The 144,179-nt window shown below is 38.0% G+C and overlaps 4 protein-coding genes across 10 annotated transcripts in view; 2 read left to right on the top strand and 2 right to left on the bottom strand.

The window, feature by feature from the left end:
* Positions 1 to 9,020: 9,020 nt before the first annotated feature.
* Positions 9,021 to 15,869, bottom strand: upp2 (uridine phosphorylase 2). 2 transcript variants are annotated; one of them, XM_079619596.1, is made up of 8 exons: positions 15,733 to 15,869; positions 15,574 to 15,645; positions 15,032 to 15,146; positions 13,564 to 13,722; positions 13,149 to 13,263; positions 12,715 to 12,924; positions 12,030 to 12,176; positions 9,021 to 9,774 (listed from the first exon to the last, which is right to left on the bottom strand). In XM_079619596.1, the coding sequence occupies exons 2-8, from the start codon at positions 15,624 to 15,626 to the stop codon at positions 9,632 to 9,634; spliced, it is 942 nt and encodes a 313-aa protein (XP_079475722.1). In that variant the 5' UTR covers positions 15,627 to 15,645; positions 15,733 to 15,869; the 3' UTR covers positions 9,021 to 9,631. The 2 variants fall into 2 exon arrangements, with proteins under 2 accessions (XP_079475722.1, XP_079475723.1); XM_079619597.1 differs by having other exon boundaries at positions 9,023 to 9,774; positions 15,032 to 15,178; positions 15,733 to 15,820.
* Positions 15,870 to 28,366: 12,497 nt separating this feature from the next.
* myo1b (myosin IB) lies at positions 28,367 to 115,221 on the bottom strand. Of its 6 annotated transcripts, XM_079619353.1 has the most exons (32): positions 114,917 to 115,159; positions 103,446 to 103,586; positions 99,511 to 99,626; positions 72,480 to 72,574; positions 69,892 to 69,996; positions 68,749 to 68,795; positions 66,025 to 66,088; positions 63,980 to 64,078; positions 63,461 to 63,564; positions 61,266 to 61,413; positions 59,789 to 59,907; positions 58,512 to 58,598; positions 56,507 to 56,572; positions 52,048 to 52,152; positions 50,333 to 50,395; positions 49,766 to 49,966; positions 48,967 to 49,193; positions 47,422 to 47,622; positions 46,231 to 46,324; positions 41,008 to 41,157; positions 40,810 to 40,878; positions 39,964 to 40,050; positions 39,653 to 39,739; positions 38,851 to 38,937; positions 37,121 to 37,207; positions 33,710 to 33,784; positions 32,118 to 32,252; positions 31,631 to 31,737; positions 31,389 to 31,521; positions 30,702 to 30,854; positions 30,499 to 30,629; positions 28,367 to 30,419 (listed from the first exon to the last, which is right to left on the bottom strand). In XM_079619353.1, exons 2-32 carry the CDS (start codon positions 103,569 to 103,571, stop codon positions 30,290 to 30,292), a joined length of 3,498 nt encoding a protein of 1,165 aa, XP_079475479.1. In that variant the 5' UTR covers positions 103,572 to 103,586; positions 114,917 to 115,159; the 3' UTR covers positions 28,367 to 30,289. The 6 variants fall into 6 exon arrangements, with proteins under 6 accessions (XP_079475479.1, XP_079475481.1, XP_079475480.1 ...); XM_079619355.1 differs by lacking the exon at positions 39,653 to 39,739; XM_079619354.1 differs by lacking the exon at positions 38,851 to 38,937.
* Positions 115,222 to 117,512: 2,291 nt separating this feature from the next.
* Positions 117,513 to 127,212, top strand: cUnh3orf38 (chromosome Un C3orf38 homolog). Its single transcript, XM_079618316.1, has 3 exons — positions 117,513 to 117,741; positions 117,914 to 118,089; positions 124,196 to 127,212. Exons 1-3 carry the CDS (start codon positions 117,615 to 117,617, stop codon positions 124,748 to 124,750), a joined length of 858 nt encoding a protein of 285 aa, XP_079474442.1. The 5' UTR covers positions 117,513 to 117,614; the 3' UTR covers positions 124,751 to 127,212.
* A 12,226-nt stretch (positions 127,213 to 139,438) lies between these two features.
* Positions 139,439 to 144,179, top strand: part of LOC307001867 (uncharacterized protein) — a gene marked incomplete at its 3' end in the record, with an annotated part of 20,046 nt that continues 15,305 nt past the window's right edge. Inside the window, exons 1-2 of the mRNA XM_079618880.1 lie at positions 139,439 to 139,491; positions 140,452 to 140,583. Coding sequence (XP_079475006.1) covers positions 140,475 to 140,583 — 109 coding nt within the window. The 5' untranslated portion in view covers positions 139,439 to 139,491; positions 140,452 to 140,474. The remainder of the gene's footprint in view (positions 139,492 to 140,451; positions 140,584 to 144,179) is intronic.

The following is a 144,179-nucleotide window of genomic DNA, read 5'->3' on the forward strand; positions in this document are numbered from 1 at the left end:
ATGAAATATAACAGGAACCATCTAAAAGGAAGATTAGGAATAACTAGGCAAAGGACCTCCACCATACACCAGTGAATAAAAATAGATAAGGGCACTTAAAGAGATTGAGGGATGCACTCTGTCATCATGTTTGTAATATTGTTGATAATTTGTAATATTGACTAATAAATATTCCAATGATAAATGCATTTATTTGTCTTGTGTTTGTTTCTTTTATGTTTTTTTTTTAAAAAGCAGGGGCCCTCTACCTTAGAACACAACATGTATTGCACACTTTTCCATAGTTGAAACATAACAGTTCAAAGCACATCTAATTTCTTTACTCACTTACACTATGGTGAAATTCAAAACAGAAACTGTATGTTTGTGTCATTATGTCACACGCCTGGTTGCAACTGTTGAAAATCTGCATAGGTCAGGGTAACAGATCTGCCTAATTAGGGATTTGGAAGGATTTGTAGGGTCTGTCCTTGCAGCTGACTTGAACCTAGATGCCGTCACCCTACCAGCCCTCATGTCAAACCATAGCCTTGACTTTCCCTGTTGTCGTGTCTCTTCCTCAACTTTTACTGCCTACAACATTGTAAATTATAGAAGATGAAATTAATGACATGACACCTTCAAGCACATTTTAGTCATATGAGATTAAAAGGGATGACTATACCTGGTCTGGTGTGACTTCCATTTCATTGAATACCGCATTACATTTTTTCTCAAGGTCCGAGGCAGACAGCTTTCGGTTCTGAGCACTGTATAACTCAGTCAGGGGCTGTGGTAGACCCAGAGACACCACCTTTGGTTGAAACTGTTTACAGTAGTGCGGCAATATACCACTCTTCTCGGAAGGGTTTGGAGATGCATTATCCAGAGCCTTGTAGAATTGTTCTTTAGCTGCTGCAGACACACCCACTTTTTTCCCAGATGGACAACCTGAATGGCTTTGGTTGTTTACAACACAACGCTTTTTGGCAGGATTTGAGAAATCAATTCCCGATCCCTCTTTGTACAAAGCCTTGCCCGCTTTCAAAGGAGTAAGTCCCCACTGTCTGGGCCCATCAGTGCAGCTTTTGTCTTCCAGATGTTTAACAGCAGAGTCTATTGCGTACAGCAGAGCTGTTACGTGGGAGCACACCTCTCCCAGGCCAGCTTTACATGTACAGTGGCCGCACAAGACTGTCCCATCCTTCTTCAAAGATACCCATGGTTGTAGTTGGGGTTCAGAGAGTGACTGGCTATGATGCACCTACAATTACAGAAAGTGGCATAAATATATTATTTTTACATGAATGCTATTGTTTACTGCTGCAGTGACACCATAAATGCACCTTGTGAATACATATTAATCACTATGCTGATTTTAACTGGTCAAATCTTAACATAGGCTACAGCGAATATAATCACAGATAAGATGATAGCTAGATGTTACAATTATGTGGTTACTACTGATTACAGACACTCCGTGATTTACTGCATGGATTAACGTGTGATCGATAATTACATTCAGTTATGCTGAAGTATGCAGAGAAACGACTGCACTTTAATTATGACAGCATGAGGGCGCGCACACAACTTGCCGTAATAGATCACAACAGTAACCTGACCATTGGCTACAACACAACAAGGTATGATATAAGACAATGTATCTGGTGGGAATGTTATTAGTTAATGACTAGAATGAGTTGAGGACTATGGTAATGTTCGGGACTATGACAAATGTGTTTTATAGGATAGCAGTTACTTGCAGTATGCCAAAATTTCTTATGTACTAACAATAGGCTACATTCACCGCATACTACATAGTCAGTTATTGTATGTCATTGTGATTTTTGTCAGGACAACCAAAGCACAAAGTTGTTTACTCGCGGCAGTCTCAGCAATGGGTGGCAAAGCCCATGTATGAACGTACAAATCAGGCATTCCGCGATGACCTGATGGAGCGTGTCTGGAGGAGGAGAGAAGACAGCACCACAGTATTCTCTGAGTCCTTACCCCGTCCTCGACAGAGGAGGCGGCGAATGCTTCACATAGCAACATTTCCACGGGCAGATAAGAGTGACCTGGTTGCTCAAGCAAGGTTGCGTTATATGAGCATGTTCTACGCCTAGGTTACCAGTACTGAACTATTTGTTCTTTCTACACTTCAGACTATGTTGTGCCATGGTTATAAAACCACACACTGCACTGTACAAACTTCACCTTGATTGTCTATATTGTGATAATTAAAAATCCTTTTTGTTGTTGTTGAAGACAAAAAAAATAAAATAATGTGTACTGTTATATTATAAAACCACTCATAACAGAAATATGTTTGCCATGTATTACAAAACTGTAAAATTTACTTATTCTTAACATTTACTGATTCAATTTTACATGAACTATATACATATTATTACTTATTCATAATATAACTGTTCAATTGTTTTGTTTATTCCTAATAATGACAATACCAACAAAAACAGTCAGGTGTTTGCAATTTATAATAGAACTTCACAATGGACATATTCTTACAATGTATTTATACAACTTTAATTGTGCAATATACAGTACATATTCATACTTTTTCAAAATAGAATGGTGCAATTGCTTTGTTTATGCCTAGTAATGACAATACGAAGTATTACTAGAAATCATAATATTAGACTCAGAAGATTTCCTCTGCCTCTTTGAATCCCGTGTAAATTCCAGTGGGGGAGGGGTACTCTTGTCTGATTGCTGCTACAACACAGCTAGGCAATGTTATTCTGATGCCACGGCCAAGCGCTCTCCTCTCAGAGCCCACTCTAGAATCACCCGGTAGGCCACGAGTCTGCATTGGCTGTGTCACATTGTTAATGTGTTTTCTGTTGTTTATCATGGACTTTTAGTTTGTTTTCCATCTTCAGTGTTTTCATCATCTCTGTCGTCATTTTCATTAGTTCATTTTCGTCACCTGTTTAGTTAATTAGCCTTGTTAATCATCATCATCATCACCTGTCGTCACTCGTTGTCATCTGTGTATTTAAGTTCCTGTCTCTCACCCTTCAGTTGTCGGTCAATGCTTATGCTAATGCTTGCTTCTGTTTACGTTACGTTGTATGGAGAGTGTTACCCTTGCCTGTACCAGTTTTGTTTAAGTTTTATTATAGTAAAAGTTTGAATTGGAGCTTTGTGCCTTTGCCTTTGTCTTCATCCGCACCATACCCGTGACAGATTGACCGACCCAGAAGTAATGGAGGACGCTATGGAGGCATTTCTGTTTGATCAGAATGGGAGTTCATTGGAGGAGTTTGTGGATGTTTACCTGCATCTACATCTGGATGTTTACTGGGAGGAAGAGTTTCTTAAGCAACGGTTCTGGAGAGGACTTGATGATCCACTGGCCCAGATATTGCTGCGCAGGGACTTAGATCGACCGTTTATTGAGTTTATGGACAGAGCTCTTTGGGTTTGTGGTTCCTCCCTCACGGTAACACCAGCCGATCCAGAGGCACCGCTGGTCCCGTCCAGCCCAGAGCTTCCTGCACCGCTGGTCCCGTCCAGCCCAGAGCTTCCTGCGCCAGAGCCCGCTGATCCTGCGCCAGAGGCCGCTGATCCTGCGCCAGAGCCTGCTGATCCTGCGCCAGAGCCCGCTGATCCTGCGCCAGAGCCCGCTGATCCTGCGCCAGAGGCCGCTGATCCTGCGCCAGAGCCCTCATCACTGCCCAGCACAGAGCCCTCATCGCTGCCCAGCACAGAGCCCTCATCGCTGCCCAGCACAGAGCCCTCATCGCTGCCCAGCACAGAGCCCTCATCGCTGCCCAGCACAGAGCCCTCATCGCTGCCCAGCACAGAGCCCTCATCGCTGCCCAGCACAGAGCCCTCATCGCTGCCCAGCACAGAGCCCTCATCGCTGCCCAGCACAGAGCCCTCATCGCTGCCCAGCACAGAGCCCTCATCGCTGCCCAGCACAGAGCCCTCATCGCTGCCCAGCACAGAGCCCTCATCGCTGCCCAGCACAGAGCCCTCATCGCTGCCCAGCACAGAGCCCTCATCGCTGCCCAGCACAGAGCCCTCATCGCTGTCCAGCACAGAGCCCTCATCGCTGCCCAGCACAGAGCCCTCATCGCTGCCCAGCACAGAGCCCTCATCGCTGCCCAGCACAGAGCCCTCATCGCTGCCCAGCACAGAGCCCTCATCGCTGCCCAGCACAGAGCTTCCTGCACCGCTGGTCCCGTCCAGCCCAGAGCTTCCTGCACCGCTGGTCCCATCCAGCCCAGAGCTTCCTGCACCGCTGGTCCCGTCCAGCCCAGAGCCTTCGCCGCTGGTCCCGTCCAGCCCAGAGCTTCCTGCACCGCTGGTTCCGTCCAGTCCAGAGCTTCCTGTACCGCTGGTCCCGTCCAGCCCAGAGCTTCCTGCACCGCTGGTCCCGTCCAGCCCAGAGCTTCTTGTACCGCTGGTCCCGTCCAGCCCAGAGCTTCCTGCACCGCTGGTCCCGTCCAGCCCAGAGCTTCCTGCACCGCTGGTCCCGTCCAGCCCAGAGCTTCCTGCACCGCTGGTCCCGTCCAGCCCAGAGCCTTCGCCGCTGGTCCCGTCCAGCCCAGAGCCTTCGCCGCTGGTCCCGTCCAGCCCAGAGCCTTCGCCGCTGGTCCCGTCCAGCCCAGAGCCTTCGCCGCTGGTCCCGTCCAGCCCAGAGCCTTCGCCGCCGGTCCCGTCCAGCCCAGTGCCTTCGCCGCTGGTCCCGTCCAGCCCAGGACCGCCTTCGCCGCTGACCCCGGTCAGCTCAGAGCCCTCTTCGCCGCTGGTCCAGTCCAGTGCTGACCTCCCCAAGAAAATTTTGGGGGGGGGCAATAAGTCCTCTGAGGGGATCGTGGAGGCCCTGCCGACACGGTCGCCATGGCCGCCCGAAGGGTCCTCACCGCCATGGCCGCCCGAAGGGTCCTCACCGCCATGGCCGCCCGAAGGGTCCTCACCGCCATGGCCGCCCGAAGGGTCCTCACCGCCATGGCCGCCCGAAGGGTCCTCACCGCCATGGCCGCCCGAAGGGTCCTCACCGCCATGGCCGCCCGAAGGGTCCTCACCGCCATGGCCGCCCGAAGGGTCCTCACCGCCATGGACGCCCGAAGGGTCCTCACCGCCATGGACGCCTGAGGGTCCGTCTGCTCCGCCATGGCCACGCCCTCATCCTGCTCCGCCCTGGCCACCTGCACGTCCTGCTCCGCCCTGGAGGCTTCCTGCTCCAGAGCGGCCACCTGTTCATCAGCCTCCAGGGCGCCCACCCTCCCACCCCTTTGGATGTTTTACGGCGCGAGGACGCGCCTGGGGGGAGGGGGGGGTTCTGTCACATTGTTAATGTGTTTTCTGTTGTTTATCATGGACTTTTAGTTTGTTTTCCATCTTCAGTGTTTTCATCATCTCTGTCGTCATTTTCATTAGTTCATTTTCGTCACCTGTTTAGTTAATTAGCCTTGTTAATCATCATCATCATCACCTGTCGTCACTCGTTGTCATCTGTGTATTTAAGTTCCTGTCTCTCACCCTTCAGTTGTCGGTCAATGCTTATGCTAATGCTTGCTTCTGTTTACGTTACGTTGTATGGAGAGTGTTACCCTTGCCTGTACCAGTTTTGTTTAAGTTTTATTATAGTAAAAGTTTGAATTGGAGCTTTGTGCCTTTGCCTTTGTCTTCATCCGCACCATACCCGTGACAGGCTGGAGGTGAGGAAGGTAGGGATGTTAACCGATGACCGTTTGACCGATGGTTGACCGTATCAACGTTAACCGATCAAAGTTTTCGGCAGTCGGTTAAAAAAAAAAAAAGTGATCTCTAAATTATTCTATTATAGACAGTGGACTAAACGCTACTACAGTTAGCATCTCATTCCAATATCTTTTTGTGTGAAGAAGTGAACAAATCCCTCTCACTTAATCTTTCATAACTCGCCCGTTTATACTTAATAAACCAATAAAAAAATTTGGCGCGAGGTCACAGCGTTTGGGTTCGCGCGCTCACAAGGTTTGCAGAAAGTAAAGGCTACAGGCTAACACACTCGAGGTTAGAGCCAGGGCAGACGACAGGAGGAAGCGTGCAGAAAATAGTAGTGTGTGGGACCATTTCACCAAACAGAATGACACAGATGTAACGTAAGTTGCAACTTGTGTAATACAGTGCTTAAATATGAAAATACATTACAAATACATTTCAGTGGTAACAGATAAGGTGATGATGATCATCTTTCTTTATTATTGTTAGCACTAACAGTTACCTCAAACTAAAGCGGTTCGGTTCGGAGCTGTCATTTTCTGAAATGAGCCGCGGCAATGTTTCAAATGAGCTTCTAATGCTAGACAAACGCCTTTATTTTCAACGCGATCACCTTGTACCCGAACCATTTCGAAACTAAGGAGCCATTTGTCCGCCGATTACATACAAGCTCCTCGGCGCCGCGTTTGCGGGACTCATGTTTCACGCTGTTGGGGATTTTAAAAAAGTGACGTGAGTGGAAGGGGGGCGCCGGCGCCGTGTGTGTGTGTGTGTGTGTGTGTGTGTGTGTGTGAGAGAGCGGGAGGCAGAGCGACGGAGAGATGCGACAGAGTTGTGAAATTGCAGGCGCGGCTCGAAATGGCTGTTATTTCAAATAGCGTAGCATATTTTAAACTAATCGGTTAACCGGTTTCAACCGGCTAATGAGGCTCGGTGGTCGGTCAAGAATTTTTTTAGTTTTCGCCATCCCTAGAGGAAGGGCGAAATGTGGTCAGTTTACTAACAAAGTGGCGCGTCTATTTACCAAAGACCAAATGATAAGAGAAATAAAAGCAGGTTTAAAACTTGCCCCATTCAAGTCAATAGGGTGCAAATTTTAAAAATAGGATAACAAGGTGTAGGCAACACCGATTTTTGTCGATGTTCTCTGTATTGACAGCACTACAAATTTACTAAAAATTGAGCTCAATGTTAAAATTGACCGGAGTTTTCCTTTAAGTTTGATAATTAATCTGCTATGTCATGTTTATGACATATTTATGACAGGTTGTGTTGTCTTACTAATGTCAAGTTGTCAATACAAAGACACTGACATGTTATGATGTATTGGTTTATGTCATGGTGCCCTATTTATAATATCCTGAGATTCTGATTGGTGTGTCATCAGGTTTGCTACTTAATGTTTACACATGGATAAATGTGTGCTTTTGTGTGGGTACATTTTAGGGTTAGTGATGTCACTAACCCGGGAGGAATGTCTTGTAGTCCCTACCAGCCGTTTGTTGTAGTCCTTAAACAGCAATTTCTTTAATATAAAATATCTCCCTCAACTTTGAACGTTGTAAATTTGCAGATGTTGTTTATGCTCAAACAGCAACATTACACACTTACTAAAGTTAGAAAAGTGAAATCATAATCAACCACCCCTTTAACACTCGCCAAGAGTGGTTCCTCTGTCAGCAGTTTCACTCGGGAGATAGAGCCTGTCAGTACGTCCAGGAGCCCGAGCCAGTTTACAAGTAGTCACCTTTATTTTTTATAGCACTTTATAGGAAATGTTTCATTTACATTTACATTTACATTTATTCATTTAGCTGACGCTTTTATCCAAAGCGACTTACAAATGAGAAACAATAGAAGCAATTAAACTAGCAGTAGGACAACAGTATGTAAGTGCTATGACCCTTCACAGTACAATCCAACGCAATTTTTTATTTTTTATTTTTGATAAGAAAGTGTTAGTAGTACTGGATTAAGTGCTCAAGTGCTGCCGAAAAAGATACGTCTTCAGCAGTTTCTTAAAGATGGCTACAGACTCAGCAGCTCTGGCTGAGCTAGGCAGATCATTCCACCAGCAGGGAACAGTCATGGTAAAGGTCCGAGAGAGAGATTTCGTGCCTCTTTGAGATGGCACCACCAGACGCCGCTCACTTGCAGAGCACAAGTTTCTGGATGGCACATACGTCTGTAGTAATCAGTTCAGGTACAGGGGAGCAGTGCCAGTGGTTGTTCTGTAGGCAAACGTCAGTGACTTGAATTTGATGCGAGCGGCAACCGGCAACCAGCAGTTGAACCAGTTTCAAAGCAGCTTCACAATAATAAACAGGACAGGAACAGATTTAATGATATGACCTTCATCAGATATGAGACAACTTTGAATTCAGCTGTAAAGCAGCTGTAGCAAGAGAATAGTGTCATTATTCAGCTCAGTTCAGTGATCATTCATTCATTAATCCACCTCTCCTCAACCCCTCCATAACAGAGAGACTATGAACCACAGCACTGGTTTAACCCTTGTGTTATGTTGCGGGTCAATTTGACCCATTTCGATTTTCTAGTTGTTGGAAATACTGGTTAACCTATGTTTTTATTTATTTATATTTTGTGACTTTTTCTCATTTATCATCATGAACATGCATGCAAAGTTTCAACATGCTGATGTGTTTTGACATATACAAACAAAATTACTATTACGTTCGTGATGTTCGCGGGTCAATTTGACCCACATATTTTAACGCTCTAAGGCAACTGTACCGACCCAAAATAATAAAATGTATTGGTTATATTTTGTTATTGTGGCTTTTTACTACCTTATGAAGCTAAAAAATTAGCTTTTCCATACTTATTTCAATACAGAAAAATATTTTGTCAGCCACAGATTGTAAAAATTAGCTATCATTTATTTTTTCAAGCTACCTGAAATAAAATTAAACCTTTGTTTTTTTTCTTGATATTTTGTGACTTTTTCTCATTTATCATCATGAACATGCAAAGTTTCAACATGCTGATGTGTTTTGACATATACAAACGAAATTACTATACGTTCGTACTATTACCGGTACTAATAGTGTCATTTTGACCCTCATAGGCAGCCATTCAAAAGAAACTGTACAGACACAAAATAAAAACGTTTATTTTATGTATGGCAGGGCACTTGTGATGTGAGGTGTGCCCATCCAAGTGCGAGAGCAAAACCAGCACCTTGTGTGAAGTGCAAGAAATTAATATGCAGAAAACACACACTTGCTGTGTGCTCATCATGTCAGAAGTAACTTCTTGACTTTATGAAATGAGTCTACAAAACAACGTTTGAGACAACTTTTATTTTGTAAGCCAACTCATTATTTTCATTATACAGAAAAAATGTAATTGTTCAGTTATGATGTTCGAAACGGGCTTCCATAGTTCTAGGCATAAAAAAAAAAAAAAAAAAAAAACTATACTGTTAATCAATAATAATAAAATTTTGTTAAAACAAAACTGTTTTAAAAAAAATGGTTAAAAAACATTTTCATAAAGAGCCGCATGCGGTTTATGAGCAAAGACTCTAAACCCTTAGAAACTTCTAGACAAAGAATTTCCTCTAGCCACAAAGAATATGCATTTCCAGCATTATCAGTATCAAGTGTTACTAAGTACAAACCCTCATGACTCATTTCATGAACTTCATATAATTTATTTAGCTTATTTTTACAATAAGCCGAAAAGTTTACCACACATATAATTTAAACCATATAGTAGATTTACAAGTTATAATACACACAAATTACTTACAACCTTAAAAGTGGTGTGTGTTCATTGGTTTTAAATGTTAGGAAGTCAGCTGAGGATGGTTTGAGAATGTGAATGTCACCTTTAAATAACACAAACTATAAACAGTATTATTTACACTGTAGATATTAATAACATATTTCTATGAGATGAGTCCGAGACGTTTCTTGATGAAATGAACCACAAGGCGCTGCGGTCTCTGCTGATATTCCAGAAGAGCATCATGAGGTGTAGAAATCTGATCTCCCTCAAACCTGTCCAGCAGAGTCACACACACCACTGCAGCTGCAAACAAAAAATCACACCATTAACCACTTTGAAGTTTTAAGGTAATTCAATGCTACATAAAGTGAGGCATACAAAGCAGTACTACAAGGCTATATAATAGGACATAAGGGTTAGTTCAAGCTAGGTTAAAGTTCTGTTATAAGAACTTAGGCAGAATGTCCAAGACTGACATACAAGAGCTTTGTGTGTGAAGAACACAATCAAATGTAAGGTGGTATTCACTTAAAACCTTTGCCTTTTCAAAAGCTCTCAAATCATTGCAAAGCTCAAACATGTCTAAAGCTTTGCATGTTTTTCAGTAGTGTCCGATTCTGCGCCGGAAGGGCCACCATCCTGAAAAGTTTAGCTCCAACTTCCAGATAATTCTGTTTTTATAATGTTATTTTTAGAGCTTGACGATAACCAACCACTTTCCAAGTATGGAGAAAAGCAACTCGGGCATTCTAATTTAAATCTAATTTCATTTCATTTGATTTATTGAGTGTCTTTTCGAAAGCATGCCCAAAAGGTAGCCAATATTAATAAATAAATGTTTTTGTGTGCATAAAAGACCATATCTAACAACAGAGGCAGCACAGCTTTTTAATGCATACTATGGTCAATTCCTCATATCACATATTACTTCACTAGTCACAAAGGAAGCACAACAATTTTAAAAATCTATTTGAATCCGTTTACAAACAGACATATAAAACGCTTGATCGGAGGACTGTTAGTTTTCATCGTTGCAATACAGTTCAAAAATAAAATCTATATCAAACATTTTGCTGAGGCTTGCTTGATTTGTAAGATTTTAAATGGACATTAAGCCAGTTTATAATGCAGAAGAATAATAGTGGCAGAGCAACTACTAGAAGAGACTGTGTTCAATCATTTACATTGGGACGATCAGTCTTTTCAGTTAAAGCCATTCATGGAATACTTTAACAACTGAGTTGAGTAGAAATTATTCAACATAAATTAAAGATATGGCTAAAAGCAAATCAAACTTGTAATCATGTGTAAATAAATCATCTTTTTTTATATACTTACATTATTATCTTCAGTAGTGTTAATGTATTTGATTTGATATACTGGTTTGAGGTTTGTTACATGTTTGTGTTTTTTATCATTTCTTAAGTATGGAGAAGTTTTTCTTGGTTTTAATATATTGACATATGTATGATCAATTGTGGATAATTGTGATTTTTATTTATTTATTTATTTTAGGTTGCCATTTTAAAATTTGGAAAGGTGGAAGGGATGAAAGTTGGGCTAAATCTGGCTTATTTAAAGAGTCTGACTGTTGATTGATGAGCACTGTCCCTATTAAAATAATTGATACGATTTGATTTGAGAGTGAAAAAAACGGTTAAATTCATACAAATTTAAATTATAAAAAAAGATTGTAGCTTTTTAAGTCAAGTTTATTCATATAGTGCTTAATGCAATTTAAATATAGCCAAAAAACTTACGTTTCAGAAATAAATCAGCTCTAGAGAGCTGTGTAATGGTGCGTTCACACCGGTTTTACGCGCGTAACGCGTCTTTGCATTGACTTAACATTGAAATCACTCGCGCCTGACGCGCTATTCGCGTCCGGTGTGAACGCACCATTAGTGTTAGTTAATTAAGTGCTGCCGTAGTTTCAATTATAGTCCCTTCAATACTTTATTCTGATGATTATTTTTGTTTATCCCCCTAATAAGCAGCTCAAAGGCAACTGACAAAGGCGGTTGTCCATTTCTACATTTTGTAAAAAAGAAAAAAAGAAACAACATGCAATTTTAACATGCAATGAGATTCCTATACAATGAGATACGTCAATTTATATATCAGCCTTAAAGGTTTAGTTCACTTTTAAAATGAAAATTCTGTCATCATATACTCACCCTTAAGTTGTTTCAAACCTGTATGAATTTATTTCCGCTGCTGAACACAAAGGAAGATATTTAGAAGAATGTCAGTAACCAGACAGTTTCTGGTTCCCATTGACTTCCATAGTATATTTTTTTCCTACTATGGAAGTCAATGGGAACCAGAAACTGTCTGGTTACTGACATTCTTCTAAATATTTTCCTTTGTGTTCAGCAGCGGAAATAAATTTATACAGGTTTGAAACAACTTAAGGGTGAGTATATGATGACAGAATTTTCACTTTAAAAGTGAACTAATCCTTTAAGGAGCTTATGGTGGCCCCTTTAAAAAATGAGGTGCCTCTGGTACTCTGTTATAGTAGTGATGATGACAACAGATACTGTTAACTTCTGTACCTTTAAGATTGCAGACACGACACATGGCAGCAAAGACAGTGGATTCCATCTCAATGTTCCTGACGCCTGCCTCGTTGGCTTTCCGCAAATATTCAAATTTTTCTTCAGTGGAAAATGAGCACAGGGCTCCATCCAGTCGCCCCTGACCTACAACAGGAAAAGGAGATTAGGTATGTCACTATATGAAAATAAATATCCTGTAAGTGTGCTGTCTTCAAAAGCACATTAAGATCTATAGATCACAAGATCTGTTTTTGAACGCTTGTGTGTGAGAGGCCATGCTGTACTGTAAATACAGTCACGGTTAAAGCAGTTGTTAGGCAAGTCTGATATTTAAACTACGGTTATGGGTGGGCTATGACACACAGTATAGCTGGTGAACATATTTGACATAACAACAGTATACAATACTATATTTTATATAACTATATTGTATATTTTAGCATGCTAGAACACTGTATTGACCAATCAACATCCAGGACCGAAACAATCTGTTTTTGTGTCTGATTTTTACATTTATGCATTTGGCAGACTCTTTTATCCAAAGCATTTGCATTAACATTTGATGAGTTCATGCATTCACTGGGATCATGGCATCACTAACAACATGCTCTACTGTGTAAGATACAGGACCAAACCCAGTATGGGATAATAAATAAAACAAAGTACACAAACATTGCAGTACCTTCGTAGAAGTCATGTGTGCACATTGTGTTTCCAATAACAGTCGGGATATCTGGAAGCTCAGAGGAATACTGCAGGAGCTCTTGGGCTACATCTTCATCTAGCTCCGTGCTCCTGATGATAACCTTTCCCAAAATCACCTGCTCAAACTGGGGCCTGAAGCAAGAGTCCACAGCTTTATCTGTGATCACGACGGTCCCTGCAGCCAGACCTGTGTGTTCAAACAAACAGCAAACATTTACTACAAAGTAGGAAACCCATATACTTCATGTCCTCCTCCATCCAGCAGTTTTAAATTTCATATGTAATGCTTTAAAATTGACTGATTCATTTTTGAGTCTTCAAAACTGCCATTAAAGTAAAAACCGCTTCCTCAGGGTGATGTAAATACATATATTAATAACTTCATAACTCAATGAAGCAGGAAGTGCTCACCAACTCCGCCTGACGTGCCAATGCGAAAGATGATGACATCACGACAACGAGCATGATAGAGCATTTTAATGAGCTCGTGCAGCATGATGGAGATCGAGGGAACGCCCATGCCATGCTGTCAGAGACCAAACGGAGGAGAACACATCAATTATGATGCAAGCGAAAAACAAAGTGATGCTAGCAGATTATGATTAATGATGCTAATGATTACACGTTTCATATAATCACTAAGTGTTGCAAATAGAGGTAGAGTCAACTACCACTTGATAATATTTCACCACTGGATACAGTGAAATGCTCCTACATTTACCTACATCACATGATCTTCATAAAAATTCTTCAAATAATTTACATGTATGTATGATGAATAAACTCTCATTTAAATACAAGCCTCATCAGGATTTCAGACACTCACGCTAATGGACAGCACAGGTCCCACTTTATACATGGAGTATCGATCCGTTCCCTCACAGATATCTCTGATGTCTGCAATGTTTCCAGGCAGCTCCAGCTCCTCGTGGATGAACTGGGCAAACGATCTCATCCGATTAGGACTTCCGCCAACACAAACAAACTACAGAAGAGATAACAGACAGAGAGAGCAAAATGAGTGCCTTTTTTTTGTCCCTTTCAAGAATTGCCCTTTACTGGTATTACATGTAGCTCAAGAAGTCTTAATCACAAAAATCAGATGTATTATTTCAGCTATTCCAAAACTTGGTTTAATGGAGAAGAAGAGATCTAATTCATATTTGCACCATGCACCCTTTTTGGAATAATGCCCTTCTGTTGCCTTGGCTTTTGGCTTGCTTGGTTGGGGACATTTAATATTCAACAATATTATTGATCTGCCTTACTTACGGTGGACGATGACGCAATTTTCTTCTAGAAACAAACTTTGTTGTATTATTTTCATGGTATTACTGTGAAGCTGCTTTGATACAATCTGTATTGTAAAAAGCGCTATATGGGGACTTGACTTCTGTTATATGTCAGTAATTCTTTCAATTATCCTCCCTGCTCCTCAAAAGGTGTATTTACTTTCTGTAATATATTTAATGGTAACAGACTACGTAGAATTCAGGATATTCTAGCAGGATTTTTTTATTCTTACCCTATGATTTGTTTACAACTTTTTAATTGAATCTGGTCCAATGGATTATTGAAAAATAAGCCACACCCTGATAATGATGCTAAATGAAAGTAGTCTCAGGCAAATGATTTTCTGACATAACTGTCCTAACAAAATAATTCTGGCTCAAATAATATCTGGCTCAAACCCCTTTGGGATGATACAAGAGGATTTTGATTTTGTGATAATGACAAGCTGACCATACTGTACATCAACCCTTGTAAATAGATCATAATTTTCATCAATCATCCTCTATACAGTCCTGAAGACTATCTTTCTTCAAGATTATTGCATTTAATTTAAACCTTAAATCTGCTGTCTAAGGCTAGGTCTAAATTTGAAAATGCCATTATCATTTCAAAACTCTATCCATCCATACTAAAATTTTCATGCATTGTCCAAAAGTTGCTCGTCCACACTGAAACTTACTGTGCATGTGTAAAAATAAAAGCTCACTTAGATGATACCGAAAACCAGACACAATACATGTATCATGCTATTCTCATGTCACAATATTTTTATTAGCAAAATATCCCACCACTCAATGTTGCTTCCAGGTCGCAATCAATCGCTATTCCATGTATGGTGTAAAACACAATTACCCTCATGTTTCAACGCAGGACAGCAATGTAAAGTATCTGTAATTTTTTGTAGGAATTAATATGAAGATTGAATAAAGTAACATTAATTTTGAACAACATTATGAAAGTAAAAAGCCTAACTCATGTCTGGTCAGGACTTCTGTACACACCTTCACATCCCCAAACATCTGGGGCAGGTCATGGGTCTTGGTGCCCAGGTTTAAGTGGTACAGGATGTCCTCTTCCATGCTGTCCAGGTGAGGGTTTTTCACATACTCCACCTGTCTGTGACACATCACATCTGTTATTGCTGTGGACTAAGAGAAGTTAGACCGTTAAACACAAATATTTCATATGTTTCTTATAACTCATATTACAATCATGTGTGTAGATAGTGTAAAAAAGTATGGGTTCTGTGCTTTACTCAAAAAGTATCAATCTAATTAAAAAACGAAAAATGATTACGAAAAAATTAGTTAGAAATAGAATGAAGTCAAGGACCAAGGAGATTTTCTCATTACAATATATGCAAAGCAACAAGCACATTTTCTCAATATCCTTATTTAGACATCAGAACTGAACCGAACCCATTATATCCAAAGACCCAAACAAGCCTACACATGAAGTCTACATTCATCAAACCAGACATTGTCCAGCTCATCTTCTCTGGTCTGTTAAAGATGTGTGCTTTCTGAAATTAAAGTTATCTTACTGAATGTAACTGCTGTGTTCATTTGCAATGCTGTTCAGTAAAATAGGCGCCATGATTGCTGTTCTCGATAATCTGCAAGACAGCGGTAAATATAAATGAGTTATATGTTCACAGATATATAGTAAAAAGAAATTTCCAGAATTTATTCAATTTTTATACCTGGCAGCAGTTGTATCTTTCAAGAAACTCCTTTAATCCTTTTGATTTGTTCTACTGCTAACTTTTGCCCCCTTTACTATGCAGACCTAAAACTGTGTCTCGCTTAGACAGGCTCTTATAGAGAGCTCAGTGTTCTCTGATTGGTTATAGAGAGAGGTGTGGCACCTGCTCCCTCTGTCTCCGCATGGTTACTGATCTCCCTTGATATGTTAACAAATAGACGTATGCTCTACAGAGAGATGCAGGACTGCGCCAACATCAACATGACCGTTTAATAAACAGTCAAATCTATACTTGAAGTATACTTGATGTGTTTATCTTATCTAATCGTATCTTATATAACCTTATCTTGTGTCCTGCACTACTTCAGTTACCTTCATCATGCTCCAACCCATCCATTAAAAATAAAGGTTTACATTTTTTGTTTTGTAAATAAAAATAATTTAGGCACTGCGCACAGTTGTGTATATTGATATATCTATATGTGGTCAATCAATAGAGCTAGCAAAACTAAATACTAAAAATTTATATTGTTTGTGTTCATTTATTTGAGAAAATATTGACATTCACTGCAGGAGGTGTGACAGTTCTGTTTATTCTGTTTAGTTTCAGTGTATTTTAGATTCTCCCAGCTCAGTTGCCTGATGTGATCTTGTGTTCGTTTGTGTGGTTTGTTTTTGTGGTTGTTAATTAGTTCTACACCTGTTCTGCTTTCCATTGATTACTCCTGTGTATTTAAACCATTAAAGTTTGCCTATGTTCTTTGTCTTGCAATAACGTTAAGTTGTAAGTAGTGCTTCTGTATGTTTTTTAAAAGTTTGTTTGTTCGTAACGCTTCTTTCTCTGTGGATTTCACTACCCCTTAGTGAAGGTGACCCCTGACAAGACCAATATTTTTTTGAGCCGCCCCCTTTATTATGGACTTGCCGGCCATCCAGCTGGAGTAGGAGCAACGAACGAAGACTTCACGTTTCCCATGTTTGTGGAGTGGGTGCAACAGTTCGGCATTCACCATCTGCCCCACTGAGGAGGACATCACCAGCCCCACTCCGGACCCAGAGCCCAGCCAGCCGTCTCCCAAACCCTGCACAGATTACGAATACTGATCCAAATAATTCACAATTCCTTTATGGATTTTGTAATACTTTAGTCATTACTAGTGGATTACCATGATCTTCACTTTAGAATGAATTAATTTTGCATTATTCACATTATTATGAATCTGTATTTAGTAGTTGGGATGTATGAAATTGTTTTTTGTATTGATTAGCTAATAGTGAACTATTACTTACTAATTCAATAATAATTCTTGTTAGTTAATAGTAGTTTCTAGAATGTTCATGTCTAGTTATTCATTGATGATGGAACAGAATTCTAAAGTGTTACCCAAATGTGTTGGCACAGAACAGAGTACCGATTAAACTCTTTCAGCCAACAGAATCACTTATCTCTTAAAGCTATCTGGAAGATGTTTGTTTTGGTTAAAATAAATACAATTCCATTATTGAGCAAGTAGATTTAAAAACTATAAGTGAAAACACAAGATCACAACACTTTGTTTAGTGTATATTTACCTATATCTGCACACTGCACAGGGTTTTGCAAGAGCTGTTCAATAGATTACACATTAAGTCAAACCAAAACAACATGAAATAGTGAATATTTGAAAAGCACACTGTGTACTTGTCAGACTGTATACAATATCACCCTGTTTGGACTTGTTTTCTGTTTTGCACCATTAGTGCCACTAGTGTTTTCATAGTTACTGATTTGATTTATCATCACTGTCAACTATGTATCAAAAGAAAGAACAGTGCCTCTGTTACAGAATAAAACAAAATGTGTTTTATTCTAGCTCCATACATTCTTTTTTTAAATTAAAACTTGACTTAAGTTTTATAAAAAAAGCAACATTTTGAGCAAAAAGCTGAGAAAAACGCATTTTGTCAAAGACTACATTCAGATTGGATTCAGCATGATGATCAAAACTAGATGGAGTAGATCAAGCCTAAGTCTACGTATATCTAAGGTTGCACAGTCCTATTCCGCTTCCTGGGTCGACATTTCATTTAGTAACTTTAGGCAGTTTTGATTTAAATGCTGTTTAATGCTGAGGACTATTCTGCATATTAAATATGCTATCGCTTGTTTCTGCTTCTTCGTTTGATCAGGAAATTCAATACTCTTTCAGAAGAAAGTATAACACTGTATAACAGTGAAAACACAGAAAGCCGGAAATGTATGTCAATGATGTTTGTCATTGATGAGCATTGTCTCATAAACTATGAAAAATTTGCGTCAATGGCGCATGTTCATCTTCATGCCTTTATATGCAGTAGAACCATGACAGAAGACTGGACCAAGAAGTGTTAGATATAGTGATAGCGGTGATTTTGTTTTGTGTGGTACATGTGACAGAATTCCTCGACCTAGCACATCAGTCGAGCTTCCAGGACAACTGCTATTGTTCATTCTTCTTCATAGGACTCAACGCATCGACAAAGACACAGTTGTCCAGGGAGGGACCTCGAGGGGGCTTCGCCGCATTTGTGGTATCCTGCCACAAACAATTCAGAGCTAAAACACACCTTGAATACACATTACTAGCATGGTCTGGCAGGTGGAAGAAGGCAATGCCTCGACTACTTAATTTAATGACTGCTTACTGTATGCTGTGGAGGTGAAGACGTCAACTCCCGATTCCACGCTCATTCACGGCGTCATCAAGCTATACGCCTTTGTTATAGTTTTGAATAAGCGACTTGCAGATGCATGTAAAACATTCCTCAGGTTCAACAATGAAACCTTCGATGTCAGTAGCTTTTTAATAGTTGGCAAACGTATTTTGCACTGAACTGTTATATTTGCACCATTTTCTTATTTCTGGATGAACATATTTTTACATTTTTAGCAGTGGAAAGCATTTTTATCACTCCATAGCATCTCTCAGACAGGTTGCCTAAAGCTTTCAGCGGCAATGTGGCAGATGTGGTGCACTGCAAATTCAAATACAATCCATTCAGAGCCAATCAAAAGCATTAGAATAGCATTGCTTTACTAAACAGCCTTAAAATGACAGGAGGCATCGTGCATATCAAAAACAGGCAAAGCAACAAATTAATATTTTCAACACACCCTAGCTTTTTTACAGAAAATATTCAGATGTAAATGTAAACATTTTCATAAATAACTGTATTTCATAATTACCTTTTTTCTCAGTAACTGTCACAGATTAGTTACATTTATTTTGTAATTAAATGACGTAACTGTTAGATGTAACTACTCCCCAACAATGAGCATGGCACATTTTCCATGTTATCCATGATTCAAAATTATATGTAGATCGTCTTTAAAGTTAATTTTACTGCACAAATGTAGTTATTATGTAATTATGTCACGATATGTGTGTTTAGTTTTGTTTTCATGGACTTTTAGTATGCATTCGTCAGTCACCTGTTTCCTGTTTCCATTGTTCCTTTCCCGCCAATCGTTAGTTGTCATGGACACTCATTTATCATCACAGCTCATTCATTGTCCGGTATTGTTTGTGTCCTGCTACACATTACCTGATTCTTGTATTGGATTTTTGAGTTTGTTTTGTAAATAAATACTTTTTTTATCCTTCTCATCTTCATCTTAACCTACATGTGACATGTTGAGAATAAAAAAAACAAAACATTTACCAACATATTGCCAATCTAGACAATTACAGTAATATACTGTTTGTCTATATTCTTAATGGATACTAATAAATACAAGCTGGAAATTAAATCAATATTCCGAGATTGACTTGATAGGTAGTAGTGTGGAACCTACTGTATTGTTCAGGCCTACCCTAGTATACAAACAATATATATATATATATATATATATATATATATATATATATATATATATATATATATATATATATATATATATTCACTTTACAGTAGTGTAATGAAAATTTATTTTCCCTAAAGCGCATTGTTGTATTTGACTATACAACAACTATTTTACAGTAGTGTAATGAAAATTTATTTTTCCCTAAAGCTCATTGTTGTATTTGACTATATCTGCACTCTTTTATTTATGTTGTATAGGCCTACTGTAATATACATTGAGCGGCAAAATCATTCCTGATTCCCAATAAGAGTTGCAGTGTTATGAATTGATCTTACTAGTGTGCACTAGGAAGGAAAGCAGCCTGTGTATTTGTTAGGTTTTCTTGATTTATCACGAGTAACATGTTTGTACCATGCCTCAGAGACAACACTTCTTTGTCAAGACTCAAGTAGCATCAGAAAGAGCTTTATTTGTAGAAACAATAATACAGCATTTTCTCCACCATATAATATGTTTTAAAATAAACTGTATGCCATTTAGCAACGCAAGTCATCCAGCTTTTATTAATGATATTATAATATCGATCTTGCTTAATCCTACTCAATACCAGAGTTTAAACGATACAACAATTACCTTATAACTATTAATAAGCAGTAAATGAGGTGCTCGAGGCAAAAGTCTGCTATTGTTTATAAGAATGTGTTCCCCATACAGCCATAAGCTGAGTTACTTACAGGTCACTTTATCTAACTAATTAAAATTGTGGGGTAACGGTAACACAAAGTGGTAACACAAAGTGTTACCGGATATTTTGATCAAGGAAAACAGCGCTGCGTTACCCCACAATTTTAATTAGTCAGATAAAGTGACCTGTATGATTAGTAATTCAGCTTGTGGCTGTTTTATCAGAATGAAGCAAGGGACTCACCGTGCCTTAGTCCATATGAGGTGCGACAACAAAATCCAAGCAGAGAGGCACTTCAAGAGAGTCCACACAAGAGTCCAAAGACAGGAGTCATCAAAAAAACTAGATAAAATCAGTTACCCTGAAGAGTAAAGCATTGATTTTATCTTGCTTTTATCTTTTATGATGACTCTTGTCTTTGGTGGAGTGTGCGGACTCTCTTGAAGTGCCTCTCTGTTTTATTAGAATGAAAAAATACAAAATAAAGTGATCAAATGTAACTGTGACAAAGTTCAAGTTCAGGGAAGGAGGCAGACATTAAACGCAACTTTAATCGTAAAATAAAAATAAACAACAAAAACAAAAACAAAAGGAGCATATAAGCATAATAAAAGCACTGCACTGCTAAACTTCTGCTACTCCAGATCCAGTTGTAATATTACACTGGTTGCCAATCGCCCGCTCGCATCAAACTCAAGGCACTGACGCTTGCCTACAGAACAACCACTGGCTCTACACCCCTATACCTAAACTCATTACTTCAGACTTATGTGCCATCCAGAAGCTTGTGCTCTGCAAGTGAACTGCACCTTGTGGTACCATCCAAAAGAGGCACAACATCACTTTCACAGACCTTTACCCTGACCGCTCCATGCTGGTGGAATAACCTGCCTAACTCAACCTGGGTTATTGAGTCTTTAACCGTTTTCAACAAACTGAAGTGGATATTTTTTCGGCAACACTTGATCCATTATTAATACTAACTCATTAATATTCTATATCGAATGAAAAACACTTTCCTACGTGTACTGTGCTGGACTAACTGACTTGCATATTGCTGTGCTTTTGTTAGTTTAACTGCTTCTATTGCTCTCCTCATTTGTAAGTCGCTTTGGAGAAAAGCATCTGCTATATTATTAAATGTAAATGCAAAATATAAGCATAATAAAAAAGCAACGTAAAATGTCCGGCCCGCTCTGCCCCACCCTACTTGAATGCATTAGCTCATTCATGAACATGATTTCTGCCTGAGTCCTGTCGAATTGCTTTGCATCGGCTGTGGAGGTGAAGGGTGAACGTGATTTCACCAAGTACCACATGTTCTGGAAATTTTTTCCAATCAACCAATCAGATTTGAGGGACAAGTTTACAGTTTATGTCAAGTTTAGGCTTACAACCAGGGTGAGGTGCTTCAACATCAGTGTTATTCACCTATCATTTCCCTCTGATTTTAGGGGAAAGTTATGAGTAGGGGTAGGTTTAGGGGTAGGCATAGGGTAAGGACTGCATTTTGCAGGAATGTTCTTCCAGTCTTACTTGGCAAAATCACTGTGACGCAACTCCTGATTCCACGCTCATTCACGGCGTCATCAAGCTACACCTTTGGACAATGCCTCAGGACAATGATTGGCAGTGTGTATTAAATTGTATTTATTAAGCAACTGAACAAATAAAATAAAAAACATCAAGATAAAGTTAAAAGAAATGACTGCAATAGATTTCTGCATTTTAAATAAAGCAACATGCAGCATATCATCAGTGTTTCTTGGTCTTCTTTAACCCTTTACATCTTAACAAAACATTAAAGTATACTGCTTATAGTATAAATCTTATCCATGCCTTATCTAGATCTCAATAAATCAACAACAACAGCATTACCAGCTTCACTTATTACTGACCAGAATGTTTTTATTTCTGTCACACATCCACAGAAGTTCTTGAGCGTAAATATAGGTTTAGATGTTGATGATTTATTGAAAATAATACAATTTTACAGTCACCATTATGGAGTTTTGTTTGGGCTCTTGACTTTTTAGCTTTAGTTTTTCTCTGTCGCTGTGTGATACCGTCGTTATGGCTAAAAGGACTAGCCAAAAGAAATCTGCTGTATATTTATTAATGCTGATATTGTCAAAAACGCATTTAAATATTGTACTATAAACACTGCAAAACTATAACAAAAGACAAAACTTTGTTGCTGTTGCAATCTGTTTTAGGTAAACACATTGTCCACAAATCATTTTGAACTTATTTAATATTTAGTCACACACAGACATCAAGAATCAGCATATGAATCTCAACAACGGTGACATATATTTATCGTTAGGTATATTTCTTCAAAACCTAACGAAACCTACCAATTCAATAGTAATTTCCTACTACTAAATTAAGAAAAAACAGAGATTACAATTATTGGACAAAAAACTTCCACACGTAATAACCTAGAATACTGTCTAACACTTGATGGCTGCTCTGTTAAGTCTTCGTCATCGGTTAGGAACCTGGGTGTGCTCTTTGATACCAATCTTTCATTTGAAAGTCACATGTCTAGTATCTGTAAAACCGCTTTCTTCCATCTTAAAAATATATCTAAATTACGTCATATGCTCTCAATGAATAATGCAGAACAATTAGTTCATGCGTTCATGACCTCAAGGCTAGATTATTGTAATGCTCTACTGGGTGGTTGCCCTGCACGCTTAATAAACAAACTACAGCTAGTTCAAAACGCAGCAGCTCGAGTTCTTACCAGAACCAGGAAGTATGACCATATTAGCCCCGTTCTGTCAACACTGCATTGGCTGCCTATTAAACATCGTTTAAATTTTAAAATATTGCTGATCACTTACAAAGCACTAAATGGTTTAGCTCCGCAGTACTTGAGCGGGCTCTTAACGCATTATAGTCCTTCACGTCTACTGCGATCTCAAAATTCCGGCCAGTTAATAATACCTAGAACATCAAAATCGACTGCTGGCGGTAGATCCTTTTCCTACTTAGCACCAAAACTTTGGAACAGTCTTTCTACCATTGTCCGGGAAGCAGACACACTCTGTCAGTTCAAATCTAGACTAAAAACACATCTCTTCGGCCTAGCATACACATAACACATTATAGACTTATATAATTCAATGTTAGGCTGCATAGTTTAGAACAGCCGGGACCGGGAACACTTCCCGTAAATCCTGATGTACTTGGTACATCATAAGAAGGATGGCGTCCACGCTAATATTAGTCTCTCTGTCTATCCCGAGGTTTACTGCTGTCCACCGGAACCAGGCCGTATCCAGATCTAATGAAGGACCAGCGCCAGGACACGACGACGCCGCTGACCTGAAGTGTCAACCAGTCTCTCCTCCTCTCCACTCCGACTTCAACCAACCGGAACTGGACAAATACTCTGATTCATTCTGAACTTCATACACTGTTCACTCATTGGCCAGAGGAGAACTGGCCCCCGACTGAGCCTGGGTTCTCCCAAGGTTTTTTTCTCCACTCTGTCACCTGATGGAGTTTTGGTTCCTTGCCACTGTTGCCTTGCCTTCTGGCTTGCTTAGTTGGGGACATTTAATATTCAACAATATTATAGATCTGCCTTAAAGGTGGACGATGATGAAATTATTTTTTGTATTATTTTCATGTTATCACTGTGAAGCTGCTTTGATACAATCTGTATTGTAAAAAGCGCTATAAAGGTGACTTGACTTGACTTGACATGTTTCATTCTGCTATGCATTCTGGGAGCTACAAAAGTAAAAAAAACTCATCCATGTTTCCCGGCATGCATTACAGCATGAAGCGTGTCACCGTTGTTGAGATTCATATGCTGATTCCTGATGTCTGTGTGTGATTAAACATGGCAGTAAAATGCTTTGTGGAAATCAAATACTTTGTTTTAAACACATTGTGCACAATGACATTTGATATCTTGTTATAATTGTATGGTCTGACAAAACTTTTATAATATACTTTTGGGATGAGATCTGTTATCCAAGATATTCAATAATGATTATGAAATCAGCAATATATACCCATCAGATCATACCCAGCATTTCTCTAATATAAGACTGATTTTTTATATATTTTCATATATGTACAAAAGTCTAAATGATCATAACTGATTTTCCCAGCGCCACATATTCCACTGAGAATAACCATGTTCATGGGAAATATGCTTTTACAAAAAGTCTAAACAAACTTTAAAAAATAAAATGGTTTATCTGGTCTGATTCAACAGTTGTGCAATTTGTCCACAAGATGGCGACAGAGGCCCGCGCAGTTCATATTAATATAGTAGTTTAAGATTATGAAGATTATGATGCATGCTTTTTATATTCACAAACATTTAATTTGAAGCTACAAAACATATGTGGGATTAGTCATGTAAATAGCGCAGTGACTATCATCAGTTGTTGTAAGTGTATGGTGGACTATGAGTGTGGTTATAACACAGAGGATCACAGTGCCAGTCTTCCTGGTTGTCCCCACCGTCCTGGCTGTAGTTTCGGCTTTTGGGGGTTACTCTCACCTGAAACATTGCTGGCTACTAAAAAGAAAAAGACAATACTTCCCAGATACAATGTGTGTTGAATGAACATAATAGTGCAGGATTTTTAGGGGCTGAGCTAACAAACTCTTCTGGGTGTGTCTATGGGATGGTCTATTTCAGGGGGTTTCGCCTCAACTGTTCCCAGACTGCACAATGGTGGGAACCCTGGGAGGGCAGCTCTGCAGTTGGTTGCTATTTTTAAACACTACATCCACAATCTGTCAAGGCCTGCTCCACAGAGACCTGCCACCAGCAGTCTCTTCAAGCCACGGAATTCAACCCGGGACAACTCTCCAGATGTGATGGAAAACATCTGGGCTGAGCTGCAGACAGGCAAAAGGGATCTTTCTCTCGCTGTGTACTTTTAATATGTACTTTTGTACTAAAAGAGGTGTCTATAAAGATTACATTTCCTAGTAGGGGGTTTAACCCCTGATATTGGTGAGGTTTCTGATGGGTTAAATGGTTGAAAATCTATAGCCTATTCTTACACTATTACTACAACCAAAACACAAGTTGGTAATCCAGTCCCATATAGAAATGATCCAGTGATGTTAGTCAGTTTGGCAGGGTGTAGTATCTTCCAGAATTGCTTTGAGAATGCCTTGTAAACTATAAACTGAATACCTGAGTTTGAATTGATTGGAGTTTTTCCTTGATTGCTTAAACACATTTATGCATCCTTTTCTCAAAACTCAAATCCATAATTTCTCACCCATTTCCCTAAACGTCCTATTTTTTCAGGTCAAAATGAAGCCTTCCAATCAAAACCATGCAATCTTGCTGAAAAAACAACTTTGCCTTCAGAAATGACACACAAGCCCTCAAAAACACACTCAGTACACAAGTCTTACACACTGAGATCAATTCAAAACAATTCTACAAAAAACGCAAGTTATGTTGCTTGTGGTTCTCCCCCTCAAAAACATTTTCACATGATGAAACAACAAAAGACACAACAAATGTATACATGTGCACATTTATTATTAATGTACTGTACAGTACAATACACCAAACAACAAAAATGATTTTTCCCCAGCATCCCGTCTTTGGTCTGGGACAGGCCAGAGAATCTCATCAACATCACAGGCTATATTGGTCCTAGCCAGGCATCGGGGGTAAAATCCTCTAGCATGCCTGATCCACCCCTGACACGCTTCAAACTGAAATGTCAAGCAGGCTTCTTCCATTCCATCAACTCTGTGTCCTAAACAAATTGAAGTACTTATTACTGTAACATATCCTTTTCTACTAAATGGAAGCATTCAGAAACTCTTACATTTAATCATTTAACAGACGCTTTTATCCAAACCGACTTACCAAAGCAGGGAGAGCAATAGAAGCAGTTAACAATAGGACAACAATATGTAAGTGCTGTGACCCTTCTTTAGTCTAACGCAGTATATGTAAAGCTAACGTCGGATCCTCTGGTTGGAATTAGAGGTAGAGTTGTGTGTCGTCGGCATAACAGTGATAGGAAAAACCATGTTTCTGAATGACAGATCCTAGTGATGACATGTAGATGGAGAAGAGAAGTGGTCCAAGCACTGAGCCCTGAGGCACACCAGTAGCTAGATGTTGCGACCTCTCCCCTCCATATCTTTTCATAACAGCAGTTTAGTGCAACAGCTACAGTACATGTATGTGTTGTAACAGCACAGAGTACAGCACTCAAAAGTTACAGTAGAGAGCAGTCTGAAGTACAGCCACCGCTGTTCCTCCCTGAAGGTTCTTATGATCGAGGCGACGGTGAAGCGACTCAAGTTTGGCTGTACTTATTGCCGAGCCTCCCTAATAGTCATACCATGGACAAGGATATGGTCAACTAGAGTGGCACGAATTTAATCCGAGATTGCTTGTCAAGTCAAGTCAGATTTATTTATATAGCGCTTTTTACAATACAGATTGTTTCAAAGCAGCTTTACAGAGATAACAGGAAAATAATGCAACAAAGTTTGTTTCCAGAAGAAAATAGCCTCACAGTACAACCCGTATTTTTTATTTAGAATACATACAAATGTAATTTACGTCTTTTAGTTTGTCAAGAGATTTAAAGCACCGTTTTTGAAGACTGCGCATGTGCGAATGAGCTCTACTATGTAAGAACGAGCCAAATATTGAGTCTGGTAATAAAGCAAAGTAACTGATAAAAATTTGAAATGGTCTTCAGATGCCATGTATGTAACTTATATGACGAAATCTAGCGTTAATTCGATCTCAAACAGATTAATTAAAAAAAGTTATTAGTCCACCACGTGCGAGACGTCATAAACCAACGTGGTTGAACGATACTTTACGACATTCGGTTTCGGGAAACACTCGTGACTAGCTAGTTGATTTCTCCAACGATGCATCGTACTATGGTAGTTAAGCAGTGAGCTATATAGTTGTACGGGAAACGCACCCCAGGTCAGTTCATATATGCAGTGTCAATGCAGTCAGATCAATATTATTGTTGACATTTTTTTAATATGTTAAATTGAATTTCCCCAACTAAGCAAGCCAAAATCCAATGACAACAAAGGTGAAAAGGGCGATAAAGGTGACAGTGGCAATAACCTAAACTCCATCTAGTGGCAGGATGGAGAAAAAAACCTTGTGAGAAACCAGACTCAGTCGGGGGGCCAGTTCTCCTCTAGCCAACAAACAAACAGTGTATGATTCAGGCAGCATTTTAGGTCAGAAGTCAGATTGGATTAGAACAATCTGAATATTATCCAGTTCCATCTGGTTGAAGATCGGAGTCATCCCGTCGGCTTGTCTCTTTGCCCTTCCCTGTCCTCCTCTTTCACTCCGTCTTCCTCATCCTCCATCACATCTCTCTGGATCCATTGTTCCAAAACTGAATGAACTGAGTCAGGCCCTTTTATCATCTATTGAAGGTTCTGATTGGTGTGTGATCAGTTTTGACACTTACAGTAGTGGTTCCACTTGAGTAATTGTGTGCTAACTGAGCTGAAGCTGTGCTGCCATGAGTGAACAATAATGAATGCTAGTGCTTTCTGACAGCATGAATGAGAAATGAAGGGTTTTGCAGTGACGGTTCAACAAACCTGACTCGTGTGTCAAAAAAGGCGAATAGTGTTTATAGTTTAGGGAAATGATAAACGGTGTTCATGGTTTTGAAATTTTAGTTCAAAAGCCTGGTTATAGTGTTTAAGCAATCAAGAAAAAAGATAAAGATAATGCAAAATTGGTATTAGAGAAATGATAAAGGAAATTGGTATATAAAAAAGGAAAATTTAAGTTAAATGGCATTTAATAAAATTAAAAATGTGACTTGTAGACTTTTAAAATGTCATCTTTCAATACAAATTTCCCATAACAATTAAACTAAACACTGTGTTGCTTTATGGTCCAATTAAACCATATGATAGATATAAATACTGACAGTAGTGAACACAGAGAAATGTCTAATCAGGGAATAAATGAATAAATATTTTACATATAATATTTAAGCTAAATTGTATGAACAGCTGATATGACTGATTTATAAAGAAAATAAAAATGTTTAACACATCCAAAATTATGACTCAATCATCTAAGTTCACAATACTCTATCAAAACAAACCACACTGATTATCCAAAGTCATTTATTTATTGCTTTAATTTACAAAAAAACAAAAAAACAGATTACTTGTCATTTATTACACGTAGTAGTTAATGAAACACTTTTTTGTTTCAGAACAGGTTACATTTAGGCACACAAAAATGCATACAACAAACATTTTCCTCTTTCAGTTCAAATTTCTGACATGGAAGAGGAGGAAAAGAACCCAGAGTTTACTGCATGAAAGACAGACGCAATGCAGAATTTTACTTCATAAAAGTAATTCAGCTTCCACAATTGTCCTGTACTGAAGAGGAATATAATCCTTTCCCCTAAACTCTAATGCTTTTACTGTAAAATGACAAAACAAATCAAAAAGTATAACTGAAGCAGAAGCAGAGTTAGTTACATTGGTGGGCCTTGTCTTCAGAAGTTTAGGAGTACAAAAATCCACTAAAACTGCGAGAAAATATCACATTAAATACGACTGAAAAAAAGTATCATCCACAATCTTGGTAAACGGCATATACTTAAGGAGAGTGCATTGTTTGCTTTGCATCCAAAGAATGCATTGCTGCTTGCACTCAAAAAAACAAAACAAAAAACATGTGGGTCAGACCTTAAGAAAAAAAAAACTCCATTTATCATTAGCAGATGTGATCAAGCCAAAAATAAAATGATGCAGCCCACATTCCAGTGGCAAAAAAGCATATAGATTTAGCCAAGATACAGCTATAAGACAATACCACCTACTATAATTAGCCTCCTTACATACAAGTTCTACTGCTCATGTAAATGCAGCTTGAAGTAAAGGGACACACTGAAGCGACGTAGCAAAGATCGTACCAGCCAGGGCTTTAGCGTTCCGGTTATTAGCGTTCTTCTATGAGGCCTTCTGAAACAAGCGCTCACAAACAGCTCTGAGTAATACCAGATGTGAGAGCCAAGTCTTCCTGCTGCATAGAGGCATTTCCACATATGCATAATTGTTGTCTAGTTTTTAGGGGAGATCTTTCGAGCATTGGAGATTCCATTATAAATGCCGGCTGTGGACGGTCTTCAGGCCCTGTGAAATCAAACGATGAACTGCATGAATATATACGAACAACGCAGGAAGAATACGCCGCATTTCAGTGACACGTTAAAATTGTGGGGAAGTGGTTTTCATTTAAACACCCTAATTTAATGTATGAAAAGAATGAAGTAAGCATTGATAAACATGTTTACATGTTGATTTACATGTTAAAAAGCAGGATTCAAATTATATTGTTTGGCATTTATCATGAAAATGAATCATTATTTGGCTTATAAATAAGAAAGTGTCCGCACTATAACATCTACAAGATCATTTCTTTCTCCTGGGGAGGAACAGCTAAATGGCACAAGATTTTCGATCGCAAAATGCCTTATCATTTTGGCAAAGAGTATTTTTCTAATAAATTACTGTTCAGCACTAGAAACACAAAATGAGAATAGAACACATCAACCAACCAGTCAGTCTTTCCTGACCACCACCCCAGTGAAAAAGTGCAATCATACATTTTGTAGCTTTTCAGCTTCTTTCTATGAGCTCAGCAAAAACCTTTCAGTATCTCCATTTACATAGTTTCGCCCAGAGTATGACAACTAAAATGAGTCGAGCAAAGAACGAGGTGAGATTCACCAAGCACAACTTCAGCCAATGTCGGCCAGAAAGCATCTAGTTGTAATCATAATGGTTTTTATTGTTATTTTAATTAAAGACTAATTCTTGTGAATCCAAAGAATTAGGATGAGCGAACAACGGACTTCCACCCAACCATTAAAAACAGGGAAGCAGTAAAATCTTTAGAACTGCTGATTTGACTATAGAATGAGAAATGACAATGACAGGATCAACATAATTGCACAATGATTACGGGATCGGGGGAGGGTGAAGAATCTCAGAGATGACCGAGCTGATCCCTCCTTATGGTGACGGAACGGACACTTCCAGAAGACGGTTGTTTTTACGCTTGCAGGCGACACCGTTGCCGTTCTTTGGTGTACCCTGGATGAATTTTACACAGACTTTGTCCTGTTTGAACTGCACTAAGAACCTGAAAGAGAGAGAGATAAAACTTATGCTACAAGAACGATATTAAGGAAACAAGATGCACAGAAATGTTGGACACCTACTCATCTGAAATATCGATCTTGATCTGGTTCCTGTCAGCTGAAGCTCCACCGGTGCGATGAAGTTTGGTGATAATCTCAATCAGTCGGTCGCTGCTCAGCAGGAAGTCACCTTTGGCTGCAGACACAGCACCCTATAGAGAGAGCATGGTCAGTAGTGTTCCTGACAGCCTTATGTGAGATGAGTTATCATTGTATGCCGGTACCTCTTTGAACTTAAGGGCGAAAAAGCCATCGTTCTGTGTGCTCACAGACACACTGCTGAGGTCTAGCAGGGGAACGCTGGCCTTCACCTGGCCGGTTTTCTGATCCGCAAGAACTAGACTCTTCTTGGTCAGGAGGAATATCCTTGGAGCTCCCTAAAAGAGTAAATCAGTAGACTTTAAATGTCAAGTTCAGACAAAAAGGATGAAAATGACCCCATGATAGCCTTTGGTAGTTGGTACTTAATGTCTGTCAAACAAAATGATGTTGCAAGTCAGCAGGCTTGCTGATGTATCTGATGATTTTTAGGAATAAATTACTTCATAGTGAAATTAAAAGGGAAATTGACAAGTTTATAATATAGACATTTACACAAAACAAAAAAAGTGTAACAGACACTTTCTGCAGATGCAAACTGTTTTTGTTAAAGTTAAGTTATTTTGTCTGCGTGCATGTAGTCTTTGGGCCCTATTTAAACGATCTGAAACGCAAGTATCAAAAGCGAAACGCAAGTAGTTTTGTGGGCGGATCTCAGGCACTGTTGCTACAGTATTATACCGGCGGGATAAATGACTCTTGCGCCCGACGCGAATCTAAAATGAGTTGGTCTGAAGCTCAGCACTACAATTGATGATTGATCAGTCCTGTTATAAGGTTAAGTCTATTGGCACAGGGCTACTTGTACTCACCTTGCCATTGGCACGGTTGATTTTACTGACCACATCTGCAAGAAGAACTTTATCCTCTGCCAAGCTGTTTAGCTTCTGGTACTTTGGGTTTTTGGTTATCTCCACATAGTCTCCTTTGAAAGGCTGCCCCACACTGTAAAGCACAGGACATCTGTTATTGCAATAAATTGCAACACTGGAGACACGCGTTTTCTGTAGGTAAATTACACAAAGGAACATAGGTGAACTGTTTTTTCCCCTACCTGCTAGGATACAAGGCCTTCTTATCTTTGAAGAGTTCACTAGCTGCAAGCTTCTCCTCATAGGTCGCCTTCTTTTCTTCTGTGAACTGGCTGCGGTATTTCTTACACTAATAGAAGGACACCATGAGGATAGATGGTTAGAAACAGCTATAACCTTTTATTTAAAGGCTTAATTTATGTCCGATGCATTACGATTGCAAGCAGTATCAATGTCAAAAATGTGATGTGCAGTCAAATGTCTTAGTGTGTATGCGGTTTAAATGAATGTTCTCAAATGACACACTTTAAATTATGTACTTTGTGGAGTTGATGCGTTTCATAGACTCAATGTGGTTTCTTTATTCAAATGTGGTGAAGCACAGCACCCACAACATAAACGTCTTCCCCCATCCCTGTTAGATTATTATTCATTTATAGTCAGACATGAGTCATGACAAAGGTCTTATCAGTTCATTTAAGATATACAGAGTTGTATAATGACACACACCCTCCACAGATGGAAAACCCTCCTGAGCTCCTTGTGTGTCCCGTCCAGGAAACCGTAGGGCCGAGCTGGCCAGCTCTTATCAATCGGTGACATGGAAGGCATCGTCTTCTTCAAGCCAAGGAAGTACTTCTGCATCTGTAGATAAAAACGTACATCAGTGTACCAAGGAGTATCTTCTTTCTTCTCTGAAAAATTAATAAACGGAGAACATGTAGTAAATTATTTCCTGGGGTAGCACCAACTAGGGCACCAATTAAAGGGCACCTATTATGCAAAATTCACTTTTACATGGTGTTTGACAATAAATGTGTGTTGGCAGTGTGTGTGACACAACCATCCTATAATGATAAAAATCCAACCAGTGTTTTTTTTTTTTTAAATCCCCATAAATCATAAGCACTGTCTCAGAACGAGCTGTTCTCAGAATCAATGCAATGTGACATAGAATTGCACAAGCCCCGCCCACGGCTGTTGATTGACACTGCAGTTTGAGCATACAGTAGACCCGCCCTGAGTGAGCTGGACACAGTCCGCCATTGTTTCGACTCTGGAGCAGCTGTAGAATGTCTCCGAAAGCGATTGAGGCGTTTTGTTTTTCATTTTCATTCATTGTTGTCTTCATTTACTCTCGTTGTTACTCGAGGATTAATCAGTACAACTGCTCCCGTGATCCAGCTTACAGTCTCCGGAGCGACAGGACTAACGTTACTGATCACAGCAGTGAAAGTGAGAGCGAGCACTTTATGACAGCTCGAGCTCATCGAGTCGTTTTACAGATATACAGTTTACCAGTTTATAAAGCACCCACTTAAAAGGTGTGTATATTTTTGTTTTACTGTTAGTTGTAAGGAGTGTTTTGTGTACTTCGCATTATTGTCCGACTCGAACACCATTACTGTGAGTTTCTGTTTTGATATTATCATCTTTCTTTGAGATGAGATTGTCCTGGCTCTGAGTGCGAGCTGGTTAGGCTCCGCCCCCTGTGCGTGGAACCGCATCTCATTAACTTTTAAAGGAGACACTAAAACGGTGCGTTTTTCTTAACCCCCCAAAAGTGAAAATTTAAACATACTGTAAAAAATTATCTGTGGGGTATTTTGAGCTAAAACTTCACATACACACTCTGGGGACATCAGAGACTTATTTTACATCTTGTGAAAAGGGGCATAATAGGTGCCCTTTAAATTGTATTTCTTGTGTTGGGTCACGTAAAGTCAACTAAATGTGAAAGGCAAGACTTAATTTGCACTCGTTCTATACATGGACAAAACAGGCAAAGAATTCCTCTTTCTGCTGTTATTAGCTTGATAATAGTTGGTTACGGCCAAATATATACATGGAATGAAAGTGAAAATAATCAAGCAGGAGCACTAGCTTTACTATTTCTGGCAAGTCCAATGGTTCTTTGATAGAGAACATAGCCTTTATAAAGACCTGATACAACACAGTTTGTGGCAAATCATAAGGTGAAGTGGTTGCAGACACGTTTAAGGAATAAATTACTTACTTAAATTACTTAGTAAGACTACGTTTCTGGATAACTAGGTGACTAGCAAAGAGTATAGGTTAAATCAGCAACTTAAGCCACTTACAATTCTCTGGATGGTGAAGTTATAGATCTTCTTGCCAGCATTAGCTCTGAAGAACTTTCTGTAATCCCGACGGACCTGTGAAAAGGTGGGTTTAAAAAGTCACTTCTTTGTATTGACAGTCTTGTGATGACAGCAGGGATGGGACAGGCCACTAATCAGTTCAGACAAGTGGTGCGTGACAAGCAGGGTCTTAAACACCTAAAGAGCAGGACACTGGAAAGCAAAGATGAGAGAACGGATGCTGTGAAACCAGGAGATTCACAATCATACTTTTGTACACAACAATCATTTCACACAACTTGAAAAGTTTGATGTTACCCCTAAAACCCAGATACAAAACAAAACCGGTAATGACAGCAAGTTAAAATACAAAACACACAACGAAAAACAAGTGGAGGCAAAACACAAGAAAAGCCTGTAATGTAAAAGCCAACAGTAGCAGCATGCAGACAGCAGACGGGACAGGCACACAGCAACAGACAGAAAACATGGCTATGGATGAGCTACTGGGGCAAAGTTTTCATGTCTAATCATTTCTGTTATTAATAAATTCATGCCATTCTGCTCAGTTATTCAGATGTCAGCTCGCAAGCCCGACTATTGGGATAAAGTCGAGCGTAACCTGTAGATCATTTTACAAGTGACAGCTCATTTAAATATGTCATAATGGCCTGTCCTGCAAAAACTGTTTTGGTCTGCTTTGGTCAGAGTTCCCCTCCATATTTAAATAAATAAATATACACATATATTTTGTAACAAACTCTATAATATTTTATCGGGTAGAAATGGCTATTTGTGAGCAAAAAAATAATTAGATAAAACCGTTTAAAAACAAACATATTTAGGGCCCTATTTTAACGATCTGAAACGCAAGTATCAAATGCGAAACGCAAGTAACTTTGTGGGCAGATCCCGGGCACTTTTGCTATTTTTTTTATTTTTGCTACCATCGGGATAAATTACTCTTGCGTCCGACGCAAATCTAAAATGGGTTGGTCTGAAGTAGCTTCATTATTCATAGGTGTGGTTTGGGCGTAACGTGAAATACAGTAAACCAATCAGAGCGTCGCATTCCCTTTAAGAGCAGGTGCGTTTGTTCCATGGCGGATTGCTATTATAACGGCGGATTTGCCAGCGCACGCCAGGAGGGGTTCACAGCCGAGGAGACCGACGTTCACATCAGGGCCGTAAAAGACAGAGAAGTGACATTGTATGAGGATGGGAGAAACCCACCCAAATTAGCTTCAGTTAAACAGGCGTATAATAATTTGGGTAAATGTGTAATCTAGATTTATGCCTATTTTTTCACATCTTTATGGACACAACAATGATTTCCCTCATGTGTTAATATGTTTCCTTGTAATAATGTATGATTTGCAAAAATGAAAACTGCTGCGTCTGTTTAGATTAGAGAATCAAAGTGTAGGCTATGCGCGTTGTTCTCACGCTACATAATGGCCAAGCATGCACCCTTAAAATATGATATGACTCACGGCAGTGATCCACTTGTCCGTGCGACACTTCTGTCATGCTGCACTCCACTATATTCCTATGGGTGACGTCAAGCGACTTTGACGCGCTTGCAAAGCATTCATTTGAAAAGATGCCGCGCGTCAAAAAGCTGGCCGATGCCCATCTTTATGCAAATGAATTCCGTTGAACGCCACACGGCTATCCAATAGAAGCACGCACATGGAGACGGGGGGGGAAGTCTCTTGCGGGTCCTTTGTTCTAGATTGGCCGCTGGCTCAAAACCACGCCCATAGCGGTAAACAAGAGGAACGCCCATCAACGTACAAATGTGGGGAGGCGTCGCGACAGCACACGACATTAGTGTCGGACAAGTGGATCAGTACCGTAACGCGCAACGCGCCACTGTCTTTAGACTGGGTTTTTCCTGGTCAGTGGCGGAATTGCTTTCTAAAACTGCAAAATAGCACCAGGGAAGTTTTGCGGCGGAACACGCCTCCTCTTTTCGCTGAACCGCCCCCGCGAGCGCCAGTTAATTCCCTAATTTACCGACGTGCGTCTGTGGGGGGAAAAGTCCGTTGTGCACGGGTGCAAAATAGGAATGATGTGTACAAAGTCAATTACACTGGGTGCAAGATAGGGCCCGTAATGTTAACATGTACATATATAGATGGTTGATTGAATGGTTGGCCATGTACTGTATTAAGGACACACATTTTTATGAAAGCATTTTTGTTAAACACATTCATTAAGTGCCTATCATCTTTCAGCAAGAAGTTAGTCTCTGACAGGTAATAAGGTAATGGGAAAATGTACATCCAGCCGGTGATTCTCTCAGAATAGACAGGGTGATGAGGACCCTGATGCGAAGCAGAGGAGAGAGCAGTTGCTAGTGCGGCAATTTTAAACATTTAACAGATACGCTATACACAGCATTTCATCACATAAATAATTATGGAGATAAGATATTGATTCCAGATTAAACCGTTTTAAAATCGTACCTGTTTGTATTTTATAATCCAACAGTGTACAAAACAATAGTCACAAAATGGCAGCAGCTGCGTTTGTATGAAACAAGAGAGAGCGAGTCCACGATACTGGATGGCATAAATAACTGTATACAAAACATTGATTTGACTGAGTTTCAATATTTTATTAGCTCACCAAATACAAAACTTCCACAAAGGAAAAACGTTCCTTTGTGGAACGTTCCTTTGTGTAAGCGTGTAGCACTGCTGACTTCAGTGACCCCGATGAGCCTGCTTCGCGTCAGGGTCCTCATCACCCTGTCGGGGGTTTATTCTGAGATAACAACCGGCTGGATGTACATTATCCCTTGCATTACATACCGCTAGATGGTGCGATTGACCAATCAGAATCAATTCCACAGAGCCGTGTAATAATAGTTGATATCAAGGTTGCGCAGGCATTTTATATCATAGCTTCTGTATAAAACGGACACAACTAAAACGCTGGACTGACAAATTAGCATCCAGGACATATCCGTTTTATCAATTCCAATATTTCAAAGGACAGTCCATACACATCGGCAGATGTTTGCGGTACACCCCGAACACCCACTGACCTTGGAGCAGCCCCTGACAGAGACCGCAGTATCACCAGGCAGCCTCCGCAGGACTCATGCTAACAGCTATTTTGCCCAGAGGAAGCTTTTCTAAAGCCATGGATTATGAAAACAGATTTGATTCTGCTTTCTGGAGACACTAAAGCCTCGTGACATGTTTTTTAGCACTTCATCCTCGCTTATGACATCAGCGACATGTGTCACTGACTTAGATGCTAATGGACCTGTGGAACTGAACTATGAGGTTAGATTGTTAGTACATAGCAGAGCAGCTGGTTAAGGACACTTAGAGGCTGGTTATGTGCACGCTTCGCACTCATTTCAACGCCTGGCAAGTACCGATGGTTGGAAGATACCTTTAGTCCCAACCAGTAGGCCCAAATGACAGCGATGGCGTGCTTACGCCTGGCTTCCTCCTTCAAGCGCTTCAACTCTCTACGTGCCTGTGAAAGAGGGAGACGGGCATGAATGCAGAAAGGAGGGAATCCATTGAAAAAAGCTGAGCGCAAAGAAGCAGCATAAACCAGGTCCACGCCACACAAAACTGCACCCAATTACCAGCTGGTAAACACATTCTGTGTTTGCTGTTGGTAATCACAGATGGACATTGTTGAGGTTTTCCTGTGGAGAGCACATTTCTTTTCATGGGGTTAACTAAACATGAGCGAGAACAAGGGGAAAAAGAGCAATAAAAAAAGAAAGCAAGAGTGCAACTGCTCTCTTAAGGCGCACACCACACAAACACACAATAAAACAAGCCACATCAACCTCAAGAAGGCACTCAGATGGAGTGGGAGAACAGCAGAACAGTGTGAATCCAGCATGCAAAGAGAAGTTCACATGGGATTGTGGATGGAATGAGATTACTTTTCTCATCTATAAGATAAAAACAAATCTTCATCAAGCCTGCCATGAGTTTACTCAGGCTATAAGAACATTCCTCTTATAACAAATGAAGACGGTGACACTGCATGCAAGTACATAAATGATAAAGCATTGCAGTTGTGACACACAACGAGTATGCACTCGTTTGCAGTGCAGATGGGCTCTAAAAGGTGCATATTATATAGTTGCTACATTAAATTGATAATCACTGGTTTATCAAAGATTTTGCAATTCATCAAGTCATATTTCTTTTTTAATAACCATGAATCAAAGAATTGATGGAATATGGAAAATTACTTCGTGACTGGTCCACTGTGACACTAGCATAAACATGAGACTATTTTGGGATTTTGGTTACTGTATAATTTTAAACCAAATAAAAGTAAAGCGTCAATTTATTGACTGCTCCTGACCACCCCACAAGCTGACTATGGTTATTATTCTTAATGGAAACTAAAATTGATAAAAGAAACATTTGAACTAAATTAAAAATAAAAGCTGGGAAAAAGGACAAAAAAGGAATTTTGATAGTTTAGATTTTTTTTAACATTTTTATATTATATAATTTGGCAGAGAACTTTGACAGCCCTAAAATGTTAGTAAAGTAAGTAAAAAAGAAAATAATGATGGGGTGAAAAAAACTGACCTTGTATGTTCAGAAAACCATAAATCTATTATAACTATAGTCAAAACCTTGCTACAAAATTTACGGATCCCTGCTGCAGAAATTCACTGGATATTGCGAGATATGACCAAACATAAGGTGTCCAGACTCACTCTTAGGGATCGGTTAATAAAATGGTGCATTTGGTAAGGACAGAGGTCATCCGGCTGTGATGCGAGCCTGCTGCGTGGGAATCGGCCTGCTCTGCAGGGTCTGGATGAGCTTTAATCCATCGGCAGTCAGAGAAAAGCAGCTTAAAATATCGTATTCAGTTCTGCCCCCAATGCACCATACACCAACCCGTTGACCACACACTCTCTGCTCCCATCCTCTGCCATTCCATCTAATTTCTTACAATGAGCTACAATAAAGTGCAAAAATGATTCATGCTGTGGGGTCCTGAATGTATCGGCATGCACAACATATGGGATGAGCTCAGGGAAGATGGGTCATGATCCGGTCCACTTCATGAACACATGAAGGTGTGAGATGGGTTAAGTGGATGACGGGATGCCACACAATCATAGTGGTGAATACCTTAGTTCCTTGCCAGCAGGCCCAAATGACAGACACGGCCTGTTTACTGCAAGCTTCATGCTTTAAGCGCCGCAGTTCTCTTCGAGCCTATCCAGAGTGTTTTTGTGTTTTTTTTTGAAAACGAAGGAAAAGAGGGTGGAAAAGTATTAAGAACAGAAGCTAAAGACACAAGTGTGTTTTAAATCAGTGTAATGTAAAAGTAATGTATTTGATTCTTGCTTATCAGTTCTATTAACGTAACATTGAAATGTTTAAATCAACCCTTAGGGGCTCAAATGATTGTAAATCGTTACATCTGTATCAGGATATGGCCCACATCTTTTTTATATTGCAACAAGTGAGATACACAGAGAATAACCACATGGCCAGCCAGGACAGACATCAGTCACTTTTGAAAAACATATTGCTTGATAACAGCAACTAGAAAGTGCAGGAGACCAAAGTTCTTAAGACCAAAATCAACTCGGAGTTCACAAGATCACAAGTTCCAAAATGCAAACAAATAAAGGAGTGATAAAACATTTGAATACTGTTAAAGGGTTATTAAGGGTTATATAGAAGTTGAAAAAAAAGGGTTAGTTTTAAGAACATAATTCATACATGCAACTCAGATTCATTTTCTGGGTACAGATGTTTCAACTCAATGTCAGCAAATTAACAATATGTTAGTATTTCCCCATTATTTCCCACAAGACGTTACCAACAAGATGATAAAACAGTTAGTCACACGCAAAAGGTATGCCATTAATGGTGAGGTGAGGCGGGATGGGACACGACTTCATTTGGCAGGCTTGTTAAATACCTTAGTTCCAAGCCAAGCTGCCCAAATGACAGACACTGCGTGTTTATTCCGTGCCTCTTCCTTAAGACGCCGCAGTTCCCAGCGAGCCTGCGGATGTTAGCCGAGGGCGGCCACGTGGAAGCAGAGATAGGTTGGCAAAGGTTAAAGTCAGAAATATAACAAGGAAAGAGTGATTGAAAAGAGTAAGTCGCATCAAAAGCAGAAGTGAATTAGGACTAGAGGGAAAAAAGAAGGCAAGAAGCTCCGGTGTTGAAAATCTAACCCCACAATTTACCATTTCACCCAATTCATAGAGAAACTGAGTTCAGTACCTGAGTTCCATGCCAGAAGGCTGAAATAGTCGTGACGGCCTGTTCGCACCGCTTCTTGTGTTTCAGTTCACGCAGAAGCTTCCGGGCCTGTGAAAAAAGGGCCACAGTTACATAGTGGGGAAAGACCCGTTGGCTACATTCACACTGTCAGTTTTTGGGATTGACAACCGCATTTATTTACTGGTGCGAATCTCGAAATGTCCCGATCAAACAGCATCTTACAGTAGCATCTTGAATACTGACTGTTAGCTAGTAAACGTGCAACAGGAATCAAGACTGTATTCTCTTACCAGTAAACATAGCGACAGTTAACAAAGTAATATCAACGATGGCAAAGTCCATGAAACTGAAAAGGTCATCTATCAAATCTTCATTAACTGACAGCAGTTTTTATATTTGGGTGGAGAGCGGAGCATTTGAGTTGCGCATAGAACACAAAACTGACGGTAGCAGCTTAAGTAACCGGATCTAAAACCTTCAGATGATGATACACAGCTCATATCTCCATCGCTGTAAGTTACCGAAAGCGAAACCACAGACGAAAACCCGCAACACATGCTTTGTTCAGCGCAGAGCGTCTCTCTTGCACTGTATGACGTGACAAACAAATAGTTGTCCAGTTCCATTCACACAGCGCAGGTTTTTTTAGAGAAACCTGTGACCGAGTCCTGAAAATGCACGGTTGTGAGCTTGGAATTCGGTTGTCACTCCCCTAAATAACTTAACTGTGTGTAAACGTAACCTTATTAAGGACTCAAATACCAGACTGACAACCGTATTTTGCTGCAATGTGAATGTGGCCTTTGTTTGCTAAAGGAAATGACATGCAGTGTACCAGAAACCTACCTTCCATCCACGGATGAATGACTGAACCACTAAGGCAGAGCACCTGATGTTCTGGTACTTCTTTTGTTGCTACAATCAAAAAACAACCAACAGCAATCTTGAGATAAAAAAAATCTGCCTCTGATCCCAGTTGAAACAATTAATCATATTGAACACAATCAATGTTTTCTATGAAAGGTGTAGTAAATGAAAGCGCACCGCAAATCTTCGGTACCAGGCGGAGACCACCACCTGGCTCTTCTTCATCAGGAGAAAGTGAGTGCGGCACTTCCAGCCACGGTAGATCTTCTGGATGAGTGCTGCCAAGTCCTCTAGGCACTGCCTTCTCTTTTCTTCCAAGAAGAAAAGCTGAAGAAAAAATATATCAGTATCAAAATAAAGAATAGATTAGAGACATTTTAGGCAGGCAGAAAAAATCTGATATTTTTGGTATATGTGAATCAAATGCTTGGTTGTTAATCAGGAAAACAAAATAAAAGACAAAACAAAAAGCAATACACAAACCAAATAAAATCCGATTTTTGCAAACCTGACAAAAACAACAAATATTTTGGACAAGCAAATATAATCTTTTTTATTTTATCATTAGGGGTGCAATGTGACTAACACCACAGACAGGTGCAGTACTGTCATTTTCTTAATTTGTTCACACTAACATGTATTCAGCAGTGAATGACAGAGGGGTCCTGAGGGAGCAGTTTCAAACACAACATATGTATGAATGTGTAAAACTGCCTTCATTGCTGATGCGTATCAGCACTGCACAAATATGTCATGATGGACATGTGCCAAGGAAAAAAAAAAAACATTTATCATCTTCTCTTTCATACTCTCAGCTGTTGGCATTGCGCCGATGGCTATGTCATTACTATAGCAACTGATGTAGATAAACACTGTCTGAATGAACGGATCAGATTTCATCCCTTGCAAAATGACAGCACAGACAGTCAGTCTCAGATTTGAACAAGATCGGATTTGAAAAAACAAATCAGATTTGTGCGCAATGCGAGCAAAACTAAGATATACATGCTCAAATTCCCAAGGATAGGACCGTGAGAGTTGATGGAGAGAACATTTGTTAGACCACATGATGATCGCCAAGACCAGCAAAAAAATTCCAGCCATTGTAGGACCAACATCCTCTTAAGTAGTATTAAGTAACAGAGGCGGCCAAACCTTTCCCACCTTCACATGTAAGGTCAATACATAAAAAAAGAAAAGAAAAAGATAACACAATGATGTTGCCATTAGTGGAATTGCATTAGCATAGTTCAAATCATACGTATCTGGTCGTTATTAATTTGTAGCAGTAAATGAAAAGGTATATTAACCACAGGTTCAGTATGGTATGGTGTACTGCAAGGCTCAGTACTAGGACCGTTGCTTTTCACCCTTTTCTTCCCTGTTCAGTTTTCTCTGTTATGCTGATGATACTCCGCTCCATATTTTTTTGTGGCCCACAGTTCATAGTTTTCTTTCATAGTTAATGCAACACTTGATGACTGCTCTGTTACATCCTTGTTGTCAGTTAGGAACCTGGGTGTGTTATTTGATAGCAAACTTTAATTTGAATGCAACATTTCTAGTATTTGTAAAACGTTTTTTTCCATTTATATATATTTATATATGTATATATGTATATATGTATGTATGTATGTATGTATGTATATATATATATATATGTATATATGTATGTATGTATGTATGTATGTATGTATATATATATATATATATATATATATATATACATATATACACATATACACACATACACACACACACACACACATAGTAAATGACACATAAGTAAATTACATATGCTCTCAATGTCAGATGCAGTCAGCAGTCATGACCTCAAGGCTAGATTTTATTGTAGAAATTTACTGGGTTGTTTCTCTGCATGCTTAAAAAAAAAAAGAAAAAAAAAAAAAAAAACTCCAGCTGGTCCATCAATATGGCAAAGATATCATATCACGATTGTTTTTCAGAAAAAGAGAGATCACGATTCTATGATTTTTTTTTTCATGTTGGTTTTACTACTTTGCATGTGACTGAGCAGCACAGCCAAACTAATTTCCCTGTTTTAAAAAAATAAATCTAAAAGAATGAAAGACCATTTAGGTCGAAGTAGGGGTGGGTGAAGATGAAAATCTTTATTTTATTATTTTATCTTTATTATTAAAAATAAGGACAAAGATGCACATTGCAAATATAATATACAAAATAAATAAACAGTGCTTTATTTAACAGTAGTACACAAGTAAGAAATTGAATAAACAAATGTAAAAATATAACTACACAGACTTCACTAAATAAATTCTGCATATATAATTTATACAGTGAAGAGCAGTTAGTGGTTTTCTCTTTGTCTTTCATTGTTTGATTATAATTATAAACATGCTGCCGCTTGTCATTAATGCTTGGTAGGCAGCAGTCACTTTAAGACATCATGCACGGATCTAATATACAGACACGCATCCGGTTTTCTCCACACTGTTTACGTTTATTTAAGACATAACTGACAGTGTTTATGGAAACCTTGAGTGTATTTGACAGTTTAAGTGCAATAAGACTCAAAAGATTACTTGGATTGTTACTCAAGCGCTGTTTGACAGGCCTTTTGTGTGCGTGCGCTTCGGGTTCACACGCTCAGAAAAGCGCATGTCAGAACAAGTGCCCGAATAAATTGTTTAACCAGCAAGGCTTTAAAACATATGCAAATAATACACTTTCGTGATTGTGAATAAATGCAATGTCACATGAGCGTAACCCTACCTCTGAGTTAACATGATGTTAATGTACTTCGAGTTGTACAGTATGATGGGACAGAGACGCCAGAACTCCAACTGATAGAATGTGCACTGTAACACGAAATTTCTTCAAAAGCAGATAATGGAGACATTTTAATCGTTCACGTGAAAATCGTGATATCGCACACCGCGATATTGAAGAAAAATGCGATATGCGATAACCCTTAAATAATGCGATATTCGATATGCGATAATGCTTAAAGTGTGTAAAATAGACTTACATTATCTTTAAAATATATTTTAAATGATATAACCTACATGTGTTTCACATTCGTTTTATGACAAGAAAACATCCTTAAAACTTCTGAAAGTGAACATCAGCGTTTTACTGTAGCATAAGAAGTGTTATTTTAACATCAGTGTAAACCACAGGGTTTCAGGTTATCCCACATTAGGTTTATTTTATTTAATAAAAGATACTGAATCATAAAATATAAAAATAAAACATTGCTTAGTTTTCACTGTATGAATTAAATATATCCCGATACTTATTAAAGCTAAAAAAAACTTTGTCTTTTGTTCATGACCCCATTTATTGCAAGCTTTTGCGATATGCATATTGCGTAACATTTGGGATATTTCGATAAATTCGATATATTGTGCAGCCCTACCCCCAAGCTTAGAGTTCTTTCTAGAAGTATGACTATATTAGCCCGGTTCTGTCCACACTGCATTGGTTCCGTACACCAATCATGCTAAATACTTATAAAGATCTAAATGGTTTTGCTCCTCAGTACTTGAGCGAGCTCTTAGCGCATTATAATACAAAATCTAAATAGACTGCGGACGGTAGATCCTTTTCCTAGTGCCCAAACTCTGGAACAGTCTTCCTAGCATTGTTTGAGAGGCAGACACACTCTCTGTCAGTCTAAATCTAGATTAAAACACATCTCATTAACCTAGCATACACATAACACACCATCACATTTCTAATAATACAAATCCGTTAAAGGATTATTAGGCTGCATAAAGTAGGTCAAATGGAACCGGGAACACTTCTCACAACATCCAATGTAGTTGTTACATCACAACATCTATGCTAATATTAGTCTACCTGTCTCATCCTTATCCCAAGGTTACATAGTCAGCCGGATCCAGATTGTGTACCTGCACCTAGACACGACGTCAACGCATCCCTATATGTCAGCAGAGACCATGCCAACTAGCCAATCCCATGTGAAGACCTTGTCTAACCGACAGCCATCTGCACAGATCCTCAGCAAAGACAACGATAAACCAGAAAAGTCCTCTGGACAGACCCTGATGGCCAGCTTCGCCTCCATAATGGCATGATGAATCCGATCTTCAAGCAGAAGGAACTGGATGAAATATTTTCAATGATACTAATCCACATTCAGACTTCAATTAAACCAGACCATGTTGCTTTGTTTGGCCAGAGGAGAACTGGTCGCCTGACTGAGCCTGGATTCTCCCAAGTTTTTTTTCTTATTTCTGTCCCCTGATGGAGTTTGGGATCCTTGCTATCACCTCTGGCTTGCTTAGTTGAGGACAGTGCTTGTAGAGCTGACATACAGCCGAAATGGCTTTTTTATCACTGTAAAGCTGCTTTGAAACTATTTGTATTGTATAAAGCGCTATAAAAAGGTGACAGAGACTTAAAGGTGACTTGACTCAAATAAATTTAAAGCTGCTGGGTTTCTTGAAACAGAAACTGTTAATGTCAGAGGTTAACAGTAACAACACAAAACACAAACTAGATCCCTCCCATTGTAATAAAAAATCTTGGTTAAAAAAGGTTCTCAAAACCAGGAATAAAGGTGCACCATTTGACGAGATTTTGTGGGCAAAACAGGTCCTTTACATATAGCTACACTATTGACAGACAAAGCACAGCTCACGCAGAAGCTACTTTCAAACCAAGCTGCTTTATGTTGGTCAACAACAGCTCATGTTCAAGACGGTCAAGTGAATTGACTAAATCTGAATGGGGAACGTTTCACCCTAATGTGGAACTCCCGATCATGCAAATTCCTATTGAAATGACTGGATTTGGAAATACAGGCGAGTTAGAGTTTGCAGGTCACTTGTCCGTGACCGATTCATTTTGGTGGAAAAGAGGTGAATGATGACTAGACTATTGTCTACCCTAGAGGTCAAACACAATCTCTAACCCCACTGGCATTGAATGCAAATCTGGAGACGGGAGATTATGCCGGAGGAATGGACAAGGAGAAGATAAATGCTCTGTACTGCTAGATCGGTGACTGACACCCAAGGCTTCAGTGCAGGGTTTTCATGGGCTCCTCTGGAATTTCTCAGCTGAAAGTCTCATTTCCCAAACTGCCAAACAGTGGGGGGGGGGGGGGGGGGGGGGGTTAAGTGAAACCATGTGTGCGACTGCCTGTTTGCGTTTCTTTCATGAGGGCGATTGCTACTAATTATATGAGAGAAGCCTGAAAGAACATGACTTCCTGTTTGAGAAGCTTTAAAAACCTTGAGAGATCATACGAGATCATATTGTACAAATCCAAGCCTTTCGCCATGTTGGAAGTGGAATTGAGCCAAATGATATATTCTCCTGGCTAGAGCCATCTTCTATGTAACTGCATCAAAATCACACTCAATGAACTTAGAGTAGTAACTCACTCACCGTTCTGGGGTTCCTGATGAAGATCTTCGAACGACCATAGGCAAACTCCTCTGCTTGAACCTGCAGACCTGTCAGGAGAACCTTGACACCCTCCCTGATAATAAATAGGCAACCAACTGTCAGTCAACCAATCTATTCACAAAAAGCATATACGTGTGGGATCCAAATGTCTGAAACTAAATTGCATCTAAATTCTAACAATTTCAGTAAAAAATTCCCTGAATTTCTTATATTAGGTATCATTTATTTTATACTTTTGGAAGATACTTTTATACGAAGCAACTTTGAATTACATTTTGCCAATATACTCATTCTTTGCAAACCGAACCCACTACCTTGGCATTGCAATGCTCTCCCAGATCTACACAATCAAGATCACAAATAGTGCAGAATCTGTTTTTTCATCATAACCTTGGTTTACATTTTACAAAAGACTTTACATTGAAAATATATATTTTTAAACTTGGAAATAAATGTCAGTCTCAGACTTTGGGACCCCACTGTGTATATTCTGGCACATCACTGAACAGTTTCTGTTAAACAAACAAACAAAAAAAAAGTGTCAAATAATGAAGCAAGGAGACAATAAAACAAAGTAAAGGTGCACAGTATGATTTAGCACAGAAACATGCACGATGTTAGAGATAACGAACAGTGTCTGAGTGATCTGAATGAAAAGTAAAACATAGTCTAGCCACAGTCGGCATAGAGATGATGATAACATTCCTTAGAAAGATAACATGATAAGATGTGCAAGTCCAAATCTCCATGAACACTAGATTCTCCTATCAGACAATTCAATGAAATGACTGAAGTGTCCAGAAGTGACAGATATGAGGGCCAATTCTGTCCTGGCATGTTTGCCATCAGATACAAGTAAATTTAAAAGAGGACTTATGTTCTGTAGCCAGGCGAGGTTAAGGTAATCGTTAAACTTACAAAGCATGAAGGGAGATTTAAAACAAGAGACAGCATGTTTAAATATCTACAAATGAATAAAAAGGTCATGCAGGTGGAGGTACAGCCATTGAAAGATCTTCTTAATCTCAAATGTGATGACAATATAATGACATCAGCTGAACAGCATGTTCAGAAAAAAACATTAAAGCCTGCAGAAGAGTTCTTTAAAAAAACAAAAAAACAAAAAACACACAAGACTTGTATGACATTCTTGATCAGTGGGGGTCTAACCTGGCTGGGCCCCTCCAGTGGGGCCAGGTCTGCTTACAGAGCATCTTGTAGCGCTCCAGGCAAGACTCATAGGCCTGGCGGAAAGCATAACCAGCCCTTCTTACGCGTACATTCTCCATCAGACCCAAGTAGCGCACCTGGTGACACACTAGTGAGTCTGTGAAAATGTGGGCTGCCTTCTTGTCATTGGGTTTGATGCACCTGAACAACACAGACATACATAAATATTCTGAACTTTGAATAGAAAAGCACAAATTATTGGGTGAATCTTCAGAAACCCTTTATTTAACTTTATTTCAGCAAAAAAATGGTATTTTGTGCAGGCTTATTATAGTTAACTAAAATATAAAAACAAATAAATGTTACCGGAAAAAAATAACGTTAACTGAAATAAATCTAAAAAACAAACTGTCTTTGAAAAATGTTTTGCAAATAGCACATTTATTTAATAAAATTTTAGTTGTACTACCAGTACCTATAATGCTGTTTAAAACAGTAATCCTAAAATATGCTTCACTTTCTTTACACAAAATTGATTCTTGGTTTTGGGATGAAATGTGATCTAGATAATATTTTGTGAGATTGACCATACTAGGTACATATTACCATGCTAGGCAAGCAAATTTGGAAAGTGAAAATATATTAAATAATGGTTCAATGGATCACAAAACTCACGGTTCAGATCATATTATGGTTTTAGAGTCACGAACCAGTGACAGATAATTTTTTGGATCAGCAAGACATTTTTTTTGGGGAGGGGGTAACTTTGCTTTTTATTTATTACTTAAAAGCACACTTTGAGTACTCCGATATCACAGCAATAATGACTTGCCTAACTAATTAAGTTCAAACATTATTAAAAGCAGTAAAATAGAAAGTTAGTAAAATAATAAGAACAAATACACAAATTACAACAGACAACAGCAGGTATTTATAGGCTGCTGTCACTTCAAGACTGAATGCACGAATCCAATATAATGATACACATCCGATTCACTTAATACATAACTGACTGTGCTTACGAGAATACTTGCTAAGACGGGTATTTTGACAATTTTGTGTGTATGTGTCCACCCAAGTGCAAGTAGATTCGAAAAATTAATCAGTTCGGAGTTTGCGTGCTATCTGAAACGCTCCTCTCTCTGTGTGTGCGACCTTTGGGTGTGTGCGGCTGTGCGCACAGATAACAGCGTGCGAGTACGAAATTAAATTCTCATTTGCCTCTTTTAGCGCTGGAATGGTTTAAAATCTATTGAATGTGTATACTGGTAAGACAAAAAGTGCAAATTATAAACATTCACAAATGGTGGTTGAACTTGATAATCTGCGAATCACATGCGTGCCGAACCGTGGAGCCTGGTCCATACAGATCAACTATGATCTGTTTAATCCCTTAAATTAAATTTGTCTAAATATACTAGATATTTGTATTATTTGTTTTAAGCTTACATTACTGTTTAATTAAAATGATAATCCATCAAAAAATCTATGCAAATTAATGTTCCATTATGGTTATGTCAGTGTCAGAAGGTTTGTGATTATTACCTGATATAGTTGGGGTTCTTGGTCAGCAGGTTCTTCATGAGCGTTCCCACTGAGGCTTTGAACTGGAATCCAGCTGTGGGGGGCCGCTTAAGGTTCACTTTAGCTGGATTTCCCTCAGGAAAGAGAAGCTTCATCAGGCTGTGATTGGCTTTGTACATGGCCTGGGATAAATCTCTATAGAGGAGGTCATTGTTTTTATCCACAAATCCCTCCGCCCGATACAGCACCTGTGTATACAGAATAATATATTAAATAACTCTTCTTTATACACTTCTCAGATCTTTACAATGTGCTTTTTTCTAAAAACACACAATGTGGGTTAAAAAATATTTGTCCAAGTAAACTCCGATTTGTGTATACCCTCTGGCTCCTCCCATCATCATTACTAGTTTTCTTCACTTGAACAGCTATAACTTTTTTATCTCTACGATGAACACTCACCAAACTTTGCATGTATAAAGGGCATATTTTAAAACCATCATTGCAACTCCATAGACATGTGGGTTATACCGAACAGCGGTTACTTTAAGAAAACCATTTAACCTGCAATGAGTGATGTCAACATTGTCAATTCAGCAGAAGAATGCTATTAAAGGTTCAAAGTTCATTATATTCACGTCATAAATCATAGGTGGGTCACACAGCATGTGGCAATCATGTCTTTGTGTCTAAAACTTAATATACAACATTTTATGTAAAAAGGTATTGTGAGCATGTGATGCATGTTTTCCATGGACTTGCATGTAAAACTAAGAAAAAAGAGAGTGAGAGCTTGAGGGAGTTGAGAAATAGACGTCACCTTTCCAGCATAGTGCTGGATGCGGAAGCAGTTGTGTGGCAGGCTGTGGTCTGTGAGGAATTTGGAGTTTTTGCTCCGTCTGCTCTCAAAATGCTGGTGTTCAGCGCACACGGTGTTCAGCTTGTCCAGGAATGTATCATCGGTCACTGTGCCTGGCCTCAAACACTCCTCATCCAACATGGCCAAAATCCCATTCTTGTTCTGAAAACAAATTATGGTTATCACATTAAATAAATCTATACTTTGTAAATCTGTGGGATTTAAACCGTGTCTGTAAGCTTTGAGACCATTTTTATGCTAGTCTCGTACTTAAAACGGACAAAAATGAAGCTTTTATAAACTGTAAATACACGGCAAGTTATTTACCCATTGCGGCTAATACATCGGAAGCCTCATACATTCACAGAAAATAGCTTCATTTTGTGTTGCAAAATAAGGTGCATGCAGTTTCTGCAAGTATTTTTCATGAGGTCTATAATGAAGAGATACTTAGGATTACAGTAACAAAGACAATCGTCTCAGATGGTGGTTTGTTTCTGACAGTAGTTTTACAAATATTGCACTTACATTCTCGATGAGGTCACATATGATGGCGTTGTTGAAATACTCAATGTTGGTCCACTCAATACCCTGTAGACAAAAATAGTCATCAGTTTTAACTTTCTAAAGAGAAATATTCCTAGAACGCCAACTAAAGCTAAATCCTGTAGTCAACAGTCAAACCTGATTGGTTTAGGAAAGATACAGACAAGCTTTACTATACTTGAACAGGTAAACAACACGTATCCAATTACACAAAAGAGTAATCCTGTCACGATTATTTCTCAACTGTCTAAAAGCAATGATTTGATCTAATTGCAAATGAATGAATGTCTACTTTAAGAAAACTAAATGAATAGGTTATTAAAGTGAATGACATTACAACAACAACATTATCATTAATAATTATTAATATTAACATGAATAATAATATTAATAAATGCAGTTGACAGTAAACAAATAAATAAGTACCATGAATTATGTAAACTGTAATTCAGTTATTCTATTATACATTTGGAATGTTTGTTTTCAAAGCTTGAAAATAAAATATTGTAGTTTATTCAGACTTACACTGAAGAGAGATGAAAAAAATAAGCTAAATAAAAAGTTATTTATGCCAATTAATTGCCATAAACACAACAATGATCTCTATGATGGTATGCAGTTCAGCCATGCAGTTTAAGCCAATGCATTGGCTTGATATCCATGTTGTTATATTTCATGACTTTCTTTCTGTTGTTAGAAATGTTTGTTAGTCTGGCCAGAGAACTGGTCCCCCGACTGAGCCTGGTTTATCCCAAGGCCATAGATTTAAACATACAATCAGAGCCAATCAAGGCCACACTGGATGAACAAGCTGGAAAATAGCTGTGGGCTAATTGGACTGTGTGAACGCTCCTCAAACTAGGAGGTACATAGATGCAAGCGGGAGGAGGGTTCAAGAATGGGGAATGTGGAATGTGGATTGGGGCAGACTGGTCCCTAGACCCCTGCATCCCTCCTCAGTCTCCAGAGCAGTGGTATTTTCCCATGCACTCTGCTGGAGTGAAGCCAGAGAGTGTAATATCACAGTGCAGGGGTCACGGCAGCGTCAGGGCACATACTCAAGAGTTCTGAAAGCAAACAGAGCTCCAAGCTCTTCAGGGACAATTGTGTTTACCCTGACTGGAGTGAGGGATTGTTTCCGTCCCCACAATCACATCACAAAAGGAGAGGGATTGTTGAAAGAAAACAGTAGACAAGCTCTGTTTGGAATAAGACACTAGCTTACGACATTAATTAGTATTGTGCAATAAACTCTGTATACTGTACCACCTATTTAAAAACATATTAAGTAAACAGTATGGTTGTGTCGGAAATCGGGAATGCTGCGTTTGCAAGCAGTATAGGGAAGTAGGAGATCATCAAGGAACATTCAAACTCAATGTTAATGTAACATTTCATTTCATTATCAGGTTGTCCTTTGAAAGCACCATAGATTGCCTACAAAATCTCACAATCCTAAAGTATGTTTTCAGTTCAGACATTTTAATAAGAGCACTCAGCTCGCTTTGTTCATAACCCATTCAAAATTTGATTTATTTTTCATGCAGTAGCAGCATACTGCAAAGTTCTGGATTGACTACCATATTTAGATGCAGGATTGAATCCGAAAATGTGATGATTGACAATGATGACCATAGAAACACACATATCGAAAAGCCCTATGTCCTACAAGTCTTAATGGAAAGTTTGTAGCATACCTCACGGACGTACTCCTCCTGCTCTTCGCGGAGAGTAAGCTCGATGAAGATTTGCTGGAGTTTCTCATTGCAGTAGTTGATGATGAACTGTTCAAAACTGTTGTCCTGCAGGAACAGAAGGATAAATGAGAACCAACTCAACAAATCATAACTGTGATAATTAAAATACACTGCAATCTACAACACACTGCAAACCAGCACACTAATACAGCAACATTCACTCAACATGATTTACTAAGCACCTTCCTATAGGAACCTCTATAAGCTGAATACAAGCTGGAGAGTTTGATTTTGGATTTTTTTTTTTTTAATATGGAGAGGAATGCCACAAAAATCAACAAAAACACATCCACATCTCTAAAAAAATCTTTAATTAAAAAAAATCTCCTTAAAAAAAGTTGGCCTCCCATTGTAGCGGAGCAATAACATAATAACTATTATTATTACAGCAAACTTAACACTGGTTTGCTACAAAAATAATACACTGGAATTATTAAATCATTCTTAATTGGCATGTGATGGATCTCCGATACTTTAGTTCTTAAAGAATTAATAGGAAATTAGTTGTATACCACATCAAAAATAACCCTGTGCAAAGTTTGCTCTTACAAAACAGGTCTTTATAGCTAAGATTAAGCAAAGTACAAGGAGTGACATGGTACAATGCATATCAAGGCTGCATAATCTTATCTGCATCTTTTCATAGAGGTGAAGTCTTTAACCTTTTCACCCACAGTAAATGTGATAAATGCTTTTAGGGTTACGAACACAGGGTTAGAAAAACCAACCGTTTCCCTTTCTCATGCTAAACCCTTAATCAGTGAATCAACACCACTGTTAGATTAAATAAACAGAATGCTTTTTATGCTCATTTGCTTATGATAAAAGGTTAGGATTGTACCATTTATCCATGATGCTGGGGCTCAGGAATTAACAATACTCTTCTTTAGTCAGTTTTTTTTTTTTAATCTTCAGAGCAATCCTAAGGCATGTTAGTCTCTGCAACTAAAGCCACTGCAATTATCAGTACCATGGCCCTGGCATTAGGGAAAGCCAAAAAAAATAACTTCCAAAAAGCAGCATATGGCACGCTGAAAAGCACCAGCTCATTGTTTCACTTGGCAATGCCAGTTTAATCTTGGCACTAGCACTAGCACATCAGCCTGGAGCTGCAGTGTTCTCAGAGTAACGAGAATTGAAGTAGTAAATCTGTTCAAAGAATAACCTCAACAACTCTTGCATTTTCTGTAGCCCAAAAAGCTAAAAAACACTGCAGTTCTCTGGCTGGTTTCAGTGAAGCTTAAAGAAATACTTCACCAATTTTTTTTTTTTAATTGTGTCATTATCAAATCACGCTCAAGCTAAAACAAAACAAAAAACAATATGGGTTTGGAACAACTCAATGGCAAATGACAAACTAATGACAGAATTGTAATTTTTTTGGCTGAACTGTTCCAATAAGGTCTTCTAAATACAGTATAAATTATGCTAATGTTGTAATATGAAGTGTACAGGGCATACCAACGCTACTAGGACACACTATGCTTCAGGGTTCTGCTCTAACAGTGGCTTATGCTGCTGAGGTAAAAGAGCTGAATTAAGACTAGGATTAAGTGCTAAAAATTGCAGCATGCACACTGCCACAGGATTTCCTCCACAGGTCTACTTACTCCATCCTGTCGCCATGGCCACAACAACATAAACAACATTCAGGAGAGAGTGATACAGTCAGACATCAGAACACATGCAATGGACAAATAAAAAACATAGAATGAAAGATGAATTAGAAGGCCCAGACCGAATGTGCAGACATTTTCACACTCTTTTTGGTGAAAAATTAAGTGCATTTAAACATGTATGCTGCTAAAAGTATTAAACAAACTTAATAAAAAATATGGAGTTCAGATTCAGTGTGGGCCAGAGAAGAAGTTCTCTGTATTATGTTAAACACTTGTGAGATTTAGTATGAACACAAGTAGGGATGCACCGATACAGCACTCGTACTCATTAAAATGCTCCGATACCGACAACCGATACTCCGCAGTGTGCAGTATAGTATAGTGCTTGTCATAAAGAAACAGACAACAGAATAAACAGAGCACAATTGCTACTGTATATCAGAGAAGGATGTCTATAAAGTAAATGTATCTAATTAACAGAATGTTAAAGGGGTCATGACATGAGAAACCAAATTTGCCTTGATCTTTTGGTATATAAGAGGTCTTTGTACCATTAAAACGTCCTGCAAGTTTCATAGCTTAAGACGTCCTCCCCATTATAAACGAATCATTTATTTAATCAAGCTCTAAATACAGCTCGTTCTGGATCCATGGTAAGAAGTGACGTCACGGTACGAAGTGACGTACCAGCGTTTGCATATGACCGCCTCCAGCGCAAGACAGCTACGCTTTAAGCGCAAGACAACTACGCTCATTTCGTATCGTTGTCGCGCCCGCGCGCCGCGCGCCTCACAAGTGTTCAGTCGACGGAGAGCGAGTGGGTCTGTGTGTGTACAGGGAGATTACGACGCCGCAGATGTGCTGTTCCTGGCTGTGGACAAACAACATCTTTGAAAACGCTGCCGAAAGATCCAGTCGGCAGGGAAAAATGGATGCACTTTATTTTTTGCGGACGTCTCAGTCACGGCAGTGTTAGTTTAAGCGTTTGTTCTATACATTTTAAGGATGACTGTTTTGAGCTTTGCCAGAAAACTGTTGCTCAAAGATAAGTCCGTGCCGTCTATTCTGGGCTCAACAACGACGACGCAAACTGTAAGTAATGTATTTAAAACTTTAAACTACTTTTTAAATACGCTGAAAGATCCAGTCGTCAGGGAAAAATGGATGCACTTTATTTTTTGCGGACGTCCCAGTCACGACAGTGTTCTATACATTTGAAGGATGACTGTTTTGAGGAAAAAATCTCAATATGATGATTGGCTTTGCCAGAAAACTGTTGCTCAAAGATAAGTCCGTGCCGACTATGGGCTCAATAACGACGACGCAAACTTACTTTTTACCATGGCTAATATAAACACATTTGTATAAGAGAATCTTGAAAATATGTCGCCTTTCTAGTAGGCCTAACGTTACATGTGATAGAAAATTAAAAATGTTGCCTTTATCAATGCTGCATCTTCAAAGATGGCCTGTCTGTGCATGCATTTTTGTCCGTGGTACACCCTATCATTTCATTGGAATTAGTTAAATAATGTTAAACTGTTAGCAAATGAAGCTATAGGATAATTATGCAACAATAATCCGTTTTCAAGTGTCTCGGGTTAATTTTTTTTAATTAATTCAAAATAGTTTCACTTTCCATGTGGACACGGGCTGATCCAGTCTTCGTTGTTGTGGTGATGGTTCATTTTCCTCTGATTCTGGCTCAAACATAATAAGGTTTTATCATTGCAAGAGCCATCGCTTCGCATGCATCACCCGCTACTAAACAGTTACGCCGAATCCGCAAATGTTCTGGCTGGGGGCGTTAATAATTGATGCATGGGCACTGACGTTAGCCAATCATAACAGTGGGCGTTAACACTGAACTCTTAAAGGGGAAACACCCCCAAAACAGACTGTTTGAATAAGAGGATGAGAAACAGGGTGGGAAAAGGTCATAAATCACTACATTTTAAAAGTTTTTTGTAAAAAAAACTATAGTAATACTATAATTGCACCTAAGGGAACATAATAATAAAATAAAAAAAACCATGTCATGACCCCTTTAAACAAATGAAACGTACACGTTATAGTCGGTGTGTGCGAGCTGATAAACGAAAGCCCGAGTGGATTGGGCATTCAGTGACACAGTCGATCAGCGAGTGTGTGTTCGCGCAGCAAGCTTGTTTATCGCATTTCTATTTTCACAGAAAATTGTTTGTCCTCAATGTTAATCTAACAACAAAAAATCTTGACTAATCTTGACTGGTTGAGCCCTGCAGCTCTAAATATTCACGTGCTATTAAATTAAAGATCAAATATGATAGAGCAGTATATGAACAGTGAAAGTAACAGAAGGTCCTACAATATATTTTAACAGGTATAATTAGGCATGGAAATAATTGAAGGAAATATCTATTTGTAAGCCAACTAATCTGATTAAGATTCTTTAGATTTCTCTGATCAATATTTTTTTCAGGTATCGGTACTTTGTATCGGTATCAGACACATTCTGGGAAAAGTGGTATAGGTGCATGCCTAGCAACAGCAATAAAGTCATTATAGCCATATTATTAGCATAAAAAATAAATTAGGACAACAGCATGGGAAGGTGGAGGTGCACAGTAAGTGTGTCAGCCCAAAAATGCAGGACACTTATTTTAATCAACATCCAAAAATTGTGTTTGGTGTACGAGTGTGTTTAGTCTGGAAACCTCCCTTTGCATAAACTGTGAAGTGTTTTGAAAATGATGTCTCTTAAAAATTCATGTGTCATAATCCCAGAGCAAATCTCTCACCTCAAAGATTTCAAAACCGTAAATATCCAGGACTCCCATAACTTTCTTCGGTTTCTTGGTTTGAGCCTGATCAAAAAAAGAAGACAGTGAGTTATTAATCATAACTCTAAGGCAAACCCGACTTGGCCATGCACCACATGGCAGGAGCAGGATCTCGTTGTACAAACAATACTCTTGTGTCACTAGCTATAAACCTCATACCAAACAGCTCCATTAACTTTAACTAATTTGCTCAGCAAACTGTTACTCACCATGACAGTAGTCCAATAGAAATAGGTCCAATAGGACACTCACATTTTCTGTTGCTTGGTTTAAAAGCAACTTCTGTATGAGTTGTATTTAATACTTCACTACAATTTTGACAATATAGTTTTTGTAGGGGATTAGTTTTCACTGTTATGCCGATGATACTCAGCTCTATAAATCTTCGCACCTGATGAAACTTACCAATTCAAGAAATTAACGGAATGCATAGCAGACATAAAAATTTGGACGATTAGTAATTTCCTACTACTTAATTCTTAAAAAAACAGAGTTTCTAATGATTGGACCAAAAACCTCTGCACATACTAACCTAGAAAACTGTCTAACAGTTGATGGTAAGTCTTCGTCGTCGGTTAGGAACCTGGGTGTGCTTTTTGATACCAATCTTTCATTTTAAAGTCACGTTTCTAGCATCTGTAAAACTGCATTCTTCCATCTTAAAATATATATCTAAATTACGACAAATAATAAACAAACACAGCCGGTCCTAAACGCAGCAGCTCGAGTTCTTACCAGAACCAGGAAGTATGACCATATTAGCCCGGTCCTGTCAACACTGCATTGGCCCCCTATTAAACATCGAATACATCATATTATCAAATACAAAATATTGCTGACTACTTACAAAGCACTAAATGGTTTAGCTCCGCAGTACTTGAGCGAGCTCTTAACACATTATAGTCCTTCACGTCTATTGCGATCTCAAAATTCCGGCCAGTTAATAATACCTAGAATATCAAAATCGACTGCTGGCGGTAGATCCTCTTCCTATTTAGGTTTACTGAGGTTTACTGTAGTCAGCTGGATGCAGGGCGTATCCAGATCAGATGGAGGACCTGCGCCTAGACACAACTACAACGCATGATTTACATGAAGTCAGCCGGATCCGGGGCGTATGCAGATCAGATGGTGGACCTGCGCCTAGACACAACTACAATGCATGATGTAGTCAGCTGGATCCGGGGCATATCCAGATCAGATGGTGGACCTGCTCCTAAACACGACCACAACTGATCCCTGAAGTGTCAGCAGAAATTGTGAAACTAGACTCTCCCCTGTGAAGGCCTCATCGACACGACAGCCATCGGCACTGATCCTCAACAAACCCGTCTCCATACCCGTGCGACTCCGATCTTCAACCAGAAGGAACTGGATAATATTCTGATTGTTCCAATCCAATCTGACTTCTGACCTATAATGCTGCCTGAGTCATAATCATACACTGTTCGTTTGTTGGCCAGAGGAGAACTGGCCCTCCGACTGAGTATGGTTTCTCCCAAGTTTTTTTTTCTCCCTCCTGCCACCTGATGGAGTTTTGGTTCTTGCCACTGTTGCCTTTTTTCACCTTTGTTGCCATTGGCTTTTGGCTTGCTTAGTTGGGGACATTTAATTTAAAATTCAACCATATTATTGATCTGCCTGCATTGACACCATGATATGAGAACTGAACTGAGCTGGACGATGACATCACGGTTTTCTCCAGAGTGGCTATATATAAATAAATGAACTATATTAATAACTTTTTTACAACAAAAATGAAACATTACTGAACTTACTTAAGCTGGACTGTGACTATTTTCTTCTAACTTTGTCGCATTATTTTCCTGTTATCTCTGTGAAGCTGCTTTGAAACAATCTGTATTGTAAAAAGCTCTATATAAACAAATGTGACTTGACTTTTAACATGACTGCACCTTTACAGGGAACATCAAAGATTCAATGAAAATCCAGAACAACATACCTTAATGCTTTCATTGATTCGGTTCACCAGCCAGCTGAACAGTCGGCTGTAGAGGTTTTTGGCAAGAGCATCACGGGCATAATAGGCCTGAAATGGGAGAAGTCTACAATTATTATCAATGTTCAGAAAGATATCGTTTAATCTTTAGCTCCAACTCACTCAATGTCTCGTGGCTGCATCGTGTAACAACACTATTATCACAGTTGAAAAGACCAAAAAAAGATTCCTGGTCTCATCTTGTGGCTCAGATCCAAATGTGCTGAGGTCTGTCATTTATCTAGTTAACTTTGACCAGAAATGCATTTTAAGTCCATGAATAAACTCTTAACAGCATGATGCTTTGCCAAGGACACATCACAAGATGCTAACAGGACGCTCACTCAGATGTAATTATTGCAGTAATCAAGCTTTTGGGTTTACACGGATACCAGGACCCTTTACTGAGGTTTGGCCGGTAATATCTTTCGACCTCTAATTATGTTGTTGGCTCGACAACAGTGTTATTGTACAAGGTTAGGTTAAGAGTTTTTGTTTTGCGTCTTTTTTTCTTCTTCAAATATTTCAATGTATAAAATGTTTGCCTCTCCTAGACAGCTCAATCTGCATCCACTGTGCTGCTCTGTTATCTTTTCTAACATAGCTTACAATCAAATTCCACAGATTTATAATTTTTGACTATGTCCATGAAAATCTTTCAAACTATTTCCACCAAACTCAGCACAGACCCACAGGCTGTTCTGACGTAGTATGCTTTAGTTATTTTATTTGATCTTACTAATTTTTCCTTTAGTGTACAATCAATCATTCAAATCAAATGGATATAAATGTGAATATAAATATACTTATTATTATTATTATTATTATTATGTGCTCAAGTATTTAAACTATGTTTTTTTAACTTTGTTTTCTGGAATGTCTACCCATCATCTACACTGAAAATGCAACAATGATTTCCTCTCTACATTGGCATTTTCGAAGATGAAACTGAAACGCTTGTGATAGTGTGATAGTGTTACTATGTGACAGATCAAAAAATTTACATTTCATTCATAAGTGATATCATGTAATGCTAATAAAAAAAAGAAAAAAGTGTGTCATCATATTTTAGGCTTTCCAATATCTATAATATTTGATCAATGAATTTCCATCACTTTCAGTCATTCAAAGTTGCCGAATGATGATAAAAAACATTTGAAGAGACAGAGAATATATATAGATATAGAATCAACCATTTAAAAGGATCTCAACCTACAGAGGAGGAGTGTGCTTGTGCTGACCTGAGCCACGTTGAGTGTGGTGGACACCTTCTCCATCTTAGCCTCCACCGTACGGAAGCTGAACGCTCGCTCTAGCACATACTGTTCAATGCCTAGCAGCTCACACATCTCCTTGAGGTCTGGGACAGGAAATGCAAAAGAAACCCCGGCAGATCAGGTTAAATAATTATTTATGGATAGACTAGGCAGTGTATTATGTAATTGAAACAAATTTGACAATTGCCAAAGATGAGCATAAATCCTCCACCTCATTAATAAAGACTCAATTTAGTGTAATAATGTCTTTAAAATTTAAAACTACAGCCATTCTTATCAAAGGCTTCTCCTAGAGTCTAGAGGTCAATGTTTAGACTGTAAGGCCCTTGCGAGCAGTTTAAGCTATAGAGTATTTTAAAAGTGTTTCTTTTTTGAGAGGATCTGAACATCAGGTACACCCGCCCCCCACCCTTCCCACACCAGCTCAATCTGCCTCATTTTAGCAACATTGCTATCAGGTCAAAAGGACGGATGAAAGCACATTACTGCTAATGGGTTTAAGCACAGCAGACAAACCAGACGCTGTAGTATGTAAATGGAGGTGTTGACATAAGACTGTGATGTTTAGTCTGGGACTGCCACTGCCCTGGCCATAGGAAACTACTAGAACAACCAGCAACAAAACCCTCATATGCAGTGCATGCATTTAAGTAGTTGACATATTTGTTTCCCATGTAAATTATATTTAGACTCAAGTATTTAAGTCACACTTAAAAATGCATGAATGTCACTGCATTGTATGCAAAATGCGGCAAGAGTTTTTCTTAAAACTAATTTCTAAGAAACTGCATCCAAGGTCATTTTAGTGACACTTTTATTTGCCCTGTTTCCGGGAAAGTAAATATTTTAGCATTATTTTGAATGATCTTTTTGGCCTTCATTTGTTCACTTAACAGAGGTAAACTGAATGTTTAATAATTATAGAGGTATTGTAAAATGGTTTAAGATTAATTCCGGCATGTAACAGGACACATCTGTCACTGATTTAAATATAATATCGACCCATTAGTCAAGGAGGCATTCATCTGGCTTTACAAAAACATTTTTATCATCAGCTTATGCATCCACGCTAAAAGCTGCAAGGGTTATTTGTTTAAGGACCCACGTGGTTGGTGTTGATTAACTATACTACCAACTGCAAGCTATTACTGTAAATATCTCTTGACAGATCAATAGATGGCAGTAGTGAACAACCTGTTGAGCAGATGAAGGCCTGTTATATACAAGATGACAGTATATGCCGTTTCACAATTAATATTAATTTGATTTTCCATGCAAGCAAATGTTTAAATCATTATGTCTAAAACTGATTGTGATGTTTCCATTTGCAAATCAGAGGTTCAAAAAAATAAGAAATAGTCTTTCAGTTGTACAATATCTAACCAGATCTACTAAAAAGCTTTTGTGCAGGCAAGCCTAGAACTCTGAGCCTAGAACTCACCGTTCTTATCCTTCACTCGACTCTCATCGAACCCGTTGACGCGAGACTCTGGTTTAAACTCTATATTTCCCAGCTTGAGAATGGCAGCCACCAGCTCAAGTACTGACAGAACCTCATCCTCCATGAAACCCACAATTTGCATGGCATTCTGGGAAAACAGAAGAGAATTTTTTTTTAATCAATAGTGGTCTGCTGATGGACATTTAACATGGCAGTGCATATGGTGGCTTCTGTTAAGTGATTGACTGGCCCATGACCACACCACTAATGGACAGCCTGAGGGTGTTGAACAATCTCTAGAGGAAAAACTAATGACAGAAATTTCCATCACATCACAGGCTGTCAAAGAGAAAAGATTGAGCATTGGAGGTGGTCTTAATACATTGTGTTTACATTTGACACCTTAAAGGGAAAGAAATAAGAAATAATATTTTAAAGAAAATTAATAACATTTTTAGGACCAATAGTTTTTATAATTGTGGCATTATTTCCTTGACAACAAGCAAATTAACTACACATTTCTCTTTATTTTATTTTTTTAATGTAATGCATGTGGATGTTTTACTCATTCATGTTTCATTCATGATTGATTTGATGTTGGGATAAAATATGACATTTTTATTGATATTTACCCTGGTATTGTTATTTACGTTAATACGTTATTGACATTTTACAGTATATTTAGTATTTCACCAACAGAATCATCAGCAGCTTATGATTTCTCATGTTGATTGGGCTTCAATAGATTGGGTCAATATTTGTACTTGTGAAGCCATAAATTACATTCGAAACGTCATGGAATCGCTGATAATGAACATGCAAGCAGTTCATTGGCAAAGTCAATGGTTTAAAGGCCAGAGATAACAGTGGGTGAGCTGTAAAGCCCTCAAACGTGACGCAGCTCAAAGGGAATGACAATCTAAATACATTATCCTTACAGAGTGGAGAAACTCTTCAATAATGTTTTCATGTTAATAAGAAAGGCATGCCGTGTCTCCAAGAATGAAAGTTCTGCTGAGTTTTGTATATTATTTACAGCCTAGCATAAATAGCAACCATCCTCCCTTGTGGAAGTGTTTACTGTCTCCTACACACAAAGCCTTATTTATGCTTAACCTTATAAACTGCAACTGTCTACACTGCAAAAAAGCATGTTTCTAATTAATTGGATTTGACTCCCCAGGCAAGGGGTTAAAAGACAAAGCCAGAGGCCCAGCACATGCTGAGTTAGGGTGTTCTGATGTCAGCATGGAGAGCTTGGCTTAGACATATTGTTCATCAGAACTGCACTGCATTGTCTGATACAGTGCTGGATGTGGTCTGAACAGTTTAATGTGGGCTGCATTGTTTGCTGGGACACAAACACTACAGTGATTCAAATGTAATGTTATGAAACGACAAGAATACTTTTTGTAAGCAAATTTTTTTTTTAAATTAAAAAAAATTAAGAACAATTTCTTTTCTTCTGCGTTCTGACGTAAAACCCGGAAGCGCTGTACTGTGTTTACAACACAAAGAAGAGAAGAAATTATTGATCAAGTCTTTTTTTTTTCTTTTTTTTTTCGCACAACATGTATTCTCGTCGCTAAATCAACACACTATATAACTTATAGCTATTAGCAAACTTTTAAAAATGCAAGTTATTTGTTATAAATTTGTCTGGGAAATACATTTTTAAATGCTAATAAAACCATGTTTTGTATATGTCAGAAACCAAGTACCGGTATATGTTTACAAAATAATAAAACTGTAATAAAAATCTGAACTACCGTCTCAACCAGGCCAGCAGAAAATAATCTTATTGTCAAGCCCTACATGACCCTTTTCACAAAAAATAAATATGCATGAGAGAAGGAAAGGAAAACAGAAGCACTGATTTCTATTTGCACAAGTCAGCTAAGAGCAGGTGGAATTCCCCCTTAAATGAACCTCCCAGTCTTTAAGTAGAGGCTTGAACGAAGCTCAAATTACATAATGCCACAAGGCAAAGTGTCTTGCTCGGATCAAACTCCACCTCAGTGGGGTAAAGGATGATATTATCCAGTTAAGCTGAGGAGATAAGGTGCTTTGCTAACCTCTCATCATACAAGGTGCCATGGATCAGAGCTAATCCCAAGACAGTCTGAACCAATGTCTCACATGCTATGTTTAGGAACCAGCTACTGTATGTACGGTAGGCTTGAAAGCAAACTTACTCTGACTGTTCTGAAATTGGCAGCATCATCCAATCCGTTGACTGTTGCCGAATCCAAGCTAAGGTAGTTGTATCTGCTGAAGTCTCGGTCCAGCTTCAGTTTTTCTGAAAGAAAAATACAATCATAGTGCCAAAAAGGCAATTCAGTTCAACAATCTTTGATAACTGAGCACTAATTTTTACTTTTACTGTTTTTGGTTTTGTCAAATATTTCGGTCTATGTATTAATCATTTCATAAGACCCAGTTGCCATCAGATTATGTTACATCTATGTGGTTTTCTGTCCAGCTCACTCACCCCTTTGATGCCTGAAATCAAAGTCTGTTATTGTGTTCTCTTTTATTAAAAATGTCAGACAATGGCCATGGTCCAATGTGGTGCGAAACCCCCTACAAATGAACCATACATTCTCAGGTACGCTTTAGTGCAATCTGTTCCTCACCATGTTCTGAAAGCCACTGAATGGATAGTGCATCCAGAATACACACGTAATCAAAATAAAATGCAAGTAGTCTCTTACTGAGCAAGTCATCTGATGCTCCAGAAAGCAGCTGGTAGAAGACGTGGAAATTCCTCTCGCCCCTGGTCTGCTTTACCACACGGGATTTCTCCAAGAGATCTGTGATGGGGAAATATCAAAACTCAAAACAGTTCATGTGCACCCAGAGATGACAACAGCTGGGGTGTTGTCCCCCAAGTAAAAAGTAAACACTTGTCCTCAATGTTGTCCCCAAGTAAAGAAATAAAAATAATACAATAAAATAATTAATTTTCTACATAGAAAGTTTTAGCGAGAATGTTTAAACCTAAGAGACAAGGCCTAACGTGAGATAAAATACATTCAAGCAATTATATCCTCAATGAAGTCAATGTGTTTAATTTCACAATATAAAATGTTCTACTTTTTTACTTTAACATTATATATTTATATTACTTTTATACAGTATCCACCAATCAGAGAATCAACTTGTTACTGTATTAAACACTCCCATAAAGTATTGTAAATAACAAGTCTCCCAGACTTCTGAACATCTTTCATATTTAAATTTATATACATATTAATTCTTATGTCATTCACTTATTTTGTTGTGAAATACAGTTTTTCTTTTGTCTTAAATCACCTACTTTCAGGAAGCAAAAAGTTTGTAGACAGACATATATAATACATGATCAAACTTAGCTATTGGCTACAGACAATTCTCCAGTCATTTTAGAAGAAAACAAAGGTGCTTTCCTGTTTACATTAGAATGAATATTTAGGTATTCATGGTGAAGTTTGCATTGTTCATTGTATTTAGATTGAGACAGGAAGTCTCACAGGAGATATTTATCTGTAGGAGGAGAGACGGGTCACACCACCCACGCTCCATCCAGATGTGTGTACAGTAGAAAACAGCAGCATCAGCCCAACGCCTTGATTATCTTATCATCAACCACATGTATTAGGTTGATATGAGAGAAGACAAGACATGGAGAATTGTTTATCTACAACTACAAAACCTGGCCTGAAGGTGTAACTGTTAGTAAGTCAGTCCTTTTGTTTCAAATATTAGAAACATCATTAGGTTGTCATTTAGGTCTAGTAGTGACACCCGTGTATGTGACGGAGTGAAGTAGAGAAATCACAACAGCAACAATAAGAGAATTGATTGATCCTCTCACACGGATGGTGACACACTAACCGATCGACTAGTCACTCAAACTGCTGTACTGTAGGTTACAAACTCTCCTCAAATCAATTAGCTAATTGTGTCAATAGACCGTGTCAACAGTTACAGGAAGTTGCTGTGGTATAACAAACCTAGGTTGATTAATTATCTCTCAATGCCAAGTGGTAGCACTTTTGTTTCCATTTAAAGACTTTAAGGGCACTTGTCATAGTGGAAAAATCTGATTTTTGACCAGATAAATATCGCTACAGTTTAGAAATGAACTGTTATGCCAGAAATTATTTATTAGGTTAGTTGATAAAAGAAAGGGTCATGATTTCATGTTGAAATCTATATCAACGTATTAGACAAAGTACATATTTTAGGTCCTGCAACTGGTCACCATTCCTTATTTCAACAACCCATTAATTGGAGACTATAAATGAACTAAGTGCATGAGCTAAACGAACCACTGGCTTCAACAGTCAAGGATATGTGTGCCAAACCAACTAGACTGCTGGTCTGGATTTGAATTAGCAGAGAGACAGGCTCAAGGGGATATTACAGTAACCCTTTGCTTGCTATGCTGCTACAAAACAATGACACATATGTGTGTATGAAATGCACCTCTCTGTGAGCACACTGCTAAAAGCAAGAGTAAAGACAGGGCCACTTGTATAAAATACAAAAAAAATAAAAGCGGAAAAGCGGTTATAGTCACAAACTGTCGCTGTGCAAACATTTTTCCAGCTTTCTTCCTTTTGTATTAAAAACTAAAACAAAAAAACAGCATAAAGGCTTGGAACAACATGAGGGTGACTAAATAATGACAGATTTTGGCTGAACTATTCCTTTATTCCTTCTTGGGAACTATTACAGGGACACACCATGGTCTCTGCCTTATAATTATACTCACAATTACTGATGACTCCACCAATGGGGTCTCCTTTGAAGTCAAACTCGATATCCATGTACTTTCCCTGTAGAAAGAGAAGAAATTGTTAGCACATCCCATAAAAAGTGCATGGTGGGTTAGTTGATGACATGGTTCTTTATTGTTGTTTAACAGGGCCTTTTTGTGCAGTCAAAATAAGATATGATCTTAAGTTAAGGTCTAAGAAGTGTGTCCCTCCCCTATGGTGACACTTCAAGGCCTTTAGTACTAATGGAAGGCTTGCTGTGGAGAACCACGTGGCTTCAGTGGTTTCTGATGGTAGGAAAAGACGCATGACAACGAGGGCAGTGATCACTGCAAATAGGGCTGAAATGTGAGCCTTCCGTGAGGCAGATGGGAAAAAAAGACGTTCCCTCTAAGCGCAGTCAATTCTCCAAGCACAGGCCTGTTCATAACACACTCTGCCAATCACATAGATTTGCAATGGAGTAATGGACTACTGTGAGAGAAAAGGCTTTTTTTTTCTCCGCTGCTGTAATGGTAAAATAAACTTTTTTGTCTTTCTGTCCCAGTACACTATTTGGGAAAGGAACAGTAAGCCCAGTGTCTCTGGAGCCAATAAAAATGTTCCCTCTTTATTTATATCCAACAGCTCTTCTAAAAGAAACTGCGTTAGAGGCTGATGGATAAACTCGAAAATCCTCTTCCAAGACAGGAAGTAATAGCTGAAAATTGCATAAAGATTGCTATAACAATGATATGTGTTATGGGATTGCTAAAAAATGATATGATAAAATGGTGCTTGAGATTTTAAATGTTAAAGTGTTAACATGGCATCTATATAGGGCAGCATCCTAACCAGTCCACAACTGTTTGTGCCACATAAATGGACTTCCAAAAGAGCTTTGTGATTGGATGTTGCTAAGCTAAGTATATATATAACCTCATATATAACCGCTTTAAAAAAAACTTAATTGTATATGCACATGTAGTTTACTTCAAAACTTAAATATTTTAAATTGTCCTTGCAATTAATATAATAATGAAATAAAATGCCACTTATGTGTATTTGGTATACTATTTTTTAACACTTAAGTACACTTTTAAAAAGTGCATTGTAATAAATGTCAAATCATTTTTAATAATCTTTTGTTGTTCTATAAAGTACATCTTTTTATGTGATTATTTTAATTTAGACAACACAATGTACTAAATTGCAACATCATTTTAAATTTGTAATTACGATTATATTTAAATGCATAACATACACATTTTAATAGAAATTACATTAACCCTTAAACAGGCAATGCGCAACACAGAATACATACTCGAATCTCTTGTCAGAGGCATGAGCAATACTTTTTCATCCAGTTCTGTTTTCATTATCATAGTGGAGTTTATAGTGGACACTAGTGGATCATATCCTTCAGAGTTTAGCTCCAACCCTGATCAAGAACACCTGAAGAAATCTAACTAAAGTCTTCAGGATTACATAGTTATATGTAACACAAATTATATGTTGTATCATGAATTACATTAAATGATTGGTTAGGGATGGAGCTAAACCCTGCAGGTCAGTGGACCTCAAGGGCTAAAGTTGTTCACTCAGAGGTTGAGGACAGGACAGTCCAATAGAATAAAATACAAAAATTGTGTACACTTCAATTCTAGGAGACTTAGACATTTTTACATCCAAAATATACATCCATATTTTGAATATTACATATTTTTTGCATCAAATAAATAAATATTGATGACTTTGACTTTTTTATTCCCTAATAGGGCAACATATCCTGGGAAACCCAAACTATATAAAATATAAAAACATATATTTAAAAATGAAACCATTTAGGAGGCATCATAATCATGTAACTGCATTTGTGTTGGGATTTGGGAGTGTGCCTGATGCCTCAAACTCGCTAGGTTTTGAAACAAAGCCACACAAATAAATGGTTATGTAACATTGATGGTTTCATGTGGGTGATTCAAGAGCCAGTAAGAGTGCTCAAACTCATTTTTGTGCATTTTGACCCATGAATTACCGGTACTCAAATTTAGATCAACAACAACAACGACTCAACTCTGTTCTGTTTACCCTGTTATGTAAATTAAATAGCACCTCTGAAAGCACATGCTGGACAATTCTGTGTGGTCTGACCTCTGTAAGTACACACTCTATAGATCAGTGTATGTTTATTTAGTGTGGTCAGGCCGTGATAGACAGCTGAAAAAAAGCCAAACTGTCAAAGAGCCGCAGCAGCATCACACATATTTGCATAAATTGAGATATTTAACTGTGCTAATCTTTGCGAGTTGTGTTGAATGGCATTGTGGGAGTCAATAAGGAAAAAAAAAAAAACATCAGAAAAACAAGCAGAAAAGAGTCAAAGGCATCTGGAGGTGGTTGCCAGAGAGGTTACACAGGGTTCTGTTTGAATCCCACTGTATGAACAAGCACGGACAGCAATCACTCTACAGTTGCTGTGTCAGAATAGATGTGTCGGTCAATAAGAAGAGGAACACAAAGCAAAAGGAGACCGTAAGCAAAACCAAACTCCCAAGAAAAGGACGAATAAAAGAGAAAACTAGGGGTGGGCTGACAAAGCAATACAATCATTTGCCTGTGTTTACATCACTGATCAAAAGTCCATGTTGATCTAATCTAAAGCAAACATGCGCTAAAGGGAGGAGCAGCATTAAAATAGTCGTAAAATATTCTTCCCTGTAAAAGAAATAGATACTCACAAATCGAGACGAGTTGTCATTCCTCACGGTTTTGGCGTTACCAAAAGCTGCAGTGGAAAAACATGCTGTGAGTTAGTCATGCCATAATCATTCAGCATTACATTTCTGGTGGAAAAATGATCCTGAATCCTCTCAGCTATCTTTCATCATAGTCATGAAACATAAAATAATTAGAAGGCCAAAAAACAGGAACAATTTCACATGTCCATCAATAATTTTGTCCATTATAAAACAGTATAACGAGTATATGTGTATTTTAGTTGACAGTGATGGACACTGAATGGAATTTACATTTGGCAGACACTTTAATCTGAAGTGACTTTCATTGCCTTTACTGTTTACATTTTATCAGTTCATGCATTCCCTGGGATTTGAACCCATGACCTTGGCATTGACATGCCTGTTTAAGCTTCAAGATGGCACCACAACAAATGAAAGTATTATTGTGCCTTCAGATTAAACAAACAATGGCAACATTTAGAAATAGAAATCTAAATAACCTTTTACCACTATAAAGAATCTTTTGTGCAATGGAAGGGTTCCATGGATGTTAAAGGTTCTTCATAGAACCATAGATGCTAATAAAGATCCTTTATTTTTAAGTGTAACATGTACCTCATTAAATATAATGCATTTTTGTATTTTCCTTCTGAACGCCATCTCCTCATAGTATAACCTACATCCACAGAAAGTCAATGGTAGAGAAGCATGCAGCAGGAAATGTGCAGGACCCCCAGTGTGGGGCTCATTACTTCCAGCAGCTAAACTCTCCCAGATGTGGGACTTCACTCTGCTCGGAGTCCTGCAGCCAAGAGGCACTGGGCATTCCTGCTCCATCTCCATCTCATTGCTTATGGGCATTTCCTGTTCATGGCCCCACATAAAAACACAACTGTCTGATTGCCAACAGGGACCAGGGAGCTTTTGGCCCATTAGTAGGGGTAGGATTATGGGAAAATTAAAATTATATACATCTCAAATCATCTTGCTTTCAAACTAGCCTTCAAGAATGTGAAAGATCTGCCACTCAGCTTGCCTTTACCTGACCTCCGGAACATCTGATGTATGTTTAAAAGGACAAGGGACCTGAACATCCTAAAGGTGTGACAATTGGTACAAAATCAAAAGAGACGGAAAACTCACCCTCAAGCACAGGATTGGACTGAAGCAGCTGCTCCTTCACTTTGTTCACCTCCTGGCCCTTCCCACACACTGCCGCCACATATGACATCACAAACTTACTGGCCTCTGAAAAACAGACCACAGAAGAATGAGGTCAGGGGTCATCTTCGAGACGAGACCTCACCTCCAAAAATCCCCTTTACATCAACTTCGTCCATCCTACAGGGAGAAAACGCCTTTCCCATTCAAACTCCCCCATTCCTTTAAGCCAACCATGAGATCAACTGTTTAAAGAGTCTTCAACATTCCCTTGAGCTGGTGCTATTAATTATAAAGAGAAGACAGAACAACTCAAATATAGGGGAATGCTTGTGCATCGATGTCCAGTATGCCTTGCATAATATATATATATATATATATATATATATATATATATATATATATATATGGAAGATATAACAATTATTTAAGTTTGTTAGATTCATATTAAGTCTGATTTATTTCCGTAAATTAGTTAAAAATATCGCTTTAAATTATTATATTGTAATGATTGTCGCTGATTTGTTTGATTCCTCATTCAAAAATGTCAACGGAAGTCCCAGTGTGCCTTAACAAATATAATAAAATGTATGTTGTCAAATACTGCTGCATATTAAATTGGGGCATTTAAATGAAAATGGTTAAATTCGACTTCCTTTAGTTAATTTCGTAAAAAATAAAAATAAACCATGTGAAAATTATTTAAAACTATTTTTTACATGAAATTATTTAAATCTACTTGGCACAAATGGCCGTTTAAGATTTATCTTGTTCAACACTTAATGACTTTCCCATGTCTGGACCTATGAGAGCAGTGACTTACACACAGAAGTGCTGATATGAAATGTTTTCTGAAGGGAACGACGCCCACTTATGTTTTAGAGATTTACAGCCATTATTGGACTCTGCTCAATTCACAGGACTTAAACTATGAAACATTTTGATCAAATCTAATACATAGAGATAGAGTGATAATCAAGCAGATAGAAAATAACGCCATAACTCCACTTTCATATAGCTTAAGCATGGATCCTGAATATGGAATAGGAGAGTCCAATTTAATTTATTTCTGAGCTGTGGTAAATTTTCATTAGTAAAGAAGAGCATTTTGAAATTAACAGTCACCTTGACTAACAGTCAATGTTTTTCATCAGCCCTCGCTCTGTAGTCTGTAGTGCGTGGATTACCACAATCCCCATTTATCTCATTGCCTTAACTGTTGGACATCCTGGATTTGAATGGTTGGCACAGTAAGATGGTCATTTTAAAACAAGAGTCCAGTTATGCACTGCTAAACAGCTGTGGTTTTGTAAAATAACTTCTTTCAAATGAACATGACAGAGTTGAGCTGACATTAAAAGAACAAGCAAAAGTTCAGTCAAAAGAGCACTATACTACCCCTGCTTGTCAGATGAACACTTGCAATTCAAAAACTACAATATATGAGTGTGTATTTTATTTTCCCAATATATATATATATATATTTTAATCTATATAATATGCATGTTGAGCAAATAATTAATTGCTCGATCATCTCTATTTTCTGTAAGGCAAAGTTTTCTTTTTAACTTTATTAAACAGAACTTCTAAACAATTTGCCATTCTACACACAAAGAAAAATTATGTGATGTCTTAAAAAGGAGAATATGAGATGGTATCCATATGTAAACACTGAATGGGAGCCAAATGAAAGCGTCAAATACATTTATGATTGGATCATAAATTATAAGGAACACAGCACCCTGTTACCCATTAGATCTGTTTCCCAACACCAGATGAACAGTTTGACACAAGAGTTAATCCAAGATATTACTTAAGATTGCAGATTAGTCCAACTTGCATAACAATTTTACTGTTGATCTATCCAGAATCTATGACATACAGTTTACTCTCTACTTATCCCACAAAGATGATGCAATGGATCTACTGTAAAATGTAATAAGAGCAAGTTAGCAACAATGCATTGTGGGTAAATCCTCCTTTGATGGCATTGTTAAAGATGAATTGGAGAGAATTTAGGAATGAGTGGATTAAAAGAATGAGGACCATGAGGAAACAGGAAATGACATCACAGTTACAAAATACTATATTAAGAAAGTAGTAGTATCACAATACTGAAAAAAATTTAAGTCAGCAGCATCACTACTGTTATAAAGTTGGCTTGAGAGAGTCAACTTACTGAAATGCTATTTAAACATATACTATTCTTCTGAGACAAAAAATGTCAACTCCTCCTAGACTTTAAGCTAGAACTGCCAAACTCAGACTAGACCTTCAGACTGTTCTGACTTAGTGTGCTATATCTTTTCTAACCGATCCCATCCATCCATCCATCCATCCATCCATCCATCCATCCATCCATCCATCCATCCATCCATCGCCTTTAAACCCATCCAACTTTATGCTTTAAAACCACTTCAAACTGAAAACCTTTCAAAGCTTTTAAAACTTCTTCAAGCTTTCCGGTCAGGCTTTCTCAAGCCAACTTTAAAGTTTGTCTCAACAAACTTTTTAATCTAGTTTGTAACCGATTAGCTTGATTCGAGAGTAAGTATTTTCAGTGGTCTTACCCGTCTTTCCTGCCCCGCTCTCTCCAGTGATGAGAATACACTGGTCTTTATCTTGATCCCGCAGGGACCGGTAGGCCTCATCTGCCAGAGCATAACTGAAAAGAGAGAGAGAATATTCAGGCTTTAAGAGTTAATTGAACAGAAAAGCAAAGCTTGTATTTGCAATTAGGCACCTGTCTTCAGCGTTCTGCTGAATCTGTACCATATCAGCAATTTACGTCTACCATCTAGACCTATTATTAACATACCAATCCTAAATCGAGAACACTTTCTGCTCAAATAAGAGTACAAGGTTTAGAGGTGGAAATTGCCAGTGATAGCCACACACCAGGGATTCAATATGTTTAAAACCTGGACAACACTAGGTCACATTTATTTTCAAATGGATTACGGTAGTGGATTTTAGGACCCAGATTTTTACATGGGACAACAAGTGGCAACAAGACAGTACCAAAATTGCTACACAAAAAAATCCTTGCAATTAACCTTTGAAATGTATTCATCTTGATAACATTGCATACAAACTATAAATTATTAAATAGCTACAAAAATAGTGATCTCTCCATCCAATAATTCACTGCACAACACATATTGTGCTCAAGCCATATTAAAAAGTGTATTTATATAGCATGCATGATTTGGTTATAGAGATCGTTCACTTAAAAAGGAAAATTCTGTCATCATTTACTCCCCCTCAAGTTGTTTCAAACCAGAATTAATTTATTTCTTCTGCTGAACACAAAAGATATTTTGAAGAATGTCGGTAACTAAACAGTTGATGGACCCCATTGACTTCCATAGTATTTTTATTTCCTACTATGGAAGTCAATGGGGTGCATCAACTGTCTGCTGGTTACCGACATTCTTCAAAATATCTTCTTTTGTGTTTAGCAGAAGAAATAAATTCATAGAGGTTTGAAACAAATTGAGGATGAGTAAATTATGACAGAATTTTAATTTTAGGGTGAACCATTACCCTAATTTTTATTCTGAAGGGTATGCAAAACAACTCTACCACAACAGAACTGTGATCCATGTTTGGGTCACAACCCTCCAGCCGTCTGTTGAATAATTTTGCTTTGCATCCAATTTTCTTTTTAATGATGGATGCATCAACAGTTGACAGCACTTTAGAAAATTCCACAGACCAATTACATTTGTTTTGTATGATTTCCTGATAGAAAACAAACAGGATCTTCTTAATATATGCAGTTAGATTAATTCTACATAAATTCCAGGATAGCAAAAAGTGGGTCATATTGTCCTATAACCCAGTGAGCTCTGTAACAGTGATGTAATTGTAAATGACTTGTTTGAGGAGTAAAAGACAACAGCAGCAGTCTGTCAGTTCACATTTGTGTGAGTGTGTTTTTGGCAGCTGTAGACACTAGGCGTAAACACGTCCATTACTGACTGACACTCTCCAGGCTGAGTGACCAGCTCTAAATAAATTGGCCTAAAAACAGTGCTAATTTCAACCCATTTTATTCTACCTCCCAGTTTCCTCCCAGTCTGTACTTCTCAACAATCATTACTCAGGAATTTTCCAAAACCACCACTAATAATAGGTCTGATTGTGAGGGAAATGCTGCATGTATTTCCCCTCCTCTAAGTCTGGATTTGTCAGGTTCACAAGTAGCTATACATATAGTCATAGTGTACAAAAACTCCAGAGCATTGATAAGGAGTTCCAAAGTTAAATGGTACTGATGTAATACTTAATTTATATGCATGTTCCATGACAAAACTGCCTTATCTTATGTGGCATGCCATACATTAAAACATTTGAGAATTTCACTGGATTGCACTAAAATGTCAAGACTTATTCTACTCACAAATTTTTTTTTTTTTAAGATACCATACAAACAACCACCATATTGCAATACTTTGGCTTCAAAATATTTCATGCCTACATAGACAGCATTTTTAGGCATTGTAGGCGGTTCCAAAAGTGTCCAGGATGATTATGCTGCCTTCTATGGTGCTTTACTATAGTCAAATCCAAAAGGCACTGTCATATTAGCAAATTTTGTGGGCAAAGAAGGTACATTTCCTTTATCAATAGTGTAACGATGCATGAAGCGCCACTTACTCAGAGGTCGCTTCCAAACAAAGCAGCTCTATATTGGTCATTGCCTGCAAATTCATGTATTCAAATTCATGTATTGAATCTGATGCGAAATACAATTGGGGAAACATCTCTTCTCGTGTGAAATTGTGTGGATCCACTTATTGATCAACTGAATTTTACCCGCATAATTTTGTCGTACAAAGGCAAAAGTGACCACACCATAAGGCGGGATGGCATCTAACCTGTTGCACTCTTCAACAAACTCAATGAATGGACTAGATGGCTTCCATCAAAACCCCCAAATCTTGCACAGTCGTATAGCTCTTTCTGGGCCGACATCTCATTCAGTAACATTAGGCAGTTTTTAATTTAAATGCTGTATAATGTTAGGTGATCACATTATTTTACATGTGCATAAACTATGCTTCGATGGCTTGTTTCTGCTGCTTCTTCGCCTGTGTTTTGATCCCGACATTCTCTACTCTTGCAGAAGATGCGTAATAGCGCAGCCTACCATCTAACAGTGTAATGGATTACCAGTGAGGTGTTGTGCCGAATTTTGACACCCTGCCAAATTATTCCCACTCCTCGTTGAAACCGATACCTGATTGCCTAATCCTAACCCCACCCCCTAATTCCAATTCCTAATTCAGTGGCAGCATTGTGTCATGAATGAAGGAAAATACCATCAATGGTGGGGGGAAAGAGTTAAGACCTAATGCACAGATCTAATGTAATGTTATACATTAGATATATAATACAATACACTTTAATATACAAGTAGCCTACTTTATTTACAATAAAAAGCACATTATTATTAATATGCATTATAAGCCTATTTAATTGCATAAAAAACAGATCTTTGGCTTTTATGCATTGATGCAGAAACATTGTAAAAACTATTATATTCCACAGCTTCAGTAGCCAATATTCATGTCACTTCTAATTTGAAACTTCATACAGAACAGACAGAATAGTCGCCGCCACTCCAAATAATTATGAAACTCATTCAAAATGTTCCAACTTCAGTCCACTTTATCGCTGCAAATGTCTGTCAGCCAGAAAAGGAGCTCACTAGGTTTTGAATTAGAGCCTTCATTTAAATATTATTAAGATAATAAACCAACTCAAAATCTTGAATGGAACAGACTGACACTCCAAAAAATTGCACCGAGAACTAAACCCAAAAATATGGAGCCCATCAAATGCTGGTTTGGGCTCTGGGCGGAGGTCTGGGAGTAGAAAAGTGAAGAGTAGGAGAGCCAGAAATGGCACGGGGCATTACATCAATCCAGAAACGTGCACAGCCTAGAGAGCAGATGTTTGAGCATTGTGAGGTGGCCAAAACGCTCGACATGGCCCAAACAAAAGAGAAGCATAATACAATTACCCAAACCCTGACAGAGGAACATGGGAGGGGTCAGGGTCCCATTGAAGGAAATTTGCCAAAGTGGCAGATCTGGACCGACGGGACGCTTTAGGCACTGCAAAACCTCTTTAAGTGGAGGCGCGTCAATGTGAATATGAATACCTTCAATCTGAATATGAATGGACCCTTTACGCTTCCTCAGTCAGTCTACTAAGAGCAACAAAAAAGACAAGCACTCTTCCAATGACAAAAGGGAGGAGACGCGTGTGTGGTATATGTCCTGATCCAACTTTGAGCTAAAATTGAGTTTTGGTTTGCATTCATAGGCGTAGGAATCATTCATGTTCTTTGAAATGTCTTCACGCCCTGGCTGGAGCCAAACCATGTGCGGAGAAAGAGAGGAGATTAAGAGTAAAGTGAGAAAATCTGCAGTTAAATTTCTCTGTGCGATTATCACAAGGTTAGGATAGAGGGGTCAGTTTGCTAAGTCTACCCTACAAGAAAGAGATATTTCTAGAGTATACATGCATCACTCTGAATGATAAAAGACTTGGTGAGATGAAATCTGTGGGCTTGGAGTATCCACATCTGACCAGGAGATGAATGAGAGCTTCATGATGAATCGAGGAGGGATGTCCTTTAGCACATGGCCTACGGGAGATTGAACAGTAATTTCAGCTTGGCTTAAGGCCGTGGTGAGGCCCAAATCCGCAAACATGAGGCACATGGCAGAAATAGTAGGTTACTAACACCCGTAGTCCTACATAAAAGGGAAAACTTATCACAAGGGCAGGAACACCCAAAATACAGATGGCATCAATGCAGTTAATGTACAGAGCTTTTCTGTAGAAGTGATTCATTTACACTGTATGATACTGTCACATCTAAATGACATATTGGTTCTGAATGATACCACTTAATTCTTTAATATTGAGAAAACTATATTTTTGGTTCTAATTTTTATTCTAATAAAATCAAAACTATTCAAAACTACAAAACTCTATTCTGAATGTGCCTCAACCATGTTACAGTTCTTAGTTTATTTTGAGTTTTATTTTTCCTAGTGGACAGACCGATTCAGTTAGTAAGTGAGACGTTAGATTCAAACCAAATAACTATTTAAAGTTCAAGTCTGATTGTCTGATCTTTTTGATTTTTTTATAAAGAGCCATTCATTTACAGATAATTTACAAAAGTGTCAAGAAAATAATTTAGTTCTAGTATATACTTTCTCTGTAAAAATAATGTAAAAATAAACCAAACTATTAAACTTACGGTAACACTAGAAAAGAAAAAGCAGCTAGTTGCCTGAAAATAGCTGTAAAAATATGGTAATTTTTCTGTAGTTGTGCTTGTATATTTTACAACAATATAATAACTATAATGTATTATACATAAAAAAAAATACAATCATGTGATGTCACAGCGCTTTTTTGGAAAGTTATTTGACCATTTTTGACCATTTAATTTAACAACTGAATTGTTCTTACTTGCGAAACCCATATATTTTACAGTATTTTAACAGTAAAACTGCATACATTGCGATGTTAAACATTTACAGTTATTTACCTTTACTTATGAGGTAAGGTAAAAAACTGAACTATTTTATAACATTCATATATACATACATACATACATACATACATGCATACATTTAAAATAATTAAATAAAACGCCGAATACATAAGAAATGCCATACAACAACTGGGCCAACAACTGGTCACATGTTTTTTGGGGCAGGACAAAGCAACTGTAGCCAAATAATGAATTGTGGCTCAGCATGCTGGACACCTCACTACACTGGAATAGGATATCCATATCTGCTTCTGAATGAGCCACAGCGGAAGTAATGTTTTCCAACTTGAGGTGGAATGATCACAGGCTACACTGAAACAATGGACCACAGAAGCCCCGGAGAAGGAAAGCCCCAAAAAAACAAAAACAAAAAACAAGTGCATTCAACCAGGTGGCCATGACCACCTCAGCTGCTTCATGCACAAATATGACTCTTGTTTTATAGACTTTAGTGTGTCTGACTCTACATGCACATGGAGAAGCTATTGCACAGCCCGAGAGAGTAAACAGCTACAGGACGTGATGCTTTCCCATGAGAGATATGAAATAAGACAATGTGACTTTCAACAGTTAAAAAAGCGGTTTTGTTCTCCAGCCAAAGTCTAAATTTAAAACAATGACAGATATTGGGAGTAAGATGGGAGGAGGTCTACTGTACATTGAAGACTTTAACCTAACAGTTAAATTGACTTCCCAAAATAGATAGTTCAGACTCCTCCAATGTAATATTTCTTTTGGGAAAAAACAAAAACTCTAATCTTCCATTTGCTGTGTTTTTAACACAAAAGGTACTTGCACATGTTGTGTTGAAACAATAGAGACCTACACTTGGGATCCCCCTTCCATCATCCCCTTCACACGCTCAGGAAGTAGCAAGTCGGTCTGTTTTTAGTCACCCCAAACCGGATGACTTTACTGCTTCCCTCTATCTGCTCTGACTCAGTTTTCCTGACATCTGTGCACTGTATGTTCGGTCACGTGTCCTACAACTGTCCTTTGAGGAGACCCATGTAGACTTACATTTAGGCCAACCAAGAGAGCTGTCTGTGGGAAGTATTTTAAGGGAACATATATACCTTCTTTTGGGAAAAAGAAGGCAGAATTACATTCATCCTCAAGCAGATAAATACTCCAGAATGCATTGCAATGAACTCATTGGAAAATAAACTTGGCATCCGAATATGCCAACTTCCCTACTGTATAATTGACAAGAAAAGTATGTGGAAGAGAGCAGCATGTCTGAATTATTCGTTAAGAATTCATAAAACAGTAAATGAGAAGTACCTGGACTACATACCACTTCTGAGATTCTGAAGAGAACATCCTATGGTCACTTTACCATCTCATGAGGCCATAGGGGAGAGATTGTAAATGGCAATGAAGTGGCACAACATGATAATATCAAATTGGTAGATGTAGTACACCCAAATTTCATTCATACAACAAACATGTATACTATAGAGTAGGGATGCACCGGGCCCGATCCTGCGCTCGTGTACTTGTACTCATTCAAATGCTCTGATACCGATACCATGCAGTGTATTAGAGTGCTTAAGACAAAGAAACACCGACAACAGAGCAAACAGAGCAGAATGGATATATCAGAGAAGGATGTTTATGAAGCAAATGTATGGAATTACTAGCCTGGCTCCGCCCTCCTACGTACTTCCGCTCAATTTTAATTTTCCTTCAGTACTAGGTCTGGGTTTGAGGTATATTCTTGGATTTTCTCCGATCAATATTTTGCAGGTTCAATCAGCGTACAGAGGGAGTGGCTGAGAACGATGACGTTGAAGTCGTGCGCTAGTTTGAGTCGTCATACGTCACGACCACACGTTAGCGATTGGTTAGGGCAGATCCAGAGTGGCTCTGGGCAGATACAATAGTTTTAAACTTCAACAGAGTACCCGCCTTCAAGGAAGTTAATGCTTGTCCATGGAGAGAGGCCAGACTCTCTGTACAAATGAAATGTACGAGAGTCTGGTAGAACCAGGCTATGGAATTACTAGAATGTTAAACAAATTAAATATTTACGCCTGTTGGAATCAAATGCATGTTGCGGTTTTAATATAATCATAATAGATAATTTTTTTCCACAAAAACTTTAGCAATGAAGGCTAAATGACTATAGTTGACATTTTTCTGGCTTCTCTACAATCTTGCTCACAATGCATTCTGGGATAGGTTTCTCAGTAAAGGATACACGTTTCTGCCATGGATTTTGGCCACCATCTTGGATGCATTTTGGAACAGCCTTCAAATTGGGAACACATCTATGGTGCCTTAAAATGCTGTCTAGGCAGTAATAAGAAGGCTTTTGTCGATGCACAGGAAAACGGATGAACTAAAATGTATTCCATGCAAAATAACAGCGTGCTTTAAAAGGCCCAGCACAAACCTTTGTGTGTTCTGATGTCCTGATGCCCCAGAGAGAGAACATCCTCTCTCATTCATTCACCCTTACTGCGCAGGGAGAGAATACGGCTTTTCCAATATTCAAAGTCGACTACAACCCAAACTAGAAATGGCATTTGCCAATGTAGTGGATGACATACACACACATGGTGGACGGGTTGTACAAAGAAGAATAGTTGAACATGCCACAAAAAAAGACATCACTTGACATCTCAATGGGAGGGGAGGGGGATGTGACCCAAACGTGACCCTGAATGGATGTAGTGCTGTTGGGGAGGCAAACAGTCTCCAACTAGACGACAAACGATGCCATTGTGGCACGAGCTAGCAGTGGCCAAGGGGAGGCTGTTCCACACGAGCCAAAGCTTGTTTATCCAACCCCGTGGCAGGAAATGAGGGAGAGGGATTGTGAACATGCTGGGAGAGGGGTCACCTTCACATTTTGAGAGCCAAAATAAATACAATTATATGGTGCAATAGGGTGATTATATAATGGTCATAACTTAGCACAGTATAGCGTGGCTGACTACCTCAAAGTCTGCTTGCTTCTAGAAAGTTTACAGAACGTCTCACGGGAATAAGTCATTTCTGTGAACAGCATGATATAACGCTGTAAAGCCTAGCATATGAAAAAAAAAAAAATACACAGAAAATGCATTTAATTATTGGACCTTTAAAATAACATTTATAAAAATACATTTAACTAATTTTTTTTTAGTATCATATTTGATACATCAGGTTGTAGAGGTTCATAGAGCACATCCTCAAGGAAGAAAAAAACCCTCCTCAATTTAATTGCAAAAATATTATATTTATATGACCAAAAAGTAAGAAGAAATTCCGATAATATAGATAAATATACTCATAGTATAGCAGCATACCTACATAAAATGCATAATATATATATATATATATATATATATATATATATATATATATATAGTGCTATGCATAAGTTTAGACACCCATGCTAATCTTTTGGAAATTGATCTTTATGCCTTAAAGGGGTCATGACATGAGAAACCAAATTTGCCTTGATCTTTTGGGATATAAGAGGTCTTTGTACCATTAAAACGTCCTGCAAGTTTCATAGCTTAAGACGTCCTCCCCATTATAAACGAATCATTTATTTAATCAAGCTCTAAATACAGCTCGTTCTGGATCCATGGTAAGAAGTGACGTCACGGTACGAAGTGACGTACCAGCGTTTGCATACGACCACCTCCGGCACAAGACAACTACGCTTAAAGCGCAAGGCAACTACGCTCATTTCGTATCATTGTCGCGCCCGCGCGCTGCGCGCCTCACAAGTGTTCAGTTGACGGACAGCGAGTGGGTCTGTGTACAGGGAAATTACAATGCCACGCAGATGTGCTGTTCCTGGCTGTGGACAAACAACATCTTTGAATACGCTGCGAAAGATCCAGTCGTCAGGGAAAAATAATAATAATAATAATAATAATTCGTTACATTTATATAGCGCTTTATCTGAGACCTCAAAGCGCTTTACATAGAAGGGGGGAATCTCCTCAACCACCACCAATGTGCAGCATCCACTTGGATGATGCGACGGCAGCCATATTGCGCCAGAACGCCCACCACACACCAGCTTACTGGTGGAGAGGAGACAGTGATGAAGCCAATCAGTGTATGCACAAAATGGATGCACTTTATTTTTTGCGGACGTCTCAGTCACGGCAGTGTTAGTTTAAGCGTTTGATCTATACATTTGAAGGATGACTGTTTTGAGAACAAATCCCAAAATGATGCTGGCTTTGCCAGAAAACTGTTGCTCAAAGATAAGTCCGTGCCGACTATTCTGGGCTCAACAACGTCGAGACAAACTGTAAGTAATGTATTTAAAACTTTAAACTACTTTTTAAATACGCTGAATCCGCAAATGTTCTGGCTGGGGGCGTTAATAATTGATGCATAGGCACTGACGTTAGCCAATCATAACAGTGGGCGTTAACAGTGAACTCTTAAAGGGGAAACACCCCCAAAACAGACTGTTTGAATCAGAGGATGAGAAACAGGGTGGGAAAAGGTCATAAATCACTACATTTTAAAAGTTTTTTGTAAAAAAAACTATAGTAATACTATAATTGCACCCAAGGGAACATAATAATAAAATTTAAAAAACCCATGTCATGACCCCTTTAATTTAAAAAATGAGGAAAAATCCAACCTTTAAGGACACCAATTTTCTTTGTGAATGAATAGTGTATCGTAAATAAATATATGTTCTTCCTTAAAATACAGGGTGCATAAGTCAGGACACCCCTATGTTAAATTCCTATAGAGGCAGATTTATTTTTGTAAAGGCCAGTTATTTCATGGATCCAGGATAGTATGCATCCTGATAAAGTTCCCCTGGCCTTTGGAATTAAAATAGCCGCACATCATCACATACCCTTCACCATACCTAGAGATTAGCATTGGGTACTTTCCATAAGATCATCTCTCAATGCAAATCAAACCAGCTATTAGGCAAACTGAAATTAAACCATGCCAAACTCTAGGTATGGTGAAGGGTATGTGATGATGTGGGGCTATTTTAATTCAATTTTAATTTAAGTTGTCACTCCCAATAATATGTCTTAAGATGTGTTAAAAAACCCAGACAAACTATCAATCAGATGACAGAAGGCATGTAGTAGATGGTATTCAACTGGTTTTTCAGCAAAGTCTTGGTTGTTAATCATTTAGAAGCTTAAGCAATTTGTATATCAAATCTGAGAAAATACAAATGTTCTTAAAGTTGTTATTGTCATGAAGACTGAAATAAGGTTTGACATTGCAAAACCTACTTTAAAGAAATCGCTTCATTACACAAACTGTTGAGATCGTAAATCAAGCAATTGCTTCAGTGATATGACAGATGGCAACAGTTGGCAAGGTAAAAAAGGGTAATAACAGTATGAAAAGACACAGCTTAGCAAAGGATCAATTACTTAATTAAAACAGCAAGCAATTTAACACATGGCTACAGTTTAAAGCTTATTTCAAACATGCCTGATTCCATGGGTGAAAAGAAATGGAGGTCAAGTGTAAAGTCAAGATGTGAAGTCATTGCTGCAACCCTGAGAAACCAAGGAAAGTCAAAGCAAGAATGTAAACAATGAGAAAAGCAAACACAGGCTGAGGCCAAGTTCATGACAATACCATAGTTCTCGACATGGGACGATTACAAATTATAAATCCACACAGGGCAAAAGCATGATATTTTAATATTAGGAAACTCGGCACAGAGATAAAGTCCTCAATGCAGTAAATGATTAAAATATGTATCTCTTTCATATTTACATATTAAAAACGGACAATAGCGGATATTAACGCAAAAGCCCATCAAACTCCTTTATGGATTGAAATTTTACTATAATTAACTGACTTAACTGGCTGACAAAAGAAATGTAAACACTTGTGTGCATTCAGATGCATATCTATTGATGACAGAGGGGAAGTGATTTAGTTATTACACAACCTGAGCCAGAACAAACAGTGTGGAGCTGATATATTCAGATTCTCATGCAATCCCATAGAAGGGACTTTCCAGTTGGGAAGAGAGCATTTCCCCTCACTTTATCCCTATGGCCCCATAATACTCCAGACTTTTATTCTTCTTTTTTTTTACACTTATACAGCTTTGAATTGTAGGCAGTGAATACTGCTGGGACAGAGGCGGTTAGCTTTGTGTTTCACTGCCAAAGGATAAGGGTGGGTGGCCACAATTACACGAGAAGAGAAGCTTCACACTCTACCAAAGAGCATGTCTGCCAACGCAAAGTCCAGAGGTCATCTCTCTCTGTGCTAAAAGCCACCGCTGATAACAACAACCGGGATGACACATTCACTTAAATGTCCATGTGAATGTTGAAAATTATTTATCAACACTTGTTATACAATATTACCTGGAAGCATGTGTGGGATGAGCAACAATGAACAAGAGTCACTTGCGGCTTATAAAACTGTGCTGAAGTGATAGAGAAAAAAACATATTTGAATTAAACCCAGAAACCTTAGGTAAATGCAAAGGACCGAAAAAGAAAATTGGATCTTACCAAGGTCACATTGTACAATCTGATAAGCAATAATTGTAAAGGAAGATTGTGTGACATCACCTATCCTTTATGCAAGATATACAACTTAGAACTTTGCTCATGATTGACTGGGCAATCAATAATCGTTCTGATTTCCTCACTGCCGCAGCAAACTGAAATGATACCGTACCAACCCAAGTAATTTACATTTCACAGCGTAGGGAGAAAGTAATGGGCTATTTTCTGTAAATCCCTGGATCATTAAGGGATTCTGGGAAAGCAAACAACTGTAGCGGCTCTGTAAACAGCAGAGGTAGCTGAACATTTCCTTATTGCCTAATGCCTACATCCGTACACAAGCAGCTGAAGAGACCAAATGTGGTACTGTAGGTTTTCCACATGCATTGTCATGCAGCCACTATGATAAAAGTACCCTATCCATTTTGTGTAAAATTAAATTGTCTTAAACACTTCATTATATATAAATGTATAACTTAATTATGTAAATGTATAACTTCATTTTATATATATAATGAAGTGTTTCTCTACCAGATAGTGTAGAGTATATAATATATATATATATATATATATATATATATATATATATATATATATACATATATATATTAATGCTGCTATTAATCTAATGCACTTTGACTTACGTCTGTTATGTGGTCTGAAGCAGATATCACACATTTTTTAACAGTAATTAACTTTTTACACCATAGTTTCTCTATCTGGTCTGGCAATGGAAAATAGCTTCAGGTCTTGGCTTGTAAACACAGCTGAAAGGTGTAAATAACCAATGGGGTTTGATTAGGCTTAACACAGGTACCCACTTTTTAAATTATTTTAATTTTATTAAAAATGTTCTCCCTTAGGCCCGCGTTATTATTTTTTTCACCAAAAAGTCAACAATTTTCCTCTGACTCTAGTAGATTACTAAAAAGCTGTTTTGAGTGCCCTCTTTTTGTGTTTTAAGGGGTCCATCCTTCTGTGCAAAGCTACATTTCATTGCAACAAATTCAGAAAACAATCTGCAATGAAATGTGATCAGACTGGAATGATCCGAGATCTTGTTAAATATATTTCAGTTGCTCATGTCTGCCCCTGTTATACTGGGATCTGCAGAGTAGTAGGTGCTAAACACAGAAAAAGCTCAAGGCTTGGTGAACGTTCTAAACTTGAATCTCTCATTAATTCTTCTCGATTCCTCATTATATATGCGACCCCTTTAGGCGGCAGTTTCAGCAAGTTTGTGCCAGTCTGGAGTTTAGGCGTGATGAGAGAAGCAGACATCTGGCCCACACCCTGGATGAATCCTGCCTCCTGCTTCCCATATGTGTGTGAGATGTGGCAGTGAGAGACCAAGTCAAATAAAAGAGTCTCCTGCACACACAGCACTCCCCAAATTCACACTCCTGCAATTTGTGGGAATGGGGTGATCAGTATCTGCTATTGATGATGATGATGATAATGACCCCTGATTCTGGGTTGAAATAATGATGAATCCATCCTGTAATTTCTACATCTCTTTTTCTGCTTGTAAAGATAGTCATGCAAAGAGACACACCCTAACACTACAGTAGTAAAGGCTATAGTAATGTTATAGTAAACAGGTAATCAAAAACATCAAAAATACACAAATTACATGTACCCAGCCCTGGCCTACAAGTAGGAGTAAAGTGCAGAGATAATATTAGCCTAAATTGCGGTTTTCAACCTCAAGGAGGGCCGGACCGCCTTAAACAAAAGGTGCAACATGGCACAACCCAAATATGATTCATTCTCAAGTAAACAAGTCTTCTAAAATGGACTTTAGACCATTAGAAGGAAGAATAGTTCAAAACAGAGCAATTAAACAATCTTACATAATCTTTTATACATATTATTGGGAGATGTGACAATTGATAATTATATGCATTTTGCCTGCCATACATTATATACATTTGCCTGCCTCTATCTATCAGAATTTCAGCTGATTTTTTAATCTGAATATCTGCACCTTACTTTGCTCTGAATAAAATTGCAGTTTTTTCTTCAAGTAAGAGTGGTCCGATCAGGATTTAGGCGCTCACGATTATCGCTCACTGGAAGCAGTATTGGGCGATCAGAGGTGGACAAATTACACAACTTCCTTACTTGAGTAAAAGTACAGATACTACTGGTCAAATATTACTCTGTTACAAGTAAAAGTTGTAAAGACCGATTTTTACTTTAATACTTAAGTACTTTAAAAAATGAGTACTTTTAGTAAGTACTTTAAGTAAATGTCAATGCATTGTTTTATTATTGTTGCATGTAATATTTACAGTACCTTATGCCTCTGAATGCCTGCCTACCTTCATATCAATGTCACATTTATTTCTAGAACACAGTTCCAGTATTGAGATTGAATAAGTGTACTCAATAACATCCACAATGGTTTTGGACACCCAAATGGCTGTTCCCATTTTTTTGGCTTTTAGAATGAATATGTTAGCCTAGTGTGCTCCAAAACAATGACAAAATTCACATTTAGAAGACCAAACCCAGCGTTGAAAATTAAAATAAGGTTGATGTCAGAATCCAATATAAGATTGACGTTAATCTCCAACGTTGGACAGGCGTTGTATTGTGGTTGAAAATCGGGTTGACGTCAGAAACCAACATCAGTCGAGTTCTGACGTCAACCCGACTTTCATTTCTAACCAAAATGCAACCCCTGCAACCAAAATCATCCCTGACGTTACTACTTTCTACTCAAGGACCTTGACAGAAATGTAGTAGAGTAAAGAGTACGATATTTGTCTTTCAAATGTAGTTAATATAAGTTAAAGTTTCCAGAAAAAATAACTACAAAATAACTTGTGTTCCAGAACACAACAAAAAAGTACTCAAGTAATTGTACTTTGTTAAAAAATAAATAATAAGCCAACTATTCTTAACAATGCATTTTAAGTATATACTGTATATATATAAAAATTGCTGAGAAAGCATCATGAATTGATAACTTTATTGGCTAACAAAATATTAAATTCCCTCTCTTAGAGATTAACAAAAATAGCATATCAGAAAAAAAAACAGAACAGTCTATACCTACAGAAAGCAGTCAAATGTAAAACAACACTTCATAGTCTGTATAAATTAAATATAGATTAATCCTTCTATTAATCCAATCTACTAAAGAGCACGGAGTGATTTTCTGTATTTTGTTGTTTGATTAACATTAATGACACAGATGGCTGCAGTAATATTAGGCTGCTGGCACTTTAAGAGCAAATGCACAGATCCAATATACAGTCACACATGCAACTTATTTCCCAAACTGCTTATGTTTACTTAAGACATAACCAATAGTGTGTGAATGCTCACCAAGCCGGGCATTTTGACATATTTCTTTGTGTATTTACCCATTTAGGCGTAAACCCAAAGCTCAATTAAAGTTCGCTTTGCTTCTCCGTGCTCCGCTCAGTTTTAGAGCGCGCACAGAAAGCCGCTTGGGGAACAGAATAACTTCCGCAGCTTAATGTAGTTTTAATAACTCCTTTTATTATTGAGGAAGTCCTGCAGTTTAGCGACAGTAGACTGTATTGTACGATAAATCACTGATCTAGCTGATTTGGACATTAAGTTTTGGCTTTTAGAGAGGAAAGAAAGCACACATCTGTGAAGGAAAGAAATGCCCTAAAATAATAGCCCTAGTTTATTGCTGTCATTGCTATAGGGTTGCTGTCGTTGCAATGTCTCTACTCTCTGCAAATACATTGTCAAGTCAACACACCTTGATTTATATAGCGCTTTTAACAATGTAGATTGTTTCAAAGCTGCTTTACAGAGATAAACGTATAATTTAAGGTAACAGATTGTTTTGGCTTTATAGCGGTTCTTGAATAATGTTATTTTCCAGCTAAAGTTAGTTTTGATTGATTCACTTCCGTCGAAAGGATAATTTGTTATTAAATTAGGGGCCGCTAAGACGACACCGTTCTCTCTTATTATATTAGTGTTACTTGATCTTAGTGCTGCATTTGACACCATTGACCACAACATCCTTTTAAATAGACTCAAACATTATGTTGGCATTAGTGGAATTGCACTAGCATGGTTTAAATCATACTTATCTGACCGTTATCAGTTTGTAGCAGTAAATGAAGAGATGTCTTATCAATCACAAGTTCAGTATGGCGTACCACAAGGCTCAGTACTAGGACCGCTGCTGTTCACTCTGTACATGCTACCATTAGGAAATATCATTAGGAAACATGGAATTAGCTTTCACTGTTATGCCGACGATACTCAGCTGTATATTTCTTCAAAACCTAACGAAACCTACCAATTCACAAAATTAAGGGAATGCAAAGCTGATATAAAAATTGGATGACTAGTAATTTCCAACTACAGTACTAAATTCTGAAAAAAACAGAGATTCTAATTATTGGACAAAACACTTCCACACGTAATAACCTAGAATACTGTCTAACACTTGATGGCTGCTCTGTTAAGTCTTCGTCGTCGGTTAGGAACCTGGGTGTGCTCTTTGATACCAATCTTTCATTTGAAAGTCACGTGTCTAGTATCTGTAAAACCGCATTTTTCCATCTTAAAAATATATCTAAATTACGCCACATGCTCTCATTGAAAAATGCGGAACAATTAGTTAATGTGTTCATGACCTCAAGGCTAGATTATTGTAATGATCTACTGGGTGGTTGCCCTGCACATTTAACAAACAAACTACAGCTAGTTCAAAACGCAGCAGCTCGAGTTCTTACCAGAACCAGGAAGTATGACCATATTAGCCCCGTTCTGTCAACACTGCATTGGCTGCCTATTAAACATTGTATACATTTTTAAATATTGCTGATTACATACAAAGCACTAAATGGTTTAGCTCCGCAGTACTTGAGCGAGCTCTTAACGCATTATAGTCCTTGATCTCAAAATTCCGGCCAGTTAATAATACCTAGAATATCAAAATCGACTGCTGGCGGTAGATCCTTTTCCTATTTAGCACCAAAACTTTGGAACAGTCTTCCTACCATTGTCCGGGAAGCAGACACACTCTGTCAGTTCAAAGCTAGATTAAAGACACATCTCTTTGACCTAGCATTCACATAATGCATTATAGACTTCTATAACTCAATGTTAGGGTGCATAGATTAGGTCAGCCGGAACAGGGAACACTTCCCTTAAATCCTGATGTACTCGTTACATCATAAAAAGAATGCCACCCACCTGGACCCGATGACAACGCAGTACTGAAGTGCCAACTAGTCTCTCCCTATGGAGGATCCCTTTATCATTCTACAGATAAAGCATTGTTGAAAATTGGCGTATCTACCCCGTAGTGATAAAGTCAAATTCTGTATCAAATTTATAGGCAGGACAAGTAGTTTGTATAGGCTTGGTTTGTAGAGAATTACAAACATGCGCACATATATTCAAACACAAATAGTTCGCGTTTAAAGTCTGTGTCGTCTTAGCGGCCCCTAATTTAATAACAAATTATCCTTTCGACGGAAGTGAATCAATCAAAACTAACTTTAGCTGGAAAGTAACATTATTCAAGAACCGCTATAAAGTCAAAACAATCTGTTACCTTAAATTATACGTTTATCTCTGTAAAGCAGCTTTGAAACAATCTACATTGTTAAAAGCGCTATATAAATGAAGATGACTTGACTTGACTCTCTACACAGACTTTAAACGTGAACTTGTGAGAAACGCTGATGGCGCTCACGTGCGCATGAATAATTAATTCTATAGTTATGTGCGTTTGAATACATGTGGGCATGTTTGTAATTCTCTACAAACCAAGCCATACAAACTACTTGTCCTGCCTATAAATTTGATACAGAATTTTATTTTATCACTATGGGGTAAATGCGCAAATTTTCCACAATGCTTTATCTGTAGAGTGATAAAGGGATCCTCCATAGGGAGAGACTAGTTGGCACTTCAGCACTGCGTTGTCATTGCACATTTATTGTCCTTTTCAGACACCAGGTAGAACTGCCAGACCAGTAAATGTAGTTAAGCAATTTCAGCTGCGCATAGAAACATTGTCTCGTGAGTTTTGTGTAATCTGATCTGCCTATATAGAGACCACTGACCTAATTATATAAAGGTATTATAATATATATATTTTTTTCTTTTTCTTTTATACATTGTCAAAAGGTTCAGTAAACTATTCAATAAAAAGTAACGTTTTCTTTTTCTGACTATTATTTCATTTTTCAGGATTTGCAGGGTTAAACCCAAGATGATCAGACAATTCCTACAATAAATATCTACAGATATGTAAATACAAAAGCTACTGTGATTAGACTGATGGCTGAGTGCCCTGCATGGATGAAACATTTAGAGTAAATCTGCCCCTGATCTAAAAGGTGTCTGGAGCTTAATTCTGTTGGACTGAAGAACATAATCAAAACACGAGCCAAAAGAATTGTCCACGACTCATGGGATGTAAAAACTGCTGAACTGATCTTGTTCGAGTCTTTGCTCCACATTTCAGCCGGTCAAAGGGACTCAAATGCTTTCACTCAGGTCCTGCTTTGGGTATGAATGCACTGGTCATGGGATATGAATGTTTACTGTTATTTTCACTAGGGTCATTAAAACAGGAAATCCAAACACTGACCTGCAAATCTTCAATAAGGTAAAAATCCACACTTTACTAGAATATTAAAGGGTTGGGAATCACTTAAAAATCTGCTTTATCCAAACATTTGCTTTTTTTTTTTTTTTTGTATGATGATACTACCAAAACTGCATTTAAAGTAATTTATTCCAAAATCATCAGGTACCCATTCTTGGCGGGGGTGGTCAAGTAATCCCTGTTGTATTTCAATTGTCTATCCATTCATCTACTTTCCAAATTGCTTGTCTAGGTAGGGGTCCTACGCTTGAATGCTGGAGGCAATCCCAGAATCTTGGGGTTGTGGGCACAAGGCAGGGAAACACCCTTGATGTAAGGGCTTCACCCCCACAATACATTCTCTCTGCAAACAAAGCCCTGGTGCTGCTCAAAAGCAGAGTGCTGAGAGATCGCATTACATCATTACACAATGTAATACAACCCATCCCCTGAGACACAGCGGCTCAAATCTGAGCATGACACACTGACCAAAGCCCCCATCTGCGACACCATCTAAGACCCCCATCTTCCAGAAATGAGACGAGGATAAACACCTGCCACCAACTTTGTCATGCAGATTACCAAAACAACATTCAAAGCCACATGTGGACACTGATTGGCTTATAGGATGTTTAACGTCAATGTTTAATGTGATGAATGCTGGCTAGTGCATCCAGCGCAGTACGACAGGTCCTAAAACCTTTCCCAAATCCAACCTAATTGAACTGGAGCTAATAAGCAGGACCCAGACAGAATATTCTGACGTTTACCTTTGTTTTCAGTGCAGATTTTGGGTGAAAACTGTGGAATTCAACAAAATTGATTTAAACCTGGTAAAATGTGCTCTGCATGTGCAGATTCAGTCTAGAGACAAAATTATATGCACGTAATTTGGAAGGCACTACATAGGCAACAACAAGTGTATCGTTCAACGCAGTAGGTTTGGAGCAGAGCACATGAATATTACTGTAATGCTAGATATTTTTATCCTCTAATCAAACAATTAGGCCTAATGGACTGGAACACAGCTGCTGAGGGATGAGCAGTATTGGGTAGCAGGTGCAAGCAGGAACACAGGAAACAGAAGACCCCAGAGGGAAGACGGGTGCCACCTAGTCATTACATATGGGCAATGACAGTGTTTCAAAGATGTCTGGACAGACGATGCTTGTCTAAAGCATTTTGCAAAGCTCATCCATTTAATTAAGATAATGTGTGTGCTGTGGTGAAGGATCAGGTAATGGATCACAAAGCCTGCGGAAAGACTATGTCTAAACGTCGGTTCAAAAAAGAGGTCCTCCTATTATGCCCTTTTACGAAGTCTTGATTTTTTTTGGGTGTACTAGAATAGGTTTTAATGCTTGATTATTAAAAAAAGAACTTTTTTTTAAACATTTTATTATTGCAGCACCTCGCTTCCCAGTCTATCTCAAGCGATTTGTTTAGTTCCGATTTCAATTAACCCCCATCATCTGAAATATGAAATGTGCTCCGATTGGTTAGCTTTTCCGGCGTGTTCTGATCGGTGAACCACTTAGAGCGTGTTCCAGAAATGCCACTGCCCTTACCATAACCACAAGTTTCATCTGCTCAGATTCAAAATTCAAGATTATTTATTGTCACTATACAAAGGTATAGCGAAATTGATGCAATCCTTACGGTACCATCACATATAGCTTGTGCGGACTAACATTTTATTTAAATACCGGTAATACAATTTAAGTAGAATAATATACAGTACAATACATCAAAAAACAATATGCCACAATCAAGACAATGCCAAAACAATATAAAACAATACTCACAAAACCAGTGCAAGCAAGGTGACAGTCAAATAGTGCAAAACAAAATATGGTGCAGTAAGTACTGCATGATATTGCACATAAAGAAAAAAAAGAGGTAAGTGCAACAGAATGTAACCCGAATTAAAGAATAGTGTCATGTATACACTCAAATAAACAGAGGGTGTTGTTAACCTTCTATAGGTTGAGATATAACATGTCCCATCAGATTGGTCCATTTCTCAGTTTATGAATATGTATGTGTGTGTGTGCTGGCAGTGTTCCACTCCTGTATGGCGCTGGGGGTAAAAACTGTTCTGGAGTCTATTGGTCCGCGATTTTATGGACCTAAATAGTTTACTAGACGACAACAATTCAAACAAATGATGTCCCGGATGGAAAGGATCCTTTATTAAAATGTTTCCTGCTCTTCTGAGACAGCGTGCAGTGTAAAGCTCTTTCAGGTGTAAATATTAACGATGATGTAAATACCAATTCGAGCCTGGTTCAGGCCCAGAGACCGTTTATGAACAAGAGGATCGAGCAGGACCTTTGCAAGGATGGATTTTACAGGATGTTTTAGAGTGGTAAGTTCCTAAGGATCGGTGAACAGTCTTACAAAAGCAAGAGCCCATAGGTAAACACTACATCAACACTGTAATTCATGTCAGGCCAGTAGTTGCCGATGCAACTTTGTAAAGAAAACACGCCATTCCGTGTCAACTCAACCAGAGCTCCCATGTTTTATTTTGTTAATATTTTTTTCTGTAGAAAGACAAACATAAATTGTGATTAAAGCCAAAAGATTAAATGTCACAGATGTATATCTACTGCGTAATCAACTATTTTGTAAGTCACAAAATTACAATTTTCACCTAAGATTTGTAGCCAAATTAGAGGGCTGTAAAAATGACTGTGTAAAAATAAAATGATGCTGCCATTTTTCTAGAGATTGGTAGGTCTATTAGTAAATTCTTCAGCAATCTTGGTTTTATTATTGCCAATAGTGAGTTTAAATCTGGCAAAAAGCACTTCTTGTGTAGTTTGCATGCTTGTAACAGGAAGTATTAAAGACATCTTTTAGATTCTTAACAAACTTTCCTTTTGGCATCTTCATTTTCAAGGCACTCGGCAGTTCAGTCCCAGAGATATGGACATGTTAATGTGACTCCATGAGTAAATTGTACACATTTTCAATGGTCAAAAACCAAATGTGGGTCACTTTCTATACGGCCGATACTTTTTTTCTTTTAAAAAGGAATATCTAAAGAACAAATAATGTTAAAAAAATGTGAATTATTAATAATGATTTACTTTGAGTCATTGAATCGTTCATTTCAACAGATTAATTAACTTTTTTTCACGTCACTTGACGCCAACTATTGGTGTAACAATGTAATTAATAAAATCTTTATTTGAAGTGTCAAGTTACTTTCAAAGGTGATTTACTCTATTTTGATCTCTGCCGTAGACATCAGTATTTATATCCAAATTTGAGTCTTCTGTGAACCAGTCCTTCTGTGATAATGTGAATTATTGTAACAGAAATAATACTGTATTACAGAATACTACTACTGTAATAGTACAGTACTAGTACTGTAATACTGATACTGTATGGTTGAGAAGACTGTCCCATACCTAAACGACACGTGCTCAGGTCAACGGCAAATGCAGATCTCAATGTTCCGCTGTGATCTACTTGTCAAAGGTTTAATAGACATCGAATCATTGTCATTTAAGAATAGGATTACATGGGTGTCTGAATTGAGATGTTCCAGAGAACACTTTCAGTCCTGAATTATATAAAAAAAGCTCTGTTTAGTAAAGCAATAGAGCAAAATGTGCTGAACACATGAGACAACATTCGGCATTAACCTCAGACAGAGATGTCATAAAGACCATTGAAAGGGACAGTTAACCCTCAAAAAAGACAGGAATTCTGAACGCAGACAAACTCATTCACAGTCTGATTCGACTGAATTGCTCTTACCACTCAGATGGCCACTAAGCCAAAGAAGGCAGAAAAGTGTTTGGGAGGGAGAGGTGACACCGGGGCTCTTGAACCATGTGTGGTTGCCAGAATGAAGAGTTTCACATTCACGCTGGGTCATTAACTACAACCATCTCAACACCAAAGTTCAAGCTCACATTCCAGCGGTCAGATAAGATCCAATGCATTGCATTTCCAAGCACCCCATCGAATACAATTTTTGCCTTCTGATAAAATCCACTATTCATCTCCAAATGCATGCATTTTTTTCTGAAGCATATGTTTTTATATCACTTATACAAAACAGTTGTTGTAATAATAATAATAACAATAATAAAACATTTACATGTATGGATTTAGCCCTTTTATTAAAAGCGACTTACAATAGAGCAGCATAACCAATTGGTCACAGAGTCAACAATATTCTTAGTTTACAACGCCATGTTTACAGGAAACAAGCTAGAGCAGAGGAGAAATACAGAGAAAAAAAACTAGAACAAATTACAGGTGTAATGGTTCTATCTAGCACACTGAACCCAGACCCTAAAACCATGATATAAATCGAACAGAAAAAACTACTGACTACAAACAAGTCAAACGAAAATATAGAAAATAAGAACAAATAATCAAACTATAAGCAAATACAATTTATAAATACAAATGAAATAACCAATGCTTTAACAGGTTTCAGGTATAGAAATTGAATAAAGTAATCAAATGTAAAATAACACTGCATTTAATCGTCACTGTATAAATTAAATAAAAGATCAATCCTTATTAAAGTTACAAAAAGTTATTCAGTCAAGACAATGTATGGATCCAAAAGTGATACTTGTACAAGTGTCTTACGTTCACACATAACTGACTAAATGTTTGCTAGGATACTCGCCAAGACAGGCAAGCTTTGGACATACTGTGTGAATGTGTCTGTTCAAGCGAAACACAACGAGAAGGAGAACTGTATTTAGTTTTCACATGCTTTCTGAGGCGCATTTATTTCCCCCAAAACACTTTTGAGATTTGAGATTAACCACGGTGTGTGTCGAACCGTGGTTGGCGAACGATATGGCTAGCTTTTTTACCATGAACCAGTACAATACTAGAACAAATATAAAATTACAAATACACCATGAAATTACAGAGTTGGATTTCGCAAACAAATTTCTTACCATTCTAAGTCCTGCACCAGTCTTCTCTCTGGGCAGTCAGATTGCCCTATTATAAAGACCTCTTGTGAGGGCACATAGCTCTTGTTAAGATATAGTGGCAACCAGCAGATGTTTGCCACCTCCAGTGAGTGTCTTTAAACACGCGACCATCTGTGGTGATTAGTGAGCATGGTGGTCTCAGACACTTTATTGTCTCCATGGCTCTGATCATCGCTGAAGCTCAGCTACCAGTTCCAACAAACCCGTAGAGATAAAACCTTTACAATTGATTGGTTAACAATAGATTTATTGCAAGTGGACACGTCCTGTTAAAAACAGGTGGGCATTTGAGCTCTCAATGCCTCAAGCTCATCTGCACACTCTGCCCTCTTTCAAAAACACACTGTTTATACAGGATTCAAAATCACCTGGTCTTAAAACAGCGGAGTCATCCAAACAGAGGCAGGACACAGTGAGAGTGTGCGTGCTCGACTTGTGTAAAAGAGATCCAATGAATTACTGCATTTAAAGCCGCATACTATTTCACAGTACTACATTAAACTACTAGATTTAATGTTGAATATAATATACAGTATAATGCATTGGGGACCAGGAACAAGTCCAAGCCCATTCAAGTTCATGTCCATATATTTTTTTGCGTTTTAATCAACAGTACATTTTTTGTTAACTTGTTACAATATGTCTTCGAAGTAACAATAATAATAAATCCCTCTTCTTTATTTTGTCTTAAAGTATCACAATAGTATCGTATCGTGAGCACAGTATTGGGAATCATATCAAATCATGACATGATTGTATCATTACACCCCTAACAGTGGATGAAGAGCAATCATCACATACAGTATCACTATACAGCAAATAAACCCCAATGGTCATGAACAGCTGTTAAAAACGATAAGGGTAGCGTGACCTCTTAATGGATAGGAAAAGATTATTAGGCAAGGACAACTTCCAAACCCTGTCAGTCTCATTTTACACAAGGTCTACCAAAATAACCCCACGCAGATGGCCTGACTTGGAGATTAAAATCAAATTATGGAGTCTTTTACAAAGTCCTGAAAAACCTCACAGTCTTTGAGTAGGACCTAATTAAAAGAGACCTTAATCCAAGCCTCTCATCCAAGATAAGAATTATTCTTAGGTCTAAAACTTACTATACACTATGACCATGGTGTCCCATCCTTCTCCTGGAGGGCCAATGTATTAAAGAGTTAAGCTACAACTTGCCTGGAAGTTTCTAAGGTTGTATATAAAATTGCTCCCTATACCCTATTCCCTATACTACTCCACTATACTGTATAGTCCACTAAATAAGGGTGTCCAGTCTGTCTTCTGGAAGGCCAAAGTTGAGTGCAAGAAGTGTCCAACATTCCACACTTAATTTTTGCATAATTCGGGTATTTAAAGTGCACTTTTTTGGGGGGGAATTTTCAGTGTGAACACATTACTCACTATCTATACTACAAAACAGCATAGTGCACAAGTACACAAATTGGAACACGCCACTTCATTAGTTTGTTCAGGTGTGTAAAATTAGGATTGAAGCTAAACTCTGCAGGACAGTGGTCCTCCAGGAGCAGGATTGGACACCCCTGCACATGTAATAATGTGTTTATGTCTGTATGACGTTCATGATGCAACTAAACAGCATCCATTGCATTCATCGTGTTGTTAAACTATCTTCAGTTTTCAAGGTCATTGACTGCAAAAGTGCCCATGAGCAAAGAGGGCTGATTTCAAATTGTACACTTGCAGGGGGTCCTTCACCAGCTGAGCAACTGCCATTGAAATCAATGGGAATGATAGCACATAGCTTTGTTTAAGTATTATACACCTTTATTCCACAAGTTAAAAGTCTGGCTATATGACACTAGGCTCTTCATAATATTTCTGAAAATGATAAAACAAGCACAGACTTGACAAAAACTCACCCAAAAGCTTGACAGCAGTTTGAGCGCAGTGGCTCTGGGCCATTTCGCTACTGCTCTGTTTACAGAGGTGATGAGGTGATGATCATAAATACAGCCTAACTTGTGCTGTTAACAGAACCAGTTACGGCCAATTGTCCCAGGACGCCTGAATGTACGAGCCCGGGAGGCCTGTAAACCCAGAGCCATCTAAAAGGTCCGCTTCTCAGGCATGACAGGAAAAGCAGCTGCCCTGGAATGAGCTCAGAGCCTGGCTTCAGATCAGAGGAGCATCGACCCTGACATCACTGTAACAGTGCTGAGACTAAAACATATGAATATGGAAGGAATTAAGACTGAAGGAGAACTTGCATACCACAGAAAATAGATCAGATGAACATGATGATCCCAGAAACAGAAGAGAGATCAATTTAGAAACACGAGGAGAGCAAACTATGAATATACTGTACAGGCGAAAGTATCAAAAGATCATAAAGGAAAAAATAATAATATTGGGAAAGAAAATACAGCTGTACACAGCTGTTTATTTGAACTTTCTTTTTCCAGGGGAGAGTGTATAGAATGAGTAGGAAAAGTGTATTGGAACATCCATTCCAATCTCAATGATTCTTGTTTTGAGAGTTAGATCGGGCTATGATGTTTTGCAGAGGGCAAGTGTGCATCTGCCGATCAAACAAAGCAGACTGCTTTGTTTTGATTTGGCAGTCTGGTCAGGCGGCTAGCAGCCCACTAGAGAGACAGATGGTCATTAGCTGGAGCAGGACAGGACAGTGAGCTGGAGTAGCCCCTCCCCCGCCAGCAGGGCTGGACAACATGTCTCAGGGGTCGTGTGGATGGAGTACACTCTGTTTATGAACAACTACTCTGCAAAAGCACTTCTGCAAACATGACACCGCTGGGGGACTTTCGCATTATTATTGATAAAAGTGCTTTATTAAATCTGCATGGCTTTTCCAACCCTGTGTATTCATGTCTGAACCTATTTTCTAAAGTTTGCGCTCTGCTGACCAGAAAGCCTAGAAGAAACGAGATAGTGGGCCCTATCATACACACGGCACAATGGGGCACCAGGCGCAGTGTTTTTTGCTAGTTTCAGCCCGACGCGGTTATCATTTTCATGTCCTGCGCCACATTGTTTAAATAGCATATGTATTTTCACCCAATTGTGCACCCATAAGCGTGCTGGTCTGAAAACGAGGTGTGTGGACGCGTTGCTATTTTGAGCCAACTGAAATAGACCAACAAAAACCTAGTCTAAAGTCAATGAAATAAAATCTATTTCAGTTGCCTCAAAATAGCAACATTTCAACAATTCGCCTGAACACACCACGTTTTCAGAACAGCACGCTTTTATGGACACGCAATAGTTTTTTTGTTATTTAAAGAGCGCGTTAGTAATGTGCGCCTATAGGCAGGTCCACAACGCGCATACACTTTGTCCCAGCGTAGATGGTCTGCTTGGTCACTTTAACCTCGCACACGAGCAGATCTGTTTCCTCTCTGGTAAAGAAATCAAGTTTTTCCGCTTGTAAATTCCACCATGTAAATAGCAAATCTGCCATGGCGCAAGCGTAACTGGCTTTTAAAGGGAATGTGAGATGAAACTGATTGGATTATTGCACGTTACGCCAAAAACACACCCATTACTCATTAAGAGAATAGGGACAACCCTTTTAGACAATTTTTCCCGTCAATGCAAAACCAGCAAAAGTGGATTCGACACGCCCTACAGTAAGTGCACTTGCACCGTGCGCTTATATCGTTTAACTAGGACCCAGTGACTCTGTTGGACAGTGCTCCCAAAAGATTAGAATCGTTGCTGTATTTATTGCTAACTGTTCCTAAATTTAGTGCTAAAAGCTAAATGTTAAAGTAGAAAGAAACAATCCCTGCCTACGGCCTGAGATGCTGGTATAGGCTACCCTGCATAGGACAAGCTGTTTGGAAAATGAGTGGAAAAATAATATGAAATATAAACAATAAAAATAAATACATTTGCAAACATCAGTCAATAACCAATTGTAATATTGCGACACAGAGGTTCAATGGACGAGAAGGATTCTAAACTCACATGTGTGGACTGAGCTCATAGAAGTTCCTGTTGCGATACTCCTCCACCTTTTCTGCTGTGTAGATGGGCAGGGACTTGTAGGGGTTCATTGAGATCACCACACTGCCAATGTATGTCTGTGGAGGAAAGTGAAAGAAGCAGTGAACCACTGATCAACAAATAAGAAAATGAAAGCATGAGAATGTGTGAAAATACCAGATACGAGATGGTTGAGACAACACAACCAGTCATATATTCAATCTATAGTATATAGACTAATTTTGGTACCCGAGTGTTGTCACTGGACACTGTTTGTGAACGGGTCAAGCCAGTCATTATGAAAAAACGAAAAAAAAAAAAACGGTGCAATTATGAAAATTATGGTAATTGTGAATTTGTACTGCTATTGTGACAACCCTAAAAGTTCACAGTATTTATACTTGTCAAATCTAGTTCATCCCCTGCTGTGAGACACAGACATCAGCAAGCGCATTTGCTGGCTCATTCTGTTGTAGGAACAGTGGCGGCAGCAGTGTAGGGGAGTAACGCTACAATATGCCTCCGTCTGCACGATCCAGATGGGAATTCCTGGGTATTGTTCAGACAGGCGGGGGGCCCGCAAGCAACTGAACAAGAGAACACAAACAAAAATGTTCGGAATCCCAGGAAGCATCAACATCACAGGGTGGTCAAAAGTGGCCAGTATGGACAACTGTGTCTGAAGTAGTCCATTTCAGAAGACTTATACAAACATTGAATTATTTATTCCAGCTTCTCTTTCTAGAAGTCGTTCTTTCCGTATACACTACAACAAATTTTCAACTTGTCACGTTAAAAAAAGCAAATCTTAAATGTCTGAGAGACCTCAGAACAATGTCTATTTCTACAACTTTCATTACAGTGAGTGTTGCATAAAGCTTGCAGCTGGAGGATCAGACCTCTCCCATGGCAACAGCCTATTGTCAAGGTGTTCACAAGAGGCATAATGAATGCCTAAGATATAAAAAACAATTGTAAATGGACAGATCAAGTGAAAGTTGAAGACAAAAAAAATAAATCAAAAGCACAGACATCCCTCAAGGCATACACTAACCATCAAATAAGTTTGGACACATTGGGACAATTCCAACAACTGAATTTATCTTAAAAGCTTTTTGAACTAAATTGCTAAAATTAAAATTTGTAGACATAATTTGTGCCTATATCTTTTTTTTTTCTTTGCAAAACAAAATGAATAGTTTACATTAAAATATAAAAAAGTACATTACAAAGTAACTAAATAATACAAATGAAAATTAGATTAACTACATAGAAGGGAAATCAGTACTAATTATTATTATTACTACCAAATAAATCAGACAGACGTTGGCAACTTTGAGGAAATAACTAAATTCCCATACATTGTTATTTATAATATATACATATCTTATTTCATAGTTTTGATGACATGGAACTTTCCATAGTGATTTTATGATTTTCATGAACTTTTCATGGAGAAAAAAAAAACATTCTTCAGTATTATTAACTTCAGAGTGATTCTTCTTTCACACAAACAGAATAGGACTGACATCTCTCATTTCTATGAGGAATAATGATAGCATCCTCCCATTCCCAGATGTATTTAAACACTCAACAATGGTGACATCGGGGACACTAGAGATGAGACCACTATCGGTGCATTAGAACAGGAGTAGGCCAAAGTCCAAATGAGAGCTGGTGCACCTACATTTTGGCAGAACGAGCAACTGTGGATTAATAAAGACCATCACTAAAAAACTGAGCTACACAACCACATGTTTTCCTTAACACTAAATGTGCAAATACACACATTCCCATTAATACATTTGTTATTTCTTGCAGTTATTTTATACCGAGCAAAGTTTAATGATATCGTTAAATACAAAGACCTTTGTTTCATACTTCCGCTCTTATTGCCTGCTGTAAGAAACTGGACCCATCATAGTCTCTTTTACAGGACATTGATTAGATAAGGAGATAACTCTTTGTTAAGTTAGTATTGGTGAAATGTAAGTGATATGATGGACAATGATGTAAGCTTCTTGGCATACATAGATGATACTGAGAGTGGAGACACTCCTAGAAACTTCATGAACTGTACAATAAGCTTAAAGAGATCATCCAAAAAAAGAAAATTCTGTCATTTATTACTGCCCCTCATATCGTTCCAAACCCGTAAGACTTTCGTTCATCTTCAGAACACAAATGAAGTTGATAAAATCTAAGAGCATTCGGCCCCTCCATTGGCAGCTACACTTCTACGCTTAAAAAAGTTCCTAAAGAGATCAGAAAGCTAATTCATATGAATTAAGTGGTTTAGTCCCAAATATTCTGAAGAGACATGATCGCTTTTTGTGACGAACAGATTGAATTTAGGCTTTTATTCACATTTAATTAATCACGTTTGAGCTTCAGCAAGAGGTTTGTTCTTGCGTATCAAGCAGGTTCAGTTGAGCTTCGGTTTATGTTCGCTGATCAATGTTTATATGCGAATAAAAGTTCAATCTAAATTAAATCTGTTCATCATATAAAGCGGTCGAGTCTCTTCAGAAAATTTGGACTAAACTGCTCAATTTATATGGTTTAGTTTTCTGATCTCTTTATGAACTTTTTAATGATTTAAAGTGGTAGTCGCGTAGCTGTCTATGGAGGGTCAGAAAGCTCTCAGATTTCTTAAAAAATATCTTCATTTGAATGGAAGTCTCACGGGTTTAGAAACGACATGAGGGTGAGTAATTAATGACAGAATTTTCATTTTTGGAAACATTCACCCATTAATTCATTAGTATTTATTTACCCACCTTTGTCATTTTCCATAGAATGAGTTAATAACAAACTGAAAAATAGTGCACAAGTTGTATGGAACACTTTGACACCGTTTTGTCCTTTCTGGAGCTCAGTGAAATGTCGAGCTGTGTGAGACTGTAAATTCAGCTTGAGAGAGACTAAATCAATGACAGACTTTTAATTTATGGTTGATTTGACTATAACGTGCTAACAAGAAAAATAAGTTGCACAAAGAACAAATATATTGTGGTCTACATCATTTCATGCCTTGGATACATTGGGTATGGACACCTATTTGTTTTTGAATTTTTTATTTGCATGTGTTTTAAAGCGATATCAGATTAAACGTCTGATATAAGTTTTTCTGAGCACTCTTTTGCATCTTACTGAACTTAAACTGTCAAATACACACAAGGTTGTCAAAAACACTTCTCAAACACAGTCGGTTATGTCTGTGAACGTAAACAGCTGGGAAAGAAATCGCAAGTGTATATTAGATCGGTGTATTAAAGTGACAGCAGTTTAATGTACAGTACCTGTTAATGTCTATGCTGTTAAAAGTGAATCTCACAGAAGAGGAGATGAACGACCGAGTACAGCTCACGCAGGGGAGGAGCTAAGCTAATATGGCAAACTCACGTCACAATGGAGTGCATTCCTAAACAACTCATTTTGAGACACTGTTTCTGATTTATGGAGAAAATAACAAATTAATTTTTGCCATAATATGGTGGTTACGTACACACAACGAGGACACAATTGTGTTCAAAAAACAAAGTAAATTTTGCATAAACGGTTCCCTTTAAGAATGAAGTGTGTAAGTTATGCTAAAAAATATTGAAAATCAGTTTCCTTAACACTCACAGTATCTGCCACTGGTCAAACAAGAGATTACATTTCCCTACCTGAATACTACTCTTAGACCTTACTATTTCTAACTGTTCTATAGTACTTATCTATGTTTTAATGTATTCTTATTTTTACTGTTTGTTCATTTGTCTTTAATAATGTTTGAACTTTAGTAGTTAGGAGTTTTTGCTTTGGCATCAAAGTACTTAAATAAATGGGAAGCAAAGTTATATTAGTCTCAAAACTTTTCTACTTTCGATATTAAATCAAAAAACGACTGAACGAATGGATTCATTACTTACATAAATCTCGTTGTGATCAAACCGCTTCTTTAGATTCTCAATGAAGGTGTCTTCTGACAGGGGCTCAAGCAGGACCATGTCGCCCACCCCTATCATATTGTCGAGAAGTGATGTCTTCACCTCCATTTTGGACAGCACCCCCTAGAAAGAAAGTTAGACAATTATATATCAGAAAACTGTAGGCCTTGACTTATACGTTACCTCCATTGACCTAGATGTATGTCTGTATATAGATTATTTCAAAATACATTAAAAATACAATTTATACTGACAAATGGCTTGAATACAACTCTTCAATGATGATAAACGTTATACATTTTTGATAAAGAAATGAATTTTGATATTTTTGTAGATATTATTGTTAACTAAAACCAAAACCATTAATTTCATTTATAATTTACATATGCACATAAAAATATTCTCATTTCTGTTTAAATAACTAAAATAACACGCACTAAAACCAGTTTATAAAAAAACAAACATAAAAAAAAAAACTTAAAACATAACCTAAAATTAAAATTTAAACTAAACATTAAAATATGAAAACAAAAAAAAACTAAATAGTAGATCAATTGTTTTAAAATAATGTTGCGGACTGGTAGCCTGTGAAAACACAGACGAACTTCCGGCAAATTTGAGATTTGCTCTGCAAGTCAGTCTGGCCTAGAGCCCATTCAATCCCATTTCCAATATTTCCAAATCGAGGCACCAATCACAAATGTTGAGGCGGGCTTTACACGACGACGATAGCTCTGATTGGTTTTAGGTGTATCCAATTGCGCACAGAGGCATTTGAGCGACGTCCGTTGGTGAAGCCCTTTTGGAAATGGGCTGTGAATGAACCTTCCACAGACTCAGTTACAACTGAGAAGGGTCTGGTGTCAACCAGGCTAGCGGACTGGAGGATTAATCTAAAAATGTAACTGTGGTATTACCAACTTTGTAATGAGGAGCCAACGAGCCAGATTAAGTAAATGAAAAAAAAAAATCTTATTACCAATTCGTATTTTTTTTAAACCAATTGACATTTTTGAATTACCAAATTTTGATTGTGTTATTTGAAAACCTTTTGTCTGACAAATTCTGTATGGTAGAAAATTACTTGGTTACACCACTAAATGATGCAAAAGATAAAACCATGTGAAAACAACATGAATATCAAGACAACATTTCAAAACAATTTGGCACATGCATTTTCAATTGAGTTTAAGATTTTATCCACCACTGTTTGGACACTATTATTTATCACGACACTGACCCATCTAACCCAGCATTCTATGCGCGGTCCTTCCACGGTGCATTAATGCTGATGTCTGTTCATACTGATAAAACGTCACCATCAGCTTCTTGCACTTCTAAACTAAAATAATTCTGTATTTGCAAAGCAGCACTTGACTGGACTGGCAATGTTCAGTTCTGTTCAGGACACTACACTATGGACACAAGATATTCCACCGGGAATTATGTAACAAAAAAACTCTTGTCCCAGCTGATGACCCATAGACACTCCCAAGACGTTTAAGGGGTAGAGACATCAAAATCACTAAACAAAGTGATTTGTTTACGGCAAAACAAACTTTATTTAAATGTTTACTTTAAGCAAACCTATCACGTAACATTAAATTGTGATTTCACAGTTAAACAGCTAAACTGCTAGGTGCGCTAATTTTTCCCTTCTCCGGTCACTAATCCAGGTGCCAATTGCATTCAGGGCCTTGATACCAGGCTTTACCGAGCCCCTAAACCCCCTATGCACTGTTCAAACAAATGGGCAATGGCAAAGTGTAGTGCTCAGCATAAAGCTCCTCCAATAAGAGCCTACGTTTTCACTCCCAGCGAAAACAAACAAAGCACCCAGCCTCGCCAGTCCTAGTCAAACAAGTCCCAAATACAGGGCAGACAGTGTAATACATTGTGGTTTGTTGATAACATAAACAAGTGTCATTTGCGTGCACTGAAAAGCATGACTGAAAAAGTTGAATGTAAATGAAGGATTAAGAGGTGAAAGACAACACCAGATCTTGGACTGATAAGCTTGCAGTATTTAGGGTGGAATTAGTCATCAACTTTCAGACTTTGCTGCCCTGGTGTCAGAAATTAAAAAAGAGCCCATTAAACTGAAATCAGACTTTGGCTTTTTATCTACTAGTGTACTCATAAATGTTGGCATTACATTTAGCAGATAATGTACAATACAATCATACAAAGTTTTGCCCAATCAAATTATATCTCTAGAAGGAAATGTCCCTCCCCTAATATGTTTTGTCAGCAACTAACAATATATAGTAGCAGATCGTGGATCACAGCTGAAATAAACTACAACACATTAAACAAAAGTCATGAGCACATTGATGCCACTGCTACCTTTACTTCCTGTTGGAACATCTATACAGAAATGAAAACTGTGCTAGTCATTTCAGACGATTTTTTTTTTTTTTTTTTTTTAATAAATGGGATAATATCTTATAATATAAAATAGTGTGGAGCACATACAAAAAAGTAATAAAATTATACCTATTAACTAATTAAAAAAAATAAACAAAAGTAACTGCACAGACTTTGCATATACTAAAGCACTAGATATTAAATAACCCTTAAATAACACTAAACATTAGCTAAACAATTAACAAAACTTGCTTTAGAGACTGTAAAAAAAGACATCTGACATATCTTGAAAAATAAAACGCTACATAGAGTTCACGTTATGAATTAAATACACATTGATTTTTATTAAAGCTACTGAAGTTATTCAGTTAAGATCAGGAAGTGATTTTCTCTTTATCTCTTGTTTTATTACCATTAACCCTCTGGGGTCTGAGGTGTTTTCTGGGTCCTGGAGGTGTTCTGACATGCTCTAACATTTGTGCTTATTTCTGTTACTTGTGACATTTTCATGGCTAAAGTCTTATTACACTGTATTCAGCACAAACTCTGCTACAATAATATGTCAGCAGCATGTATGTAAAAGTTTGTAGTTTTGAGATGATAACATTTATGTGTGGTTTGTGAAAATGACAAAAAAAAAAAGTCACTGAGATAAGGGCAAGAAACCCAAACTGATTATTTCTTCGCAAGGCTTTTGACACAATGTTTATTAGGCTGCACGGATCTAATACACACACACATCCGATAAGAGTTTAGTAGGCATGCTCTGTTTGACAGGTTATTAATGCACTTTGGGTGTACGAGCTCAGAAAAGCTTATATCAGAACAGTGGTGGTACATAAAAAGCCTAACTGGCGAGGCAGCCTGATCTCATGAAAATGCGTCTCTATAGCACGCATTGTTTATCGTGCAATTTATACGCAAAAATTAGTTTTTACGTGCATATGATACACAGTTTTCGCATGCATTTGATACGCACTTCATTACGTGTACACACGCACCCCACACCACTAATCCTAACCAAACGTATAATACACACGCACCCCACACCACTACTAAACCTACCCTAACCTACCCATGCATATCCTATGCACGTAAAAACTAATTTTCGCGTATAAATTGCACGATAAACACACTGTGTGCTATAGAGACGCATTTAGAGTAGTCGGGTTGGGCAAGATGAATGCAAATAAAGTTTAGTGATTGCGAAGAACTAACTACCGCTAACTACAACTACAAGAATTGTAACTACCGCTGCATTGCTACGTGAATTTATTATGTGAATTATGTCAGTTTGTGCAGTATGTTGGGACGCAGGGGCCAGAACTGCAACTGATATAATGTGCACTGTAGCACGATACTACGATATTTCACCAAAAGCAGATCGTGGAAACATTTTAATCGTTCCCAATCTAAAATCGTGTTATCACACACGCACACCCCTACTTAGAATAGAATTTTATGAAATCTCGTTAAAAAACTCAAAATGTTAAATAAGAGATCTAAATACAATAGAGATCTTGTTAGATAACAATAGTATCGTACACAGATCATACTTTTCTGCCACATTTATGCCATTTTTGCCAATATTGTTAATTTCTGCACTCTAAACACTGACGGAAATGATCAAAGTGCTAAAATCAGTCAATATTGTTTTGCTTATGATATACATATACTGTATGACCCTGACTGCTAATAAAATCACAGTTATCTCAGTCAAGGATAGAACAATTAAGCTTTTTAGAATTGTTTTTCTGTTTTGCATTATCTCTGCTGTCGAATAATAGTGGGCGAAACCACCTATCTCTATGTCTTGCTCAATTTGTGTCTTGGCAACAGCTGTATCCAAGCAGCCGGGGATATAATCAGCTACCTGTGAAAAAGGACAGTGGAAAGGACCACAGACTAAAGGTCATACAAGACATGGAGAAACCCTGGATGTATCCAGCAGTTCCAGAGTAAAGAGAATAATTCCAGGGCTCGCTCTCCCCACTGCATAGCAACTCCTGGCAAAATCTACAAGTCTAACTGAATACCGGCTGAATACCGGCTGCTCTGGAAGGGCAAATTATTGGCCAATAAACATTCTCCTCAGAAAACCAGTGTTTTGAATTCTTTAATCCATGATCATCACTGCTTCAAATACTTAATGGTAAAGATGTGGTTTCATATAGACAGACTTTATATGAAAACTTGTTTATTTATTTTAATATATTTTGGTTTATTTTATTTTGCCTGTATGCCACATGGCACAAATGGACAATTTATACTGTGACTTTATACAGGAAGAGCAGAAAAACAAGCCAGGAGGAAACCAGGTAATAAACAGGCACCACCAAATATGTGGTATTAAAGCTGCAAGTGTGTGTGTGTGTGTGGGGGGGGTGTGTGTGGGGGGTGTGTGTGGGGGGTGTGTGTGTGTGGGGGGGTCATAACATTCATTCTAGAAGGAAAGATTACAGTAGGGAGAAACATCAGAATGTAGGTCCCATCAAAAGTGGAAAAAATTGGAAATGGTTGTTCTACTAAAATTTCCAAAAGCGTGGTGCGATCCTCAATAAGCATGTGAATGTGTGCTGGTAGCCTAGTAGCCCAGATACCCCCCAATGACATAACTACATTTAAACAGCACTGGAGTACATGGACGATATAATAAATCCTTCAGAATAAATCTACAGATCAAGAGAGGAAGGATTACGTTTTTTTCTGACAAGGACATCACATCATGTGGTATTTATTAATTAATTTATTTTAATGGAATTGCTGCAAAGATTTAGAAAACATATTTAAAAAAAAATGTTTTAAAAACACAATTTTAATCATTTGAGCCAAAGCATACAAGCTGAATGAATGAACGAACGGATGGCTGAACGAACGAACGAATGAATGAACGGCTCTAGGCAACAATGGCTATTTGGTTGAATGTTGGTTCTCCTAAGATATACTGAATATCGTCAAGACGATATTGTGATACATATATATTTTTTGCTATGTTGCCCCACCCTGATACAAACTACTTCCTATTTTCACTATTGCAAAGGAATTGCTGCTTTAAACAAAAGGGCCATGCAGTTTCCATAAAGTGCATCAGGTCAGACATGTTTTTCTGCTCATAATTGGATGCAGTTGATGTGCATTAGCAAATAAGGCATCATTGTTGAAGTCAGATTTCAGAATCATCGCATAGAGCTCCCCACAACTCTTTATAAACCCATCAGATTAAGCCGCGTAGTATTTTTAGTTACATGACTGCCCTAAAAATGAAGCAGCATCAGCATTAGTATTTCACTGGATTGACCGGCTGTCACCTTTCTGAACTGGCCCACACCCAAAACTCTGCAGCTGCCCTACATTTCTAAGTGCAACACCAATAATGTATAATTTAAAATTCCTGGAAGACAGCCACGTGTGATTTTCCGTACACGGACAAGGCAGAGCAGAAAGTCCCACTTTTAAGCTTTCACTTAGAACAACCAGACATGCATACACTAAAACAACTGAGATCAAACAGACCCTCCATTTACATATAAGAATACATTTAAGTAAAATAAGATAGGATTCAATATAAATAGGATTCAGCAATTTCAAATCAATCCATGCCCTTTCTAAAGGTAAAACAAATCTGGAAATGCAGAACCAAAACGTTAACCTGACACTTAGTGATGCCAGTGGAACAAGTTAACAACATAATAGGGTTTAATCGAGTACAGACCGCTGAATAAAGGGCCAGACACATGGCTGGTGATGGCAACTTCAGCTGGGATCCAAATGAAGCGATGGGGCAAAGCCATTGTGGCTATTTGTGAGTATATGCAAGCATGCTCAGTGACCTGAAAAACTGCTATGAGAGTCTGCACCGTTTCCAGGGTAAACCCTCGGATTGACTTTCCACAATCCCACGGGAGCCAGGCTTGGCAGTTTAGAATGAATCCCTGAATTGCATCTTTGAGACATTTATCATTTAAAATAATAATAGTAATAAAACTAAAATAGTGTGTGACAAGCTTATTGCTGGTTCATAACTCCAAGTCTTGCTTCAGCAACTAAAATATAATAAACTTTCTGCTAAGACACCATAAAAGCTCACTCATGTCCAAAATAAGTCAATGAAGATGAAGACATGCGTTTGAAAGTCTCAATCATAAAGTATCATAAATAGGCTTATATTTAAAAGCATCAGTATTCTATAAATATGCTTACAATACGAGTGCTTTAAAGGCTACTTTTACAATAGTTTCAATTGAGCATCACATGAAAACATGACATTATAATTCTTCGCTACAAATAACTTTAACTCCTGATACTATTATGCTTTCGATCCGTGTATTCTCCACTAACTGCACCCAAAGAGGGATTACTATGTCCTGTTTTCACATGAGGAAAATAACTTTAGGTCTATGTTCTCCCAGTGACAAATAATCTCTCTCTCTACATAGTGAAACCAGTGCTGTTAGCCATGAGATGAGATAGTGAAGTAACAGAGGTCATTGGGTCTCATTCACCAAGCATGTGTACAAACAAATTTGAGTGTGAAATGTGCATACGAACAATTTTAAGAACAAATCACGATTCATCAAAAATGTTGTAATAAAATGTATAAATAGAAGCAAAATTATAGGAACAACAAACCACACGCACGCAAAAAGCACTTAATCTGTACGGCCTCATAGCTAATCATGGTAAGAAGTTATACCATTGCATCCTAGCACAAGACACGACTGTAATTATATTGAAGTATGTTGCATCAATTGTATTATATAACCCATATATAAAATTTTATAATTAATGTATTAAAAAAAACAATTTAATTTAATCTTAAATAGCCTACTATCATGCAGTTAAAGAGTAAGAAAAGCTGCGTTAGGCCTATATGTTCAGCTGCAAAGTTTCTCTGAATAACGCAGATATACACGCATGTACAGCTGGCTAATAAAAGGCCCGTCTGCAAACAGCGGCAAGTTTGACATTGATGAGAGTGACGAAAGGCTGTCACAAGGAAAGCGTGTGCCTTATATGGTAAATGGACTGCATTTATATAGCGCTTCAACAAACCCATGGCCACCAAAGCGCTTTACATATTGCCTCACATTCACCCATTCATACACCGACGGCAGTGTCATGCAAGGCACCATCCAGCTCGTCAGGAGCAGCTGGGGTTAGGTGTCTTGCTCATGGACACCTCGACACTTGGTCAGGTGGAACCAGGGATAGAACCACCAACCTTCCGGTTTGTAGACAACCTACATGAAGCACTGAGCCACTGCCACCCCATTATATGTAGATAGTTTGGGCATGTTTTATGCAAAGAGAATACTCCAAATTCACTAACATCTGACTGCATTTTCAAAATAGCCCAATTGTGAGGAAAACCGTGACCCTGGCAACACGTGAGGCTCTGAGACAGTAGAGCCACCTCAAGTCTGTTGCTCTTATCCTCACTGCTGATTCATGAGAAGCTGATGAACACTTAGCAATGTTTGTGTTCTGGTTGAACTCCTCTTTCAGAGTGTGGCACCAACCAATGGAAAAAAAAAACAGACCTAACTCCACTGAAGTATGCTCTACATGGAATAACTTTATATTTTGTGCATACAAAGTTCATTTTTCAACTGTTCAGGCAGGAGAAGAGCTATGCTACGGTGAAATTTCATTCCAATATCCTTTAAAAAAAGCAATAAATTCCACCTGGGTTAAAGGTGTCATGGGAGATTGTGAAGATTGTTGATTGTTCTTTAAATCTGGCCCCTGAGGAGAGATCCTGCAGAGTTTAGATGTGTCAGAAATTGCATGCTATCGGAGTAGGTAGTACATTTGATTAGGAATGAACTTCATGAACAATAAAAAAAGTGCATTCTATACAGTATGAACGAAATTGAGACTAACTAATTTGTCATGCTGGCTTTATCATGTAACAGTCACTCCACTGCCATTTAGAACTTCTCTTCTGTGGCCTCACGGGATAGAAAAAAGTCCATCGAATGCGCACTTCAGAATCTCGGCAGAAGTAGTAGGTCATTTACTTTTCGCCAACTGTTTAGGAAATACTCTTTTCACATACTGTTTTCCGGCTATATAGTACGGGAGTAGGAATATTCATAAAGTGGTTAGCGCCAACCACAATCAATGAAAAAGCTAATCAAGTCCTATGTCTGTTCTCTGTATATGCCTACTAACCTACTAGTAGGTGAAAGGTGTCCAAACTCATATTCATAAAGCATAAGGTGAAAAGTACCGTCACTGATTCTCACAGTATTTTTCAGAATCTTTTTTCTCCAAAGGCAAAACTCTTCACACAGTTCTAAGCTAGCAATCCAACCAGCTCCAACATGAGTCACAACACAACATTCAAAGCAAAAGGTAAGTACTGAGAAAAATGACAAAAGGACCAAACCGATGTACTCAAGTTACAAGGGAAATAACCTCTTATGCCATGAAGCATTGCAAATGATGCCATCGAAACAATGGTATCCTATAAATCTATTACAAAAAGTCCTTACTTAAAGAATAGCATATCAATTCTGCAAAATTTTGAGAGCGCACTGAGACTGACTCGGAATAACAATTACATTCGGGAATTATGCAATGTTGTTATTTTATTTATATTAAGTTGTAGTGGGCAATGATTTTGAGTTTACTCATCTGTGAAGAGTTCTCAACCAAACATTTTCTATTCCTTTCTATAAAAACTAAATGTAGAGACCTCGATGAAAAGGGCCATTCCATTAGAGAAAGTGACTCTACTGCATGAAGCTTGAGAGACCTAACCCTCTTGAAAAGTCAACACTCTCTTCAGTCTCTCACATCTGTTGATTGTGGTTTGCAAAGCACCTTTCCAGAGAAGAGCGATGTATTTGTAGGCGTCCAGTGGGTGGACTAATGCATATCCTCCAAATGAGGTGAGAGTAAGGTGCAAAGAAATTGCATTACATGCAGTACTTGTCAATTCTACAAAGTTTAATGCAAGAGAAAATACTTTGTGAACTTGTTTTAAGACAAATACATCTGATTTAGAGAAATACCTGCTGCATTTATACGATTCACAAGTCAACATTGAGGGAAATACACAGAAAGTTATTAAAAACTAGAGTCAGCCAGAACATAAAGCCAACGGTTTCCAGTTACACTGATTAAATACATTACACCAAGCCCAATATGAGCAGTTTCTTGGCACTAACTGTTGGCCATGAGCGGTTTCCATAGACCATAAACTCAGTTCACCGAGAGTGTACGTTCTGCAGGCAGCAATATGGGGATCTAACATGACAGGAGACCATTTAATTTTACAATAACAAATATGTTTTTACTTTGTGTGTGCTTCACATAAATAAAAAATGCCCTTCTCTTTCTCCATTTTATCATCTATCCCATCAATCCTTAAAATAGCACTAACAATTACTCAAATAACAAATAAGATAATGAATCAAACCAATATGATCAAAGTAGCTTTTAGTGTCAAAGTGGAAATCAAGTTAGATCAAAGGGAAAAGAAAGTCTAATGGCTATCAGAAACATAGAAGTAATAGAAAGAAACAAAAAATCAGAAAACAGGGTAAACATTGTCTGAAGAAAAGGCAAGTGCCTGTTGCTCACTGCCACAACGCTAAGATGTCCCGTGGTTTCCAAGGGTGTTGCTATGCAGTTGCTAAGATGTTCAGTGTTGCTATATGGTTCCAAAGATATTGCTATGCAGAACACCTTAGCATGTTGGTATATGGTTGTTAAAGTGTTCGGAGTAGTTGTTGCTTGGGTTTTCTGATTGGGTTTTAGACAATTACCATATGGTTAAAATGTTCGGTGTGGCCAGGGTGTTGCTATGCGGTTGCTATGGTGTTCTGAGTGTTTTTAGCATTTTGCTATACAGTTGATGTGTTCTGAGTGGTTGTCAGGTGATTTGAATTCTAGAGTCTTCAATCTAGATGGTTTCTAGGGCATTGCTATGTGGTTCTGAGTGCTTTTAGCATGTTGGTACAATTGCTAGGGTGTTCTTGGTGGTTGTCAAGGAGTTGCTGTGTGGTTTCTGTGTCCTGAGTAATTATATACATTTTCTAAGGTGTTCGCTTAGTGATCTGCCCCACAAGTCTCTACGATATTCAGGTCCATTTGATGCAGGTCTATGGGATTTTATAGTTTGGTGGGGGGGGAAATCTGATAGAAAAGTAACAACACCTCTTCCCAGTAATTATTTCAGGTAGCCTATCCTGTATCACTCAAGCCCGTAACAAGTTCTGAGAGGAACGAGTTACGTGCTGAAGTTTAATAAATTTTTAGGGTTTGAACAAACCTTTAATCCAACATTATACGAGCAACAGTAGTGATGTTGGTCCTGCCACACACCACTAACAAGTGGGAGACATTGGACAAAAAAAGTGGTCTAAGTACATGGGTTTTGATAGATCCAGCTCAAACTCAGCAGGCTTCAGGCTTCTTTGTCTCTGCCACTTAACTTTAAGACCATTGACGCTCCCTCTCTCTCTCTGTGTGTGTGTGTGTGTGTGTGTGTGTGTGTGTGTGTGTGTGTGTGTGTGTGTGTGTGTGTGTGTGTGTGTGTGTGTGTGTGTGTGTGTGTGTGTGTGTGTGTGTGTGTGTAGCCATATCTACCATCCATGCAAATACTGTTGCGCTCTTTATGCTTTATCATTTAAAAGTCTCAGGTTAACGCGCAGTTGCTTGGCAATTGACCCAAACATGAAACTTTTTTTTAATTAATCGAGGCTCTTGTTCCTTCCTCCCTTAACCCCTTCAGATATTGTTTAAGTCTGCAGCTCAATTATCCAGTTTACACTCTGAATAAAACTTCAATCCTGTTTTCTCGAGAACCGATGCTCTGAGAGTTCATGCGGCACGCGGTTTTCTGTTTATTTTATGACCACGCATTTTGCATCAATATTCAATAACTAACTTAAAGTAAGTTCACCGTGAAACCGTTCAAATGAATATACAAATGATCGCCGCTTGTGTCTCTTTCTTATAAATTTGACTCAATAAATGAATAAGTGAATGTGCTGTGAATAGAAGTTCAATTAGCAACCCAAAATATTAATCCGGAATGAAAAAGCAACTTTTAAATGAATGAAAACATAACTTGCCTCAGCTCTTGATTAAAATGTCCCCTTTAATCCACCTTTGAAGGCAAAGCGATATCCCGCTCTAAATAAATTGGGAAAGATGACTCGCGTGTTCCCGGCGCTTTTGTCTGTGTGTCCCGTGAGCAGTGTGGGACGAGTCTCTCTCTCGTGCAGTGAAACTGACTGAGACTAGGCTACTGCTGCTCCATGAGCACGGGGAGTGGTGACTGGAGTCCCACTGTGATAATCACCTTATCCCAGAAAAACGCCCATCTCCTCCAACCCCTTTGAATGAACAGCCACAACTTTCGGCAAGCAAAAAAACTAACTGCAACACTGCCATCATGCGTCGTCTTGATGAAATTGCACCACTCACATTGAACCAGACACTTTAACTCATTCAACACACACTACCAGTTAAAATAGTCATTTAAAAGTTTGGGAACACCTACTCATTGTTTATTAGGCTAATATTTTCTCCATTTTAATTTAACAGTAAGCCATTAAATCTATAAAAAAGAACACAATGGAAGAACAAAGTGAATTATGCTGCTAACTTGACTGTAGTGTAAAATAAATAGAATTTGAAAATGAAAACAAACAAACAAATTGTATGCTAGCTGGACACTTGTTGCTGATTTTCAACCATAAAAATAAATACATGCATTTAGTTAAATTGTGTTTGCACAAATAATATTTGATTTTTTAAAATAATATTGAGTTTTGAGTCGGAAAGTTAACTTTCAGTTAAGTGAGTCAGTTCAGTAAACAAATAATTCATAAAAGTTTTTATTCACCAAAAAGGGCAGGCTTATAGGAGTCAAATAGGTACAGGAATCGCACACTGGTCAAAGTCAATGGATACCCTGGAATTTGAGTCACTAAAAAGAATCACCAAGGCTATGCGCTTGCTAAGGCTTTCATTATGGTTTGTACGTTGCTATATGGTTGTTAGAGTGTTTTGAATGGTTGCCAGGTTGTTGCTATGCGGTTGCTAAATTTTCCTTAGAGATTTATCATTGCCATACAGTTACTTTGTTCTAAATGTTTGCCCGGGTGTTGTTATGCAGTTGCTAAGGTGTTCTGACTATTTTTTTAGCACGTTGCTATATTATTGCTGGGTGGTTGCCAATGCGTTGCTATGTGGTTTCTGCTAATGTGGACTGAGTAAATGCATACTAGCTGCTGACACTTGTTGCTGTTGCTGATTAGGACAATGGTATCTAACTACAGAGCCGAAGAGCCAGAGACAGTTTCAGGACAGCCGCGCCAGGCCAGCTCTCTCAGACCGGAAGTTAGTGTGGAGATTATACCCAGATAGCAAATTACATCTGTTGTGGCCCACATCTCCCACATACTTCTGGCCCATTTACCGCATGCAATGGCGGCGATGACTCAACCTGATGTGTGGCTGGCAATAGCACATATCCAGGCCTCATCTGGGCCAACTATGGCATATGGCTCAGTTCTGGCATTGGCAAAGGTCATATGGGCCCGTATCTGGCCCTACACCCATCAAGCCGGTTTTAGTGTGAGTTGTGGCTTGCTGTGTATGGGCCAGATACGGCCTCTTATATAGCCTCTCTAAGGGTAGGGTTATTAGTGGAGGCGGGTTAGACACAGGGTGCAATCAACTCCCTAGCTTCCTTGGTAGTGAACCAGTATACCGTCTAGCCATGCTGTACACAAATTCAGGCACTGGTAAGGACAGTAAGGACCTTGGCTCACTACACATTGGGACACTGATGGCCCTCATTGTAGGGATAGAGCCTTGTGAATCTCTGAGGCTTTCCCCTGCTTGTGAAAAGAATGTCTCCGAGTATCGATTACAGGGCCATCTAGTGGTTAATAAAATGTACAAGAGCCGGTACTTGGGATGAAGCTTCACTGGATGAAGCTCTCACCTCATCATTGATGTCATTTTATTCTGTAGTGCACAAATTAAAGCACAACAACCATTTACCCTCTGATAATATATGTTATGTATAATATTAATTCATGCAAATAAAAGTCAATATTAGTTAGTGTAATATGCACTGCTTAACTCTGTTGTAGGGGCCCAGTAAGCTAGCAATTGATCGATTTTTAAAACTGAAAGAGTTGTATATGGCATGTATTTGACATACAGTTATTTGTATAGTAATAACATATTATTTATTCAGCTTGAATAGCATTATACCCGTAAGGCATAATGTAACGTCAAAAAAGTTCCGGGGGAAAAAAACATCTGCTTTTTTTTCACAAAGGTGGAAGAAAAATAAGAACATAACATTTGGTGATACCAGGGGTCATGTGGTTATTATATGTACTTCTTTAACAGTGTAAATGTGGGAAACTGTAACTTTTTAAATGAGAAATAAAAGCGTTTGACTGTTTGGGCTGAGTCTATTTCTCCTCTTACTTCCTCTTCCTTTGAGAAAACTGTCTCACAGGGTAGGCCTACAGATAAGGCTGGTGTATACAGAAACTGCAATGCCATCAGATATAAACAGTTTTCCCAATATTCCAGTGGGCTGTTGTTGGTAACTATGTTTAGTCTCTTTTAGGTATCTTGAACTTTTATTTTGACGGGATGATTGGTGCACCACCTTTATCTGGACTGTGAAGGCGCTGTAGCGCGCCACAACAACGGAAACAACTGCTTGTTCTACTTTCACAACATAGCGCAGATCCCAGTAGAAGTACGTGATATGAGTAGTTTGACATAACTGGTGTAAGTATGTCACAGTTGTCAATGAAAGAGCAAAGTGGCTGTCGAAAACTGTTAAAATTAGTACCCCTGGACGACTTGCTCCCCCTTAAAGATACAGTAACGAATCGACTGATTGCTGTGGAGAACACAGAAGGTAAGATGACTGTGAAGCTAACATTTTTCCAAACGGTTCTGTAAATATCGGTGATGTCTGGTGGTTAGAAAAGTGTTTAGGTAGGCGACACACCAAATTTTTAGCAATTGTGACTTGTTTATTGTGAGCTGTGTATCTGTCAGTCTGTCACAGTCTATTTCCTGATCAACAGAGGCTATTGAAGCCATCATAACTTACTCAAAAGATGCTGATGAGCTCCTCAAGAGAAAGAAGGTACACCGGGATGTCATTTTTAAGTATCTTGCCAATGAAGGAGTTGCCATGCCCCCTAATAGTGACAAACATCAGCTGGTCAGGAGAACCATTGAGTTTTGGTCGTCTGGTGAGGTAGGCATCGAGACTGATCTTTTTACACTGGGTGTATCTCTAAACACAATTTGTTAAAAACATGTTTGGGTGATCAACAGATTTTTCCCCCTTGAAAAAAGTCTATTTTTTAGGACCATTGAAGGTCATATTATGTTCATATTCATTATTTTTTATGACACTTAAGTACATTTTGCCCCAATTATCATTGATAATCTAATTAAAATTATTATTTAAAAAGTGGTTTTACTTCACAATATAATTAAAGTATTTATACTACATGATAGAGCTTAAAATAAAAAAAAGTATAATTTAATTACAGTGCAATAAATTATAATATGTTGTAATATATTTTTATTTATTTATTTGCTTGCTTGTTATAATGGGTAGTTGACATGAAATAATTTTTGGAGTTTGACATCCTGACATATGTTTTATTTTAAAGTACTGTAATCAGCATTTTCTAATTCTATTATTATTAATAGTAGTAGTAGGCTATTAGTAATATTTTGCATTCAACTTAATAAAAGATTAGTTCACTTCAGAATTAAAATGTCCTGATAATTTACTCACCCCCCACATCATCCAAGATGTCCATGTCTTTCTTTCTTCAGTCTGAAAAAAAAATTAAGGTTTTTGAGGAAAACACTCAATACTCAATACTCAATTTCTCCATATAGTAGTGGACCCCAATGGGGTCCAATGGATTGAAGGTCCAAATTGTCGTTTCAGTGCAGCTTCAAAGGCTACACGATCCCAGCCGAGGAATAAGGGTCTCATCTAGCGGAAACGATTGCTTATTTTCTGAAAATATATAATGTATATACTTTTTAACCACAAATGCTCGTCTTGCACAAGCACGTTGAAAGGTCACACGTGACGTAGGCGGAGGTACAAAGCGAAATGTCCAAAGTAAAACACCATTTACACAAATAAATAAAAGGTAATACAATTTTGAAGTTGGAGGAAATTTTCAGGCACATTTTTTAAATGATCTGGAATTATCTGGAAATTCTGAAGTGAACTAATCCTTTAAGAGTTGAATTGTGCTTGAATTTGGAATATAATTCTTGTAATGTTACAATAATAATTTAGATTATTTTAATTTAGATGAAGGATAATTTAAAAAAATCACTCTTTGTGTATCTCAGTATTTTTTGAATGAAAGTTAAATAACACAGTCCATAGAACATCACTAAAGCTGGGATTCAATAGAAGTTTATGAGCAAAAGGGAATCCATAGCTTTCAATAGGGCAAAAAACAATGTAATTTTTGCTGTGATTGTTTGTCAGAGTGGTATGTGTGGCAGGAATCTGTTTAAACATTAAACATTGAGCTTTCAAGCACTGTATTTTGTCCCGCCTGGACGCCCAGCTTATATTTATAATTGGATGAGGTCTTAAAAAGGCAGAACTTTGCCATGAGCGGCCAATACAATTAAACCTGTGACATACATGATTTACAGCTAGGGGTGCACCGAAATTTCGGTCGCCGAAAATTTCGGCCGAAAATGGCATTATCGGTTTCGGGCCGAAATAAAAAAGCCAGCCGAAAATGTCAACCGAAAATGAATGTCATCCGCGCCCCTCCCATCCGCGCGCAAGCGCTTGGGTTTCACTCACGGTCGAGCTGTTATCACTCGTCACCGACACCCACCCCACCCCTCGTGCTCAAGCAGGTTTCACTCACGGTCGAGTCGTTTGCACGCGTCTGCAAAGATTGAGCATGTCAGCGGTATGGAAGTATTTTAAAGTTTCAGATGAGGACAACCAGCGCCGCCGCTCCCACCACGCGCATGAGCTGAGAGGGCACCAAAAAATAGCGTAATGAAAAATCAATAATTATAATGCCGATATTATTTCAGTATAGAAATACAGACATCCCAAGTCTCCCGGAAGTTCCGGGAGTCTCCCGCATATTGATAGCGGCTCACTGATGCCCGCAAATGAGTTAAAATCTCCGGAATCTAGAGCGAGCGCGCCCGCGAGACAGAGACTGTGCTCCAAACCGTGTAGCACGGCAGAGAGGGAGAGAGAGCAAGAGACCGCGCGCGTGTGCCTCATGAAGAGCATGTAATATAAAATATATATAATATATAAAATATTTTAGGTTTTGTTATGTAACTGTTAGTGGTAATAAAAGTTTGATGATTATTCTATTTGTTTGTGATTTTTCATTTCAGATCCATTAAAAAGTAAGCAATATAAATAAATATATATTAAAGTTTTTAAAAGAAGCCATTTTCGGTTTCAGTTTTCGGACAAGTGCATCCTAAATTTTCGGTATCGGTTTCGGCCCAGAATTTTCATTTCGGTGCATCACTAAAGCACTTGTCATTTAAAAAAATATTACTGTACAAACATGGAGTGTTGTAATACCTCTTTCTCTCGGTGTGTTTAGACTTCTCTTCTAAAGTGTTTAAAAGGTTTGGGGTCGGTACGCTTTTGAAAGAACCCTCTTATGCTCACCAAGGCTGCATTTTTATGATCGAAAAAGGAGTAAAATGTAATATTGTGAAATATTTTTACGATTAAAAATAACTTTTCATTTTAATATATTGTAAAATGTACAATGGGGAGAACAAGTATTTGATACACTGCTGATTTTGCAGTTTTCCCACTTACAAAGCATGTAGAAGTCTGTAATTTTTATCATAGGTACTCTTCAACTGTGAGTGACGGAATCTAAAACAAAAATCCAGAAAATCACATTGTATGATGTAGGGCTGTAATCAACCAAAGAAAATCTTGGTCGACTAGTCCTGAAATTTTAGACTAAAAATGTTGTTAGGAAAAAAAAACTTAAATAAATTAGCTGCACACTGTGCACAGACTTGGTTGCCTTGTTGTCCTTGTTGAATTATAAATAAACATAAAAAATAGTACGCTATTTGCAGTATATGAAATCGTTTTTGACCTAATTATTTTGCACTGAACTGAGTCTGACACACGAGTCTGTCGGCTCTGACAGCGTTGCATCACGTGACCTGGGCTAATCCAAAAGAAGTGAAACTGTGTGTTCTGAAGACAAACTGTTACCTGTGAAACAGGGGTGCTCTGAAAACACCCCCATTAGCAATTAGTGCTTTCCACCTTTTCATTTTCATGAAATGAACGCGTTAAAACTGATGAAATGAACGCAGCAAAAAATCGACCAATCAGAATTTTGGCCGAGCCAGAACGTATCAACCAACAATCGACTAATCAACTGGGAGATTACAGCCATAGTATGATGTGATTGTTTTAAGTAATTAATTCGCATTTTATTGCATGACATAATTATTTGATACATCAGAAAAGCAGAACTTAATATTTGGTACAGAAACCTTTGTTTGCAATTACAGAGATCATATGTTTCCTGTAGTTCTTGAACAGGTTTGCACACACTGCAGCAGGGATTTTGGCCCGCTCCTCCATACAGACCTCCAGATCCTTCTGGTTTCGGGGCTGTCGCTGGGCAATACGGACTTTCAGCTCCCTCCAAAGATTTTCTATTGGGTTCAGGTCTGGAGACTGGCTAGGCCACTCCAGGACCTTGAGATGCTTCTTACGCTGTGTGTTTCGGGTCGTTGTCATGCTGGAAGACCCAGCCACGACCCATCTTCAATACTCTTACTGAGGGAAGGAGGTTGTGGGCCAAGATCTCGCGATACATGGCCCCATCCATCCTCCCCTCAATACGGTGCAGTCGTCCTGTCCCCTTTGCAGAAAAGCATCCCCAAAGAATGATGCTTCCACCTCCATGCTTCACGGTTGGGATGGTGTTCTTAGGGTTGTACTTATCCTTCTTCCTCCAAACACGGCGAGTGGAGTTAAGACCAAAAAGCTCTATTTTTGTCTCATCAGACCACATGACCTTCTCCCATTCCTCCTCTGGATCATCCAGATGGTCATTGGCAAACTTCAAACTAGAGGTCGACCGATAGTGGATTTTACCGATAACGATAGCTAGGTTGGGCCATACTTGCCGATAACCGATTAATGAACCGATAGTTTTTAAAATTGATACTGGATAAAAACAAACATAATACTCCAAGTAAAACAGTGCTGAACTTTATTATATATATAAAATAAAAAAAAACTATTGAACCATGAAAACATGCTAAATGAAATAAATATATAAATGTGAATAAATATTTAAGTCAATAAAAGACATTCATTCAAACTGAAACAAAAAGTAATACTCTAAATAACAAATAAAACCAGTTACATTCAAAATTTAACTATTTAACTGTTCTTTTCAAGCCAACTTAATTAATAAAAAAGTAACAAAATTTGTATTAAAGTGAAGATAAAAAAAAATAAAATAACCGAAATCGAATGCTTTTCTGATTCGTTTATGTTTCTGTCGGCTGTATGAACATATCAGTTTGCTTACGTCTCTAGCTTTAAATATGCAACTTCTCTGCATATTTAATGCATAAAAGTGACCAGCTGGATATGAACTAATGCAAATATAGAGGTAACAATTGTGACATTAAACATTCGGGTCGGACTTACGTTTATGTTTGTCAGTGTTTTAACCGCTTGAGGTACTACTAATGTTAGCGTCCTCTCAGCCTCGAAGGCAAACAAACATACTGTTGTGCTGTTCTTTCTCTACTAATGCAGCATTTAGTCAACAAATGTATCACTTTATAATGATATGACAAAATGTACTGTATACATACATTTGAGCTGTCGGTGCTTTAAACGCGCATCTGATGTCAGCGCTCTCCACGCAGCATGTGCTCTCAGTGCAGGACGCAGAATCACGTGTCGAAATAAACAACACGAGGCACGAGTTTTTATTACACCTCTAGAGGCCGCTCTTGTACAACATCATGCCAGCAGACCCTTCTCAGCTCTTACACTGTGTAATGAATGACAGCGCGCGCTTCTCAGCCGCTCCAGCAATGGACGCAACCAGGAAAAACTATCGGTATATATTTTTGCCGATAACGATAGTTCCACCAGTCAACAATCGGTGCCGATTAATCGGCAAAACCGATGAATCGGTCGACCTCTACTTCAAACAGGGCTGGACATGCGCTGGCTTGAGCAGGGAGACCTTGCGTGCGCTGCAGGATTTTAATCCATGATGGCGTAGTGTGTTACTAATGGTTTTCTTTGAGACTGTGGTCCCAGCTCTCTTCAGGTCATTGACCAGGTAGTGCCGTGTAGTTCTGAGCTGATCCCTCACCTTCCTCATGATCATTGATGCCCCACGAGGTGAGATCTTGCATGGTTCCCCAGACCGAGGGAGATTGACCGTCATCTTGAACTTCTTCCATTTTCTAATAATTGCGCCAAATGTGGTTGCCTTCTCACCAAGCTGCTTGCCTATTGTCCTGTAGCCCATCCCAGCCTTGTGCAGGTCTACAATTTTATCCCTGATGTCCTTACACTGCTCTCTGGTCTTGGCCATTGTGGAGAGGTTGGAGTCTGTTTGATTGAGTGTGTGGACAGGTCTCTTTTATACAGGTAACGCGTTCAAACAGGTGCGGTTAATACAGGTAATGAGTGGAGAACAGGAGGGCTTCTTAAAGAAAAGCTAACAGGTCTGTGAGAGCCGGAATTCTTACTGGTTGGTAGGTGATCAAATAATTATGTCATGCAATAAAATGCAAATTAATTTTTTAAAAATCATACAATGTGATTTTCTGGATTTTTGTTTTAGATTCCGTCTCTCACAGTTGAAGTGTACCTATGATACAAATTACAGACCTCTAAATGCTTTGTAAGTCGGAAAACCTGCAAAATCGGCAGTGTATCAAATACTTGTTCTCCCCACTGTATTTATTCCTGTGATGACAAAGCTGACTTTCCAGCAGCCATTACTCCAGTCTTCAGTGTCACATGATCCTTCTAAAATATGCTCCATTATGATTTAATATTCCAGTAAATCTTTTGTAATAAATCTTTTTGTCCTTGCCACATAAAAGTATTAATTTCTTAAAAAAAAAAAAACATTTGTGTAATTAAGTGATTTAACTTACAAAAAAAAAACCTTCCCCATTTCTTGAAAAGCACCGTCTGCAACTACTTGAATTTCTACTTTCAAATCTGCATGAACCCTGCATTGAATATCCCTTGTGAAGTTAAGGTTTTATAGGTTGTATTTTGACCCGGTCCATGTTTCAAACAGATCTCAAGGCGTGAGAAGAACACAGTCATTACAGATGAGGTTGGAGATGGTCTGTCAGACCTTGCAGCTTTGGGAAAACAGTTTTGCCAGTGGTTCTACGGTCTTCTGAACTCTCAGAACCCCAGTCAAGGGCATCCGGTGCAGGACTGGGGTCCTCAGCATTTCTTGGAGGACGTGAGACTTCGACTTCTCTTATGTACGGGAGAGCAGCGTGTAGATGAGTTCAATGGGGCACAGATGGTCAGCCAGCGGCTACATGCTCTTGCAGGAGAGGAACGCCTGTTGTTCTGCCCAAACTTGGAGGGTTATGGGTTAAAGTGTATATCTTCAGCTCATGGGCTGGTGGTAGTTGCCGTAGCAGGGACCATCCACCGTGACAATGCCTGCCTTGGGATTTTTGACCAAGTATTTGGGCTCATTCGCTCACCAATCGACAACAATCGCTGGAAAATAAAGTATGTATATATAAAAGTAGAAGCACAAAGTGCCATCACAGAGAGACAGTTACCGCTTATTACATATGATTCAAAAGAGTTGCTGAGTTTTTGTAATTAAGAGTCCTTGTGAGGACATTTTTTTTTTCGACAGTGAAGAGATAAACTGGGTTAAACATGGAGGATGTAATGTTCTGTGAAACATCTGTAAACCACTTTATTGTGGGATACATATGACTTTATAAAAGGATCTTAGTTTGTATTTTTTGTTGACTTGAAGGACAATTTCCAGTCAGTTTGACCCCTAGCAAACCTCAACTCAACTGTAAAATGTAATTTCAGTAATTTTATAAAAATTATTGATCTTGGCCTTACACAATTTTTAATTTATAAACAAAATGTGTATAAAAGAAACAATAAATTTGACTTTTTAGTCATTTTAGATCATATGTGAAATAAACAAAACTACCACTTTAAGATGGAAGTCTTACTTTTATATCTTGATTTATTGTTTAATATAGACATCCTAATTTAATTTATATAATAATTTTGTGTGAGGGCTATTTTTAAATTCACATTCAGAATTTCCTTGTTGAATTTGTATTAGGGCCAAAATCAAATATTCCAATTTTAAGTGTTTCACGTCATTTTTTTTTTTTTATTTTTTTATTATTATTATTCATTTGTGAATTCTGGTTGGCTAGAATTCAAACTGTCTGGAGTATTATAATCGTCTTAAGATTCCACTTAAAATACCATTAAAAAAAATATTTGTTAAGAACATCTCTGTGCCTCATGGCTTTATTTTATTTTATCTATCAAGTTGTGGCTCAAACACATGGACATCTTTATAAATCTTGGGAATAACTTTTTTGTTTTATTACTGTATGTTCCTCCAAATCATTTCCACATTACATTAATTTTGTACAGCAGTGGCGTTACATTCACTGATTCCCATATGAAGGCCTCATGATCATCAGCTCTGTTGCTTTATTGCGGAAGGAGCAATAACACTTTTCGCTCCTTACTGGAATGAAGTAGCCTACCTTTTGTGGGGCTTGAGAGGCTAGAAGCGAGTTCTTTGACTCATCAGTCTCTAATTGGCCAGTAGATGAAGCTGCATTTCTCTCTGGAGGAATATGGAAGTGAATATGAGCCGGGCTGGGAGGGGTGTTTACCACAGCAATGTGTGGTTTCAGTGGGGAATGTTATATGTGGGAAATTATTCTTGGCGTTCGCTTCAAAGACTGACGCTTCGATAATATCATTTCTTGAGCTGTTTTTTAATGCCACAGAGTGCCATAGCTGTGGCAAAAGACGGCACCACAACCATTGATCTTTTTCCTGTTCACCTCCCCGAAAGAAAAATAACAAGCTCCTCGCCTTCTGTCTTTATAGCCGTGGCCTCTTTCTTTTTAATAAGTGGTTTGGCTGAGCTCACAGTTATGACGTGCAGGTTCAAAAATACAGTTCACTGGCGTCTGCGGATCATTGCGACTTCAGATTGTCTTTAATGGAGAAGTGTGTTTCTCATAAAGCCCATGTTAACGTCTTGATGGTAAATCTCTCAGATATGTTTTGGAGTGGTGAACAATGAACTTTTTTTAATTGGCGAGTCTATTTTTTTGGTTGTTACGTTTCAATTATTGCTTTAAAGGTTAGAAAATAGCACATAAGCTCTTTAATATGTTCACTTGTTTATAGCCTTTATAGGCGTATTCAAACTGAATGGCTGTGCTATGATTAAAACGTTTCTCTAGACATTCATTCACTTATGAATCTGTTTCATAGTGGAACTAAAGAGAATTTAGAAGTGTGGGCTAAGCTCTTTTGCCATGCTGTATACTAAACCAACTGTTTAAACTTCAACTATAAGCTTTTTAAATTACTGGGACAATCTAGTTTATCAAAGAGCGGCACAATAGATCGTGTAACCGCTACAAGATTAACTCAATTACAACACTTACAATCTTATACGTGAAAGACAACCTATGTCCAATCGTTGACAAGTACGATCACAGCGAACATTCAGATCTGAGAACATTGGGATCTTATTTAGAATAAGTAATTACTTAATAACTGCTAAAAAAAAGTACATTCTATATAGTATAAATGTGTTTAGTGTGAATGTAATCTGGAACGTACTACATCTGCCATGTTGTTATTAACATGTGACCTATCAGCAACACCTAACATTCACAAATTCTCTCCCGTGGCCTCATGGGATAGTAAAGTGTCCATTATATGCACAATTCAAAATCCCAGAATCTCTGTACTGTGAATTCGGACATACTACTTTTGTCACATGTACTGTTTTTGCCTACTATATGAAGTATGTGATGTCAAATGCAGGCAGAGTTAATCACTGTTTGAATGTAGCTTGACCCTTCAAATGATTGAATCAATTATTCCAGGTGGCAACAAGTTACTGTTAAAAATGTAGTTGCCATCGAATTAGGACAAGAGATTCGATCAAAAATGCTGATTCATAATGAAATAAGTGAAATATACATGTAAAGTGTAACAATAACACTGTAAAATAAAGTTTTACCAAACATTGTTTCGTTGTATTCTTTCACAGTCCCTCTGGTATAGCTGAGCTCCAGAAAATCAGCAATGAGCTGGCTTTGACAGTTACAGATTTGAAAAACAAAAGGCGGGAATAAAGAACCCAAAACTATATCACAAAGAACCATTTTAGCATATAAAGGGTTCTTCAGGACGATACGGTTCTAAATAGAACTGTCACTACGTTAAAAGATCTTTTAAAGAACCATTCCTTTTTTAGAGTGTATTTTGAAGCATTTATTTAATACGATTTTGACATTATACATTCATAATAATAATAAAATGAATTGCATATTTTTTAAATAGACTGCAGCAATTAACATTTTGTCATTGTTGTCTATTCAGAATCTTGAGAGAATTGTGATTTCTCTCTCTCTCTCTCTCTATATATATATATATATATATATATATATATATATATAAAAAGAGATTTTCAGTTGATCCAGAATCGTGTATCTCCAGTATATTAACTTGTTTCAGTACTTGGACTTTGCTGGTCTGCCGTAGCCTATTTGTCACACAATTAATGAAATGCCCACATGGGGGCACAATTGCCCCATTATTTGTGTCAAATTCAAGAGGCAAAGCAATTATTTTAGGAAGTCATTTTGTTTTATGCAACTCCAATATTTCATAGTGCTGTTCATGTACCAAAGTGTACATTTTGAACTTTATTGTTGATTGCTTGCTTGTAAATCAATCTCATCCTAAGTGTATTGCAAATACAAATTATTACTTTTGGAAACAATTGGATGAAGTATATTAAAAGTGAACATTATTTATTGATGTATTTGACAATGTCCTTAGTAAAAGAGGGGTGGAGTGGAGAAGAAATACAAAAACGCCTTGAACCAAGTAATCCATCTATTAAACCTTTGACAGGCCAGACAAATCAATTGGTTAATTAAATGAGTTACTGTTTGAAGTCCGAGAGACCCTCATCCATAAGAATTAGAGCTGCAAAGCAAACAGAGGCATTTATAGTGCATCAGTGTACTGTGGCGTGTTTATACATGTGGGAAGGACAGAACCTGAAGACGTGATCAACATTTATCTTCTGACCTCTGTTCACGTGTACATTAGTATGTGGAATGCCTTCTACAGCCGCGGGATCAAAACAAACTCCCTCGTATGAAGCCAGGCTGATTTATTTCAATGAGAAGAGTTTATTTTGCTTCTGCCATCAAACTTTTTTTCCATAAAGAGTCAATCCGAGGAGTTAAATGTCATTATTATATTATTTTGTTATATTATTTTAATATTACATTTTAATACATCTGTTACCAAAATATATATATTGTTTTAGTTATTGATAAACTACGTGTACATTTCTCATAAATTTAAGAGAACATTTGTTAGATTCTTAAAAAAAAAAAAACAGGATTGAATGGTTGAGCTTGTGAAATGTAGTCAACACTACATGCATACAAATGTATTAAAAAAAAAGAATAAGATTTATTTATTTATAAAAAGGCTCCCAATAATATTTCTGTAATGGATGAAAATGATGCAGTAGCATGTTGCATACAAAGCTAAACAAAGTTAATACTACAATAGACTATTACAATATAACAGATTACAATGTCATGATATTCTATAATTTAATTTGTTGGATATTTTAATTAATTGTTGGACAGAAGGTTATAAAGTTGCAATTTTTGGTAACACTTTACAATAAGGTTAATTTATTAAACATTAGTTAATGTATTATTAACTAACATGAACTAACAATGAGCAATACATTTGTTACAGTATTTATTAATCTTTGTTAATGTTAGTTAATAGAAATAAAGCTGTTCATTGTTAGTTCATGTTAGTTCACACTGCATTAACTCATGTTAACAAGACTTTAATAAAGTATTAGTAAATGTTTAAATTAACATTAACAAAGATTAATAAATGCTTTATAAGTGCAGTTCATTATTAGTTTATGTTAACTAATGTTAACTAATGAACCTTATTGCAAAGTGTTACCCAATTTTTTTTTTTTACTTCTTGGTATATTATTAATTAACATGTTGTAATGTTACATATACTGTAGTTTTTCTAACATGCATCACTCACTTCAAAAAAATTAAAACAGAGTTTGTGTCTTATTTTTTAAAGCACTAATCTTTGTGGAGCATGCTGTACTTTTCTTTGTGAAGCTCTTTCAGAGTTCTCATACTATGCAGATTAACGGTTAACAATGAATAAGCACAATGCAGTTCACCGGACCCAGTAAAACGGTTGACAAACTAAATAAATGGAAATAATTCAAGTGATGTTTAATGACCACTTTACTGTTTACAGCACAACAAATCAATGGTCTCAGAGCTGAAGGTGGTCTGTCAGACTGTCCTTTTTGAAGTATTTGGACAAACTGTGTAAGAAGTGCACGAGGAGCGAGCAGCGGGTGTTAAAGAGGCTTGAGTGCGTCTGCTGATGGGGAAATGATCATGTTATCTGGAGTGCCAGCAGACTGTCAGGTTGGCTTTGGCTGCTGTCCTCTGGCTCTTCAGGACATCTGCTGTATCTGCATCTAAACACTGATCTCAGGCCTGCTGCTAGCCTGTGTATATTAATTGCCCTTGCCTCCTTCGCTGTTTGCCACTGATTACTCTCATTAATTTCAATTCCCCACGACCCCCCCCCCCCCCTCTCTCTCTCTCTCTCTCTCTCTCTCTCTCTCTCTCTCTCTCTCTCTATGACATCAGCACACAGGCATTTGGATGTAGTTAGTCTGCTGTTAATATAGTCAGCGTCCACTATGTTGTTTCAAGTACGGTATGTGTCTGTAGAATCCCTGTTTTAATTATATAAGGAAATAAAAAGATTTAGTGGTAACACTTTAAGGTTTCATTTTAACATTAGGTATCTACTGTAGTAAACATGAATGAACAATACTTCTACAACATTTGTTAATCTATTTTCAAAATGTGCTTATACATAAAAAAAATCAAAATTATATTTATATTAACATTAACAAAGATTAATAGTAACACTTTACAATAAGGTTCATTAGTTAACATTAGTTAACTACCTTAGTTAACAAACTTAGAATGAACAATACTTCTTCAGCATTTATTAATCTTAGTTCATATTAATTTCAACATTCACTAATACGTTATTAAAATCAAAGGCTGTATATGTTGTTAACATTAGTTAATGCATGTGAACTAACATGAGCAATCAATGAACAGCTGTATTTATTAACTAACATTAACAGAGATTAATAAATGTAACAAATGTATTACTCATTGTTACTTCATATAGTTAATACTAATGTTAACTAATAAACCTTATAAAGTGTTACCAGATAATTAAATGTTGTCAAATATATATATGACTTATTTTCAGTTTAGCTAATGCATTAATGTTAACGTCAATAAGGTCAAACATTTGGATTTCTTTAAAATCTCTTATGCTCAAAGGCTGCATTATTTGATCAAAATACAATAAAGCAGTAATGTTGAGAAATATTCTTACAATTTAAATCACCTATTTTCTATTTTAATAAATTGTATTCCTGTGATGGCAAAGCTGAATTTTCTATGCTGATTTGGTGCTGAATTGAAACATTGCTGCGAAGCTGATGAAAACTCAGCTTTGCCATCACATGAATAAAATACATATTAAAAATTATATTAATATTTCACAAAATTGCTGTTTTTACTGTATTTCTGATTAAATATTTTTCTTTCAGAAACATAATTTTTTTTTATTATTCCAAACTTATGACTGGTAGTTTATTTTAACTGATATTCTCCTCCAGGGATGCACAAACCTCGAAGAGCTTTCATATTCACCCAGTGATAATTGTGGTGATTTCAGTGGTTTAATCCTGCATGTGTGGCTGTACAGGTCAGGCTATAACGCTCTCTGAGGTGGTCATCATTAAGTCAAAGCTCATAAAACATAGTTTAAGTCCATGGTTTATGTTTTATGCTCGTTGTTTTTCTAGCAGCCTTTACGCAGCCCAGCTGTGCCGTTCTCCTACTCTGTTTGTCACCTCAGTCCATGGCCATTCTGGGAAAGTCAGTGTGAAGGAATGATTCATTTTACAGCAGTACTGTTACCGGCCTCATGAGGGTGACACTTCAGGGGTCAGTGATTTTTTTTTTTTGGCTCTCGGCAGAGAGAAACGCTCCCACCCGCTGAAACTCCACTTCCGATCAAGGACCTAATCCAATTAGAGAACAGTATTTTCACGGTGGAATGAAAATGGCAAAAGTTAATTTGCCATCTGAGGTCCGTTTTACTGGAGTGCCACTTTTTTCGCAGAAAAAGGAAGTTTTGTTATGATATCCTTTAGTAGTTTATTTACCCGTGGAGGTCTGTATAATTCCTAGGTGGAGGAATTATCCAATATTTTTTCCATTCATCTCCACGGCAGTTTCTCAGCTGGCATGTGACCTGTCAGATTTACGCAACCTGCTTATTGCGCCTTTACTCACAAAAAAAGTCCTTAACCATAAATCTCATGTAACTAATCACTCTGGAGTCGCAGGAAATTACATCATGACAACGCTGATCGGCTGAGGGCACCACAACAATATACACAGACCCAAAGCAGCAGCAGAGATGGAAAAAGTGTATACACTATTCAAAAGTTTAGGGACAGTAACTTTTTTTAAAATGTTTTTTTTTTTTTAAGAAGTCTCTTATGCTCACCGATGTTCATTTATTTGATAAAAATACAATATTGTGAGATATTAGTACAATTTAAAATAACAGTTTTCTGTTTGAATATACTTTAAAGTTTATTTCTGTGATCAAAGCTGAATTTTCAGCATTCAGTGTCACATGATCCTTCAGAAATCATTTAATTGGCTGATTTGGTGCTCAAGAAAAGTCTTATCATTATCCATGTTGAAAACAGTCATGCTGATTAATATTTTTATTGAAACTGAGATTTTTTTTATGACTATAAAGTTAGATTAGAAAACAAAACAACAGACTTTATTTGTTGTAATGTTTGTTGTCTCTACTGTCACTTTCAATCAATTTAATATCCTTGTTGAATAAAAGTATTAATTTCTTAAAAAAAAAGTCTTATTGAACCCAGACTTTTGATTTTTTTTTTAACCTTTGAATGATAGTGTAAAGATAATATAAATGTAATAATAACTATAGCTCCAAGGGACCAAGCACAAAAAACACAATAAGTCATGCAGACATGTCTGGACTGGGCCATTGATCAGACCAACTGAGCAATTAAAGACATATTAAGATGATTTTAGGCAAAATGGCCGAAAAATCATAAATACAGTAATAATAATAATAATTCATTACATTTATATAGCGCTTTTCTCGACACTCAAAGCGCTTTACATAGAAGGGGGGAATCTCCTCAACCACCACCAATGTGCAGCATCCACCTGGATGATGCGACGGCAGCCATATTGCGCCAGAACGCCCACCACACACCAGCTTACTAGTGGAGAGGAGACAGAGTGATGAAGCCAATTAGTATATATAGGAGGATGATTAGGAGGCCATGATGGACAGAGGCCACTGGGCAAGTTTGGCCGGGATGCCGGGGTTACACCCCTACTCTTTCGAAAGACATCCTGGGATTTTTAATGACCACAGAGAGTCAGGACCTCGGTTTAACGGTAGTAACTAGTAATGGCTTAATTGTCTATCACTTTTGACCAATAGGTGACGCTGTGACCAAATTGATGCGGTCAGACTAAGGGGACAATAACACGTGCAAAGTTTGGTGTCAATATGCCAAAGCATTGCAGAGAAACAGCCTCAATAGTCATTTTGGCATCATGCCTCACATTTTTTAGCCTGGCTCCGCCCTCCTACGTTCTTCCGCTCAATTTTAATTTTCCTTCAGTATGTCGTCTGGGTTTGCGGTATATTCGTGGGTTTTCTCCTGTCAATTTTTACCGGTCCAATCAGCGTACAGAGGGAGTGGCTGAGAACGATGGCGTTGAGGTCGTGCGCTGGTTTGAGTTGGAGTTTCGTCACGACCAAACGTTAGCGATTGGTTATGGCAGATCCAGAGTGGCTCTGGGCAGTCCAATAGTTTTAAACTTCAACAGAGTACCCGCCTTCAAGGAAGTTAATGCTTGTCAATGGAGGCCAGACTCTTAGTACAAATGAAATGTACAAGAGTCTGGTAAGGACCAGGCTACAAATTTGTTGCTGCGGTATACGAAAACGGTTTTGTCTATTGACACGAAATCCATAAATGTTTGCCGGCATGGTCTGAAGATGATACCATTCGAAATTGGCAAAATTGGTATCTATGTTCTCGGCCTGACCCAAGGATTAAATTAAGACCATATTTAGTACAATCGGCTAATTTCATCAAATGTTATTATCATTTTGGGAAATTTTATTATAACTTTTGACCACAAGATCACCCAAAACTTTTTGAGTACCGTCAGGGCATGGTGCCGAAGACACATAGCCTACCGAGTTTCGTAACAATATGCCAATGTGTAAAATGGGCGATATTGAAAAAAGTGGGTATCGTTCGACTTGACATGCTGAACCAAATCTAAACAGACAAGTTTTAAGCAAAAATTTTAATTTTTCATATCTCCTGACCACTAGATGGCACTGCACTTAGAAGGAGTTTGAAAAAGTAGCTTTTTCAGAAAATTCAAAATGGGGGGAAATTGACATCTTAGGCCCTGTCCCAAATGGCACACTTCATATGCACTTTCGGTCTTGTGGACTTCCAATGGCTGCCGCGTCTGTTAAGTCCGTAGGGTGTCCCATTTGTCATTTTAGCTCTCAGAAGGGTGCTCTGCGGTCGATTTGCGCCCTCGATGCACACTTTTGCCGAGCCCGCACTGATGCGCACTTCGCAGCAGACTTCTTCCCAGCAGACTTACTTCTTCTACTCAGAGGAAGACCGCGAGTGCTTAAGGAGCCATTTGGAACAGGGCCTTAGGGTGCAATCAAATCTTATTGAGCCAAGGAATCAGAGGAATTTCTTTTTGTTAGCCCTTACGGTTCAAAAGTTATCAACGAATACAATAATAATAATATAAATGTAAGAGCCCTGTCCCATAAAATAAGTATTGACATACAAATAAATTAATAAAAATACTATAATATAAAATAGCCTATCTGCAAACTGCCTCACTGCTAGCTATTAAAATGTTGAGCCCTTTGATTTCCCCAACAAGTCTTCATAGAAACTGACACTCTGGTCACTTCTGTTGAAGTCAAGCTGCCATTAGCTTGTTTTGTTCCGCTTCATTTAGAACTGAAGGGCAGCATTTCAGGTTGCTTTGTGTTTTTGATGGAAGTAATTTGATAAAATCTCCTTGAAAAGATTCACATTGTTCTCATTCCGGAGTTAGTAAAACACGTTCTGCTCCCTTTGATGATTTGAAAGGAATGCATGGAAAGTTATGGACACCGAGCTCAGTTTGTTTAGGTCCAGCTGTAAGGTGCGTGTCTCAGCTTGGTCCGGTACTTTCGTTGCTGACATTCAGGAATGTCTCCATTCATCCTCATCTAGCCAGGCCCCTGGGCATCCCCTTTTTTATTTCCCATGGTGCTGCTGTAAACCAAATTCTCCGGCCCAGAGAAGCACTGGAGAGAACCGCATCTGTCAATACATCATCATGAGAGCCAGTTGGCAGCACACACACAGCAGAGATCAGCAAGTGTGTGTCAGCAGGTTTTTTTCTTCTTTTTTCTAGCTGATTCAGTCTAGGGTTCAGCAGCCCTCAACACTGTTATGCCATGTACCAAACACACAGAAAATAGCTCATGGGTGAACCTGTTTTATTTTTTCCCAGATCACATAGTTATTTTGTGGTATTGAGTAATCTGTTGTTGTTTTTGTTGACTCAGCAGTTGTGTATTACCTGAAAAGACTCATTCCTCAGATATAACTGCAATAGCATTAATATTTTGTGCAGAACAAAAATGGAAAATCCACCAACTGTTAGAATTTAAGTTTAAAACCCAAATTATTTAAAATATGTAAAAAATATATATTTATTATATTTAAAAACACAGGTAACATGTTAAACAGTCTGTTCCACTTGTATAAAATAAAGAAACAAGGCACGATAAGCAACAATTGATAAAAGCAATGCCATTACAGTTTTTATTCAAGCATTTCTATTACAATTCTTACATTCTTGCTAATAATTTTTGCTAATAAGTTTGTATAGATTGTCTCCACCAACAGGAAATAGTTTCAAAAGAGAGAGGGTTAGTAGTATATGAGTGTTCAGGTTATCGTCTGAACGTAACTTACTCAAAATTAACTTTGTTTATCAAACTGTGTGTGTGTGTGTGTGTGTGTGTGTGTGTGTGTGTGTGTGTGTGTGTGTGTGTGCGTGTGCTTATGTCCCTTTTGGGTACATTCACCAGGATACACACCAGTAAACTGAGGACCACCTAAAAAATTTAGGACATTTTGTATGTCCTCATTTGTTTGACTATATAATGGCATTCAGCATACTCTAAAATGGTGTCCAGACTTAAAATCTCACTTGTCCCAAAAAATCACTTTTAAGTGATTTGTGTATGTGAAGTGTGTATGCCCCCCCACTAAAGTGTGTATAACACAGCGCCCTCTAGGAGTACTGCACTTCCGGAAAAGATACACACTTCGGGGATTCTGACCAATCAGAGCACTACAAAAGCGGGACTTGATGATCTGACCAATCAGAGGCCAACACATCATCAACAAACATGGCGGAGGCAAAAACGATCATGATTATGATCCGAATTGACAGATAATCCACATTAAATTATAGAAAAATTCCCAATAATTAGTATTTAAATAAAAATAGACTCATTTGCCCTGAGCAGCAGGACCTCTCATGATTTATATGAGCATGTTTTTTTTTACTTTTAATCCTCGCGTTTTGCTCTCGCATCAGTCTCTGCTCTGAGTGTGTGTGTGTGTGTGTGAAGATCGCGCTTCCCCGCGTCACCGTGACTACAGCACGAACAGTAACATGTATAGGAGTTTATTGATCATGTAGGAACGAGTTTGAAGCGGGGAAGGGACATACAGATTAAGTCATGTGAATTTAATATTTCCTTCCAAAAGCGGGACAACTGCTTAAATCTGTCAATATGGGTGTGATGATTTATTCATCTGAGTTTGTTTAATAAAAATACACAAGCCACAAAAATATATGAAAACGCGCTAAATCGCTTGCTTTTATGAGTGAGTTTATTTGTTTTAAGTGTTTTCTCCTACTTTGCGTTCTGCCGTTCTCTTTCATCCGCGATGTCCCTGAGCGGCCGCCGCCCCTCCCCCACCCACCGCACGAGCAGGAGAACACAGTCACACACACAGAGCAACACATTCTCTTTAGCCTATATTATATAGAGGAAACCAGTAACAGCAAACATTCTCTTTATATATATTTTATATATAGGAGAGCAGTTACATCAAACATTATCTTTATATTATAGTATATTATATAGAGGAGAGCACAGCAAACATTCTAATTATATCATATTATTTTACAGTTTTTCTCAGTCACTTTGGTGCATTTCTCAGATCACAACAAAAATTATTGTTCAACCTCCACATTATCTAGTCACTTGTGCACATCATAAAATCAATCATTCTTTTGAACAAATTGCAAATGCTTTGTTACATTCATGCAATTGATGTAGGCTACAAGTGTCTGCTGTTTCTTACATTATTAATTTCTTATGTCATGTTGATCAAAATGTATTATACTGGTTCTCTGTTGAATAGTCTTACCCCTCAAAACATACAGGCATTAGTTCCATAAGTCATTAATGCAGAATGGATGAACTAGTTGTCATAAACTGCCAATACATTTTCTATGCAATTCTATTAGATTTTTTTTGTCCTGAATTTACATTTACATTTTGTTGAATTGCAGAGGTGAATTCTGAATTTCACTAATGAAGGGGAATGTAAAGCATTAGATCAATCAATGATCATCCAGTTCTCTATAATAGCTCAGAGTGCATCTCATTTGGGAAGCATAATAGACAGAGCACAACACGTTACACACTCTGAGAATGGAAGAACAACCGAAGAACAGCCGAGAAGAAGAAGAAGAAGAAGAGTAAGTATGTGTGGTGGAAGGGTACAGAGGTAAAACAGAGGAAGAGGTAGAACAGGCCAAGATTGTGTGTTTCTGAAGAAATAAGGGCCACTATTGTAGATCATGTTCTCAGTCATAACCTTATGGCCGAGGCGGTCGAATGGTGCAGCTGAATGTTTGGAAAACAATCGAGTGTGTCCTCAATCATTCAAGCGTTTGTAGACAAAACAGGTGTGTAATCAGACAGTGTTCACACACTGTACTGTATACCATAAACTGTAGACTTACTGTAATGCTATATTACAGCAGTCTACTTGCAATTTACATTATACAGTAAATATACTTGATAGAGACATAATGTAAAACACACACACGTACATACAGTATATGTGTGACAGTCTTTTTCCTTATATCGCAATGACATTGTACAGTCATTTTTTGACAGACCAACAGTGTATCTGTGAATCCTGTCCAGTCTCATCTAGAGTAATGCGTACATGTGTGTCATACAGATATTAAGTGCAGTCTTATGCATTTTCAATCATTGTCATCAAAATCATAGTTTATTTCTGAAAATATTGATAGAGTACAGTTATATTGACAACCTGACTAAGCATTTTGACATTCTTGTTTGCAAACAATGACACACAAGGACTTGTCATTCTGATGACACTGATATGTTAATTGATTTAGTACTAGTATTTTGAGCAAGTTACAGGCTTTTGATGGTAATCTATTGTGTTTTGTTGTTTGTACAAATTGTTTTGAGAAATGCACTTACTGGTTTGCAAATCTTAAGGTTCAAGAAATGTACTAAAGCGACTGATAAGAACTATACTAGAGGAGTGGAGTTACAGCAAACATTCTCTCTCTCTCTCTCTCTCTCTCTCTCTCTCTCTCTCTCTCTCTCTCTCTCTCTCTCTCTCTCTATATATATATATATATATATATATATATATATATATATACAGGGGTGTAGTTTGTGGGGGGGATAACCCCTACAACCCCCCCACCCCCACAATATTTATACCATGAAAAAAACCCCCGCCAATGTTCAAACCAAATCTACGCCCTTGTATATATATATATATATATATATATAAATATATTATATATATATATATATAGAGAGAGAGAGAGAGAGAGAGAGAGAGAGAGGGAGGGAGGGGGAGAGACAGAGCAGTATAGTCATACAAAAGAAAACAAAATGTTTAAAATAATCATGAATCAAGCTGACACATTTACATGTTTGTTTACAGGTTTATTTTGCTCTTACTTGATTTTAAAAGCCATTGGATATCCAACCCTAACCCTAACCCTAGCCCTAGCTCTGCCTCTGACTGCCAGTCTGACTGAGATCTGCTCATGTTGAGATCAGCCGCCCTTCCCCCACAGCGCTGATCGCGCGGGCGCCCTTCCCCCACAGCACTGACTCTGATCGCGCGCGCGCCCTCCCCCACTGGGACTGACTGCAGTGACAGAGAGATGAACTAACAGACTGACAGGTATATAGCTTAATCAGAAGTGCTGCTCAAAAGACGACAATCTGTTGTGGCTATGCGTTTTTAAAGCACTTTTACAAGGTCTAGCAGCTTCTTCGCCCTTTAATGTAAAATACCATTAATTTATTAAAGAAATAAAAAGAAGATAATGCTGTTAAAGTACACATTAAAGTTTAATTTAGAGCCTTGACATAATCCACACCCTTCCCCCATCTTAACTCTAATAAATTCTGAAGTAGTTGTGGGACACGACCTATTTTTTTTACAGTCTATGGACACGACACGTGATGAAACGACAAAAACACAGACTCATGCAGAACTGGAGACATTCCAGCTTGAATATCAGCCCTGCTGTGTATTTGCAGACATCAATTTACTGTTTTGATTAATAAATACAATTAGTAGAAAATAAGATGTCTGTTCAAGAGATCTAGGTTGTTCATTTAGGATTTTTTGCTCTTTTAAACCTGTGCTTGTACGGACATGCGCACTGGTTCCTAGGTCGATGCGGGTGGATTTGTTTAAAAGTGATCATGTGCTCTGTCCACTAGAAAGACTTACTCCACCTCCACTTTTTTTTTGTGAGTTTGAAGAAACCGTACTGTGATTAAAACAAAAAAAATTCTAGTCATTAGATAATTTTCTATTAGGTCATATAATACGTAACTACGTCATTTACGCAAGTGTCGACCGTGCGTGGATGCGTTTTCCCGGGAAATGCAGACACGTGACAAGACGCGAAACAGACCATAGAACAGACGACAACCCTCCACCACGCAGGAAAGGTGAGATCAAGACTTGTCCTGAAAATGCATGATAAGATAACTAAATACATTGAGAAATATGAAAGTTAATAAGATGTATGTTTATTTTATTGGTTTAATATTTTTTTTTGCTTAGAGTTTTATTTACTTATCGCTTATATTTGAGTTTGCTTCTCATTTGATGATTTGTTGCTATAAGGAAAAAAGTTTGTTGTCTACTTGTAGGCATTGACCAGTAAATATAATTTTGCTATTATTTTTTTATATAATAGTTCTTTAGATTCTACAAATTAACCAAAACAACCGAGTCAGTGATAGTCTACTATGTCATTGTTTTTCTCAGAAGTGTTGTCAAATAGCAAATTTTTTACATCATTATTATTTGATATATTATTTATTTTATGTAATACATTATTCAATTATAAAAAAAAATCAGTGGAATGTTTTTTTATTTTTTATTTATTAATTATTTTTATATTGATTGTTTTGCCCAATGACGGTACATAGACATTTTATAGTATTTTTATTGTGTTTCAAGCTCCAAAGCAGACAAAAAGCACATTAAAAATAGTCCCTATGAATCTAGCTGGTTATTGAAAATATCCCATATGCTGTAGCTCTTAAATCAAATATGAATATACAGTAGATTTATGTCAATTGTGGTCACAGGACACACAAGAACCAATGGTTTTTGGCATCATTGACATTGCCCTTTTTTATCTAAATGCCTGTTGTAGACTGGTCACATGTGATGTCATTGAATAGAGCTCTGTGATATAATATAAAGATATACTTTAGTGTTGAACAGAAAAAACACAACACAGGTTTGGAACAACATGAGGTTAATTTGGAACAACAATTAATGTAATTGTATGTTAATTATGTATGTTTTTGGGTGAACAAATCCAGTAAGATCAACAAGATTGTTTAAATATGCTTGTTTATTTCATTCACCTTATATTTTTTATAAATTTTTTCCAGTCATTGCAAGAAAGAAAGTCAGCATGCTGGGAAATAAAAGACGTAGAAAACCTCTGCAGGACGCTGAGCACCACATTGCCTGTGAAACCGACAAGCCTGGGCTTCAAGAGCAGTTCATCAGCAAATATAAAGGCAAGTATTTATGACTAAGCAGTTTAGTGATCATGTTAATCTACATAACTGAGAATTTAATGTGAGGCGAGTCATATGGTTATTAGGCCAATTAAAATCCATGTTTCACAAGTTGAAAAGTATTTTTAATTTTTTTTATTGTGCAGTCAAGATTCCTGAATAGAGTTCTGCAGGCATGAGCCCTAAAACAGCAACATTTAAATGTTTGCACTTCCAGTTCTATCAACCTAACGTTAATGTTTACTTGCACATTCTTAACTCGATTGCATAATAAGCAGACAGTTCTTGTGGTCATGTAAATGCAGACTAAGGTCATCATAAACGGCTTAAGCCAATCGACACAGATAGATTTTTACCCCTTATTCCAAATTTGCATGTAAACACCTGCATTCTGTGGCTTATTGAAGTGAGCATGTGTGATGTGTGACAGGAAAGTTTACATACTGTGGATTTAAGCACATCCAGATAGAGCGAGTGTTTTCTTGACCCAAGAAACTCTTAAAATGTGTTCTCATCTCATGCAGAAGGGGTACAGTCAAAATACTGCATCCGATACTGCATGAGAGGAGAATATGTAAGTTTTCCGCTAAAATTCTGGAATACACTTGGCTTTATTTAAAGGACAAGTTCGGTATTTTACACTTAAAGCCCTGTTTACAGATCGTATCTGATGAAATAGAACGGTTAAGATTAAAATTTGGACACATGCTCCTGTCCCAAGAATTTTAGGTGCAATGGCAGAACAATGGCTGTCTATGTGCACTGGGGGGGGGGGATTGGAAGCGAAATAAACCTAAAATTCTCGGGACAGCAGCATGTGTCTTTTAAACTTAACCGTTCTATTTCATCAGAAACAATCTGAAAACAGGGCTTTAAGTGTAAAATACAGAACTTGACCTTTAAAGGGGAGATGAAACATCCATGTTTTGGCACTGGTAGTAGCTACATATATTACAAAAATCACCTTGCCTAATTTTTTTTTTTTTTTTAAGTTGTTAAAACCACATATATGACAAATTATTTTCGTAATTTCTAGCTAGCTTTCTAGATAGCGAGTCGCCATTTTGAAGTGACGTCACAGCCTACGTAACGGGGTTGGTTGGGTCCAATGGCTAGTGAAGAGAATGCAGCATTTCTTTACCTGACTGAATGCGCGCTTGATTTAAAATGGAGGAAGACGAACTTGAAAGACCTGTTGAGCCCGTGTGTCCCATTGCCTATGCATTTGAGCCGATACGGCGTGAGAACCGAGCAGTGGTACGTCGGTATGTCGAACAGCTGGTGGTGGTTTGGGGAGAAGAGCGGGTTGGGAACGCTGTCAGTGTGGCTGCTGTACTGCGATGCCCACCGTTTCAGAGTCGATCTGCTGTCAAGAGGCTGATCTTGACCATGTATTGCGTGGTCAGTGTTGTGCCCGTTCATACTTAAAAAGAACTAGCTCAAAGTTCAGTTCACACAGATGATAATGAACTAGTTCGTTCATAGTTTTTTTTTTTTTTTTTTTTATGAACTAAGTTCACATATCTAAAAATGAACTAGTTCACGTTCATTTTTTAAAATTCTTTTAACAAAGATGTAGGCTATTATTAATAATAATGTTATTTCAACACAGTATCTCGTTATTTCGAAATAATATGTGTGCGTGCATCTGTAAATCCGGTGACGCGTGTATTGATTTTTATTAATAAACAAGTGTTTTCTCTAAAAGTGTCGACTCGGCTGCAAAGATGAAGTTGACGATCGCCATCTCCGTGTGAACGCGCTTATAGAAAGAAATGCACATAAATAAGCCTAATAATGGATTATCAGAGAGTAGGCTTTTTCGTTTTGAATTATTTCGTTTAAAAACATCTCAAGCTTTGTGTATTTGATGTATTTGTCATGTCTGTGTGAGGCATACACTGAGTTTCGTTAAGTTAGGATGTGCTCTAGTTCACGTGCAATAAGTGAGCGCGCGGGCGCCTCCGTTATATTTGTTTCGTCGGCCTATTCATTAAATACAGGCAATTGGTTGATGAAAAATTGATTAACATTAAGATACAATTTATACAAAACGAAATTCACTTTAAAGAAAGGCTTTCTATAACAACTTCAACGGTCAAAATCATGTCTGACCCGCTCCATGTCTCATATTGCGCATCCTATCTCGGTCGTGCTGTTCACTTTTCATAAATCAACATAGCCCAAATGGAAAAAAAAAATAACATTATAATATTTTAACAAATATGAAATGCGCTTTTTTAAATGGCTACAACAGTAGCCTATAGTAGGCCTACATAGACTAGCCTACTCTCTATTTGTACAAATTTCTGCACATTAATTTAATTCTGAATTTTGCACACACAAGTTGAAAGGCATTTGTTCAAATCAAGTTCACGGATAATTGTGCGTGCATTTATTAGCCTAATCATTATGATACTAAAATCCTAACAAATAGGCTATGTACAAAAAAATCAGATGAGCCCATAATATGAACGGTTAAGCATTTTCCTCCCATAGAAAACCATTACTGCATCCACACACCGGACGCGAATAGCGCGTCAGGCGCGAGTGATTTCAATGTTAAGTCAATGCAAAGACGCGTTACAAATGAAATGACTCGCGCCTGACACGCTATTCGCGTCCGGTGTGAACGCACCATTAGGCTATAAGAACGCTTAATGTGGCTTAATGCCCAGACGTGTTGGAAGTGGCAATGCTCTCCCTGAAGGATGTCCGAGCGGAGACACTGGAGCGTCCCATCAATAGCTGGTTGGACCGATAAAAATAGCTACATGCTAACTTACTGGACTAACTGTTAGACAAGAAACGGGAATATGATGGCAGACATCGCGAACAATGTTTCCATGTGCAGTTAGTTAACATATAACGTAGACGTCGTCTTTTTGTGTGGTAATCTATCTCTGTCATTCACTGCACACAGAGCCAACCAACCCCGTGACGTCATAGGTTCGAATTCTGCAAAATGGCGGCGCCCTGGCCGCGAAAGTTAAAACGTTTTTTCTTTTTTCTTTTATATCCTTACATTTTTCACGTTTCTTATATATTTTTTGATTATAGTGGAAATCCATCTTGTAAATTATGTAAACTTGATTGAGTGCTTCATCTCCCCTTTAACATCACAACTGACATGGCATATGGAGTACACAGTCAGATACACGAATGTTTAGGTTTTGAGATAATTTACCTGATTTACTTATAAAGTCTTGTGGTTTATGTGGTTATTGGTTTGCATGTAAACCAGGACAGTGCTGCCCTACAAAGGCAAAAGACCTTAACTCGTGTGTGGAACTGAGAAAAATTACTTTAAAGATTTTTTAGTTGTCCCGCCAAATTTACATTAATTATAGGTAGGACACTGCAAATCTTGCAATTAGATGTTTTAGTAATGAAAATGATTTACATAAAAAAATCTTGAGCGCAACCTTGACTTTTGACCACTATTTTAAAGTTACTGTACTCTGCCTTTGTATTGTCAGCAACAAGTGAGATGTCATCCAAAAGGCAGTAACTTCCACATTATCAATATTTGGTTGCTGATCACCATTAAAGGTAGGGTTGGTAATCCTGTTCAGAAACATTTTTTTTTATACTGG

This window comes from Phoxinus phoxinus, assembly GCF_949152265.1.
Source record: "Phoxinus phoxinus genome assembly, chromosome: 7".
Lineage (NCBI taxonomy): Eukaryota > Metazoa > Chordata > Actinopteri > Cypriniformes > Leuciscidae > Phoxinus > Phoxinus phoxinus.

Bases quoted from the DNA above. Each gene is read 5' to 3' on its own strand.
- upp2 (XM_079619596.1), bottom strand. From the start codon at position 15,626: ATGGCGCCTATTTTACTGAACAGCATTGCAAATGAACACAGCAGTTAC. The intron at 15,147-15,573 runs GTAAGATAACTT...GATGTGTCACAG, and splicing joins GAACACAGCAGTTACATTCA to ACAGGTGGAGTATGTGAAAA. The intron at 13,723-15,031 runs GTGTGTACAGAA...TCTCTTCTGTAG, and splicing joins AGATGTTTGGGGATGTGAAG to TTTGTTTGTGTTGGCGGAAG.
- myo1b (XM_079619353.1), bottom strand. From the start codon at position 103,571: ATGGAGGTGAAGACATCACTTCTCGACAATATGATAGGGGTGGGCGAC. The intron at 38,938-39,652 runs GTATTTAACAAG...CACTCTGGATAG, and splicing joins CAGCTTGGCTTGGAACTAAG to GCTCGAAGAGAACTGCGGCG. The intron at 31,522-31,630 runs GTAGGGGAAAAA...TGTGCTTTACAG, and splicing joins AAGGCCTTGTATCCTAGCAG to TGTGGGGCAGCCTTTCAAAG.
- cUnh3orf38 (XM_079618316.1), top strand. From the start codon at position 117,615: ATGTCACAGTTGTCAATGAAAGAGCAAAGTGGCTGTCGAAAACTGTTA. The intron at 117,742-117,913 runs GTAAGATGACTG...CCTGATCAACAG, and splicing joins TGCTGTGGAGAACACAGAAG to AGGCTATTGAAGCCATCATA. The intron at 118,090-124,195 runs GTAGGCATCGAG...TGTTTCAAACAG, and splicing joins AGTTTTGGTCGTCTGGTGAG to ATCTCAAGGCGTGAGAAGAA.